At 36.8% G+C, this 121,896-nt stretch overlaps 2 protein-coding genes across 2 annotated transcripts; one reads left to right on the plus strand and one right to left on the minus strand.

The window, feature by feature from the left end:
* Positions 1 to 17,268: 17,268 nt before the first annotated feature.
* Positions 17,269 to 121,600, plus strand: STT3B (STT3 oligosaccharyltransferase complex catalytic subunit B). Its single transcript, XM_036868511.1, has 16 exons — positions 17,269 to 18,000; positions 72,809 to 72,917; positions 76,559 to 76,846; positions 90,123 to 90,188; positions 91,819 to 91,918; positions 101,926 to 102,024; positions 103,155 to 103,301; positions 104,561 to 104,609; positions 105,999 to 106,153; positions 108,564 to 108,775; positions 109,995 to 110,182; positions 110,914 to 111,085; positions 111,970 to 112,143; positions 114,557 to 114,670; positions 116,709 to 116,921; positions 119,947 to 121,600. Exons 1-16 carry the CDS (start codon positions 17,690 to 17,692, stop codon positions 120,025 to 120,027), a joined length of 2,478 nt encoding a protein of 825 aa, XP_036724406.1. The 5' UTR covers positions 17,269 to 17,689; the 3' UTR covers positions 120,028 to 121,600.
* On the minus strand, positions 66,340 to 66,654 carry LOC118903418 (non-histone chromosomal protein HMG-14-like). Its single transcript, XM_036868512.1, has one exon. It carries the CDS (start codon positions 66,652 to 66,654, stop codon positions 66,349 to 66,351), a length of 306 nt encoding a protein of 101 aa, XP_036724407.1. The 3' UTR covers positions 66,340 to 66,348.
* Positions 121,601 to 121,896: the final 296 nt, after the last annotated feature.

Consider the following 121,896-nt stretch of genomic DNA (forward strand, 5'->3'; position numbering starts at 1 on the left):
AAGATTTATTGAGCGCTCACAATATTAAGTACTGTCCTCATGCTTTACTTCAACGAACTCATTTAATCTTGACAACCCTCTTATGTAGATCCTATTATTAATATCATTATTATTCTCTTTAACAGATGGACAAAACTGATACACAGAGAGGTTGAGTAATTCACTAGAGGGCACACAGCACGTAAAAACAGCCAGGATACAAACACAGGAAGTCTGGTTCCAAGTCCTGACAAGCGAGGTCTGCACTACAACTTGGATATGACAGCACTTCAGTCCCATCCGATTCCTGCATTCTCACTTGGGTCAAAAGCAATACTTCAGAATTCCATGGATATGCTCAGATTATCCTACATCAAGGACAGCATTCCTGGCCGTACCACATGCCCCAAGTATGAAGTGCTGAACTGGTCACCATTTCACCAAACACACACTCGCACTGTGTCTGGAACACAATTGCTGACCGTCAGTGTCTTGATGACGTTCTTCTACCAATCCTTCACCTTTAGCTTCACAGCTTAGCTTGGCTGCTGCCTTTGCACTCAGGTCTTTTTTTTCTAGCTGCATCCTTGCTGGGCTTCTTCCCTTTCCTTGACTTTTCCCTCCCTTGCCAATTTCTCCTGAGGGCACTTCCTTAGTAAATCACACACAAGCCCATCTCAGGGACTTCTTCCTGGGAAACGATCTAAAACGGATGTATGAAGATTTTATGAGAAGCAGAAAGATGTTCAAGAGATTGGTTCAAGATGGCAGAGTAGAAGGATGTGGCCTCACTCCCTCTTGCAAGAGCATCAGAATCAAAACTAACTGCTGAACAATCTTCGACAGGAAAACACTGGAACTCACCAAAAAAGATACCCCACATCCAAAGACAAAGGAGAAGCCACAATGAGACAGTACAAGGGGCGCAATCACAATAAAATCAAATCCCATAACTGCTGGGTGGGTGACTCACAAACTGGAGAACACTTATACCATGGAAGTCCACCCACTGGAGTGAAGGTTATGAGCCCCACCTCAGGCTTCCCAACCAGGGGTCCAGCAACGAGAGGGGGAATTCCTAGAATATCAGACCTTGAGGGCTAGTGGGATTTGATTGCAGGACTTCGACAGGACTGGGGGAAAGAGAGACTCCACTCTTGGAGGGCACACACAAAGTAGTGTGCACATCGGGACCCAGGGGAAGGAGCAGTGACCCCATAGGAGACTGAACCAGACCTACCTGCTAGTGTTGGAGGGTCTCCTGCAGAGACAGGGGCTGGCTGTGTCTCACGGTGAGGACAAGGACACAGGCAGCAGAAATTCTGGGAAGTACTCCTTGGTGTGAGCCCTCCCAGAGTCTGCCATTAGCCCCACCAAAGAGTCCGGGTAGGCTCCAGTGTTGGGTTGCCTCAGGCCAAACAACCAACAGGGAGGGAACCCAGCCCCACCCATCAGCAGACAAGTGGATTAAAGTTTTACTGAGCTCTGCCCACCAGAGCAACAGCCAGCTCTACCCACCACCAGTCCCTCCCATCAAGCCTCTTAGATAGCCTCATCCACCAGAGGGCAGACAGCAGAAGCAAGAAGAACTACAATCCTGCAGCCTGTGGAACAAAAACCACATTCACAGAAAGATAGACAACATGAAAAGGCAGAGGGCTATGTACCAGATGAAGGAACAAGATAAAACCCCATAAAAACAACTAAATGAAGTGGAGATAGGCAACCTTCCAGAAAAAGAATTCAGAATAATGATAGTGAAGATGATCCAGGACCTCGGAAAAAGAATGGAGGCAAAGATCGAGAAGATGCAAGAAATGTTTAACAAAGACCTAGAAGAATTAAAGAACAAACAAACAGAGATGAACAATACAATAACTGAAAGGAAAAATACACTAGAAGGAATCAATAGCAGAATAACTGAGGCAGAAGAACGGAGAAGTGACCTGGAAGACAGAATGGTGGAATTCACTGCTGCGGAACACACTAAAGAAAAAAGAATGAAAAGAAATGAAGACAGCCTAAGAGATCTCTGAGACAACATTAAACGTAACAACATTCACATTATAGGGGTCCCAGAAGGAGAAGAGAGAGAGAAAGGAGCCGAGAAAATATTTGAAGAGATTATAGTTGAAAACTTCCCTAACATGGGAAAGGAAATAGCCACCCAAGTCCAGGAAGTGCAGCGAGTCCCATACAGGATAAACCCAAGGAGAAACACGCCAAGACACATAGTAAGCAAATTGGCAAAAATTAAAGACAAAGAAAAATTATTGAAAGCAGCAAGGGAAAAATGACAAATAACATACAAGGGAACTCCCATAAGGTTAACAGCTGATTTCTCAGCAGAAACTCTACAAGCCAGAAGGGAGTACCACAATATATTTAAAGTGATGAAAGGGAAGAACCTACAACCAAGATTACTCTACCCGGCAAGGATATCATTCAGATTCGATGGAGAAATCAAAAGCTTTACAGACTAGCAAAAGCTAAGGAATTCAGAACCACAAAACAAGCTTTACAACAAATGCTACAGGAACTTCTCTAAGTGGGAAACACAAGAGAAGCAAAGGGCCTATGAAAACAAACCCAAAACAAATTTTAAAATGGTAATAGGAACATACATATCGATAATTACCTTAAACGTGAATGGACTAAATGCTCCAACCAAAAGACACAGGCTCGCTGAATGGATACAAAAACAAGACCCATATATATTCTGTCTACAAGAGACCCACTTCAGACCTAGGGACACATACAGACTGAAAGTGAGGGGATGGAAAAAGATATTCCATGCAAATGGAAATCAAAAGAAAGCTGGAGTAACAATACTCATATCAGATAAAATAGACTTTAAAATAAAGAATGTTACAAGAGACAAGGAAGGACACTACATAATGATCAAGGGGTCAATCCAAGAAGAGGATATAACAATTATAAATATATATGCTCCCAATATAGGAGCACCTCAATACATAAGGCAAATGCTAACAGCTATAAAAGAGGAAATCGACAGCAGCACAATAGTAGTGGGGGACTTCAACACCTCACACCAATGGACAGATCATCCAAACAGAAAATCACTAAGGAAGGAAAGACGAACTTTAAATGACACAACAGACCAGATAGATTGACATTCATAGGACAGTCCATCCAAAAACAGCAGATTACACTTTCTTCTCAAGTGCACATGGAACATTCTCCAGGATAGATCACATCTTGGGTCACAAATCAAGCCTCAGTAAATTTAAGAAAATTGAAATCATATCAAGCATCTTTTCTGACCACAACGCTATGAGATTAGAAATCAATTACACGGAGAAAAACGGAAAAAACACAAACACATGGAGGCTAAACAATACATTACTAAATAACCAAGAGATCACTGAAGAAATCAAAGAGGAAATCAGAAAGCACCTAGAGACAAATGACAATCAAAACACGATGATCCAACACCTATGGGATGCAGCAAAAGCAGTTCTAAGAGGGAAGTTTATAGCAATACAAGCCTACCTCAAGAAAAAAGAAAAATCTCAAATAAACAATCTAACCTTACACCTAAAGGAACTAGAGAAAGAAGAACAAACAAAACCCAAAGTTAGTAGCATGAAAGAAATCATAAAGATCAGAGCAGAAATAAATGAAATAGAAACAAAGAAAACAATAGCAAAGATCAATAAAACTAAAAGCTGGTTGGTTGTTTGAGAAGATACACAAAATTGATAAACCCTTAGCCAGACTCATCAAGAAAAACAGGGAGAGGACTCAAATCAATAAAATTAGAAATGAAAAAGGAGAAGTTACAACAGACACCACAGAAATACAAAACATCCTAAGAGACTACTACAAGCAACTCTATGCCAATAAAATGGACAACCTGGAAGAAATGGACAAATTCTTAGATATACACAACCTTCTGAGACTGAACCAGGAAGAAATAGAAAATATCAACAGACCAATCACAAGTAATGAAATTGAAACTGTGATTAAAAATCTTCCAACAAACAAAAGTCCAGGACCAGATGGCTTCACAGGTCTAGTCTATCAAACATTTAGAGAAGAGCTAACACCTATCCTTCTCAAACTCTTCCAAAAAATTGCAGAGGAAGGAACACTCCCAAACTCATTCTATGAGGCCACCATCACCCTGATACCAAAACCAGACAAAGATAGTACAAAAAAAGAAAATTACAGACCAATATCACTGATGAACATAGATGCAAAAATCCTCAACAAAATACTAGCAAACAGAATCCAACAACACATTAAAAGGATCATACACCATGATCAATTGGGATTTATCCCAGGGATGCAAGGATTCTTCAATATACGCAAATCAATGTGATACACCATATTAACAACTTGAAGAAGAAAAACCATATGATCATCTCAATAGATGCAGAAAAAGCTTTTGACAAAATTCAACACCCATTTATGATCAAAACTTTCCAGAAAGTGGGCATAGAGGGAACCTACCTCAACATAATAAAGGCCATATGCGACAAATCCACAGCAAACATCATTCTCAATGGTGAAAAACTGAAAGCATTTCCTCTAAGATCAGGAACAAGACAAGGATGTCCACTCTCACCACTATTATTCAACATAGTTTTGGAAGTCCTAGCCATGGCAATCAGAGAAGAAAAAGAAATAAAAGGAATACAAATTGGAAAAGAAGAAGTAAAACTGTCACTGTTTGCAGATGACATGATACTATACATTAGAGAATCCTAAAGATGCCACCAGAAAACTACTAGAGCTAATCGATGAATTTGGTAAAGTTGCAGGATACAAAATTAATGCACAGAACTCTCTTGCATTTCTATACACTAATGATGAAAAATCTGAAAGGGAAATTAAGGAAACACTCCCATTTACCATTGCAACAAAAAGAATAAAATACCTAGGAATAAACCTACCTAGGGAGACAAAAGACCTGTATGCAGAAAACTATAAGACACTGATGAAAGAAATTAAAGATGATACCAACAGATGGAGAGATATACCATGTTCTTGGATTGGAAGAATCAATATTGTGAAAATGGCTATACCACCCAAAGCAATCTACAGATTCAATGCAATCACTATCAAATTACCAATGGCATTTTTTACAGAACTAGAACAAAAAATCTTAAAATTTGTATGGAGACACAAAAGACCCCGAATAGCCAAAGCAGTCTTGAGGGAAAGAAATGGAGCTGGAGGAATCAGACTCCCTGACTTCAGACTATACTACAAAGCTACAGTAATCAAGACAATATGGTACTGGCACAAAAACAGAAATATAGATCAATGGAACAGGATAGAAAGCCCAGAGATAAACCCACACACCTATGGTCAACTAGTCTATGACAAAGGAGGCAAGGATATACAATGGAGAAAAGACAGTCTCTTCAATAAGTGGTGCTGGGAAAACTGGACAGCTACATGTAAAAGAATGAAATTAGAACACTCCCTAACACCATACACAAAAATAAACTCAAAATGGATTCGAGACCTGAATGTAAGACCGGACACTATAAAACTCTTAGAGGAAAACATAGGAAGAACACTGTTTGACATAAATCACAGCAAGATCTTTTTTGATCCACTGCCTAGAGTAATGGAAATAAAAACAAAAATAAACCAATGGGACCTAATGAAACTTAAAAGCTTTTGCAAAGCAAAGGAAACTACAAACAAGACAAAAAGACCACCCTCAGAATGGGAGAAAATATTCGCAAACGAATCAACAGACAAAGTATTTATCTCCAAAATATATAAACAGCTCATGCAGCTCAATATTAAAAAAACAAACAAACCAATCCAAAAATGGGCAGAAGACCTAAATAGACATTTCTCCAAAGAAGACATACAGATGGCCAAGAAGCACATGAAAATCTGCTCAACATCACTAATTACTAGAGAAATGCAAATCAAAAGTTCAATGAGGTATCACCTCACACCAGTTAGAATGGGCATCATCAGAAAAGAACAAATGCTGGAGAGGGTGTGGAGAAAAGGGAACCCTCTTGCACTGTTGGTGGGAATGTACATTGATACAGCCACTATGGAGAATAGTATGGAGGTTCCTTAAAAAACTAAAAATAGAACTACCATATGACCCAGCAATCTCACTACTGGACATATACCCAGAGAAAACCATAATTCAAAAAGACACATGCACCCCAATGTTCATTGCAGCACTATTTACAACAGCCAGGTCATGGAAGCAACCTAAATGCCCATTGACAGACGAATGGATAAAGAAGATGTGGTACATATATTCAGTGGAATATTACTCAGCCATACAAAGGAAGGAAATTGGGTCATTTGTAGAGACGTGGATCAATCTAGAGACTGTCATACAGAGTGAAGTAAGTCAGAAAGAGAAAAACAAATATCATATGTTAACACATATATGTGGAACCTAGAAAAATGGTACAGATGAACCAGTTTGCAGGGCAGAAATTGAGACACAGATGTAGAGAACAAACACATGGACACCAAGGGGGGAAAGCGGCGGGGGTGGTGGTGGTGGTGCTGTGACAAATTGGGAGATTGGGATTGACATCTATACACTAATATTTATAAAATGGGTAACTTATAAGAACCTGCTGTATAAAAGAATAAATAAAATAAAATTCAAAAATAAAAAAGGAAAGATGTTCAAGAGAGGGCAGTAAGCCCCAGAGCAATAGGAGCCATAAGGAAGCATGAGTAAGTGTCTTTGAGAACAAGAATAGTGAGTGTGTTAGAGGGTAAAGACAGGAAAGGCAGTCACAATGGGAACCAAGACAGAACAGTGGCGTCAGCATATGGACATGGTGCAAGGAAGATGACAGGTCATACGAGTGGCCTAGCAGAGTTTTGTTGAGACACTAGAATTGCTGTGCATCCCAAAATAACTTATTGTTTTCTCTGCAGTCTGGCTGTGCATCTGCAGAGAGGTCTTCCTGTCTCTCTTTTACTCCTCTGTGCATCCTTTCAATAAATTCCATTACCCAGAACCCAAATACATCTCTGTTCTTTGAAAACTTGAAAGAGCCTAAGAAACCCACGTTATCAGAAATGAAATGAACATCCCAATCGTAAATGCATTTATAATGATTTAGATGTTCAGAATATTTTTACAATTAATATATCCCTTCAGCTCCTTTTAATTTTGTTTTTATTATACAAATTATAATGTAGTTTTCAATTTTATAACTTCCAGCTAATGTGCCTTCCATTTCATTATGTCACTAATTTAATAACCAACAAAATCTCTAATTCCTTGGTAAATGAGTTTGTTTTGTGTAGTTATTAAGTGGAAGACATTTCTTCAGCATAATATTTATTGTACCTAATTTTAAAATTAAATGTTTGAGATATGAACAATGTACAATAAAAAGAAGTGGGGAGATTAAAAAAAATGAATACATAAACTCTGAAGCTCAATATACATTAAATTCTCTGGTTAAGCAAGAAAAAGTCCTTATGTCAATTTTTCCTGTTTTCCAGACACCTCTAGGGTGAAATAACAGCATCTTCCTCCTGTTCCGTACAGGTTGCAATTTGTCCTGAGGATGAACGGGAAGAGGGGGAACCAATGAGAGACTAGCTCTAGGTGTTGGGACAGGCACAGGTCACTCTATTTTCCCATCAGGAAGAAGAATTAACCACAGGCTCAGCCTGCGCGCGGAACCAGAATAGGGCCTGAAGCAATCCTGCGCTTTTATAAGTTTCTTTGAACTTCACTCTGACTTACTTTATATAAGAATATAATACATTGTCTTACAAATATAAGGCAGTTATTGATTCTGTGATTATTTTACAATATGTAAAAAACAAAAAAAACTCCCCAGTGTATAAGGATTGGTGATGACACTGCATCAGATCACTGTGATTGTACCTGAAATACATTAAAAGAAAATATTTTTTACTAAAGTAAACTATTTACTCATCTGCTCCTATAAGACTCTCAGGAAGAGGTGGACAGTTCAGCTAAATATCAGGAAGGCACAAAACTTCCTGACATTAAAACAAAATGAAACAACCTTCTTTCTTTCAGGGGAGGCATTTGCAAACAGTTACTTGTTCTTTAGAAAAATTCTATCTGAATTTCTTAATGCACCATAAAAAATCCCGTCATTACCTCAGAGGTACTTTCATGAAGTACATGATGTAGAATAGATATTCCAGAGGATATGCTAAATTGAACAGTAGAAGAGTTTGGGGGGGGGTGTGGTTTAGGAACAGATTTGCATGAATTCACTCTAGATGGCCTCGTTTTCTGAGCAACCAGCAAATAAAATTATACATGTTAACGGTTTCCATAATATTGGAGCTACTACCCCAATAAGTATGCTTAAAGATATACAATCAGTGATGGCAATTCTGCCTCATTGAGGATGTGAAAAGATTGCCTTAAATATAAAATCAAGTACCCTCAGCCTTACTCATAAGGGAAATGCAAATTAAAACTATGAGTTTGCATCTCACTTGTTGGCAAAAAGCCAACCGTTTCTTAACGTACATTGTTGGTGAGCCCTGTGAAATGGGTCTCTCACACACTGTGGTAAGGCAATAGATAAAAGCCCATATAAGGACAATTTATCTATTGAAATTACAAATATACTCATGCCAAATTTCACGTATGGTAATTTCTCCAACCCATACACTTCCACTTGGGAAAAATTGCTTCCTTATAAGTCTATTCATTGTATCTTTGTTTGTAGTAGCACAAGATTGGAAACAGCTCAAACACCCACCAATGGGTTATTGATTAAATTAGTATGATACATCCATCCTATGGAATATCAGGCAGCCATAAAAAGGAATTAAAATTTTCTCTATGAGCTGATGTGGAAAGATCTTGAAGATAAATATTTAGAAAAAATAAGACAGAGAGAAGTGTGTAGAGCATGTAAAAAGAATGGAAAAATAAGAAAACATGTTCATATGTGCTTGCCTTTTCATAACGAATTTTGAAAGGATACAAAAGGAAATAATAAAAATGATTACCTATAGGGAGAAAAGGGAAGGAATTTGGCTTCAGGACAAAGGGAGGGAGGCAGAGTCTTCACATAACTGTATTACCTCTGTAAAGCATTCAGTAATAGTAGTAGTAGTAATAATAATAATAATAAATCAAGCTCTCCAATTTGCATCATTTCAGTGATAAGGAATACTCTAGTTCAGGAGTTGGCAAACTACAACCTGCAGACCAAATCTGACCTGACACCTGTTTTGATAAATCAAGTTTTATTGGAACACAGCCACCTCATTGGTTTATATCAGTGAGTGTTTCTCATCCTCTTAGCCAAGGCATTTGGTCAGGAATTGACACTTGATCCAAGTCAGGCCAATCAGACCCACTGAAACCCAATTTCAGGATTTTTGTTTGAGCTATCAGCACAGCCAGACATGCCTGAAGAAGTGACACTGGAGCCCTGGGGCAATAGAAACTCAATGTGATCACAGGGGTCGGGGGTGGGGGGGTAGTGTGTTCTTGCCAATGACCTAAGAGAAGGTAAGTTAAGGTAATTTCTGGGAAATTTTTGTTTTCCTTAAAAAAGGGAGACATACGTGATTGACACTTCCTGTTCCCCTGACATTCTGCCTCAAATGCTGATGTAATGTCTGGAGCTTCAGCAGCTATCTTAAGATAGTGAGACAGCAGTCAAGAGAATGAAAACCAACCCTGCAGGGCTGTGGTGAGTTAAAGATGCTGATGCTCTAGTTATTGACAGGTGCCTGTGGGCAGCTTCAGTGACCTGCCTAAGGTCACTTGCCTTACTGGCAACCCTGCCTAAGGTCACTTGACTTACTGGCAAGACCTGACCCAGAATGCAACTCTCAGCTGCCCGTCCAGGGCTCTTCCATATGAAAGGTGCTTGCAGTTCTAGAGCTGAGGTTGAAGTGTCAACTTTAATCTCATGCAGTGTTTTCCAAACTATGTCTGAGGACTGGATGTTTCATAGCCTGTTAAAAGGTGTTATGAGGAAACAGGTCAAATAGGCTTGGGCAGTGCGGAGGTAAAATTGAGTTACTGCAGAACTTTCCAGAGCATTGAGTATGGCAAAGTTTATCATAAATTTCCAAGGGGGAAATAAAGCATGTTGGGTTTTTTGACCGGGAAAACTTTTTTTTTCTCCCAAAGTATCTTATGGGATGAGTGTGCCTTAGAATATTCTTTGGGTGATTAAGTGGTGACAGTACGGTTGTTTCTTTTCATCTTTGCAGGTTATTTAGGTACATTCTTAGGAAAATTATGCAAAAGATTGCTGATAACCTTATCATTCCCCTGTATTAGTTATCCATAGCTGTGTAACAAATTACACAAGGCTTAAAATAATAAACATGTATTTTCTCACAGTTCCTGTGGGCCAGGAATCTGGGTGCAGCTTAGCTGAGTCTTCTGGCTCAGGGTGTCTCATTAGGCTGCAGTCAAGGTGTCATCTGGGGGTGCAGTCATCTCAAGGCTGGGCTGTGGAAGTATCTGCTGCTAAGCAAACTCTTGTGGCTGTTCGCAGCCTCAGGTACTTGCAGGCTGCTGGCCAGAGACAATAGTTCCATGCTACGTGGGGCCCCTTTAGGAGACTACTCACAGTACTATTGTTTGCTTTCCTGAGAGGGGAAAGAAGGAGGAGAAAAGGGGAGGGGGGAGAGGGGAAGGAAGGGGGGCAGGATGAGGAGAGGGGAGGAGGAGGGCGAGGAGAAGAAGAGACTAGTTTTTAATAACCTAATTTCAGAAGCAACAGCCCATCGCTTTTGCTATATTCTGTTGCTTAGAAGTAAGTCACTCCATCCAGCCCACACCCGATGGAGGAGATCCACAGGGTGTGAACACCAGCAATCAAGGATCACTAGAAGCTGCCTACCACACCTGCCCTCTGAGGTTTTCTTGCCACCTTAGCTTCCCACTAGTTTATCTAGCAGATATTTCAGTGAAACAGCATTCCTAGGTGGTGGTTGATTTGAGGCAGGTACTTCCTAGTTTAAAGAAACAGAGAAGTGTTGAGATGGGCTCAGGTCATGGGGGATTATTTTAAGGAGGTCCACAGAGGTAAGTCTCACAGCCCATCTGTCATTGTTCTAGATATAGAAGTAGTCCCAGTAATAGTGTCAAAAACCAACATGGATTGCGTGCTTCCTTTGTGCCTAAGTGTTGGTCCAAGTTCTCCTGGATTGTTTCCTTTATTCCTCATTAGGACCCTAAAAGGAAGGTGCAGTCCTTATCCATGCTTTAGAGATGAGGAGACCAAGGCACAGAAGGGTGAAGAAACTTGCCATAGGCCACGTGACTCAGAAGTCGAGCCGGGATTTGATCTTTGGCAGGATGTCTCCAGAGCTTGTGCTCTAAACCACCACGTAACACTGCTTCTAGGCAGCCCAGCTAGGAGCTCACAACCTCATCGCTTTTCTCCCACATTTCTCCCTCTGCTTCTCTCTCCCCTCTGGGGCTGCGGGTCACCAGACAGGTACTCCGACTGATGCTTATCAGAAGGGGATGATGTAAGAGTGAAATCCCTCAGTCACCAAATATTTATAGTTGCCAATTAAATGCCAGGCTCTGGCCACCCCCTCCTGTGGTGTGTTTAGTACAAGAATGTGTGTCATGCTGTTTTGGTTCCTCTAGGAAGGATGAAAACTCCTTTAAGACCTGTGCCACTCCCGAGACACGGAATCATCACTTAGGTCTTTCTTGACCACAGTGGAAATGCCAGGCACTGAGGATCAGTCATTTTGTCTTTTCTTGACCTGACTTGATCCTCTGTGTGCTTTCTAAGCCAGACTTCTAAAAAGGGTGGTTTACACTCCCTGTCACTGCATCCTTTGCTTCCGATCCCCCCTCACCCGCTGCCATCTGGTTTCTGCTCCTTACTGCTTCCCTACACTGGCCTTGCGAAAGGAACTGGCCAATTCCTGGTTGCCAAACACGGCACACTTTCCAGCAGTGTCACACTGCACTTCTCTCCACTCTGTGCCACTGCTAGCCTCGTTTCTTTCCCCTTTCTCCACTTAGCTGCTGGAACATCACCCTCTCTGCTGGTTCTTCCATCTCTTTGGCTCCTGTCTTGCCTCCCTTATAGGCTCATTTTCGATCTTCTTAATCTGGGAGTTCCTTAGGGTTCTGTCTTCAACCCTTCTATCATTTTCTCTAAATTAAGTTCCACCAAAATTTCATCCATGGCCAAGAAGTCCTCAACCTTTATCCCCAGAAAAACGTTTCCCTCTTAAGCATCAGATCTCTTTATCTATGTGCCTCTATGTTAGACACCTCCTCTTGCATATCCTAAAGAGACTTAAAGCATGACATGTCCAAAGCTGATCTGATCATCTTCCCTCCGAACCTGTGCCTTGTCCTGTGCTCCCCATTTCTGTGACACCAGCTCCCACCCCAGACTCATCTAACTCTGACTTCCACCATCAATTTTTGGATTCTGCTCCCTTGATACCTCTCCAATCTAGCACTTCCTCTCTGGACCCCACCCTTCTACTCTCACCCTTTCCAGTATACTCTTCATGCTGCTGTCAAACATTTTTTTCCATTAACCAAGTCTGATGGTTTTATTGTTGTTCTAAATGCTTCAGTGACTCCCAGCTGCTTAAAGGTTAATATCTCAACTCCTTAACCAGGCAGACAAATCCTTGATAATGTGGTTCTTATCTCCCTTTCAGCCTCATCTTCCAATGCACCTTCATTAATACTGCATTTCGAGTATGACTTCCAAGGACTTCCTTGTTTCTGCTTGGAATCCCCGCATCCCTCTGCCTGGTGAATTTCTGCTTTGCTCCTGATATTTCACCACTCCACTCATCACACTGTACCACTTACGTTTGACTGTCTAACCCCTCAGAGATTTGAACTCAGTGAGGGCATTATAAGCACCTAGCAGGATCAAGAAGTTAAGTGCAGAGAGGCAAAACAGTACACCCAATCTTCATGCACAAACTGGAAACCATTTTTTCTATGTTGGTGAGCTGGAAACTGAGAATGAACCGTGTTGCAATTTATGCCTATGGGTTCCTTAATAGTTCTTCAGTAATGCATTCCTCTCGGAAATCTCAGATATTGGCCCTCATAGACTGATGAGATCTCTCACTGGTCCCCTCTCCAATGTGCTTCCCACATTGCACACCAGTAATCTTTTCAAACTGCACAATGATCATCTCTCACGCCATATCACACACACCACATCCTGCTTAAAGCCCTTCATGGTTCCCTATTACTCTGCAGTTACAACAAAACAAAATCACCTCTTAACATGATCCACACTATCTGGCCATTTCTTCAACTCCTATCCCACATTGTTCCACTATCTGTGTTGCAGCCATACTGGCCCTTTTCTGGGTTCCTTGTACTTGCCTCCCCAGCCCCACGGCAGGGCCTTTGCATGTGCTTCTCTGTCTGGATAATTCTTTCCATTCTTCTTCCCTTGGTCCATTCATTCTCACCCCCAGTCCTCACCCCTAGTGCTGCTTCCTAAGGGTAATGTTCTCATCTTCTGAAGATCAAATCCCCTGTGTATCTCCCTTCCATTGTATTTGCCACATTCCATTTTTGGTACTTAGTAACGTGATGGTTCAATGTCCACCTCCCTAGGGCTGGAACCACATCCCTCATGTTCCCTCCTGCATCCCATGATCCACATAGAGCCTGGCATAAAGGAGGAGCTCAATGAATACTTAAATGAATCCGCAAGTGAGTGAGTGAGTGAAGATCAAGAATAACAGGATTTATGTCATGGTGTGTTCTGCTTATGTTTTCCTCTAAGAGTTTAATAGTGTCTGGCCTTACATTTAGGTCTTTAATCCATTTTGAGTTTATTTTTGTGTATGGTGTTAGGGAGTGTTCTAATTTCATTCTTTTACATGTAGCTGTCCAGTTTTCCTAGCACCACTTATTGAAGAGGCTGTCTTTTCTTCACTGTATATTCTTGCCTCCTTTATCAAAGATAAGGTGACCATATGTGCATCACAGCAAGATCCTTTTTGACCCACCTTCTAGAGAAATGGAAATAAAAACAAAAATAAACAAATGGGACCTAATGAAACTTAAAAGCTTTTGCACAGCAACGGAAACCATAAACAAGACAAAAAGACAACGCTCAGAATAGGAGAAAATATTTGCAAATGAAGCAACTGACAAAGGATTAATCTCCAAAATTTACAAGCAGCTCATGCAGCTCAGTATCAAAAATACAAACAACCCAATCCAAAAATGGGCAGAAGACCTAAATAGACATTTCTCCAAAGAAGATATACAGATTGCCAACAAACACGTGAAAGAATGCTCAACATCATTAATCATTAGAGAAATGCAAATCAAAACTACAATGAGGTATCACCTCACACCGGTCAGAATGGCCAGCATCAAAAAATCTACAAACAATAAATGCTGGAGAGCGTGTGGAGAAAAGGGAACCCTCTTGCACTGTTGGTGGGAATGTAAATTGATACAGCCACTATGGAAAACAGTATGGAGGTTCCTTAAAAAACTAAAAATAGAACTACCATATGACCCAGCAATCCCACTACTGGGCATATACCCTGAGGAAACCATAATTTAAAAAGAGTCATGTACCACAATGTTCATTGCAGCTCTATTTACAATAGCCAGGACATGGAAGCAACCTAAGTGTCCATCAACAGATGAATGGATAAAGAAGATGTGGCACATATATACAATGGAATATTACTCATTCATAAAAAGAAACGAAATTGAGTTATGTGTAGTGAGGTGGATGGACTTAAGGGTCTGTCATACAGAGTGAAGTAAGTCAGAAAAAGAAAAACAAATACCATATGCTAACACATATATATGGAATCTAAAGAAAAAAATGGTTCTGAAGAACCTAGGGGCAGGACAGGAATAAAGACGCAGACGTAGAGAATGGACTTGAGGACGCAAGGAGTGGGAAGGGTAAGCTGGGAAGAAGTGAGAGAGTGGCATGGACATATATACACTACCAAATGTAAAATAGGAGCTAGTGGGAAGCAGCCGCATAGCACAAGGAGATCAGCTCCGTGCTTTGTGACCACCTAGAGGGGTGGGATAGGGAGGGTGGGAGGGAGGGAGACGCAAGAGGGAAGAGATATGGGGATATATGTATATGTATAACTGATTCACTTTGTTATAAAGCAGAAACTAACACACCATTGTAAAGCAATTATACTCCAATAAAGATGTTAAATGGGAAAAAAAAAAAAAGAATAACAGGAGTTTTCCCTGCTGCTTTTACCCTCATGACTACTCTGGATTTGCATATGTACCTTAACAAATTTTCAAAATATTTCCAGATAAGCGATCTAATTTGATATTAACAATTGACTCGAAGAGTAGAAAGGGTAACCCATGCAGGTGACTTGTCCAATGTTACATGGCTAGTAAGCAAAAAAGTGGGACCAGAACCAAGCTTTGTCACTTTTCAGACCAGGGCTCTGGCCATTAAACAACCAAAAAGGAAGCAAAAGAAGATAACATACAACTTAATAGGCAGCATCTACACAAAAGACAATAAAATTGAGATATCCAAATAAAAACACAAAATAAGATTTATTTTAGGCTGATAGAACTTTGGTTCATGGAACACGGGCACAAGTTCTCTAAATGCTGGCATTTTAGCCTAGAAGGTTTGGGCTCTGACATAGAGCAAGTCACCTAGAATTCTGGTACAACAGGACTCAGTTAATATTCTATCATAATTCTCATTAAAATTTAGATGTTCAATAAATGTCGGCTATTAAATCATTAGTGGGAAAGTCTATTTCTGGAAACCTTTTCATCCTTTCCTTAATGAGACTATTTATTTATTTAATTTTGTAAGTAAATGAGAGAAAAGTTAATCACTTAGCAGGTTGAGTACATAGCTGGGTCCAGTTGTTTCAAAGAGCAGCCGCTAACCAAGGCTACTTATTCATTTAGCTAACATTTTGAAAAGACCTACTATTTAAACACAACTTCTAAATGTGTTTACATTTTCTGTACTAAGTTTTTTAATGACTTAATAATTGAGTGCCTTTATAATATTACGTGAATACACGCTTTTAAGTTCAGATGTTATTTACCTAATAAAATGGACAATTTTACGTAAATGTTAATTTACATGAAAAGTTAATCAAGTATTTACGGAGTGTTGATCATACTGAAAGCTCCGTGCCTTTCCTGGGGCTTATATCAGAGCACGTCTAGTCTCCATATATTATATATATATATATATATATATATATATATATATATAGAAATTTTTATTGAAATAAAGTTGATTACTCCACTCATATTTAAACTCATTTTGCTTTGAGTTTAGTCTACCGGGTAGCACTTTCTTTTGGGGGGCAGGGGCGTGGGTAAAGGGGGAGAAAGGTGTAAAAATACAAACTAGACGTGCAAATATTCGTGTACAGGGATCTGCAGTTCGCTATCACCTAATGAAGAGAGGATTGGGTAACAGCTTAAAGTCCACAGAAAGTTTCACCCGTCTGATGGAATGTATGCAACTGTTAACAATTTCCTACATTTGCCCACATTTCCAGTGAACAAACGTCATCTTTGCAATCAGGAAAATACAAGAAGTGAAAAAAGCCGGAGAAAGTCGCACTTCCCTTGTCCCACGGGGTCGTTCCCGAGCTAGAGGCTCCTTTGCCGGCTCCGATGAGTTCCCAGCGCCGGCAAACGTGCCCTCGCCCGGGACCTCGGAGGCAGGCCGCCAGGCGCAGCTCGCTGGGCTGGTCGTGGGGCGGCCGCGGGCTGGTGATTCGCTGCGCCAGAAGCGGGGAGCCCCAGGCGGCAGATCCCTACGCGCCAGACCCACTCGCGGGGCACTAGGACTGCGCGCCTGCGCGCCCGGTCACGTGACGGGCGCTCCGCGCAAAGCGGGTTAAAAGTCACGACCGCGGAGCGCCCGCGAGCGCCAGGCCAGTCGGCGCGGCGCTCCCTGCGTCCCCTAAACTGGTTCTAAAGGAGGCCGCCCGTCTGTCCTCTACCACCTCCCGCCCCCTTGGCCCGGCTCAGCTCCAAGCAACGCGCGGAGCCGCCTAGCGCCCCTCCTGGCCGCCAGTACAGGCGCGCGAAACTGCGTCTTTCAACTGACAATGAAGCCGTAACCCCGCAGCCAGGCCGCTCCGAGCGAACGGGCGCGAGGCCGGGAGGGGGAGGGGAGAACGGTTGGGCCAAGCCCCGCCCCAGCTCGCGCCCCCATTGGCCGGCACCGCGGTTCTGGGCCCGCCCCCTAACGGACCTGTCGCATTGTGACAGGCGTAGGGGCCAGTTCCTGTTGGGTCGGGGGCGGAGTCAGAGGTAGCCTGAGCTCCGCCCGGACTTCGGGGGACTCCTCCTCCTGCTCCTCACGGCGGGGTGGGCGGCGTTGTGGGGGGAATGTCATTGCTGCTCCGAGCCGTGGTGCCGCCTCCGTCTGCTCCTGCTCTTTCTCTGGCGCCCTCGTCCCGTCGGCTTTCGCCGCTGCCGCAACTGCACTGGGAAGACGGATGGCTAGAGGGGCGCAGGGGCCATCCGAGTTGAGAGAGCGGCGGTCGCGGCCGCTGCTGAGGCGGAGACTCCCCGCCGCCGCCTCCACCCCCTGTCCCCCGGCCTCGCGGCGCTAAGGGCGGGCGCGCGCGGCTCTCTTCCCTCCTCCTCCTCTTTCTTCCTCCTCCTCCTCCTCCTCCTGCGGGTCCCCGCCCAGCACCCCTCGGACCAGGCGGCGGCGGCGGCGGAGCGGAGCGAGACCCGCCGCCGGGGCACAACATGGCGGAGCCCTCGGCCCCGGAGAGCAAGCACAAGTCGTCCCTCAACTCATCCCCGTGGAGCGGCCTCATGGCCCTGGGGAACAGCCGGCACGGCCACCATGGGCCCGGGGCCCAGTGCGCGCACAAGGCGGCGGGCGGCGCGGCGCCGAAGCCGGCCCCCGCGGGGCTGTCCGGGGGGCTGTCGCAGCCGGCCGGCTGGCAGTCGCTGCTCTCCTTCACCATCCTCTTCCTGGCCTGGCTCGCCGGCTTCAGCTCGCGCCTCTTCGCCGTCATCCGCTTCGAAAGCATCATCCACGAGTTCGACCCGTGGTAAGTGCCCGCCGCCCCTCCCCCGCCGCGGGCCCGGGACCGGCGCCTCCCTCCCCCCAACCCCCCCCCCCCCCCCCCCCACCCCCCGCGCTCTGCCCGGACCCGCCACTGGTCCCGAGCTCGGGCGCGCCCCCGCCTGCAAGCGAAGTTTCCCCTGCGCCGCTCGAGGCGGGGCGTCGGGGCCCGAGCGGGACCTTGACCCGGGTCGGGCGAGTCTGCAGACTCCCAGGAGGGCGAACGCTTCTCTTCGCAGCCGCCTCGGCCCGCGGAGCCCGACCCGCCGCGCCGGGCGGCGGACTACCCGCCTCCCCGCCCGCGGCTCTCGCCTGCTCTCAGCTTCTCGCGCGCGTTTTCGGCTGGTTGGGATGGGCTCGCCCAGGGGGTGCCCTGTTGCAGTTGGAGGTGAGTCCAGATGTGCAGGAGCCTCGTCGGCGCAGCCTCGCAGTTGCACGCTTTTACCGTGTCTCTCTTGGCTCTCAGACGGGAAGGGAAAAAGCGAGGGAGTGAGGTGCTGGAGGAAAGGAAATAAGATCCCTAAAAGTGATCGGAAAGCTAGGGACGCTTACTTAACGTTAGATATTTTCAAGAGTGGCTTTTTTTCAAGCCTTTAAGTGCACTCTGCACCTCACCGGTCCACAATTATCTTGGGCTACTTTTTAGAGCAGGCTCATTACTCTGTGAGCCAAACTGTCACCCTCAGTATGTTATGCACAGTATCCGAAAGCGTTGCATTAGTTCCTTTATTGGTCTCTGCAGGAAGGTTTGTGGATTAGAGAACAAACAGTTCCATAGTGATGGGGAGCCCTAGATTGTAATACTGAAGTTTCACATGGTATCAGGGACTGACCTGAATGTTTTAGGAAATTACCGCATAAAGAGCACTAGCTAATTTAGCTAACTTAATTTACTGGTCTGTGAATTATTTAGATAGGAAGAGTGCTTTAATTTTTTTTTTCCAACTTGACCAACCTGGGTTAAGTTTTCTTTGTTTTTTGTTTTAGCCCTAGTCTATGCCTTTTAAACTGACTTAATTCATCTTCTTGACCCATCACCCTTGAGTTCATCTTACTTCCTTATAATTAGGCCCAACTAACCTTGAGGGTATTTGTCATTGGAAGTACAGAGAGAGAATCTTCTTGAGAGTTACTAAATATATGGATAACAAATATTTGGGGGAGTGAGTTACCCATATATTAAAATACCAATTGAAGTTCTGTTACAGATAGAAAAATTGGTAGTGCATCATCTGTTGAACACCAGAGGGGTCCACTTCTGGAGAATCCAATTTAGGTAGACAGTTAACAGCTGTGACATGCTGCCATTGCAACGTTTCCATTCCATTTTAGAGGTTTGATTTTTTTTAAAAAAACAACTTCTGTGTTACTTGGAATCACAGAAGAAAATAAATTACTGTGATGCTTATGAACTAGACAGAGTTTTCTTAGTCTTAGCTTTGAAACACATAAGCAAATTAGATAAAAATGAAATTGAAACCAGAAAATGAAAACTGCTAATGTTTTGCTGAACGTGTAAAAAGAGAAAGTTGTGTTTTTTCACTTTACAAGAGCAGAAGTGCATGGTTGACCAAACATTACGGGTAACAAAAATTGTGAATAATATTTCTGGAGAGTATCATTTTTATAAACAGAAGGCTGCATAATGTTTAGTACTAACATTGAGGCTTAAATTAAGGATTGCAGAAAAATTCACAACTGAATGATGAGATGATGGATATTTTTCCTAATTTTGAAGGAAGATTAGAAATCTGCATCGAGTGAGCCAAAGAGTTTCTACTAAAATGAGTATTATAATCATGAGAAGTCTTATCGGGTTGCTTCACAGATAAGTTTTTTTTTTTTCAATATGGCAAAAAATTAAAAGTTGATTTCTTCTCTAGTTTCAAGAATATGCTTGGAGAGCATAACCCTTTTTTACTCACACAAAAATTTGTTTGTGTCTTTCTGTGTATAAAACACATTTCAGAAACATCCTTTAGTAGAACGAATAACATTCTACAATTCGAATTTTAATTCATATACTCTAATCTAAAGGTATATAAACCTCTTCGGTCTTAAAGACCTATTAATGTAGGTTTTCAGCTTACTGGTAGTTTTAATATATACGTTTTATTATATTCCTGGTTAAGCGTTTATGTTCATAATGTTAGGTAATTCTGACTAGTAGTAAATAGCCTTTTATAATAAAGGAATTGTCCCTATCCTTTATTGTGAATGGAGATTTGCCAGTATAAATCTAATGTCTTAAGTATAATTCAGGTGACTTAATGAGAGAATTTTCAGTCAAAAAAAGAAAATCCCTTGTTTGCTCACTTATGTTTTTCTTTTCATGTCGTTCAAAGATCTCAGTTAGGCATCTTATTTTTATAATCCATTCCTGTTGAAAAATTTGGATTTTAAAGTGGTTTTCCTTCAAAGCTACTAATAGTACCAGCACTTTGATTCTACAAACATTCTAGTGTTATACTATCTTGGGAGTCTCTCGGATTACTGTTTTAACATGTAGTAGTAACATGAACCTTTAATAATGTTTAAATGTTCCTCTCAGGTTGTGTATCCACAAACCAATTTATTCTGGCCTTTCCTGATCCCTTTTTCTCATGTCTCTGTACTGGCTTCAATTCTGAAATCTTTTTAGTGAAAAGTTTACTTTCTCTGTTTGATTGTGAGTTATTTCTGTAAATTTTAACATTAGTACTTAAATTGCCTAAGACTCTAGTTAGCTGCCAAAGGTGACTCATTGTCACAAAGTTATACTTGTTTTTTAAGTTTGTCATTCAAGTTATTTTATAAATCTTACCAGTTGTTACAAGGTTTGGTGTGTGATGTTCAATAGTATTTATTGAATTTTAAAATACACTGCACTTTTTTAGAACTTGGCCGCATTTTTGGTAATGATCTCTTCACCACTTCACTTTAGCAATTTCCTCCCTTATCAGTTGACTTGATCAGACATGAGGACACAGTTTGAGAATTTGTTGTCTGTACTTGGCAAACATTTGGTTGACCAACTAGTTTAACAGCACCTAATTTTATCTTCTTTTTATCTGGAGCAGAATGTAGTTTCTACTTATTTTTGTTGTAACTATTAATACTTTCATATTAACCAGGTGCTTTTCCCATAACCATTATCTTGTTAAATTGTGGTAGCTTTTCCCACAGAGACAATGGAAAAGCTCCCTATAAAAGAGTTGCATTTTTCCCTGCCTGTACAGGTTGTAGGGGGTTCTCCTTGGACCCCTAGAAGAAGAATTCTCTGAGCCTTGAGTTTTGGCTGCAGTTAGCTGTAAAAGGGCAGCAGATGCCTTTTCGCAGGGCAGAAAGCTGCAATTTAGAGTTGAAACTTGGGATGCAATTTTTCATAGAAACTATGGTATAAATAGGTTAATTAGTACAAACATGTTTTCAAAGGAGTGATAAACCTTTGGAACATAAGCTGTTTGTAAGTTGGGGGTATTTCCTGTACTTTGAGGTCTCCATGTTTTTCTTCACTTTGCAGATGACAAAAAGAGGCTATTGACCTCAGTTCTGAAGAAGACAAAATGGGTAATAAAACAAATTTTAGATCAGAAACATCCCTCAATCGTAAAAAGGCACTTTATGGAATCATTAGCAACAGCAGTCCAAATGCACTTCAGAACAGGTACAGTAAGTCCCTACATACGAACCTTCAAGTTGGGAACTTTCAAAGATGGGAACGTGCCCCTGTATGCCAGCTGTTGTACTGTACTACTGTACTTTTAAAGGAACTGTACTGTAAGATTAAAAATGTTTTCTATATTTTTTGTGTTTGTTTTTTATGTATTATTTGTGTGAAAAGTATTATAAACCTATTACAGTACAGTACTATGTAGCTGATTGTGTTAGCTGGGTACCTAGGCTAACTTTGTTGGACTCAGGAACAAATGTGACTTACGTGCTCTTGGAATGGAACTTGTTCATTTGTATGTAGGGGACTTACTGTATACTGTCACTGATTTCATTGTAATTTAAAACTTTTCTAGCCTTGAGCTCTTGAGATCATTCTGCGTTATACGAACACTCAGGGAGGAGGTGCAAGGAGTGCCTTGAGCTGCTGGGTTGGATGATGGGATTGGACCTGCTCCCATTGGGTGAGTGTGGTGGCTCCTATAGGTAGTAATCCTGGGTTTCCTGAGGCATGTCCTGGGGGAGTTAGGCTCTGTCAGCAACCACTTTGGAACTTTTTCTTTCTTTAGAGTATTCATACATTGAGGGCTAACTTGAATAATACTGCACACCACATACTGCCATGAGTAGTTTGCATAAAGACAACGTTGGTTGTAGAAACTTAGAATAAGGAATTGCATTATATGCTCTGACCCAGTTATTATGAATATGAGGAAACTTACTAGTCTGTCTATGGTCTATCTCTGATTTTTATGCTCTCAGTAAGTTTTGGGTGCTTTGGGGTATGAGAGAAAATGTTAAAAGTTCTCTTCATCGTGATATCTTATTAATCAGTGCATATGTGCTCTCAGAAATAATGGAAAGATTAATATTCTCCAGTGACTGAATCATATTTTTTTTCCTCAATTTGTTTACTTTGCAAACTTAGTGCTATTAGAGAAAATATTGCAGTTAACTTGAATTATAAAGCACCCTACAATTCAATAGACCTGTATAATGCTAATTGTTATGAAAATTTTCAAGCATACAGAAAAGTTGAAAGATTTTTACAGTGAACACTCATACTGAACATGTGGATTCTACAGTTAGTATTTACTTTATTTGCTTTATCATATCTTTTTATCTGTCCATTACTGTTTTTAAATCTTACTTGTAGGATACCGATAGTGTACTGTTCACTGTAATGTAAAGAATGTCATCTTTGTTCCTGAACTCCATGATAAAGAGGAGCTCTTATTTCCGGGTAGCATTTATTTTCTATAATACTTGAATATAATGAGTATAAATACTGTTTATATATCGTCTTTGATTGGAGTGCAGGTTAGAACCAGATTCAATCATCCTAGGTTTTGGTTAGTAACTTACCTAACCTATATCATAAGTCATTGCATTAGCCCATGTCCGTTAAATGACTTTGTTGAATCTGGTGTCTCAGGAGAAGCTCTGAAGTTGTTAGAAAGATATTGATGTTGATTTTATTAGATTTAGTTTATGTGGAACTCCTAAACTCTTTTGAATTATTAGAAGCCTTTTATTGGTCAGCCTGTTGCTTACTGTGATGAGTCTTATGCTCTTTCTTTGCCATGTTTTATCCACGTGGAATGCTTAATGGAGTTTTATGTATGATTGCAGAAGTGGCCTCTGTCAGTCCCTACAATAAATAGGAAGACAGGAAAACATTTTCAAATAATGTAGGACCCACAACTATACTATATGGGCAAATTAATACTATTGAAAGGGAAAAAATCTAAGTGGTTAACCTGCTACTGCAGCTTCACCCCTTTATTTGCTTTACCTTTTTCTGGTGGACATTTTTTGTTTTTAAACCTCTTACTCTTTTCTGAGAAGGTTTCTGTGTCCTTACTTTACCTTTTTCTTACATGAATAATTTCCAAGGATTTAGAAATTGATAGAAAGTGGCAATACCATAAGATTTAAAAAAAAAAAAGTTTGTTAGGTCAGGGTTGGAAGAAATAGGAGCAACTGCTTGAGGCTCTCATATTTTAGTATTGATAAATGTAGGTTAACTGGCATTTGTAGACATTCCAGGAAACCTAACTACTATTTGGAGCTTTATTTCTTTGGAAAAGTGCTTTCGTAGTTTTTAATGAAAGACATTTAAACATATTTTCGAGTATAACCTGTATGTAAGTTGGTGTCTTTATGTTGGAGAAGTTTGTACTATTTTTAGGAAAACAAGTTTCTAGAAAATTGTGGCTGGTACACTAAGTTGACCATATCATCTGTGACTTTTTTTCTTTCTTTGGAACTTAGTATTGCAAGGTAACTTTAACATATGTTCTAAATAGTGGTAGATACTTAGTTTTTACCTTGTCTTATAACTTGATTTTAGATCCTAGAATTGAAGAGATCAGGTAACATCTTTTATTTCTGTAGATAAAAAATATTTAAATTCAGTATTCCTTTCAAGGATTGAATAATACAGGTCCACCTGTTCTCCAAAATCTGTGTCTCCACCTGTTCTACAAAATCTTGTCCTTTTTATTGCATTCTCTGCCTCCAAGGCAGGCTTAAATGAACGTGTCTTCCATTTAATTTAATGTTTTTTAATCAGCAGCCCTGATTTAAGTCTTAACACATTGACCTATCAGAATGCCCGGGGCACAGTCCCTGCTCTAGCTAACCACACTCATTAGTTGGATGATGGCTAATTACTTTGTTTGTTTTGATGTAGGGAAGAGAGAAGAGTTGATGGTGGCTTAAAGTTGTTATACCTGAATGACTAGGGAATTTTCAGAGAGGGGCTTTTAAGGGAATAGCTGAATGAGAGGGAAAGATGATTGAATCCAACTGAATGTTGTTTTCATTTACATTCGTCGGTAAAAAGTTCAGAATAATGAGGTTGGAAATATTAAGCCATTTGAGTTAAGAGAATTATGGGGTGGAAGTTAAACTTTTGGAGTAGACTCAGAATTCTATAGTCTAAAGTACTTTTAGAGTATATGTTGGTTGGATTGGCTTGTTTTCTGGGTGAAGAAGCTGACTGCCAGAGTGGTGAAGTACTTTTTCTAAGGTGGTACAGTTGTGGCTTGGCTAGATTCTTTTCTATTTTCTTTGCACCTGTGTTTGCATTAGAGGAAGTTTTTGAGAAGTTGTTTGAAAATCGTTACTTCAGAAGATGAGGGGAAGTTAGTGTCTACCATTCACTTTATTTATTTTTTTAGAGATAACTTTTTTAAAAAGTACTTATTTATTTATTTGGCTGCATCAGGTCTTAGGTCATCAAATCTGTGGCATGTTGGATCTTTGGTTGTGGCATGCAAACTCTTAGTTGTGGCATGTGGGATCTAGTTTCCTGACCAGGGATCGAACCCGGGCACCCTACCTTGGGAGCAAGGAGTCTTAGCCACTGGACCACCAGGGAAGTCCCTACCATTCACTTTAAATTGACAGTGTGGGAGATGTTGGCAATTCAAGTTTAGTCATGGAAACAGCTTTTGTGTGAAGTGTGACTTCTTTAGAACTAGTGATTTTAAAAACTGCATCAGTTATCTGTAATTTCCATGAGTTAATAGTTTCCGTAGTTTAACTTTTCAAACTTTTATTTTTTGACTTTTTTCCTTCATTCTTAATTTTTTCTTCATTCTTATCCCAAGGGAAATATTAATGCATAAAAACATAAAGAAATTTTGTTTCTCTTAGTAAAGTATTAGCGATTTGCTGATGACCAAGTTGGTAATGTTTCTTTTGGGGCTTCCTTTTAATTTCTTTTTCATGCCTTGAAGGTTTATTAGCTATTCTCAGGTAAAGATTTTTCTTCATACTATGGGTGTTCTTTTTTTTAATGTTATCTAGCAAACTCTCCAACCTGCAAATGACTTCAAGTGAATTTGGTTTTTAAACTTAAATTATTGGACTCCTCTCTCTTTCTATAGATGGATAGATAATATTACAGCACATACTGTTTTCTATACTATTTTAAAAATTAAAATATAGTAATTCATAATTAATTTCTAAAGTGCCGATATATGTGCAGCTTAAATTATTGTTTGTTGCTGGCCAGATGAGTGGAGTTGGTGAAAAGAATCATGCCTGGAAACTCACTTGTGACCATAATGCTTTTTTTTTTTTTAATTGAGGTAGAGTCGACATATAACATTAGTTTCAGATATACAACATAATGACTTAATGTTTGTATACATTTTGAAATGATCACCAGGGTAAGTCTAGTTAACATCTATCACCTTAACATAGTTACCCCCTATTTATTTTTCTTGTGATGAGAACTTTTTAGATCTACTGTCTTAGCAGTTCATGCTTATTCTTATAACACCAGTAACTCCTGTAAAGAAAAATACACCCTATTTAAGAAGTTTTTATTGTTAAACTAAATTATTATATGATCTTACTTGTATAATCCACAGGAAAAATAATGGAGTACAGAGTTATTGGAAGGTAGCACTCTTGTCGTTTTTGAGTTATTCTTTGAAAATGTCTTAAATATTTACATAAACGGGGAAAGAAATGTATTCTACAGAGGCTTTTTATTATCAGTGAGAAGATGTTCAGTTTCAGCCTTTAAAAAATTTTTTCACTTATGGTGAAATATAAAACATTCTGAAAAGTATTTAAACCTAATATACAGTGTAATGACTAATTATAAAATAAACACCCATGTGACCATCACTCACATCATCAAGAAAATTGCCACGACCTCAGAATTCTTGGTGTGTACTTTCTCAATCCATCCCCTTCCACGCCACACACTTTACAATAATTACATTCTTGCTTTTTCCCCTAGGTGGTATAATTCTGAGTGCATTCCTAAATAATATAATTTAGTTTTGCCTATTTAAAAACTTTAGAAAAATGCACTTGTGGCTTTTGTGTCTTGCTTTTTTTGCTCATCATTGTTTTTAAGATTCATCTTCACTGATCAAAGAGTTGTTGAGTGTATGTGGATAATAAGGTTTAGCAATAATTTGATTAACCAGGCTTCTCACCCACCAAGGAGGTTGCCTGCTCTTTTGCAGCAGGAAGGAAGTATCTGTTAGAAAGAGAAGGCATCCTTCTCTTCACTTGAGATAAAAAGATTGTCTCATGGTTGAACACTGAGCTCTAGTCAACCTGGTCTCTAGATAACCTTGACAAGTGTTTTAAAGGTACTAACTGACCAGAGAGATGTAATCTTTCAACAGACACTGAGACTGCAAAGAAGAGGGTTGGGGATGGGGGGGGGGAGGAGACATCACTTTCAAGAGCCAAATGATAATCAAATAATCATAAATGCAAAATTACTGGATTTTAAACTGTAGCTTTTACCAACTATTGTTCGTTTTAAAGAATGTGTATTAAAATTTATGTAAGGAAAAGAGTTGCTGTAGTTAGTTCTTGAAAGAAAGAAGGAAAGAGAGTGTTGAAAGGGGATCTGAACTACAGGAATTTAGGAAAACCCTAAGACTGGACTGTTTAATGTATTGGTATTTTTGTAGAGGACTGTTGACCCTGGGTTGTGTGTGATTTTGTTTGTGTTGATATCATGGGCTCTTGAATAGCTTTCTTTTCTCTGAATGTTGTTTTTCCTGTTGCTTTCTTCCAATCTTCCTTGGCCACCACTTCTGTTCTTTTCCCATATTGTTAGCGACCTGGGTTCTTCAATCAGTATAAATTGATACGAGGCGTCTTTAATCAGTAGATACGGATACAAGACCAGACGAGGAATTCAGGCAAGACTTTATTGGGACTTGTGCTGCAGCAGGAGGGAGCAAAAATAAGTAACGGGATCCCTTGCTTGCTCCCTCAGCGGGGGTGAGCTGGTCCCTTAGGGGTGATGGTAGGGGCGATTGGTGGGTCGGGCCAGAGGGGTGGCTTAGGGGGTCTTCCTACCCCCTTGGTGATGCTGTGTGCAGGGATCATTCTCAGTACCTGCTTTTGGTGCTGGCACCTCAGAAATGGCAGTTGGGTTTTGGCTGTTTTGTATCATGTTGTTCATAATTTGCCCCAGCTGAGCATGCACACGGTTATTTTTAGTCCCTTACAGTTTCTTTGTATTCTTTTGCTCCGGGAGATGTTTGTCCAGGTGCAAGCACTGCAGTAAAGGGTCCCAGGTCCCAGCCCATCTCAATATCTTTATCTCTATTGATTTAGTAGTTGTCTTAGGCTTCAGGAAGAATGGGAGAGGTATGATAGTAGTAGAATCCTTTCAGAAACTGTCTTGAGGGGATAAAAAGTTGTATTCAGAGAATGGTAAAAGGTCATTGATCTTTAGGTAGGAACTTAGAATCTATTAGGATATGAGAATTTGTCATTATATATTAGCAAGTGATTTAAAGATACTATTGGAAACGTGATTCCAGCTTATGAGCTTTTAATTAGAAAGCAGTTCTTAAGTGAAATAAACATGAATGCTTCTAATGCATTTCTATCTGTTGGTCAGAATGATTTTGATCAAATTCAGTGGTATTTTTCTGCTGTGCATTAGTATGGAACCCATGCTACTTGAATGGATAACAGTTGATTTCGTTTGTGAACAAATAAAAGACTGTATGGTTAATTCATTATTAGTTGAAGAAGAATTTAAATCTAGGACTGTCTTTCTTCAAACTTCCAATGTAGTCAATCAATATTTCTAAAGAATTCAAACTTAAAATTTAAATCAAGTATCATAAGGAAGATATACTTATTACCCTTTCTCCCCCAAATCCCATGTAATACATGCCAGAGAGAAACTTTGAATTAGGCTCTGTTTGGATAATGGTCCAACTTAATGATTTAAGCTATTTTAACACCTCTAGTATTCCTCTTGTGTGACTTCTTCAGGGAAGTAGGGATATTTTTCTGAAATGTATTAACTATTAGGAAACATGCCCAGCATACTTCTTTCAGAAATAACAATCCAGTATAGCTTATCTGCTTTACGTGAGGTATAGGTACAAGTTTTATTAATCCCAGTATAAAATAGACTTACTTCAGTTAAATTTTATGACTGTTCATTTAACTAAATAGGCCAGAGCCATTTTGAAGAAGATTTTAACACGTGTAATGTAAAAATACTCAAGGAGACGAAGTTATTATTCATTCTTTGCCTAAATTGGTGAGATACTGTTGTGGTGATATGGTGCTCATTTCCCCCTCTAATGAATAATAATAACAGCAATTTATTGTTACTATTACTATAGAAAGACAAACGGAAGATCCTTAAGAAAATTTTCTTCCCAGAATATCTACATTATATTGGGAACTTAGTGAGTGTTCAATTTATATACATGGATCCTTTATCCTTAATGATAACCACGTTTTATGTTTTGGTGATGATAGTAATAGTACAGGAAGTGCTTATTGTGTAATACCTTGATAAACCTTGGACTTGACTGTGCTGTTGGGAAAATCATGTGTAGTTGGGATGTTGTGATTTATAATAGGAGGTACATATTTGGTCTAAATCCCCTTGGAGTTTCCTAAATGTTGAGAGCTTTAAAGGTGTCTTTTGTTATGTTAATGAGTGACTTTTGGAAAGTCCCTGGGTCACCTAAGGATCGGAGATGGTTGCCAGTGGAGCCAACCCTGGTTATTGGAGGGTTGGAGCTTTCAGTCCCACCCCCTGACTTCTGGGAGGGGAGAGGAGCTGGAGGTGATTTAATCACTGGAATCGCCAGTGGCTAATAATTTAATCAATCATGACTATGTAATGGAGTCTCCATAAAAACCAAAAGGATCAGAGTTTGGAGAGCTTCTAGGTTGGTGAACATGTGGAGATTGAGAGAAAGAGTGGTGGGTTCGGAGAGGACATGGAAGCTCCGCACCCCTTCCCACATACCATCTCTTCCATCTGGCTGTTCCTGAGTTCTACCCTTTTATAATAAACCGGTGATCTACTTAACGAAATATTTCTTTGAATTTTGTGAGCTAGTATATTAGTATATTAATCCAACCCAAGGGATTCTTGGACCTCCCATCTGTAGCCAGTTGGTTAGAAGCACAGGTGACAACCTGGACTTGTGATTGGCATCTGAAGTTGATGGGGTGCACAGTCTTGCAGGACTGAGCCCTTAACCTGTGGGATCTGATGCTCTCTCCAGGTAGATAGTGTCAGTTGAATTGTAGAACACGCAGATGGTGTCAGAGAATTGCTTGGTGGTGTTGAAAAACACCACCCACCCCCAGCCCCTACACACACACTGGAATTGCTATGGTGAACCTCTTAGAGTGAACATCAAAATTTTGCTCTCAATAAAAGTGTCATTTTAATCTTAAGAAGAAAAGAGTTGAAGAAAGGAGGTGATAATGCTTATAGAAGTAGTTTATGTGAGCATCAGTGATTGCCATCAGCAATTGAGAGATGGCTAGTTGGATAGATGGATACCTTAGGAAGAACTTTAAGGGAGGGAGATTTTAGTTACAGAAGTATTTCTTCCAAATACAAACAACTCTTGAGTAAAAGTTCTGTCTCAAGTTTCAACTCACTAGTTAAGGAACATTGAATAAGAAAAGACAGACAAGTTAATATCCAATAACCATATGAATGATAAAAGTTCCAGTGTTGTTAACTTTTGAGATGATAAATGAAAAAAGATATCAGCAACAGAAGTAAAATTCACAAGCTGGCATTTTGTTTGAACATGAGAAATAATATCTTAATGTGGAAGAATAGAAATGATCATTGTATACACAGGCACTAGTTAGAATATACTAAATCATACAAATGATGAGTTTGGGTGGGATTAGATTAATGATCCATTTAGTTTCTTGGCTCTTAACTTTATGATAATGGGTAATTTATATGGAAATGAAGCAACATTTTAGGAAGCCATCCCAGCTCTGATCTCATTTAAACTTTACCATAAGAGGTTGAAGGATACTAAATAAAACTACTCACTAGGGATGAAGTAAGTTGCTTGTCTCCATTAAAGTGTCTGCAGTGGAAATAGTTTTGTCTATGTCTAGTCATTGGGAGGATCATTGAATATTGTAGATCTTAAGAGTTAAATAAACCAAGATATATATTTATCTTCTTTTACTATGGATTGAGCTCTAACAAAATGACTAATCAGCTCTTTAATTATAGTATTATTCCATGTAATAATAGCAGCATTCCTGTGAGTCCTAAACCTGATGTGCTGTAATGATCTCACAAGATGTTTTTGCTTAAAAATGTTTTTTTTTTAGCCTTCATCCATCAGTGTGCCTTTAAAAAAATCTGTCATAGTGAGTAGGGTTTGTTGAATAAATTGACAATTAAAATATTGAATATGTTAAATTTAAAAATTTAATGAACTTGCTTCATGGAAATTTAATCTCAATCCTAATATTTTTATTCTAGTTAGCTAAAGAAGACTTTTGTTTTAATATGCTAAGCAGCTTTCTGACATTAGAAAGAACAGGATAATGAAACAATGTGCAGCAGATGAACTGTAATCTTAAAACTGTGTAAAGGGACTTCCCTGGTGGCGCAGTGGTTAAGAATCTGCCTGCCAATGCAGGGGACGCGGGTTCGATCCCTGGTCCGGGAAGATCCCACATGCTGTGGAGCAACTAAGCCCATGTGCCACAACTACTGAGCCTGCACTCTGGAGCTCGCAAGCCACAACTACTGAGCCCACGTGCCACAACTAGTGAAGCCCACGTGCCTAGAGGCCATGCTCCGCAACAAGAGAAGCCACTGCAATGAGAAGCCCATACACCACAACGAAGAGCAGCCCCCACTCACAGCAACTAGAGAAAGCCCATGCGCAGCAACAAAGACCCAACGCAGCCAAAAATAAATAAATAAATAAATTTATTAATAAAAAAAGAAAACTGTGTAAAGTCCAGTCATTTGTTCAAAGTAGAAAAATGAACTTGAGATGCAACTAAAATCTTTTTAAATATAAGGATATTTTTTGAAGGTTGTTAAAAATGAGTCACTTCATTAGTGACTAACCTATCTTCCTGGTTTTCCTCTTCGCACTAGGAAACAATCATCCTGAGTTCTATTTAACATTTCCTTTGGAGAAAAAAAAAAAACAGTTCATGTGTGTATTTCTAGACAGTATATTGCTAAGTTTTGCTTTGTTTGGAGCTTTAAAAAATAGTATCCTACATATAAGCTTCTCTGACTTGCATTTATACATTTTCTAGTTGATTAACATTTGGGTTTCCTGTTTTTTGCTTTTATGAATAAATAATGCTACTGTGAACATTAAAAACTATATATTCTGATGCATATGTATACATGTTTGCTAGGGTATATACCTGGGAATTTTGTCATAGTATGTTTCAGTTGTTTATAAAAATATAAAACACCACCCAAAACTTAGTGACAAAACAGCATTTCATTATTTTGCAATCTGTATGTTGAGTGGGAGGTTCTTCTGCTTCAGCTTTGGTGCTGGGATGATTATAGTCATCGGAGGCTCAACAGGCTGCAGTCAGCCGGGGCTAGAATGGCTGGGCTGTGGACGGCTGAGAGTCATTTGGAGTCTTGATTGGGAGGTCAGCTGGGTTTTTTCTTTTTTGACTCCTTCACGGGGGGCTGCTAGGACTGCCTCACAGCGTGGTGGCTGGGTGCTAAGAAAGAGTGGCCTGAGAGAGGAAGTTGCCAGGCCAATCTCTGAGTCAAGGGAGAAGATGCCAGTATATACCAGTAGGGACAATTGTTTCAGACCATCTTAGGAGACTGGCTACCACAGTGTATTTATCATTTTTATCTCCTCTTCTGTAAAATACCTGTTATGTCTTTGGTCAGTTTTTTTACTGGGTTGTTTTGTATTTTGGTGTGTGAGGGAGAGGTGATACTAAGTCTAGGTTAAAGTTGTTGCAAATCTTACTGCATTTTGTGGCTTATTGGTCCTTAAGCAGTCCTGTGAGATAGATATTTTATTACCCCCATTTTACAGATGAGAAGAGTCAGTACTGCTTAGTATGTTAAGAAAGTAGGCCTTGAAGTCAGCCAGCCTCGGGATATTTTTGGTATAAAGAATAGCATATGCAAACATGTACAATTATGAAATGGCATGATGAAATGGCATCAATCTGCTTGTTACACCCCCCCCCCCCCAAAAAAAAAGATTGACGCTTGGAAAAATTTACAAGTTTTTAAAATTCATTTATGGTCAATTATAATGTTTTAGATAAAGTTTGGCTTTTGTTAGGAAACAGGCCTGGTGATGCCAGAGTGACGGAGCTGGAACCAGTACATTCAGGTCCAAGTTCTCTAGTCTTGCTGCCTTCCCCAGTCCTCACTTTTCTTCCTCTAAATTATTCAGTTGGATCATTCATTCACGATCTGCCAGTACATTTCAAACACTTGTGTTGATAGCCAAACTAGTTCTGCACTTAGTCTCTCACTTTGAGGGTTTGCTGGAGTTCTCAGAACACAGCGGAAAGGAATTGGCTGATATTGGAGATTTCCTTGACTAACCCTACTTACAAAGTTTATCATGAAAATTAAGATTCATAAACGTTGTGGTCAGAATGTTTAATAAGAATTCTAATAAAGCTAGAGATTCACAACTAATATTCAAATATTTGCCATATGTACTTTAAAAAGAACACTGTAGGCATGCATCAAGCGCAGCTGAGTTGCTTTAAAACTGAAAATGCCACAGAGCAATTCTGAATTCTACAATGTAAGACTGAATAAAATGAGGCAGCTTTCTCTCATGCCAGAGCAAATGCACAGTATACAGAAATAAACTTGTAGACACTTCTTCCCAACCCTCAAATTTAGGAAAATTGTTATTTGTACAAGTATAGTTTCTGATCATTACAGTTCTATATGTTGAAGACAGACACCTCAGTACAGCTCTCAAGTGTAAAAACAATGCTTCAGGCAGCATGACTTATTTTCATGTCACTTCAGGTTTCTTGGGTCCAAGATTCAAAGGCGGAGATGAAAGTGATGATAGTAGTTGTACTTAACTGGAGGGATTTTTGACATATAGTGGAATTCAGAGCATCTTTGGACTTTGAGGCAGAAATGTTTTTTTCCACCAGTGATACCAGCCATCACAGGACTGAGCCTCTCATTCATTTTTATTTTTCCCAGCCCCATATTCTTCCAATTCCAGTGTCCTGCATGAGAATTAGTTACCCTTCCTCAAGAAGTAAACTGACGTATAACATTTGCTGTAATGTTCCCATGATAAAGTATAGGTGTCACGTAATTTGGCAAAAAGTGTAAAGCTAGATTCCACCAGGTTGAGTATAGTACAACACCATTTGTAGAAAAGAGGGAAAAAATTAAGTTCATTTAAAATTCAATAAATGCATTTGTAATTCTCAGAATAAACACATTTTAAAAATAAAAGTATACCAAAAACATTCTATTCTCTGAGGAGTTCAATACATGTTATTAGTTTATAGAAATTAATAAAATTACCTTTGATATGTGAAGGATACTAAAACTTTCTTATAGTTCACTATTTCCTAGCACCTCTTCCTCAAGCCTGAAATGTGGGTCAAAAGGGAGGAGAAAATTGAATCACTCTCCTTTTATTCTTTCATAACTGCTTGAGTATGTTTGCTGACACTTTGTTTGAAAATGGGGTGACTAAAACTAGGTAAACTGGATCACTTTTCCCCCCCTCTGGAATGTAGAATGAACTTCATACCTAGAAGAGAACATAGAAATTATTTGTTAGAGTGCTTACCCAAAGTGTATTCTGCAGAACACATATCCCAGGAATTGTAGTTCAAAACTAAATAACCTATGATAATTTAAATTTGGAAAAAACTGAATACCCCATCCACTTATTTACAATACACATTAGCATGTTAAAAGCTGAGAAGTTCTTGAACACAATATTGATTTTATTTAATATAGTGTTTACATGTTTAATTTAGGAATCACTGTAGCTTTTTTTTTTTTAATTAGTGTTGAGTGCATTGCAGTTTGGGAAAGACTGATCTAGTTGCTTTATTTGATAGATGAGGAACCTGAGGCCTAATGATGCTAAGTGACTTTCTCAACGTCACAGAGCTACAACTAGGACTGACAGGCTTGCAGGTTTGAAAGAATTACTGCATTGTGAACATCGAGTATATCCACATTATAATGGGAGCGTATATATTTTTTCATAAGTAAACAAGTATCTGCTCATTTATACCATCACCCCGATTTGTCTTGGTGACTAAGTTGAGTATTTTGACACCCAGCTCTTCAGTACTTGGAAATTTGTCAGATTTTAACATTGCAGTATGGCTTATGAATATGCCTTCCCTTAGGTCTTAAAAATTAAGATCTCCGGAGAAGGCCTGTATACATTGCTTATTTTGAGTGGCCGTTTTATTTTAGTTTATCTCTTGGTGTTGCTTTCCCCCTGAATGTTTGCTTAGCTTTTGAATTTATTAGTTGACCAAAACCACTTTGGTTCTTTAATCACAGTAAATTATGGGTCATGGGATATTATTACTATAGATAGTGCTTGTTAGTTGGAAATCTTATTTCTGTAGCATATGAATATGTGTCTTGACTTAAATATATGTATTATAATACATATTTATAAATCAAATGCTTAGCTGGAAATCTTATTTATATAGTATATTACATAATAATTATATAATGGCAATGTTAGATAGTATCTAATAACAATAAATAAATGTAAATCAACATGTTTATATATATAACATTTGTTGGAGATCTTGTTGCAATTATATATGAATGTGTGCCTGACTAAAATGTGTATTACACATACACGTATGTGTGTGTGTGTGTGTGTGCACGTGCGCTTTATAGGGAGAAAGAATACACGAAGGCGTGTGCATCTGCCTCTCTTGTGTAGGTTTTTTAGATTTCAGTCTGTATTGTATTTAACTGAGCAAAAAATATCATTGGATAATTTTAATTTATCAAATACACTCTTTTATATGTGACCCTAGAAATTTTTGTTTAGATTTTTTAAATGGCATTAAGATACTTACTTTGATATAATTTTTTGGTGCCAGCTTCTCATCATTGTTTCCTTTTTTTCAGTTTATTAAGTGTCCTTTATAAAGCACAACATACTCCTTTTTCAAATGGATACTTAAGAAAACTGATAGCTGTCATTGCCAGTTAAGGCAGAAGTTGAGAGAGAACTAAAATATGGATATGTGTTTGAAAGTAGTTTGCTCTGTGTGTTCTTGTGAGATCTGATATCTTTTTGATTTGTAATGCATTTCACCGTAAGTGGGATGGTACAGAGAAGTTCTGCAGGACATTTCCAGCTTTTGAACAACCCTTGTTTTTTTTCCATGTGTTGCTCAGGAGTAGAGAAGCAGGTAGTTTGTCTGTCTGATACATACAGCATGCTCTCTGCTTATGGAAGACCTCGAGTCAAAATGACCCACCCATCAGCTGTAAGAGCCAGGGAGGTTAGTGAGAGTTGTCTTACGACCCAGTAGCAACTGCTTTTACATAAATGAGTCATGATTTGATGGTGTGGTAGTGGTCAGTCTGCATTTGTGGGTCTTTTCAAACTTCAGAATTGACCTAGTAATAATAAAATAGTAAAAAATGACTTCTTTATTCTGTATCATTAGTAATCCTTTGAAATTTTATTGTTGTTGCTTAAATATTGATATGAATCTCTATAATCGTATTAGGCTTGAATATATCCTCACATATGAGTTTCCATAGTTTGTTATAAAATTGGCTGTGTTTAATATGATTATATAAACAGTGTTTATATGTATCACATGGTAGGATTGGATTTAGAGTGTTCATTTTAATAATTTAATAAATTCGGGTTTTTTCCTCTCATGTACTTATTTATTAGCATGTCATTGTGGCATGCTTTTGTTTTTGATCCTGCCACTAGATGGCAGGAATAATAAAAGGTAGATTGAAATGCCAGCTTGAGCTGCTGCTTTGTACTTTTCCCTTGCCTTGGTTGTTTTCTATTCCCTTTAGTGTGAATTTTGGGTATGTCTCCTAACTAGTGGGATTTATGTAGATCTGGTACCTTGTGTAGCCTGAAAGTTCTTAGACAAGTTAAAGGAAAAGAGAAGGAACAGAAAACCTTTAATCCTGGATGTAATCATTGGTGTTCTAACACTTTGGTTTTCACTTTTATTATCTCTGTGAAATTCTGTTCCTTTCCTTTATTTCTCGATTCTCTTACGCTTACATTTGGCATCCATAATTGATCATTTCTGTTGGTGGCACTGGTTGCCTTCTCATTTACGAGGTGAATACGTGTTAACCCAGCCAATTTTGTAAAATCTTATGCTACACTTTGCAAAAAAAACTCTTAGAATTATAATTGACTGTGAATCTTTTCACAGAATGAATTATATTTGAAAGAGCTTATCTATTGATAGTCTTTGAAGAATAGAGTGGTGGACAGAGTCTAGGGTGGTTGGGATGTAGCTTCCATGATTATGTTAACGTTATATAAGATTTTTATCTTACTACTGGACTCACACCAGAGACTCTCCTTGTTGGCATTATGAAGTACTAAGCAGCCATGTTGGAGAAGTCCATGTGGCAAGGAACTGCAGGCAGACCCTTATGAGGCTCCAAAGAACTGCCAGCAAGAAACCAGGGTCCTCAAGGAAATGAATTCTGCCAGCAATCTAAGTGAGCTTGGAAGTGAATTCTTTCCCTAATTGAGTCCAAATGAGAGTCCAACCCTCGTAACCCCTTGATTGCAGCCTTGTGAGACACTAAGCAGGGGATCCAGTTAAGCTGTGCCTGGACTCTTGACCCCTGAAACCATGAGATAATGATATATGTTGTTTTAAGCCATCGAGTTTGTTGTAATTTGTTACACAGCCATAGAAAACGAATACAAATACCCTTAATAAAAATCTTTCCCATCTCTGAATGTTACCTATTTGCCAGGTGCTGTGGATACAATGGTGTGAACCCAGATAGACATGATTCTAGTCTAGTGGGGGAGACAGATTTGAAACAGTTAAGAATGACAAATGCTGTGAAGGTGCATACCACAAGAGCATCTAATAGACTTAATGAAACACCAAGTATCTCTTTAGGTCTTACTCAACTTTTTAAAATATTCTTCCTAGCTTGCTTTTCTCTCTCTCCTTTTAGTATATTCTTGCCATCACAAAACTTGATCTAGCTTTATTTTCTATTAGCATTATGAAAACTATGTTATAGCCTTATTAATTATTGCCTCAAATGGCAACAACCCATATGTTCTTCAATAGGAGAATGAGTTGTAGTATTCATAAAATGGAATACCACTCAGCAAGAAAAAAGGAACAAACTGCTGCTACAAGAATAAATATAAGAAACATTATGTTGAGTGGAAGAAGCCAGACACCTATAGAAAATAAAATATCCATTTATATGAAATCTGAGAACAAGCAAAATTAATCTGTGATGAAAGAACTCAGAAAGTGGGAGGGGGAAATGACTTTAAAGGTGCTGTGGGAACTTTCTGCAGTGATGGTTTTGGGTGATAGTTATGGTTGATGAGATTATAAAATTGTCAGAACTCATTGAATCAAACATAACATCAGTGTATTTTAATGCATTAAATTATACTTCAGATTTTAAAAATGAAAAAAATGTCAGATGTCCTTTAGTATCCTATGTGTTCTTTTCTCTGATTGTATTTGCTTGTTGACTATCCCTCCTGTAAGATTGTCAAAGATTGTCAGCTTCCTGAGGTCAGGGACCAAGTTTGCCTCTGGTTCTTAGTTAGAATTGTGTGCTTGTATGCATAATGCCCAGGCTTACTGGCTCTGAGTGAAAAGTTATTTGTGAACTATAGTTTATTCATAAGTTGGTATCCACGTTTCATGGTTGCATTTTTCAAGAAAAATATTTGTATTATTTCAGAATCTTGTAATCAGTGTTTTTCTTTATGTAGCTTCTAGTTTTTTCTTTTCTAGGATGCACAAAAGACATCTGTTTTAAGTGTTGGTGGAGTAATCTCGCTCCAACTATATCTTTGCCAACCACAGTTTGAGATAGCACAGTGCTTTATTTATATACCGAAATTTAAAAATCAGATCTTTTTTGTAAATGTGAAGTTTATTATATTCCTCTTAAACAAATGAAAACTAAATATTTATTCTTTTTTCTCCTCTTTTTGCCACCTCTCTTTAATTTTTTGAGATGAAGCAAAGAATGGAGACACTATTTTTTTTACTGTTTTGATACAAAAAGCCCTTAAGCACCACAGTAATTTGAAAAAGAACCAGGTGGTTACATAGCACTTTGCCTAACTGGTGCTATCCCTTGTAGTCATGGTGTTATTTTTTTCCCCGATGAAAATAACAGTAAATTTTAAACGATTTAATGGCTGAGTCAGAAACTTGAAAAATAAGTGTACTCTCGATTTCCCAAAACTGGTAGATCACAGGTGTAGTTTTTCTGAACTCTTGAAGAAGATAACTCAGAGTAGGTTTTTCAGTGCTGGAAAGAAATGCCTTTCTATTGTGACTTATATGTTGGGGGTCTTCTAAAAATAAATTCAAAATTCTGCAGAATTTTTATGCACATTCTTCTGGTGAGAGAATCCATATTTTCATCAGATTCTCAGAGGCTGTCATCCAGAATGATTAAAAACCCCGCCTTTCCCTCCTTTTTTTATGAGGTTATTTTTCATTGCCAGCTGATGGTTTTGCCAACTTTTCAGAAACATAACCAGCTCTAAGTTGGCAAGAAATTACTCTGTATTGAGTGTTCACCTGTACTGAACACTGTGAAAATGTAATATTTTATATGTCTGGTGGTTCCCTTCATTTCTTCATTGTTTTTACTGTTTTTCTTACCTTTTTGGTTGCACAACTAAATCATAATTACTGGGTTCTACAGACTGTCCTCTTTGCTTCTGCATTCTAAACCATCCCAGATATAGGTGTAAGAATGATGAAAAAGAAATACTTCCATTAGTAAACCTGATTTTTCTCTGGTCAGAAATGCTTGTTCTCAATTATAACACCATTTTTTTGCAGGAAAATATATACTTCTTGGCAAGATGTTCAGGAATGTCAAAATCTAAATCTGTGGCTACATGCATATTCTGTCACTTGTTAATTTATTGTCCTGACTCTCCTGTTTCTAATCTTGTTACTCTTATCCTTGAGGTAGTACCTAGCTATAATAACCTATAAAAAGATAAAATAGCATGATTCTTGCAAAAAATTAATTAGGATAAGCTTCATGTTTTAAGAAAATTCATGTTAGAGTTACTGCATTTTGATATCTGTATTCTATTTTAGTTCAAAAACATTGTCATATTGATATACGTTCGATCAAAATTTAATTTGATTGAGGAAATGACATTTTTTATCCTTTCTGTTGAGAGTTATGTTACTCGTGCCTCTCCTATTTGGCTTTTTTTTTAGGATGTTTTATTTATTTTTTAACATCTTTATTGGAGTATAATTGCTTTACAATGGTGTGTTAGTTTCTGCTTTATAACAAAGTGAATCAGTTATACATATACATATGTTCCCGTATCTCTTCCCTCTTGTGTCTACCTCCCTCCCACCCTCCCTATCCCACCCCTCTAAGTGGTCACAAAGCACAGAGCTGATCTCCCTGTGCTATGCAGCTGCTTCCCACTAGCTATCTATTTTACATTTGGTAGTGTATATATGTCTATGCCACTCTCTCACCCTGTCACATCTTACCCCTCCCCCTCCCCATATCCTCAAGTCCATTCTCTAGTAGGTCTGTGTCTTTATTCCCGTCTTGCCACTAGGTTCTTCATGACCTTTATTTTCCCTTAGATTCCATATATATGTGTTAGCATACGGTATTTGTTTTTCTCTTTCTGACTTACTTCACCCTGTATGACAGACTCTAGGTCTATCCTATTTGGCTTTGACTGATGGGAAATGAAGTCAGATTTGAAGTTGAACTTGTAGGCCCTTATGACTTACATTTTGGTATGTTTTTACCTAGTCTTGAATTTTTTAATCTATATTTCTCTTGTCTTTTATCTTTCTATGTTACTTTTATTTTATTATGTATTTTTTTTTTGATGAAAGTTCATAATAATGCAGTTGACAAGAAAATTAGTTATTTCTGAGATATACATTTTAAAGTAATAACTAGGATTATTACTTATAACATTATACCAGAACATATAAGATTTTTAGAAATTTCATGTAATGTCTGAAACATTTATATTAACATATTTCCATACATATTTCCATACAAATACAAATATAAGATTTTTAGAAATTTCATGTAATGTCTGAAACATTTATATTAACATATTTCCATACAAATAACCCAATGAAAGTTTGGTATTAGTTGTTTTGTTTGTTTTTTTATACTGCAGGTTCTTATTAGGCATCAATTTTATACACATCAGTGTATACATGTCAATCCCAATCGCCCAATTCAGCACACCACCATCCCCACCTCACCGCAGTTTTCCCCCCTTGGTGTCCGTATGTCCATTCTCTACATCTGTGTCTCAACTTCTGCCCTGCAAACTGGCTCATCTGTACCATTTTTCTAGGTTCCACATACATGCATTAATATATGATATTTGTTTTTCTCTTTCTGACTTACTTCACTCTGTATGACAGTCTCTAGATCCATCCACGTCTCAACAAATGACTCAATTTCGTTCCTTTTTATGGCTGAGTAATATTCCATTGTATATATGTACCACAACTTCTTTATCCATTCGTCTGTTGATGGGCATTTAGGTTGCTTCCATGACCTGGCTATTGTAAATAGTGCTGCAGTGAACATTCGGGTGCATGTGTCTTTTTGAATTACGGTTTTCTCTGGGTATATGCCCAGTAGTGGGATTGCTGGGTCATATGGTAATTCTATTTTTAGTTTTTTAAGGAACCTCCATATTGTTCTCCATAGTGGCTGTATCAATTTACATTCCCACCAACAGTGCAAGAGGGTTCCCTTTTCTCCACACCCTCTCCAGCATTTGTTGTTTGTAGATTTTCTGATGATGCCCATTCTAACAGGAGTGAGGTGATACCTCATTGTAGTTTTGATTTGCATTTCTCTAATAATTAGTGATGTTGAGCATGTTTTCATGTGCTTCGTGGCCGTCTGTATGTCTTCTTTGGAGAAATGTCTATTTAGGTCTTCTGCCCATTTTTGGATTGGGGTGTTTGTTTCTTTGATATTGAGCTGAATGAGCTGTTTATATATTTTGGAGATTAATCCTTTGTCCGTTGATTCATTTGCAAATATTTTCTCCCATTCTGAGGGTTGTCTTTTCGTCTTGTTTATGGTTTCCTTTGCTTTGCAAAACCTTTGAAGTTTCATTAGGTCCCACTTGTTTATTTTTGTTTTTATTTCCATTACTCTAGGAGGTGGATCCAAAAAGATCTTGCTGTGATTTATGTCAAAGAGTGTTCTTCCTATGTTTTCCTCTAAGAGTTTTATAGTGTCCAGTCTTATATTTAGGTCTCTAATCCATTTTGAGTTTATTTTTGTGTATGGTGTTAGGGAGTATTCTAATTTCATTCTTTTACATGTAGCTGTCCAGTTTTCCCAGCACCACTTATTGAAGAGACTGTCTTTTCTCCATTGTATATCTTTGCCTCCTTTGTCATAGATTAGTTGACCATAGGTGCGTGGGTTAATCTCTGGGCTTTCTATCTTGTTCCATTGATCTATGTTTCTGTTTTTGTGCCAGTACCATATTGTCTTGATTACTGTAGCTTTGTATTATAGTCTGAAGTCAGGGAGTCTGATTCCTCCAGCTCCATTTTTTTGTCTCAAGACTGCTTTGGCTATTCGGGGTCTTTTGTGTCTCCATACAAATTTTAAGATGATTTGTTCTAGCTCCGTAAAAAATGCCATTGGTAATTTGATAGGGATTGCATTGAATCTGTAGATTGCTTTGGGTAGTATACTCATTTTCACAATGTTGATTCTTCCAATCCAAGAACATGGTATATCTCTCCATCTGTTGGTATCATCTTTAATTTCTTTCATCAGTGTCTTATAGTTTTCTGCATACAGGTCTTTTGTCTCCCTAGGTAGGTTTATTCCTAGGTATTTTATTCTTTTTGTTGCAATGGTAAATGGGAGTGTTTCCATAATTTCTCTTTCAGATTTTTCATCATTAGTGTATAGGAATGCAAGAGATTTCTGTGCATTAATTTTGTATCCTGCAACTTTACCATATTCATTAATTAGCTCTAGCAGTTTTCTGGTGGCAGTTTTAGGATTCTCTATGTATAGTATCATGTCATCCGCAAACAGTGACAGTTTTACTTCCTCTTTTCCAATTTGTATTCCTTTTATTTCTTTTTCTTCTCTGATTGCCGTGGCTAGGACTTCCAGAACTATGTTGAATAATAGTGGTGAGAGTGGACATCCTTGTCTCGTTCCTGATCTTAGAGGAAATGCTTTCAGTTTTTCACCATTGAGAATGATGTTTGCTGTGGGTTTGTCATATATGGCCTTTATTATGTTGAGGTAGGTTCCCTCTATGCCCACTTTCTGGAGAGTTTTTATCAGAAATGGGTGTTGAATTTTGTCAAAAGCTTTTTCTGCATCTATTGAGATGATCATATGGTTTTTATTCTTCAATTTGTTAATATGGTGTATCACATTGATTGATTTGCGTATATTGAAGAATCCTTGCATCCCTGGGATAAATCCCACTTGATCGTGGTGTATGATCCTTTTAATGTGTTGTTGGATTCTGTTTGCTAGTATTTTGTTGAGGATTTTTGCATCTATATTCATCAGTGATATTGGTCTGTAATTTTCTTTTTTTGTAGTGTCTTTGTCTGGTTTTGGTATCAGGGTGATGGTGGCCTCATAGAATGAGTTTGGGAGTGTTCCTTCCTCTGCAATTTTTTGGAAGAGTTTGAGAAGGATGGGTGTTAGCTCTTCTCTAAATGTTTGATAGAATTCACCTGTGAAGCCATCTGGTTCTGGACTTTTGTTTGTTGGAAGATTTTTAATCACAGTTTCAATTTCATTACTTGTGATTGGTCTGTTCATATTTTCTGTTTCTTCCTGATTCAGTCTTGGAAGGTTATACCTTTCTAAGAATTTGTCCATTTCTTCCAGGTTGTCCATTTTATTGGCATAAAGTTGCTTGTAGTAGTCTCTTAGGATGTTTTGTATTTCTGCGGTGTCTGTTGTAACTTCTCCTTTTTCATTTCTGATTTTGTTGATTTGAGTCCTCTCCCTCTTTTTCTTGATGAGTCTGGCTAATGGCTTATCAATTTTGTTTATCTTCTGAAAGAACCAACTTTTAGTTTTATTGATCTTTGCTATTGTTTTCTTTGTTTCTATTTCATTTATTTCTGCTCTGATCTTTATGATTTCTTTCCTTCTGCTAACTGGGTTTTGTTTGTTCTTCTTTCTCTAGTTTCTTTAGGTGTAAGGTTAGATTGTTTACTTGAGATTTTTCTTGTTTCTTTAGGTAGGCTTGTATAGCTATAAACTTCCCTCTTAGAACCGCTTTTGCTGCATCCCATAGGTTTTGGGTCGTCGTGTTTTCATTGTCATTTGTCTCTAGGTATTTTTTGATTTCCTCTTTGATTTCTTCAGTGATCTCTTGGTTATTTAGTAACGTATTGTTTAGCCTCCATGTGTTTGTCTTTTTTACGTTTTTTTCCCTGTAATTCATTTCTAATCTCATAGCGTTGTGGTCAGAAAAGATGCTTGGTATGATTTCAATTTCCTTAAATTTACTGAGGCTTGATTTGTGACCCAAGATGTGATCTATCCTGGAGAATGTTCCGTGCGCACTTGAGAAGAACGTGTAATCTGCTGTTTTTGGATGGAATGTCCTATATATATCAATTAAATCTATCTGGTCTATTGTGTCTTTTAAAGCTTCTGTTTCCTTATTTATTTTCATTTTGGATGATCTGTCCATTGGTGTAAGTGAGGTGTTAAAGTCCCCCACTATTATTGTGTTACTGTCGATTTCCTCTTTTATAGCTGTTAGCAGTTGCCTTATGTATTGAGGTGCTCCTATGTTGGGTGCATATATATTTATAATTGTTATATCTTCTTCTTGGATTGATCCCTGGATCATTATGTAGTGTCCTTCCTTGTCTCTTGTAACATTCTTTATTTTAAAGTCTATTTTATCTGATATGAGTATAGCTACTCCAGCTTTCTTTTGATTTCCATTTGCATGGAATATCTTTTTCCATCCCCTCACTTTCAGTCTGTATGTGTCCCTAGGTCTAAAGTGGGTCTCTTGTAGACAGCATATATATGGGTCTTGTTTTTGTATCCGTTCAGCCAGTCTATGTCTTTTGGTTGGGGCATTTAATCCATTCACGTTTAAGGTAATTATCGATATGTATGTTCCTATGACCATTTTCTTAATTGTTTTGGGTTTGTTTTTGTAGGTCCTTTTCTTCTCTTGTGTTTCCCACTTAGAGAAGTTCCTTTAGCATTTGTTGTAGAGCTGGTTTGGTGGTGCTGAAATCTCTTAGCTTTTGCTTGTCTGTAAAGCTTTTGATTTCTCCATCAAATCTGAATGAGATCCTTGCCGGGTAGAGTAATCTTGGTTGTAGGTTCTTCCCTTTCATCACTTTAAGTATATCATGCCACTCCCTTCTGGCTTGCAGAGTTTCTGCTGAGAAATCAGCTGTTAACCTTATGGGAGTTCCCTTGTAAGTTATTTGTCGTTTTTCCCTTGCTGCTTTCAATAATTTTTCTTTGTCTTTAATTTTTGCCACTTTGATTACTATGTGTCTCGGCGTGTTTCTCCTTGGGTTTATTCTGTATGGGACTCTCTGCGCTTCCTGGACTTGGGTGGCTATTTCCTTTCCCATGTTAGGGAAGTTTCCGACTATAATCTCTTCAAATATTTTCTCTGGTCCTTTCTCTCTCTCTTCTCCTTCTGGGACCCCTATAATGCGAATGTTGTTGCGTTTAATGTTGTCCCAGAGGTCTCTTAGGCTGTCTTCATTTCTTTTCATTCTTTTTTCTTTAGTCTGTTCCGCAGCAGTGAATTCCACCATTCTGTCTTCCAGGTCACTTATCCGTTCTTCTGCCTCAGTTATTCTGCTATTGATTCCTTCTAGTGTAGTTTTCATTTCAGTTATTGTATTGTTCATCTCTGTTTGTTTGTTCTTTAATTCTTCTAGGTCTTTGTTAATCATTTCTTGTATCTTCTCAATCTTTGCCTCCATTCTTATTCCAAGGTCCTGGATCATCTTCACTATCATTATTCTGAATTCTTTTTCTGGAAGGTTGCCTATCTCCACTTCATTTAGTTGTTTTTCTGGGGTTTTTTCTTGTTCCTTCATCTGGTACATAGCCCTCTGCCTTTTCATCTTCTCTATCTTTCTGTAACTGTGGTTTTTGGTCCACAGGCTGCAGGATTGTAGTTTTTCTTGCTTCTGTTGTCTGCCCTCTGGTGGTTGAGGCTATATAAGAGGCTTGATGGGAGGCTCTGGTGGTGGGTAGAGCTGACTGTTCTTATTATGTATTTTTGTGGAACAAAATGGTGATAAGTTAAGGCGTCTTACAGATCTTAGAACTTGGAAAAGCATTGATTCCCCCCCCCCATAGGCTTTGATTGCATATCTGAATTATAGTAGAGCAAATGCTTTTAGTACTAAATGGTACCTTCGATGTTCAAATTACCTAACAAATATTTACTGTGTGATAACTATTGAATATGTGCCAGGCACTGTACCAAGTGTTTGGAATATATACGGGGTCTCTGTTGTAATGGAGCTTATTTTCTGACAAGCAAAATGTAAACAAATAAAAAGAAAAAATAAAGTAACATGCTAGCTAGTGTCCGGGATGTGGCTGTGGGCCTATCACTTTAGAGAGGGAAGTGAATGAGGCCCTTTTGAGGTGATATTTGAGCTAAGACCAGGATGACAAGGAGTTAGCTAGCCCTGTGAAGATCTGAATTAAGACCATCTCTCCAAGCAAGAACAAGTTTGGCATGCTGAAGGAAAATAAGGCCCCTGTGGCCAGGATATAATGAGAAAGGATATAATGTAAATAGGGATAGGATAGGGCCAGGTCAAGTATGGAGATTGATAATTGTGGGAGTTAAACCCTTATTCAGATGAATTTAAAAAATAAGTGGAGCAGAAGTTAATTTGGCTGTAGCAGACGTTTTTCATTTCTGTATATAATACTGAATGGTTTTGTGGGTGATACAAAGGATGGATGAAAGACTTTAGAGGCCAGAACATGAAGAGGGACCGAAATAGCATTGACTATGGAGTGTTCACACAATGAAAGTTTGATTAAACCAGTTACACTATTTTTATTTCCTTCTACCTGAATGGTATATTTCTATAGAAAGAATAGTTTACCTTGGAGTGGGAGTTAAAACATTTTACACAACTCATAACTTCACACTAGCATTAAATCACCTTACCCAGGGGACATTCGTGGGAAAATGTTTTAAAATTGGATCATATATAAAATGTTCAGAGGTGCTTTAACATTTATTGAACTTACTATATGCTGGGTGCTTGGTGGTAGGGGTAGGAAGATCTGTTCATTCATCTTTGCCTAGAGACCAAATTGTGTGACGCCTGGCTTTGCTATTCATTAGTTGAGTGACTTTCAGCAAAGTTAACCTCTTTGCAGTTGATTTCTCGTCTATAAATTGGGGATGACGATAGTACCTGTCTCAATAAGTTACCACAAAGATTAAATGAACTAATACAAATAAAAGTACTTAGAACAGTATATAATTCATAATAAGCACTTATTAAATGTTCACTGTTAATTTTGTTACTGTTCACTTACGATGGAGCCTAATAGGTAAATTTATGCTATTTAGTATGTTGGTTGGAGAGAGGTAAAATGCAAAGTGCAATATCCAGTAGAGGCATAACGGAGGGAGTGCCAGCCCTTAGCTGAAAAGGATAGTTAAGATTTAGGAGGAAGTGTCTTTTGAGTTAGGTCCTGAAGGGTAAGTGTGGGAGGATATGGAAGAGGATTTGCTCTTCAGGAAACAAGAACAGCTTGTGCAAAGGTATAGAAGTATGAAAAAGCATGAATAGTATATATTTAAGGAAAAAAAGTTTGGAATATATGAGGTGAAAAAGAAGTAGGGAGGAGACATTTCAGGGTGGGGATAGGGAAGGGAGTCTCAAAAACATCAGGACTTTGTCCTATAGATTTTGGGAAACAGTGAAGGATTAGTATGGTTAATAGTTCATTTAAGAGAGAATTGTGTGGAGGATGGATTGGGAGGTGGTAAGAAGTCAGTAAAGAGACAAGTGAAATAGTCTAGATAGAATATGAAAAGGACTTCTTATTGGGAAATTTTAGGAGCTGGGTTTAGGGAGTGAGTAGTCTAAGATGATTCTCTGTGATAATGGTAAAATTTTTAAGATAGCGAGCAACTTTACAAGTGGAGAGCAGAGTAAAAAATAAGTTCAGTTTTAGGTATGTTGAGTATGATGTGCCCATGAAGACATCTCAGCAGCTATTCTGGTGGGCTGTTCAACATGAGGATTTAGAATTTAGGAAAAGGAATTGTGTACTTAGGAATAATCCATGGTAGTCAAAGTTCAGGGAATGGACGAGGGAAAGAGGAGAGGTAGCAATGAAAAGAGTCTGGCATCAGTCAGGCTCTTGACATCAATCTTTGGAGCATAGTGACCAAGAAAATCAAATGTATATGTTACACAAAAAATTTTTTTCATCTAAAGGACTTAGGGAAATGGGCACTTGGAAGAGAATCAGTTGTCAGGTTCTTAGCTACTTTATGTGCTTTTTCTTAAAACTGAGGTCCAGGCATCATACTGATTCTCTTTCCCCATCTCTAATTGCACAGTCATGCATCTCCCATTTTACAAAAGGAAAGCATACCACTCACCTGTCCCTATATGTTGCCCTGAGGTATAAAAATCTCTAGGTTTCCAAATGAAGGCACAGCACAGTTCACAATGTTCGTGTGGAGATACCGTCCTTTCTCTCAAAGAGAGCAAATCAGGTATCTGTCATGGAGGTGTCGCAGAGGAAACTCCGTGATTCTTTCTGAGAATTTGAGTTTTCAGGAATTTATTTGTTGGATCATAATCTAAACAGATTGAATGTAGCAAATTTATCTTGAAAGAACTAATACATATCCTGAGATATTTGTGAGGGTAAGTCTAAAAATTTTTATTAACACTATCCTACTAATTCTAAAGCATGAAATAGAGCAGAAAAGTCAGTATAAATGAGAAGGGAAAAAAAATGGACAGAGGTTAGTTTCAGGGACAGAAATTACAGTATAAACCTTGAGATGCTTGCCTTTGGTGAGGGGTGTCTCATTTGGAATTTTGGTGTACAGATGGTCTCCCTTAGGACAGATCAAGCTTCATAGCTTAGCATAGATTTTCTTACTCTAATAAAGCTGATGATAGTTAAACAGGGTTCTTTAGGAAGCAATGTAGAACTCTGAAGTTAGAAAAATAGATCTTTTCCATAAAGCCAATATCTTTTTTAGAAGACAGTGCTTTTCTTATGTTTTCATATTGCAGTTTTTACTACTATATTTGAGGAAACAGGAAAAGTCTTTTTCTCTTATAGAAGACCTAGACTAATGCAAGAGAGAAAAGAGACTAATTGAAGTAGTTAAGTATTAGAAGTATGTAATGGAGAAGGTGAGCGTCCCTTGTTTCATTTAGGGTAGAGACTCTACTTTTCGGTAGTGTAATATATTACTTGAATAATCTAAGAGTGAAAGTCAAAAGGAGCTAAAATTACCCACCCCTACACATTTTGGACATTTTTTCCTCAGGAAGAGAGGGAGAATGACTTCTTAAGACAGATTAAATAAGTCTCATAGACTTCATTTCTGAAATGGTTATATGAATAATTTTCTCACTTGTCAGTAACCAGACTATTTAAAGATTTAAGGAAAAAATGGGATAAAGAGTAAATTGTGATTTTTAAATTCATTAAAGGAAGAGAAACAACTATATTTGAAAGTCCTGTGGAATTAGAAAATACTTCATAACAGGAGAAAGAGGAAGATATTCAAAATAAATTGTTACACTTTAAGTGTCATAAGTAATTTGTTCAAATCAAAATACTGATAGATGATTGTGGTGATAATACTGAAAGTTGTATACATCTCTTGAAAGATGCTGCAATAATGGACAATAGATGCAACCTATTAACAAGTCTGTATTGCATTCTTTTCATGAGAACTGAGACTTTGTTTTCTATCAGATATATTTTTGATCCATGTATAACAGGTATATTATAAAAGTGAACTGGCCTTTTAAGATCAAATAGAAATTCCTAGTTCCCTCTTTATACTTTGTAAACAGAGTTTTAAAAGCATGAAGGAAAATTTCTGCGTGAGAAAAGCTTTTTTCCCATCCTTTCTCCTTTCTGAGACATTGAATATGCAAATGATAACAGACATCAATGTCATGTTATCATGAGACATTCTCCCAAAATAGTTCTTTAACATTTATGTGGCAAGCTTGTCTATGATGGGAAGACTGGTTTGGGTAAAGCAAACCTGTACTGGGTAGAAGTGGAAGGAGGGATTTCAAGTCTTTTTTGAAAAGGAAGTTTACCCAGGTTTACACATACGTTTATAAGATGAGAAATAAACTTTGAGGGAGTAAAGATTAGAAATTTTAGCTTACTGGTAAGGGTGGTTATCTGGAGCTTGACAGTGGTGGTTGAATTGGTTAATATATTAAATATGAGAAAGGTGCCAAGAAGGGGAGAAATATGAGGCAGAGATGGGGACCACTTGCTTTGTATCTCCTTTGTGAGAGTAATAGTTAATAGTTGTTGGAGGATTTGGTAAAAAAGCATTTTATAGGTTTTGTGTGAAGCTTGAAGGTAGTAGTGATGGTTGTTATTTTTGGTCATGCAGTACTTAATGAAGTTTTCTGGCTATGATTCTTTTTTTCTTTGCCTAGCCTTTTTGGTTTTGCTTTTTTTTCTTCTTTTTTTGTTAAAAATTGCTCATTGTTTAAAAAATCAAAGAATGAGGCATAATCTATTAACCGCTTGTTATATATTCTGCTAGGATTTCTTCAAAGGATACACAGTTTTTGAAATTTATGTAAGCGTACATGCACACATAACCTTTAAGGTTTTTGGCATAAGTACGATCATACTATACAGACTAATGAATTTTGCTTCATCTACAAAATAGCATGACATATATGGTAGCTGATAGTGCTATTCACCAGTATCTGGTTTCCCTCTTTTCTCAGCGCATGGGTGGGGCCACGTGACTAGTACTAGCCAATGAATCAAGAGTGTAAATGATGTGTATTTCTTTCCACCTGAAAATTCGTTGTGCTTAAACCTCCAAAATTCTCTTTGGCAGAATGATTGCAACATTCAAGGTAGTGACTATTCAGGCTATGGTTGTTTAAAAGGTAATATCTGTACCACAGAGTTGAAATCTGAAATGATATAGTCAGAAGTATATTGGACTTCTCTGTCCTTTTGTTTCCAAAGTAACTTAAGAAAGCAAAAGCTTCAAGGTTCAAAGTTGCATCTTAAAACATCTTAAGAGAACTATGCTAATGGTTTTGCTTATATAATTTTAAACATATGCCAGTGTTTTTTAAACACTTGTTTTAGCTCTTGAACCCTTTCTTCAAATGAGAGTTTACACAAGAGCCTAATATACAGATAAGTGTGGATTAAATGGGATGGTACCCTCTTCCCTTCAAAAGTATATATTCTACTCGCTTCAAAATGTATACCCCACTCCTGTCAGAAAGGTAGTATGAGAGGAGTTCTTTGGAATCTGAGGTACAGGGAATGATTTAAGATCCACTTTTAAGGTTCACAGTGCCCGGAAGGTGATGCAAATTATTACTGGCATTTATTACTCTCTTGCTGTTTGGAATCATCTTGTGATCATGCTCAAGAATGTGGGCACTGGAGTCAGAGCTGCTTGGTTCAAATCCCATCTTGGCTACTTAATGGCTGTATGACTTTGGATAAGTATTTAACATCTCTGTGCTTTAGTCTGATAGATTGGGCATAGTATCCTACCTCAGAGGTTTCTTTTTTTGTGATGATTAAATAACAACTATTCTTATCACAGTACCTGACAACTGTTAACAATTTTTTTAAAGAATAATTATACTTATGGGCTTCCCTGGTGGCGCAGTGGTTAAGAATCCGCCTGCCATTGCAGGGCACACGGGTTCGAGCCCTGGTCCGGGAAGATCCCATATGCTGCGGAGCAGCTAAGCCCGTGTGCCACAACAACTGAAGCCCAGGCTCCTAGAGCCCGTGCTCCACAACAAGAGAAGCCACTGCAATGAGAAGCCCGTGCACCACAACGAAGGGTAGCCCCTGCTCACTGCAACTAGAGAAAGCCCGCGTGCAGCAACGAAGACCCAACGCAGCTGAAAAGAAATAAATAAATTTTTTTAAGAAAGAATAATTGCATTTAAATAAATAGTGCTAAAAATGCATCTCTTTACTACTCCCCCTGTTGGACCCCTTTCTCTCCTTAAACACACTAACCTCTCCTATCTCAAGGTCTTTGCACTGCTAGTTTCTTTACCTAGGGACAGCTCTCCCCACCTCTTGGAATGGTTGGCTGCTCCCATCCTTAAGGTCTCACAAATGTTAGAAGACTTCATTTATACCTTGCTTAAAGCCATCTTTACCCCTTCCTCCCCTTCTTCCTATTTCACTCTTTTACCGCATCCCTTTAGTGTCTTCCAAAGCTGTTGCTTCAACCTATAGTTATCTGGTTTGTGTTTATTGTACTTAAGCTCCAGGAGAGAGTGACTTTGCCTGTCTTTTTCACTGCTCTCTTTCTAGTGCTGAATGGAAACCTGGGACACATTAGTTGCTTAGAATTTTTTTTTTTAAATGGTAAATGATTATTACCTTTTAAAAATGAAAACCATACTAATGTTCAATGTAGAATAGCTATCCTTAGAGGCACATATTATAATGTCTTGACAGACAAGAATTTTGGGGAGGCTTTGAAAGACGTGCTGTCAAATTGACATAGGTTCTCTATTCATAGGAGACAACTATGAGCCCTCACATATCCTTATTTTTGAATGAAACTTCAGTTAACCTGGTATTTCACCACAAAGCAAATTAAAATAGTGGGATGATTCAAGACTTTGACCTTAAGGGGAATGTTGAGATGTGGTAGTACTTGATACAGAGCTCTACTTCCTCTCTCCCCTTTTGCCCTATCTCTTTCCTCTCCTTCCCTTCTTTGCTACTTATATTTGCTGTTCTTTATCACCATCATGGAGCAAAGCTGCTTGCCTTTCCTTTGTTTGTTTCCTCCATTGTTTCTGATTTATTCTTCTGCTTTATAGATTTTATTTGCGAAGGCTAAGCTAAACTAGACTTGTGTTGTCTTATGGAAATTAGATTTGTGCACTGAACATTTGTGGGGTGTGGGACATGTTTGTCTACCATCCCCTCTGTGTTTATCTTGCTCTTTCATTGCCAAAAGCAGTCTTTTTCTATTGTTTCCTAATTTGAATCTATTTCTGTAAAACCTGGTTTCTAAATTTCTGAGGTTTCTACTGTGTTCATCTAAAAGTGTGTTAATCTTGAATCTGTATAAGAATTTAATATAAAAGTGAAAAGAGTAGGGATTATTACAGCAAGCACTTATTTTGAGACAGTCATTTTGATGCCAGTCTTACAAAAAAGCAATGACATAGGCCCTGGAAAATGTCAATTAGCAAACTTTAGTTAAAGGTTTAATTATATTTATATGCATTTGGTAGATAGTTTTAGAGAAGTAATGGTTTAGGGAAAAGGAGGACAGAACTGGCCCTTGGGAGACTTGCTTGTGTTTTACTTTTAGCACTGCCTTAGCCCATTTCTTTAGGCTGGAACTTTCTCTATCTTTACTTCTTAGCTATAAATTGAGACCTTTATTTCTCAGCTTTTCTAGCTCATATTCTACACGTACCATATATTCTGTTACAAAAGCTAGTCACAGGGGTCTTAGATGACTTCAGGTTGGTCATAGCTTTAAGGCTAAGAATATACTATTCTACTTATTCTTAGACATCTTCCAATTAATATTTTTTCTGATACAGTGCCATATTTTTGTAGAGAACTGGAAATGTTAATTAAACATACAAAACCCTTTCCCACCTCAAAAGTTTCCTCTTGAAGATAGAAAAGCCTTTCGTTAACTTTAGAGCTGAGGTATAAAATTTTTTTAACCTTTAAGGGTATATATTGTGGTATTTTGCTTCAGTACATAATCGTGAGATTTCGTTATTGTTTTTGAGTGTACATTAAGTGTTTCAGTATAACATAAGGTGAAATAACAAACCTAAATCGAAATGTATGAAGTGGTCAGGTCTCCAACAAGGTAAGTAGAAGGAAAACTCAGAGGCAGCACTTTCCCTCCTTGTTCAGAAGGGCAGGCCTGGTTTACAAATGGGTTGGTACTGAGTGTTTGTTTTCCTAAGGAAACAGTATCGTATATGTTGAATAAGCCGTAAAGTTCTATTTAAGCTGTAATGTTCTGAATTCAAGTATTGTGCTAATCTCTACTAGAACCCAAGAGGTATAACCATTTTTCCATAAATGGGCTTCCATAATTTAATCTCATCTTGCTACTTTAAGAGGTTGTTTCAAGCACATAGACTTTTCTTAGCTTTTGAAGGGTTTCTTGGGATGAAGAAGAATTAATACTACGGAATTTATAAGGATTAAAAACAAACAAGTGTGTGGCTTTCAGAAGCAAGCGTTTTACTCCTATCTTGTCACTTTTCATTTGTCTCTTATAGATATCTGGAAAGGCCATTATAAAATGGCGGTGTCTTTGAATAGCCAAAGGACACGGAGGTCTTAGGAATATACATTGCAGAAGAAAACTAAAGTTATATATCTTAGCTTCTTTGTAAAGGTGGGTCTCTAAGACCTCTTTTAATTTGTAATATGGCTGTTTATCAGATTTAAAACTCACATTTTCCTGTGATCCCCAGTTTCTCCTTACATCTTGAAGCAGTTTGCTTGTTACTGGAAAGCAGTAAAATTATTTATATGCCCCTTTTAGAATGAAAAAGTTCATGTGAGAATTATTTTGTCTGCTTAATAAGTCATTCTTACACACACTATTGGAATTTCAGGTTGGCTCTAGAAATTGGGTTGAGAGAATTTGGGGGAAGGCGTTCATTTATTTTTTAAAAAACTTTTATGAAAAACAAATAAACCAAAAGTAGAGAAGACCACAATGAACCACATGTATCTACTATACAGAGTATTCAATAATTAGCACCTTTTTTTCACACTTGTTTCAAAACAAATCATTTTATTGAATTTAAAATACCAAACGTTGTTCTGACAATATTAATAAAAGTATATGTAAAATCTGGTAGTTTTCTCAGACTGAGTTAGATATTATTTTACCACTTCTGTTTCTCTTTTATTTCAGTTTTATTTTGATGTCTCCTAACCTTTAATACATCATTTCTCAGTCAATTCACCTAGTTTTACTTGAGGAAAACTGTAAATTGTATGTATGAGTGTGTGTGTATGTGTGAAATTTTCCATAATAAAGTTTACATATAATTGACTTGAAACAAATAGACTGCCAGATATTTCTTCAGCAAAAATGGGTTTATTTGGGATCAGCAGAGAATTGCAATTCAGGATCTGCAACCACAGCAGGCCATGTGCAAGTCCCAGCATGCCATTTTATAGAGAGGAAAAGGAAGTTGGAGGGGCTAAACAGAGTCTATGGCTTTTCATTGGCTGCTGAGTCCTTGCCAGGGAAGAAGAGGAACCTTTCTTCCTTCTGTTGGGCTCTGCCGTCCTTGCAGGGCATGAGAGCTCCCCTTTCTGGTCTCCCAACTCTATTTAATTGAAGTTTATTAATTTTTAACAATATGTATTACACATATATATAATTATGTAGATTATCTATCTATGTATATGTAAGTATTATAATTGCATATATAGATATGTGTGCATGTATATGTAAGCTCTATATACACACACATACACACGTGCAGTATCGTGGAAAATTTCTAACATAAGCAAAAGTAGAGTTAATACTGTAATGAACCTCCGAATGTGTATACATCACCCAGCTTCAACAGTTTTCAATTTATGGTCCATCTTGTTTCATCTATAACATCCTCCCCAGCTATTTAAATTTTTTAAATATGTAAATTGGACATGCTAAAATTGAAGACAGCTTTTGTGCACACAATTGCTTGCATTTAATGAAGAAGGAAATAGAAGCCAAAATTTAAGTCAGTGTTACTACTCATTACTAGTATGCCAGAAAGAATTAATTGACCCTCATAAGTGAAGTGCCAGGAACTATATGATACCTTCAAGGATACAAAAGTCACTAAGAAAAAAATATTCCACTGTCAGGTAAATTAGAATAGAGGTTCCAACGTGATGTTTTCAAAGCACAAATTCAAGTGGACTGGGGAGGGGAGGATGGAGTATTAGAGAAGGCTTCAAGAATGAATTTCAGGTTTGAGGGGATCTCAGGAAGAAAGGAGAATAAAATGCACGGCTGTGGTGGGTTTCTATGTAGATGGAACAAAGAGCTAAGAAAGACCATGCTAAAATTGCTCAATAAGAAGGTGAAACAAAAGATTAATAGATAACAATTCTTTTTTTGGTTATTTACTGTAATGGAAAAGAGTAATTGTATGATTAATCTAAATGCCTTTTATATTTGTTTTGGATTGGTTTTTGTTTTGTTTTTTTTTCCCCCTGGTTATTAATTTCCCCCCCTGCCCCGGGTTCTTTTGTTTTTTTCAATTGAGAAATGATTACCATATACCAATGTATTAATTTTAGGTGTAAAACATAATGATTTCATATATGTATATATTGTGAAATGATTACCACAATAAGTTTAATTAATTAACATTCATTACTGCACCTTTTTTTTTCCCTTGTGATGAGAACTTTTAAGGTTTAAACAACTTTCAAATATACAATACGGTATCGTTAACTGTAGTCACCATGTTGTATATTGCATCCCTACGACTTATTTATCTTATAACTGGAAGTTTGAACCCTTTGACCACCTTCACCCATTTCCCCCACCCCTGCAATCCCACCTCTGACAACCAGCAGTCTGTTCTCTATATCCGAGTTGTTTAGGTTTTTTGGTTTGTTTTGGTTTTGGGGGGTTTTTTTAGACTCCACGTAAATGAGATTGTCTAGTATTTGTCTTTCTCTCTGACTTATTTCGCTTAGCATAATGCCCTTAAGGTCCATACTTGTTACAAATGGCAGAATTCCTTCTTTTTTATGGCTGAATAATATTCCTGAGAGAGAGGGGGGGGGAGAGAGAGAGAGTGTGTGTGTGTGTGTGTGTGTGTGTGTACACCCCACATTTTCTTTTATCTATTCATTTGTCAATGGACACTTAGTTTGTTTCCATGTCTTGGCTATGCTGCAACAAACATGGAAGTACAGATACCTATTCAGGATAGTGATTTGGATTAATGCCTTTGGATTAATGCCTGGAAGTAAAATTGCTGGGTCATATGGTTGTACTATTTTTAATTTTTTTGAGGAACCTCCATGTTGTTTTCCATAGTGGCTGCATAAATTTACATTCCCACGAACAGTGTGCAAGGGTTCCCTTTTTTCTACATCCTTGCCAATACTTGCCTTTTTGGTAATAGCCTTTCTGACAGGTGTGAGATGATAACCTCTTTGCATTTCCTTGGTGATTAGGATGTTGAGCACCTTTTCATGTACCTGTTGGTATTTGGTTTTCTTTGGGAAAATGTCTGAATCAGTTTGGATTGGGTGTTTAATACTTCAACTGAGGTTTTCTGGGAATTCACGTAAAAGTAAATAACCAGACTATACTTATAGTATACTTGTAGTAACAAATGAATCTGCAACACAGTGTTACAAATTTAGATTTGGGTGCTTCTAGTGTAATTTATATATGTGTGTTTATATACACACAATGAGATATACAAGCATTACTAAAATTTTCTATTAGGCTCTAAACAAACTTCTGCATCATTTAATTGAATAATATCTTTAACAGCAAGGAAAACTTTTAAAAAAATGATTACTGTTTGACGGTTACTTCTGAGTCAAATATTTTACAATTTTGTGAACCAAAACAAAATACCAAAATAAATTTAGATGATGTTTAGAATCTTTGCAACTATGAAATATAACCTCGAGTTTAAGATTCTGTGTTTACTGAAAGAACCTAATTGTTCTTACTGATTGATTTATTAATAAATGTTATAAATTTGGGCTTAAATTTCTATTTTAAAAAATATTTTTATTTTTGCTTTGTTTTTTTATGAAGATTTTATTTGAATAAAGGTTCCAAGCCTTTAAAGTTTGAAATGCAGTAGCTTATTCCATTTTGGAATTTCATATTATATATCTTAATTAAGTATTTCAGTTAAATGTCTTTACTTTGAATGAAGTTAATATTTATCTGTATTTTCTGTATAATTGAAAAGATTGGCAATTATAAGGGATAGGTAATGGGATAGAATGATGTGGGAACAAAACATTACCTCTGATAACAGGGCTTTAAAAACTTGGAAGTTTGTCAAGTAGTCTTTGAGACATCTCTCTCATTTTAACATAGTCACAGGAATGTTTATTGATTTTCAAATTTAAAGTCTGAAGGAATCTAGTGGTAAATTATTAGAATTAATAAGCATTTGCAAGGTTTCTGGTTATAAAATCAATGTAAAAATATCAAGAGATACCTGTCAAAGATTGCCAACAAACACAGGAAAGCATGCTCAACATCACTAATCATTAGAGAAATGCAAATCAAAACTATAATGAGGCATCACCTCACACCAGTCAGAATGGCCAGCATCAAAAAATTTACAAACAATAAATGCTGGAAAGGGTGTGGGGAAAAGGGAACTCTCCTGCACTGTTGGTGGGAATGTAAATTGATACAGCCACTATGGAGAACAGTATGGAGGTTCCTTAAAAAACTAAAAATAGAACTACCATATGACCCAGCAATCCCACTACTGGGCATATACCCTGAGAAAACCATAATTCAAAAAGAGTCATGTACCACAATGTTCATTGCAGCACTATTTACAATATCCAGGACATGGAAGCAACCTAAGTGTCCATCGACGGATGAATGGATGAAGAAGATGTGGCACATATATACAATGGAATATTACTCAGCCATAAAAAGAAATGAAATTGAGTTATTTGTAGTGAGGTGGATGGACCTAGAGTCTGTCATACAGAGTGAAGTAAGTCAGAAAGAGAAAAACATACAATATGCTAACACATATATATGGAATCTAAAGAAAAAAATGGTTCTGAAGAACCTAGGGGCAGGACAGGAATAAAGACACAGACGTAGAGAATGGACTTGAGGACGCGAGGAGTGGCAAGGGTAAGCTGGGACGAAGTGAGAGAGTGGCATGGACATATATACACTACCAAATGTAAAATAGATAGCTAGTGGGAAGCAGCCGCATAGCACAGGGAGATCAGCTCTGTGCTTTGTGACCACCTAGAGGGGTGCGATAGGGAGGGTGGGAGGGAGACGCAAGAGGGAGGGGATATGGGGATATATGTATACATATAGCTGATTCACTTTGTTATACAGCAGAAACTAGCACAACATTGTAAAGCAGTTATACTCCAATAAAGATGTTAAAAAAGAGATACCTGTCAATATGTCAAACAGGATTTTTAAAAAATGAATGAAAATACTATTAAAAATAAGAATAAATCTAAGCAAAGATGTGTCAGATCTCTAAGGTTGAAATTATTCATTTTCTGACGAGACATTAAAGAAGACCTATAAGAAGGAGATAAATTCTATTTATGGATTAGATGAGTCAGTATTGTGAAGATACTAATTCTCCCCGAATCAACATGTGGAGTTAATGGACTTTTAGTCAAAACCCCACATGGATTTTTTGGTGGAATTGACAGCTTATTTTAAAATTCATGTGGAGATGCAAAAGGACAAAATACAAGGCACAGATTTAGAATGTTCTGCCAGATGTCAAGATTTTATTTAAAGCTCTAGTTATAAAGTTTGCATATTATTGGTGCAAGGATAGACATAAAGACCACTTGAGCAGAATAGAGTCCAGAAACAGATGTGCCCATTAATGAACTCTTAGTGTATGATAGAGGTAGAACTGTACAGCAATGGAGAAAAGATAATTTTTCAGTAAATGATGTGGGAACAATTATTTATACAGGGGAAATAAAAATATATAAATATTTCTCACCCTATAAAATAATTGATTCCAGGTATATTAAATACCTAAATAAGTAAGTTTAAACTAAATTATCATGAAAAAGAAAATATCTTTATGACCTTGGGACAGTAAAAGACTTTTTTAACCAGAAAAAAAGCACTAACTCACAGCAAAAAAAAATTGATAAATTAGGTTTTATGTCAAGAATTTCTATTCTTTAAAAAATACCATCATGAGTGAAGAGGAGCTATGAATGAGAACAGTTTACAACTCACATAACCGACAAAAGAACAATATGAAGAACTTAGTCAAATTAACTAGAAAAAATGTGCAGAGTACTTCAATACATACTTCAGAGGAAATTTAATGACCATTAAATACATGAAAAGTGTTAACCTCACAAGGCATCATAGAAATGCAAATTACCATTGTTGGCAAAAATTGATAATCCTAAATGTTGGTAATGTTACTAAGCAACAAGCACTCTTGGGTAGGGTGTCCACCTTTTATTTATCTCTATAGTTAGTTCATTTAGCTATCAGACAGGGCTGATTAGTTTAGTGGTAGTGGTGTGTTGTATGGGGGGAGAATAGGGGGGAGGTACTGTGTTACGGGCCTAAGAAGAAAATAGTGACTATTACTACCTTCAAAGTGCTCAGTGAAATAAGAGTGTGCTGCCCTTTACTAAAGTCCTGTTATTTCACTTCCAGGCGATGAGAAGGGAAACCCATAAGGGCATTCAGTAAACTATTCACAGTGCTGGGTTGGAAACTGGGCCAGAAAATAGGATAGAAAAATGAACGGCAAATCAGACAGGAAGAAGTTAACTGAAAATCAAAGAAAATGGGTTTGTAAGAGTGAGTTGGGACTTCCCTGGCAGTCCAGTGGTTAAGACTCCGTGCTTCCAGTGCAGGGGGGCACGGCTTCGATCCCTGGTCGGGGAACTCAGATCCCACAAGCTGCATGGCGCGGCCAAAAAAAAAAAAAAAAAAAAGAGTTAAGGGAGTTGTGGGAGCCTTGCATACCAGAATTGACTTGATTCTGGGGATAAAATAGGACTAAACACATTCTACATCCATTTATGTTTAGTTTTTAGATACTTTGACTAGGTTTTCAGTAGAATCTTAATGAGCTTGCTTGTTTGTTTTAACACTTTAATTTTGCCTTCAGGCTTAGATCTCAGGAAGTATAGTTAAATTGGTTTTAGTCTTTAACTTTGGGGATACCATTTAAAATTGACGTTAGGTAGCTATCTGGGACGCTATCTAGAGTGTATTTCATCTCCATTTAAAAACATATTTATGAAATCAGTTATTCATTCAACAAATATTTGAGGGCTGCTATGTACCAGGTGCTATGCGAGGTGTTGGAGACATGTGGTTTCCTTGTGGGAGTATTTATCTAGTGTAGTAAATATTAATCAAGTAAACTAATGTGAAATTGCACCTGTGGCAAGTGCTAGAAGAAAAAAGTACATTGAACCTTTTCTGTTAACAGCATCCCTTAGAAATGTGCTGAAGTTTGAAGAATTAGTTATTTAGGCTAAGAGGGGAGATAGCAGTGATCCAGGGGGGAAGGAACTGGCAGTCTGAAGTTCCTGAGGTCGGAGGGGATAAGGTGAGTCTGGAGGACTGAAGGATGGGTATATGGAAAGTAGGGAGATAGTAAGGTGTGAGATGAGGCTAGAGTTATGTAAGAGCTAGAGTGTGTGTGGCTTTGATTATGTTAAGTGAAGTTTCCTTCCTTTTAATTTTAAGAGATGAAGCCCTTGAATAGTTCAGCAGAGGATTGCAATATGATCACATTTGCATTTTGAAAAGATGTTCTTTGTTGAGAAACAGTATACAGATTGGAGAATTAGGACATGGGCAAAACGGATGTAGGGGGATGAGTTGGGGGCTACTGCAGTAGTCTAGTTAAAAAATGATAGCTTGGATTACAGTGCTTAGTATCAGAGTAGGAAAGAGTGGACAAATTTCAAGGATATTTAAGTAGTAAAATAACCTGGTTATGATTTGTGTATAGGATGTGAGAGGGAAGGAGCTCTCCAGGATGACACCTAGATTTTTGGCTTTTTCAATTAGGTGGTAATTAGATAGAAAGTACTAAAAGCAGACACAGTGTATGTATTTGTTTTGGGGGTGGATAAGTGGTGTCCAATCATGAGTTAGTTGGATATTGAGTTTGAGATGCCTTTGTGACATTCAAGGGGAAAAAAATGTAGAGAAGGGAGATAACATTGGCAAATTGTGGGAATACTGATAATAATTGAAGACCCAGGTATGACTGACATCTTTTGGGGGAGAGTTACAGTTAATGAGAGGATCTTGGGTAGAGGAGGCTGCCTGTACAGAAAGCAGAGAAGAGGGTTGGAGACGTGGGGTAAAAAAATAGGAGACTATTGTAGTTATAAAAGCCAAGGAAGAGAATGATTGAACAGAGAGGGAGAGGCCAAGAATTATGCAAAATGGAAAGTTAAAAATACCACTCAGAACAATTTTGATTATGAAGTTGGAACCCCATGTTTCTTAGTTTTAAGAACATATTAATCTCTTGGAGTCCATTTTTTTTAAGTGAAAAATTGCGTTTAAAATTTAAAATCCTGATTCTTGTTAAAATACTAGGCCTTTTGTCATTGAACTATTTTCACAGGTTTTGGGGATGTTACTTACTTTTCCTGTTGTGTACTTCCTAATGGTGCTCCTCTACCTCCTATAGTTTGTAACTGTCCTTTATGAGCTCATTTGAGTCTCAAGTTATTTTTGGTTTTTGCTTTTACTGTTAATCCAAGTTTTTGGACCTTGGCTTCAGTGTTAACTTCTTGATTTGGAGATCCCTTGTAAATTTAGACTAACATGCGTGGTACAAAGGTGAAGACTTTACCTTTTTTATGGGAGTCTTTCTTCCCTTGGGAGGAGAAAAATTTAGCCACTTCCATGCTGTTGGATACATCGTTTTTCATCTCTGAAGGGATAGTCTTCCCATGGTCCCACCTTTAAGTACAATAAATACTTTGTTTCTAGCATTTGGAGGTTTCACTTTTAAAATTAGCTCTGGTACTTTCTTTTAGAGGGTGTGTAGCATTTCTAGCACTAGCTTAGATTTCCAGAATTGTTTCTGGAAAACAAATGTTGTTTTAAGTTCTGAGTTTAAAATCCTTTTTCCTTAGTCAGAATTTTGGGTATATTATTCCATTGCCTTTATAGCATTCAGTGATTCCAATTGACTGATATATTCCTTTGGAGAAAATCTGTTTATTTTCTATGAATGATTTTAAGTTGCACTTTATCCTTAGCGTTTTGAAATTTATTGAGAGGTACATGAAGTTTTTTGTGTTTTTTCCTAATCATCTGTGGGGCATAATGATGATTCTTTTAAGATTAAATGTAAAAACTGGATTTACCTTTAGATTTCTTAATTTTTTCATAATACTTTTTTTCAGCTTTATTGAGATATAATTGACAAAGTTGTGTGTATTTAATGTGTACTGCATGGTGATTTGAGATATACATAGACATTGTGAAATCATTACCACAATCATAACACATCCGTCACCTCACATAGTTTCTTTCTTTCTTCCTTCCTTTTTTTTTTTTTTTTTTGGTGAGAGCTCTTAAGATCTCATCTCCTCTTAGCAAATTTCAAGTATACAGTACAGTACGTATTACTAACTACACTCACCTTGTCATGCATTAGATCCTTAGAACTTATTCATGTTATAACTGAAGTTTGTACCCTTTGATCTACCTCTCCCCATTTGTCCCATCCCCCATCCTCTGGCAGTCACCATTCTATTCTCTTTCTGAGTTAAACTTTTTTTTAAAAAAAGAGTTCACATATAAGTGATACCATACAGTATTTTTCTTTCTCTGTCTGGCTTATTTCACTTAGCATAAATGCCTTCCAGGTTCATACATGTTGTCACAAATTGCCAATGGCAAGATTTCCTTCCTTTTTGTGGCTGAATAGTATTCCATTATATAAATGTATAATGACATTTTCTTTATCCATTCATCTATCAACAGACACTTAAGTTGTTTACATATCTTGACTACTATGTATGTATTTATTTTAATTTTTGGCTATGTTGGGTCTTAGTTGTGGCACACGGGATCTTTGTTGCGGTATGCAGGATCTTTCGTTGCACACCCAGGCTCTTTGTTGCAGCACATGGGCTTCTCTAGTTGTGGCACGTGGGCTCTGTAGTTTGTGGCATGCAGGCTCTCTAGTTGAGGCGCATGGGCTCATTAGTTGTGGTGCGCAGGCTTAGTTGCCCTGCAGCATGTGGAATCTTAGTTCCCCGACCAGGGATCCAACCCACGTCCCCTGCATTGGAAGGCGGATTCTTTACCACTGGACTACCAGGGAAGTCCCCGTCTTGGCTATTATGAATAATGCTGCAGTGAACATGGAAGTGCTGATATCTGTTCTATATACTGATTTTGTTTTCTTTGCATACACAGTTGACCCTTGAGCAGTGCAGGTTTGAACTACATGAGTCTACTTATATGTGGATGTTTGTCACTGATAAATACAACCTGCAGTTGGTTGAATCTGCAGATGCAGAGGAACTGCAGATGTGGAGGAACCAAGTATATGGAGAACTCACTATAAGTTATATGCAGATTTTAAGGAATCTCCACACTATTTTCCATAATGGCTGTATGAATTTACATCCCCACCAACAGTATACCAAGGATTCCCTTTTTTCACATCCTTGACAGCATTTGTTACCTCTTTTCTTTTTGATAGTAGCCACGCTAACAGATGTGAGGGTGTTTCTCATTGTGGTTTTCAGTTGCATTTTCTGATATTGAGCACCTTTCATATACCTAATTGGCTATTTGTATATCTCTGGGAAAATGTCTTTTCAGGTTCTTTGACTTCTTTGACCATTTCTTAATCAGAGTTTTTGTGGGTTTTTGTTTTTTGGGGTTTTTTTTTGCTATTGAGAGGTATGAGTTCCTTATGTGTTTTAGATATTAATCCCTCATTAGATATATGGTTTGCAAACATTTTCTCTCATTCCATAGGTTGCCTTTTCATATTGTTTATTCTTTCCCTTGCTATGCACAGCCTTTTAGCTTGATATAGTCCCAGTTGTTCATTTTTGCTTTTGTTGCCTGTGTTTTTGGCATTGTATGCCCAAAAATCATTGCCAAGGCCCATGTCAAAGAGATTTTTTTCTGTTTTCCTCTAGGGGTTTTATGGTTTCAGATCTTACATTGAAGTCAATAATCCATTTCAAGTTGATTTTTGTGTATTGTGTAAGATAAGGGTCCAGTTTCATTCTTTTGCATATATTAATAACATCCAGTTTTCCAATACCATTTATTTGAAGATACTATTCTTTCTTCATTGTTTGTTCTTGGTGCCCTTGTCAAAGATTAGTTGACTGTGAAAGTGTGGGTTTATTTCTGGGCTCTGTGTTCTGTTCCAAAGGTCTGTGTGTCTTTTTTTATGCCAGTACCATACTGTTTTGTTACTATAACTTTGTAACATAGTTTGAAATCAGGGAGTGTGATACTTCCAGTTTTGTTGTTCTTTCTCAAAACTGCTTTGGCTATTCAGTCTCTTTGGGGGTTCCATGCACATTTTGGGTTATTTTTCTATTTCTGTGAAAAATGCTATTAGAATTTTTATAGGTATTGCACTGAATTTGTAGATTGCTTTGGGTTATATGGACATTTTAACAATACTATTGATAATTCTTCCAATCCGTGAGCACATAATATCTTCCCATTTATTTGTGTCTTCTTTCATCAGTGTATTATAGTTTTCAGTGTACAGGTCTTTCACCATCTTGGTTAAATTTATTGTTAAATATTTTATTGATTTTTATACTGTTCTAAGTGGGATTGCTTTTTTTTTTTATGTGCTTCAAGAAAGTCTTTCATAATCGAGATTTTATTGGTTGTTTTGAGGATCAATATATAGACATTTCAATTTGTACACAATTCTCAACATACGTACCAAAAACCTAAAAAATCATGTAGTTGTGATTCTTTTCTGAACAGTTATTCCAGTGACTTTCCAGCTTAAAATTTGGAGGCAAATTTTCCTTCACAGTATATCAAGTACCAATATCTTCAAATATTGATATGCTGTTACATCGTAAGTCCCACTAATTCACAATTTAATATCATATACACTACATACTCAAATTGTCAGTCATTCACAGCACATTAACCGTTACTAGAAGAACTGGACTACCACGACCAAAGATGTTACATAGTGCACAAAATTCTGCCCAGGAGAGCCAAGACCAAGGTAAAGTGGTTTGCTTTAGGAAACAATTATACCAAAAACAACATGGGAAGAGAAGTAATTTAGTGTTTAAGACATTAAATGCACAGCTGACTCCAAACTGCTATTTAGTATGCTTCGTATTATAAGATATAAAAGCTACCCTCCATCTGTGGAATGTTAAGATGACACCCAAGACAATCAAAGCCTCCCATATTTAATATCCCAGTATTTTCTGGTTCTACCAAAAAATAAACAACCAGCAAATGATTTCACCTCTTAAAAAAAAGCATTTACACTTTAAAAATGGCATGAGGTGGGATTCCCTCCTTTTTAAAAATGTTTCTAGAGCTACTAAAAAACTTGCATTTACAAAATAGTTGATAACAATATTCCTCTGGATTGTACAAGAAGGGAGACAGGGACCACTGATAGGACCAGGGGTGTGATATTAATCAGACTTGGCTTCTTTCTCTCCTGCTTCATCAGAAGCGGAGCTCTCCTCATTTTTGGTTTCTCCATTTTCTGCATGTGAGTCTTCTTTAGTCTCTTCGTTAGCCACTTTAGCCTGTTTTGCCTTTGCTCCCCTTTTTCCCTTTTGTTTGCACTTTTTGTCTGAAGATGTATCCTTTCCTGCCGCCTTTTTTGGCTTCATTTCCACTTTTGCAGGAGCCAGTTTAGCTGACAACCTTTCCGATCTCCTCTTGGGCTCCTCCTTCACCGCCCCCTCAGCGGAGCTGACCTTCCTCTTGGGCATCGTGGCGGTGGAGCGGGCATGTGCCAGGTTCCTGCGGGCCGCAGCACCCCGAGAGCCTTTGCAAAGCTGGGCTGCCTGGCCGCTGCCGCTCCTCCCGCCGCCTGAGCTGCTGGGACCCGCAGCGGGGGTGGTGGGAGAACCCGGGATTGCTTTCTTAATTTCTCAATCAGATAATTCATAGTTAGTGTATAGAAATGCAATTGATTTTTTAAATGTTGATCTTGTATCCTTGGTGAAGCCTTCCGAGTTTTCTGTATATAAGATCATGTTATCTGCAAACAGACAAATTTTTCCTTCCCAATTTGGAAGCCTTTTATTTCTTTTTCTTGTCTAATTGCTTAGGCTAGGACTGTGTTGAAAAGAAGAGTGAGAGTGGGCATTCTTGTTTTGTTCCTGATCTTAGGGGAAAAGCTTTCAACTTTTCACCATTGAGTATGATGCTAGCTGTGGGCTTGTCATCTATGGCCTTTATTATTTTGAGGTACATTTCTTCTATACCTAATTTTTAAAGTTTTTGTCATGAAAGGATGTTGAATTTTGTCAGAGGCCCTTTCTGCCTCTGTTGAGATGATCATATGATTTTTATCCTTCATTCTGTTAATTTGGTATCACATTTATTAATTTTCGTATGGTGAACCATCCTTGACTCAGGGATAAGTTCCAGTTAATTATGGTGTATGATCCTTTTAATGTGCTGTTGAATTCAATTTGCTGGTATTTTCTTGAGGATTTTTGCATCTTTGTTCATCAGGGACCCTGGCCTGTCGTTTTCTTGTTGTGTCCTTGTCTGACTTGGGTATCAGGGTAATGCTGGCCTTGTAAAATGATTTTGGAAGGGTTTCTTCTTTAATTTTTTGGAAGAGTTTGAGAAGGATTGGCATTCATTCTTCTTTAAATGTTTGGTAGAATTCACCAGTGAAGCCATCTGGTCCTAGGCTTTTCTTTGAATCAGTGATCAAAACCCCCCAACAATCACCTTACTCATTATTGATCTGTTCAGATTTTAAAATTTCTTCCTGGTTCAGTCTTTGATGTAAGTTGTATGTTTCTAAGACTGTCCATTTCTTCTGGGTTATCCAATTTGTTGGTGTATAATTGTTCATAATAATCTCTTATGATCATTTTTGTGTCTGTGGTATTAGTTGTAACGTTTCCTCTTTCATTTCTGATTTTGTCTTCTTCTTTTTTTTCTTAGTCTAGCTAAAGGTTTGTCAATTTTGCTTATCTTTTTTTAAAAAAAGTTGAACAAAACTTCATTTTTTTTTCTTCTCTTTTTCTAGTCTTTATTTCTGCTCTGAGTTTTGTTACTTCCTTCTTTCTGTTTTTTGGGCATAATTTATTCTTTTTCTAGTTCCTTGAGGTATAAAGTTAGGCTGTTTATTTGAGGTCTGTTTTTTATTAATGCCAGTGTTTATTGCTATAAACTTCTGTCTTAGATTGCTTTTGCAGCATTTTGGTATGTTGTGTTTCCATTTGTGTTTATCTAAAGATACTTTAAAATTTTTCTTTTTATTTCTTTGACCCATTGATTGTTCAGGAGAATACTGTTCAATTTCCACATATTTGTGAATTTTCTAGCTTTGTTACTTATTTCTAATTTTATATCATTATGGTCAGAAAAGATATTTGGTATAATTTTCTGTCTTAAGTTTGTTAAGACTTGTTTTGTGACCTAATATGTGATCTGTCCTGGAGAATATTCTGTATGTACTTAAGAAGAATGTGTGCTCTGCTGTTAGATGGAATGTTCTCTGTTAGATCCATTTGGTTTAAAGCGTAGTTCAAGTCCAATATTTCCTTATTCATACTCTATCTTTCTGATCTATTCACTGAAAGTAGGGTATTAAAGCCCACTACTATTATTGCATTGCTGTCTATTTCAATTGTTATATACTCTTGATCAGTTGATCCATTTATCATTCTATAATGAATGACCTTTTGTCTCTTTTACAATTTTTCATTTAGAGTTTATTTTGTTGGATAAAAGTATAGCCATTCTTGCTCTCTTCTGCTTTGTTTGCATAGAATTTTTTTTCCATCTCTCCACTTTCAGCCTATGTGTATCCTTAAAGCTGAAGTGAGTTTCTGTTAGCATATGTTTGAGTCTTGTGTTTTTAATATATTTACCCACTCTATGTCTTTTGATTGGAGAATTTAATCCATTTACATTCAAAGTGATTACTGATAAGACTTAATGACTGCCATCTTGTTAATTGTTTTCTAGTTCCTTTGTTCCTTTCTCCTTGTGCTGTTTTCCTTTGTGATTTGATAGTTTTCCTTAGCAGTATTCTTTGATTCTTTTCTCTTTATCTTTTTATATCTACTATAGGTTTTTGCTTTGTGGCTACTGTGAGGTTTACATAAAACATTGTATGATTATAACAGTCAACTTTAAGCTAATAATTTGATTCAGTTGCATGCAAAATCTCTATTCTTTTACACACCCCTTCAATTATGTTATAGATGTCATAATCTTTTTATGTTGTGTATTTAACAAATTATTGTAGCTATAGATATTTTTATTTTTGTCTTTTAACCTTTATACTAGTTAAGTGATTTATACACCATTACAATAGTAGAATCTTCTGAATTTGATTACATACTTATCTTACTAGTGAGTTTTATACTATTATATGTTTTTATGTTACGAATTATTGCCCTTTCATGCTAGCTTGAAGAACTCCCTTTAGCATTTCTTATAAGGCAGGTGTGGTAGTGATGAACTCCTTCAGTGTTTTGTTTTTTTTGGTTTTTTGTTTGTTTGGGAACGTCTTTATGAAGGACAGCTTTGCTGAATATTCTTGGTTGGCAGTTTTTTTCTTCAAGCACTTTGACTATATATACGCTATTCTGGTGCAAAGTTTCTGCTGAGAAATCTGCTGATAGCCTTATGTGGGTCCCATGTATAAGTTTTTTACTCTTGCTTTCAAAATTCTCTCTTTGTCTTTGATTTTTGACAGTTTTATTATGTCTCTCAGTGGAGTCCTGTATGGGTTGAATATGTATTGGTACCTATGAACATCACATGCCTGGATGACCGTCAATTTCTCTCCCCAGATTTGCAAAGTTTTTAGCCATTATTTATGTAAATAAGCTTTCTACCCCTTTCTCTCCTTCTGGAACTCTAATAATGCAGCCATCACTACCCTTGATGCATAGTTAATGTAGGCTATTTTTCACTTTTTTTTTTCCCTCTGCCCTGATAATTTCAAGTAACCTCTCTTCTAGTTCTCAGATTCTTTCTTCTGCTTGTTCATGTCTGCTGTTGATATTCTCTGCTGCATTTTTTTTTTCATTTTATTCATTGTATTTATCAGCTCCAGTATTCTCTTTGGTTTTTTTTTTATAATTTCTGTTTCTCTTTTGGACTTCTTATTTTGACCATGTATTGTTTTCCTGATTTGTTGAGTAGTCTTTCTGGGTTCTCTTGTAGCTTACTGAGCTTCCTTAAAACAATTACTTTGAAATCTTTGTCAAGCAATTCAGAGATCTGTTTCTTTGTGGTCAGTTACTAGAAAATAATTGTGTTCCTTTGGTGGTGTCATGTTTCCTTGATTTTTTTCACTTTTGTTGTAGCCTTGCATTTATGCCTGCCCATTTGATGGAGTGGTTTTGGTCAGGAAAGACCTTTACCTGCGGGTAAGTGTGAGGGTGCCAGCTGAATAGGCTGTGGCAGTTCTTACTCTGGGGAAGATCCAGGGGTGTAGTCTTTGTGCAGCTCCAACAGCTGAGGTCAGTGTTAGTGAAGATTGCAGGGGTCCTCAATGGCCAAGGCAGCAAGTGTCCATGGGGCTGTTAAGGGCTATTGGGGACCTTCTGGTCTCTTTTTCTCCCACAGGGAGTTGTTGTGGCCAAGGGGATCTCTCTTGGCACCAGGTCCAACTCACAGGTGTCCTCTTAATCGTGGTAGTACTGATGAGTGCCCATGGAGTAGCCATGGAGCTAGGGTCTGGAGCTCAGGCACACACAAAGCAGCTGCAGAGCTGGAGTCTGAAGTGTAAGCACTTACAGAGCAGCAGTGGTTCTGGAGTCCAGAGCATTTGTGGGAATAGGGGGTTGTGGCAGCCCTGGTCCTGGGGCAGCGCAGCAGTAGCTCTTTCTTGCTGAGGACACAGCAGTGTCTCCCTCTCCAGGGGCCCTGTGGCAGTGATGGCTTTTGGTGAAAGCTGCTGTTGTCCTCTGCAGAGCAGGCCACTGGAGTTTGTCCTGATGAATACTTATGGGGTCCTCCTTTGTGAAAGCTGTCATGGGTGCTGTTGTCCTCAGTTGAAGAGCCTGCCTAGGTCCTCCACAGAGCAGACCACACTGGGCACTGCAGTGGTACTACCACATGGTTGATACTGGTAGCCTCTACCCTTCTTTGTTCCTGGCTGTCTCTAGATGTCTCAGCTAAGCCTGTCTCCCTAGTGATCCTTCTGTGTGGTTGCTCTCCATTTTTTGCTTCATTGTGCTGCTGTAGGATCTCAGTTCTGCATGAGCCTCCTGGGGATATTTTCCTTCACGGATAGCTGTCTATTTCTTATTTTTTGTTGGGGGTATGAAGGCTGGTATCTCCTATCGTGCCATCTTTCTAATGCCACCCCTCAGAATACTTTCTGTCTTGTTACTAATTTGCTTTGCATCTTTGACCTTTTTACTATTTAACCCATCCTTTATTTTGTATATCTTAACAGTCATTTGACATTCAAAAACTTAAATAGTGCTTTTATCATAGATCTTTATTTCACAGTAATAGTAGCAGTAGCCTCTGAGTGCTTTAGAGATATTATATTGTTTACTTATCATAGCCACCTTATTGACATAGGTACTGTTGTTATCCCTTTTTCACAGATGAAGAAACTAGAGCACAGAGAGACCATGAGTTGTTTGCCCAGCCAAGGTCACATAGCAAATAAGTATGGAACTAAGATATTCAAACCCAGGCAGTATGATTCTAACACTCGTAGTCTTAACCTCTCGGATATGCTTCCTTTCAGGCTGCTGTGGCTTGTCTTATTTCTGAAGATATTCCTATTTCTGTTTTCTATGGTATTAGTTCTTCCACTCATTGATTTTGATGCTTAGATTTCATATTGTCTACTTTTCTTAAATGTTTGGTTTTTGGATGTGTGCTTATTTTTGTATTTGATCAGGTCTGTCTACAAATACTACAGTGTTTGTATCTGGTGATTATGGGAGGGAGAGTCATGGCTTGCTATTGGGAAGGATATATCAAGCTGAATTTGGATATGAGGATTTCCTATTCATCTTCTTTCCGTCAAGCACTATTCCACTTTTTGAATCACTTGTCTACATGTATTGCAGATACCTTTGAGGCCCACTTCCTTGCTTGGCAGTGGTAGGGCAAGGGGATCCACCTGCCTGGCTGTTCCTAATGCTCATTACCCTGATGATTGCTGCAGGATTTTCTCTTGCCCCCCTGCCCCATAGCAACTTTATACTAAACATGGAACATCCTGGAAACTCCTCCCATTCCCCCACCTCCCCAACACACACACACATACCATGGTTTGCAGTTTACTTCTGGTTGCAGTTTGGACTGTGGCTTCTTCCATCTCATTTCTTCTCCTTTGGTTTTTTGTCTTTCATTGAGGAAATTTCTCATTCGTTAAGGTCATGTTCTCGTTTTAAAGTGCTGTTATAGTTCATCTCCCATGATTTTAGTGCTATTATAACTTATTCTTTACTTCTGTAACTTTTAGGGTTATAGGATTGGAGGCAATTATGTTGAATGTGCATCCTTCATTTTGATGCTATTTTCTGTCAGTGGTTTTTAATCTTTTGAGAGTCATTGACTTCTTTGACCATTTGGTAAATTGTATGTACCCTCACTTTTTAAAAATTCAAATGCATAGCTGTCTACCATCTGTACCCCAGGCAATGGCCAAATGTTAATTTGAGCATTACTAGTTTGGTAGAGTTGTTTTTTGGGGGGGGGAGGGAGGGACTTTGTTTTTAGTTATATTTAGAGGTATTAGCCTATTTCTTGGAAAATAATGTGTTACTTAGGTTTAAGGAAAATTGTTATAAAAGATGTATTTATGTAGCCATAGAGCTATATATAAAGAGTTAAATATAAAGTATAATATTAGAAAGAGAGCTATTTCTTTCTAGTAAAGTTTTATAACATTTCTTTTTTTCCTGTTTTCTCTAGGTTTAATTATAGATCAACACATCATCTTGCATCTCATGGGTTCTATGAATTTTTAAATTGGTTTGATGAAAGAGCATGGTATCCACTAGGAAGAATAGTCGGTGGTACTGTAAGTATATTTGCAGTTATTTATGTTAATCTTAAAATTTTGCGGTTATTTGAGTAAATATTAATCACTAAGGTGGTGGCAATTCTTTTTTTTTTTTGTATTTTTAAGTATTTTAAGTATTTCTGAGCAATAATAAGGTGCGTTGTATTTTAAAATTCCGCATGTTCATTGCTAACATATAGAAATACAGTTGATTTTTTTAAATTATTTATTTATTTATTTATTTATTTATTTATTTATTTATTTATTTATTTATTTATTTATGGCTGTGTTGGGTCTTCGTTTCTGTACGAGGGCTTTCTCCAGTTGCGGCAAGCGGGGGCCACTCTTCATCGTGGTGCACGGGCCTCTCATTATCACGGCCTCTCTTGTTGCGGAGCACAGGCTCCAGAGGCGCAGGCTCAGCAGTTGTGGCTCACGGGCCTAGTTGCTCCGTGGCATGTGGGGTCTTCCCAGACCAGGGCTCAAACCCGTGTTCCCTGCATTGGCAGGTAGATTCTCAACCACTGCGCCACCAGGGAAGCCCTAAGGTGGTGGCAATTCTTGAAAGCTTTGTATAGTTAACTAACACATTTTTCTGTGGCTGATTAGTATTTAATTTGCTAAATCTCTTTTCTTGACCCTCTTCTTCCCACTCTCACCCCGCAACCTGTTTTTGGGTTACCTCATACTAGCCACTATTTCTGACAAGTGGATCTCTTGTCACACATTTAAGTTCAGGTTATTTGTATGTTTTTGTTTTGTTCTGTAACAACTTTATTGAAAAAAAATTTTGGGAAGGAAATAGAAATGTAGAAGAATCAGATAATTCTAATTTTCCAGGTCCCAATTACTCGAGGTAATTGAGTATTGATCATAGTTCGTGGGGAATTATAATGTCCAGAAGATGATATAAGAGAAAATATTTTTAGAATTTGGGATGTAAGGAGAATGCTGAAGAGAAAATGAAAGACAAGACACCTGTTTGGGCAATATATATGTGTAGTATTTTTTTCTGGATCAGTTTTGTCAGAGGTTTATCAATTTTAGTAGATTTCTTAACCCAAAGAAACTTTGACTTTGTTGATTATTAAATATTTGCCTTCTCTTGTGTTAATTTCCATTTATTTCCTTCCTCCCACTTTCTTGAGTTTGTTTTGATGTTTTTATCTGTCTTCCTGATACAGTTTGATGAGTAATTTTCAACATTTCTTTGTTATTAATGTGTTCATTTTGAAGCTATAAATTTCCCAATAATCACTTTTAACTACATTGCATAAGTTTTGATATGTAGTATTTTCATTATTGTTCAGGTCAAAGTGTATTTTAATTTCCACTATAATTTGCCCTGATTCATGGGTTACTTGTATTTAACTTTTAAACATAATAGAATTTCCTAGTTATCTTTTTTTTGCTTTATACTTCCAATATATTATGGTTAAAGAACAAATCCTGTAATTTTAATCCTTTGAAATTTATTGAGGCATGATTTGTGGCCCAAGATATAGCCAACTTTTATAAATGTTCCCTCTGTATTTGGAAGGAATAGGTTCTCCGTGGTAGTCAGATGTTGTGTTATAATCTGGGGCATCTTCTTATCTTTGATGTAAACAGAGATAAAGATACAGGACAATAGTCATGAATTAGGGTGAATTAGAAAGGTACTGAATGGTGAGAGATGTGGTAGATGGCTGTATCTGTACTTCTTGTGGGATGAATGCTATCATTACTTCATTGTACTAGTCTTTGATTACTATAGTTTGTTTCCTGGTGTGTTTATAAATTTTTATCTTGAATTCACCCTCAATGAAGGCTTGTTTTCTGAGACTCCTGGTGTCTTGGTATTTGGGACCATCCTTATAATAATCTTTCTCACTTGCCTTTGTTGGAGCCCTTAGAGGTCTTACTGCTTTTAGGACAGTTTTTAGAGGTTATTTCTCAGCTTGAGGTTTTTTATACACGATGCTGTTATAAATGTGGAACCCATATTCACCCATGTGATGAATGAGTTTCTTATTTCTTGTTTTGTTTCTATTCAGAGCTTTGGAAGTAAGGCAAGAGTTCCTTACTGTTTCCCTTGATGGATGGGTAGAATTTGTCTAGTCTAGTTTCATAAACGGGCCCTGGTTTTGTGCTGGGAATTAGGCCTTTTCTTTGATCCCTGTGGTGAGTGGTAACTACTCCCCAACCTCGAGTGCCTATATATCAAGCCTGCTTTGTTTTTGTTTTTTCTCTTTTTAGATTCCCACGGCATCAGTACCTACTTTGAATTTCTTCTTTATGTTTGGAACCTGGAGGGTTCCCTTCCTTTTGAGCTTAAATATGCCTTTTTTGTTGTTGGGTGGTTTTATTTGTTTGTTTAGAGTTTTTTGGTCCTTTCATCTAGTACTTCTACCTATTTTGGCTGTATTTCATATGTCAGTTCAGTCTGCCAAATTTAGAGTATTTTCAAATTCATTTCCATTTTCTTTGAATATTGCTAACAATATCATACACTGAGGCCTGGTATCATATATGAAATGGAACAAAATTTTGATTTTTAAGAATGGTGATGATTGCCATACTTTTTCCCCCTTCCATTATCCCATTCTCCTTCTATACACTCTATCGAGCATTCATTTTGTGCCAATCATTGTTCTTTGGATGCTGGGGAAATTTTTCTGGCTATTCTGGAGCTTATATTCTTGTGAGGGTGTTTAGTTAATAGACAATAAATAAGTAAAATAAATAGTATGTGAAATGGTGTTAAGTGCTATGGAGAAAAAAGCAATGGAGTTGGGTTAAAGACCATGGGAGTTTGCAAGTTTAAATAGGATAGCTAGGAAAGGAAATTTATAACATTCTTTGTAGTTTCAGTGATGGAGAAAGAAAAATCTTTTAGGATTTAGATAAGGATGGAAATATAAATATACATTTTAATCACTGAAGAATAGCTCAGAATTAATGTCCTATTTCTTGTTCTTTGAATCCTCTTAATGTTTCATGTTCTCTTTTAGAGGGAGGGTGCAGAATATAACTGTTAACTGGCCTATTCTAGTTTATTATTTCCTTTCTATCCTTAAATATTTTAAGAAGTGTAAAAAGGTCTAATCTTCCAGGAGTCCGAAAATATTATATCTGAATTCACCAACTAACTAGTCCTTCTTTTCCTAGCTAAAATTGTTTACTTTCCAAATCTTGACTTTGAAAGAAGGGAAAAATCATTTATAAATACCACTTAAATAATATTGCACGTAACTTTCTTTCATCTTCCGTCCTTTTCTCAGTCCCTTGAACACAAGTATAGGCAATGTTGGAGCACGTTAAAACTCCAAACTTAAGGATATGTTAGATTAGGACCCTGTTTTATAGTGAAAGGATAGAGTTAGTGGGATCAATAAGAAAGTTACGTAGTTTTTCATTGTTAAACCTCTTCACTTTTAATCATTCATTCAGTATGATCTTTCTTCTTTTGCTTAAGTATGTATCTGAATATCAGATTTTTATTTGTATCTAATCCACAAGAACATTTAATTTTGTAATGTGTGAAGGCAAACTATTGTAAGAGCTTATTCTCAAACTTACTATAAACAATATATAATAATAAAGAAAGAAGCTTACATTAGTGTTTTCAGCTACCTCATTTTATATGTAATTAAATTGTCCTTTTTTTTTCTTCCTAGGTTTACCCAGGGTTGATGATAACAGCTGGCCTTATCCATTGGATTTTAAATACACTGAACATAACAGTTCACATAAGAGATGTATGTGTGTTCCTTGCACCAACTTTTAGCGGCCTTACATCTATATCTACTTTCCTGCTTACCAGAGAACTTTGGAACCAAGGAGCAGGACTTTTAGCTGCTTGTTTTATTGCTATTGTACCAGGTTACATTTCTCGGTCAGTAGCTGGATCCTTTGATAATGAAGGCATTGCTATTTTTGCACTTCAGTTCACATATTACTTGTGGGTAAGTAACACTTAATGTTTTGTTGTCGTTAATACCCATGAACTTTCTGCTGAAATGCTGTTGTGCAGCATTTGTCTTTTATCAATTATAGTTGTATACAGAGAACTCTGTTACTGTTTGTAACAAGTAAGTCATAGCTCCAATAAAGAGGCTATCAAAAAATTAAGCTCTTGATTTTGTTTCTTTTGTAGGGGAGAGAGGAGTCAGATACTTAGGAAAATGAAATGTGGTTCAGTGGCTTAGGATGTTGAATTCTGTTTGTGAAACTTGTATTATTTTACTGTTGCCAAGTTATTTCTTCCTTGCCAATCTGTATACCTTCTATTTCCTTTTCTTGTGTTACTGTATTAGCTACTAATTCCAGTATGATGTTGAAAAGGAGTAGTGAGAGGAGACATCCTTGTCTTGTAGGTAGTATTTATCAAGTTGAAGAAGTTCCACTCTATTTGTGTCAATAGTTTGCTGAGAGATTTTATCATGAATGGATGTTGGATTTTGTGAAATGCTTTTTCTCTATCTTTTGATACACAGTTAACCCTTGAACAACACGGGTTTGAACTCTGCCGGTCCACTTATACACAGGTTTGTTTTTCAGTAAATACATACCTACAGTACTACATGATCCAAGGTTGGTTGAATCCATAGATATGGAACCACAGATTATGTAGGGCCTACTGTCAAGTTACATGTGTATTTTTGATACCAAGGGGGGTGAGGGGGTCACTACCCCAACCCCTGCCTTGTTCAAGGGTCAACTGTAGTTACATGATCTTTTTCTTTTGACTTTTTGATGTCATGAATTACATTAATTGATTTTCAAATGTTGAGTCGCTATGTCATACCTGGAATAAATCTCACTTGGTCATGATATTGATATATAATTCTTATAATACGTTGTTAGACTTGATTTCTTAATGTCTTGTTGAGGATTTTTGCATCCACGTTAATGAGAGAGATCGTGGTCTATAGTTTTCTTTTCTTGTAATGTCTTTGATTTTGGCGTTAGGACAATGCTGGCCTTGTAGAATGAGCTAGGAAGTGTTCCCTCTACTTCTGTTTGCTGAAAGAGGTTGTAGAGTATTGCTGTCTTTTTTTTTTTTAATGTTTGGTAGAATTCACGAGTGAACCCACCTTGGCCTGGTGCTTTCTGTTTTGGAAGGTTATTAATTATTGATTGATTCCATTTCTTTAATAGACAGAGCCCTATTCAGATTGTCTATTTCTTCTTGTTTGAGTTTTGGGAGATTTCTTTCACAGAATTGGTCCATTTCATTTAGGTTATCAAGTTTGTGCACATAGAGTTGTTCATTGTATTCCTTTATTATCCTTTTAATACATGTCCATGGGATCTGTAGTGATGGTCCTTCTTTTATTTCCAATATTAGTATTTGTGTCTTCCTTTTTTCTTAGCCTGGCTTAGAGGCGTATTGATTTTTGTTCATCTTTCAAAGAACCAGTTTGTGATTTCATTGATTTTTCTCTATAAATTTCCTGTTTTCAGCTTCATTGATTTCTGCCCTGATTCTTATTTCTTTTCTTCTGCTTCCTTTGGATTTAAATTGCCCTTCTTTTTCTAGTTTCCTAAGGTGGAAACTTAGATAATTGTCTTAGATCTATCTTTTCTGTTATATACATTCAATGCTGTAAATTTCCCTATGAGCACTGCTTTCTCTACATCCCACAGATTTTGGTAAGTTGTTTTCATTTTTATTTAGTTAACAATATTTTAAAATTTTTCTCGAGATTTTTTTATTTGACCCATATATTTGTTTAAAGGTATGTTGTTTAATCCCCATTTATTTTGAGATTTTCCAGTTAATTTTCTGTTACTGATCTTTAGTTTAATTCCATTGTGGGCTGAGAGCAACACCTTACATGATTTTTATTCTTTCAGATTTGTTAAGATGTGTTTCATGGTCCAGATGTGGTTTACCTTGGTGAATGTTCCATGTAGGCTTGAGAAGAATATGTATTCTGCTGTCCTTGGATGAAATCAAGTTTAGATGTCCATTACATCCAATATCCAGTTGATTGGTGGTGGTGTTGAGTTTCATGATTTTCTTAAATCATGAAAATCTTACTGATTTTCTACCTGCTGGATTCATCCATCTGAGGGCGGGTTTTAAGTCTCCGTTTATGGTAGTGGATTCATCCATTTACCCTCGTGGCTCTGTTAGTTTTTCCTCATGTAGTTTGACACTTTGTTGTTAGGCACATGCACTTTAAGGATTATGTAGTCTTTGAGAATTAATCCTTTTGTCATTGTGTAATGCCCTTGTTTATCTCTGATCACTTCTTTGCTTTGAGGTTGGCTCTGTCTGAGATTAAATTGCTACTCTTGCATTCTTTTGATTAGTGTTAGCATGGTATATTTTTTACCATCTATTTATTTTAGAACTATATATATCTTTATATTTAAAGTGGGTTTCTTGTAGACAACATATAGTTGGGTCTTGGATTTTGATCCACCCTGACAATTTGTTCTTTTAATTTGTGCATTTAGACCATTGGCATTCAAATGATTATTATTAGTTGGATTAATATTTACCATGTATGTTACTGTCTTCTAGTTGGAACTCTTTAGTTCTTTGTTTTATTTTTGTTCTCTACTCTTTTTCTACCTTTTGTCGTTTTAACTGAGCATTTTATATGTTCAATTTTCTCTCTTTTTCTGGCATATTAGTTATGCTTTGTTTTAAAACTGTTTTTAGCAGTTGCCATAGAGTTTGCAACATACATTTACAGCTAATCCAAGTTCACTTTCAAAGAATACTATACAGGCATATCTCATTTTATTGCACTTCACAGATACTGCATTTTTAGAAATTGAAGGTTTGTGGCAACCCTGCATCAAACAAGTCTGTCAGTGCCATTTATCCAACAGTATTTTCTCACTTTGTGTCTCTGTCACATTTTGGTATTTCTCACAATATTTCAAACTTTTTCATTATTATATTTGTTATGGTGATCTGTGATCAGAGATCTTTGATGTTACTATTGCAAAAAGATTACAACTCACTAAAGGCCCAGATGATGGCTAGCATTTTTTAGCAATGAAGTACTCTTTAATTAAAGTATATGTGTTGGTTTTTTAAAGCATAATGTACTCTTTTTTTACATTTATTTTATTTATTTATTTATTTTTGACTGCGTTGGGTCTTTGTTGCTGCGTGCGGGCTTCCTCTAGTTGCAGCGTGTGGGGGCTACCCTTTGTTGTGGTGCGCGGGCTTATTGCGGTGGCTTCTCTCGTTGCGGAGCATGGGCTCTAGGCACGTGGGCTCCAGTAGTTGTGGCACATGGGCTTAGTTGCTCTGCAGCATGTGGGATCTTCCTGGACCAGGGCTCGAACCCGTGTCCCCTGCATTGGCAGGTGGATTCTTAACCACTGCGCCACCAGGGAAGCCCCGTAATGTACTCTTACAGACTACAATTTAGTGTAAACATAGCTTTTATATGCCCTGGGAAACAAATTCGTGTGACTTGCTTTACTGCAATATTCGCTTTATTGTAGTGGTCTGGAACCAAACCCACAATATCTCTGAGGTCTGCCTGTATCACTTTATAGGCAGTGAGTACCTTATAATAACAAAATATTCCTAATTCCTCCCTCTTTTCCCTTGTATCATAACTGTCACTCATTTCACTTTTATATGAGCATACATAATAGAATATATTGTTGGTATTATTATTTTCAACAGACTTACCTGTTAGATCAATTAAGAATAAGAAAAATAAAAGTTTTTAATTTACCTTTACTTCATCTTTGATGCTCTTCCTTTCTTCATGTAGATCTAAGATCCTGATCTATGTTATTTTCCTTCTTGTTAAAGAACTTTTAGCATTTATTGTAAGGCAAATCTGTCAACAAATTCCCTCAATTTTTGTTTGTCTGAGAAAGTCTTTATTTCTCCTTTAACTTTGAAGGATAATTTCACAGGGCACAAAATTCTAGATTGGTGGTTTTTTTCTCTCAGTACTTTAAATATTTCACTCTGTTCTTGTCTTGCTTGTATGATTTCTGAGTAGAAGTCATGTAATCCTTATCCTTGTCCTTCTATAGGCAAGGTGTCTTTTGCTCTGGCTTCTTTCAGGATTTTTTTCTTTATCTTTGGTTTTCTGTAGTTTGAAAAAGGTATGCCTGGTTGTGGTTGGTTATTTTGGCATTTGTTGCTTAGTGTTTGAGCTTTCTGGATCTGTAGTTCAATGGCTGACTTTACTGGGAGAAATTATCAATCATTCTCATTTCAAATATTCTGTTCCTTTTTCTCCTCTCCTTCTGGTATTTCTATTACATGTATATTACACCTTTTGTTGTTGTTCCACAGTCCTCGGATATTCTGGGGTTTTTTTTTCTGGTCTTTGTTCTTTTCAGTCTTGGAGGTTTCTATTGATGTAGCCTCTAATTCAGAGATGCTTTCCTCAGCCATGGCCAGTCTATTCATAAACTCAGCATAGGCATCCTTCATTTCATCTGTAGCCTCTTTTTTTGTTTTGTTTTTTGTTTTGTTTTGTTTTGTTTTGTTTTTGGTTCTTAGGATTTCCAGCTCTCTGCTTACATAGCCCATTTATTCTTGCATGCTATCTCCTTTATCCATTGGAACTCCTAGCATATTAATCATAGTTTTAAATTCCTGGTCTGATACTTTCAGAATCCTTGCCATATCTGGTTCTGATGCTTCCTCTGTCTCTTTAAATTGTGTTTTTTGGCCTTTTGGTATGCCTTGCAATATTTTCTTCATAGCCAGACATGATACACTTGGTAAAAGGAATTGCTGTGAATAAGCCTTTAGTAATCAGGAGGTAAGGTATAGTCCTATGATTAGGTCTAAGTCTTTTAGTAAGTTGGACTGTGAACTTTACAAATGTTTTTTTTTTTTTCTCTCCCCACTTAGGTGGGAAAGGATGGCTAGAGCTGACTGGAGTTATGTATTTCCCTTCCCCAGGTCAGTTAGGCTCTGATAACACCCCAGCAGGTCAGGCTCTGGTTAATAGTTTCTTCTGAGGACAGGCCTTGTTAAGAACAGAATGCCTTTGCATTTTTCAGAACGTTTCCTGTTCCCCTCCCTGTGCCAGAAGCAACAAGGGGGTTTTGTTTTTCAATATATTTATTGTGAGAACCTGGTTAAGATCCTCAAGGCAAATCCAGCATAATTGTGGGGACCACCATATGACTGAGTCCACCCTGGAGTTTTTAAGTCTCCACACTGAGACTTATGTTTCCCTACCCACCTCCCTGCCCCCAATTATTTGCAGTATTGATTCCTGCATGTGTGTCTCTCCATTGTTGAGAGCAGCAGTTTGTCCTGTGTCTTTCCCTCACTCACAGATCCAGGAAGAGTTGTTGATATTTCAGTCTGTTCAGCTTTTTACTTGTTAGGACTGAGTGGTGACGTCCAATTCCTTACGTGTAGAACCAGAAACCAGAAGTCTATTTATTGCTAAGCTATCTAAACTTAATGTTTTTCCTGCAAGGAAAAGGGTGCTCCTTAGTACTAGCTTCAAGTTAAACCTTGCATATATTTAATTGTTTTCTTCTTTATTATTTTAGCCTATGTTCATACTTTTTCAATGTTGGAAATTGCTCCAAATTTTTACATATGAATACTCTTACATATTTTTAGGTAGCTAGGTGAATGGTAGCATTATTTTTCTCTTTTATATTTTACATCTTTTAAAGCTCCTTAGCTTGTGGATATTTTTGCTTTGGCAAGGAATTTCAGAGGAGAATTGTTGCAGTCAATCAACATAGACAGTTGCTTGATCTTGAGTTTAAGAGAGAAGAAAGAAAAGCACCCATGGTGATGAAGAAGATGACAAGCAGCAAGGTGCTGCTGATGCTGCTGTATTCACCAAAAAATGTTTAAAAACAACTGAGAAAAAACCTTAAAATTTGGAACATCCTTTTGAGGTCTTTTAACTAATAGAATTTAAATTACATATTAAGTATATATCTTGACAATACATATGAATGGATGGAGCTTGACAGTATAATGCCAAATGGAAAAATAAGTTGAGGTAGAATACATACAGTAATTTTAAATAGTACAAACCATATTGTGTACTGTTTGTTTATACCTATTTATTATGAAAGTATAAAAATATGGCATTTATCCACATATATACCAACTTTATGATAGTGGTTACTCCTGAGTATGGGTGGGTGATATTGAGGAAGAAAGTATGAAGGGAGGTTCAACTCTTGTCAGTAAAAAAAAAAAAAAAATTTTTTAAATAAAATCATCCAAAGCAAATATATGATGTATTTGCATTTGGAAGTCTGGATGGCTGTTATTCTCTACTCTTCCATATGTTTGAAACATTTTGTAATAAATTTTTAAAATAATATATTCTGTATGTTGGAAATTTAGAAACAGAAAACTAATGTAAAGAAGCCATCACCCAGGTGTTACTACATTTGCATTTTGTCGTATTTTTTAAATTTTGTATGCTTTTATGAAATGCAAAAGTGGTATTGTTTATATAGTTTTTTTATTCTTTATATTCTTTTAACATAGCATGAGTCTGAATCATTGCAGGAGTGCCTTAACTGGCATGTTAATTACTTTTCAACATATTTTAAAATTTCACTTTAAGAAATTGAGCCAAATTCATATAACATAAATTCACTGTTTCAACCATTTTAAAATGTACAGTTCAGTGGTTTTTAGTATCCTCTGTGTACCTACAGAACATTTTATCACCCCCTAAAGAAACCTTGTACCTCCCAATTCTGCCTTTCCTCCATTAATTTAATTTCTGTTTGAAGACTTACCTATTCTGGACATTTCATGTAAATAAAACCCACATTAAAAAATGTGACCTTTTATGTATGGCTTCATTCCCTGAGCATAATCATTCATATTTTTGACATGTATCAGCACTTCCTTTTTATGGCTGAATAATCCATTGAATGGATAATACCACATTTTTTAAATCCACCATTAGTTGATGACATTGACTATTATTAATAATGCTGCTAATGACATTTGTGTACAAGTTTTTATGTGGACATGTATTTTCATTTCTCTTCCATATATACCTAAGAGTGGAATTATTGGTTGGCATGATAACTTTGTGATTAAGTTTTTGGGGAACTGCCAGACTGTTTCCCACAGTGGTTTCCCCATTTTACATTTCCACTGGCAGTGTATGAGGGTTTTAATTTCTCCTAATCCTCGCCAATACTTGTTTTTTTTCTTGTTTTTTTTGTTTTACTTGCCTGTTGGTATGAAGTGGTATCTCATGGTTGTTGCTTTTGGTTTTTTTTGTGTTTTTTTAATTGTGATAAAATACATGTAACATAAAATTTACCATCTTAACTATTTGTTAAGTGTAGAGTCCAGTGGGGTTAAATAGATCATAATGTTGTGCAATCACCACCACCATCCATTGCCACAGTTTTTCATCTTGTAAAACTTAAAACTATATCCATTAAACAATAACCCCCCATTTTAACTTTCCCCAGCCCCTGACAGCCACCATTCTACTTTCTGTCTCTGTGATTTTGACAGCTCTCCTAAGTATTTCATGTAAGTGGAATCATACAGTTTTTGTCTTTTTGTGACTGGCTTATTTCACTTAGAGTAATGTCCTCAAGGTTCCTCAGGGTTCATCCATGCTGTGGCATATGTCAGAATTTCCTTCCTTTTTTAAGGCTGAAATAATGTTCCATTGTATTTATATACCACCTTTTGTTTACCCATTCATTTGTTGATGGACACTTTGGTTGCTTCCATGCTTTAGCTATTATGAGTATGTTGCTATGAACATAGGTATACAGATATCTCTTAAAGACCTTGCTTTCAATTCTTTGGGGTATATACCCAGAAGTGAAATTGCCAGATCATGTGGTAATTCTATTTTCAATTTTTTGAGGAACCACCATATTGTTTTCTGTAGCAGCTGTAATATTTTACATTCCTATTAGCAGTACACAAGGGTTCTAATTTCTTCACATCCACATCAACACTTGTTTGTTTGTTTGTTTGTTTTGGATAGTAAGCCGTCTTAACAGGTTTGAGGTGATAGTTCATTGTAGTTTTGATTTGCATTTCTCTAGTGATCAGTGAGGTTGAGCATCTTTTCATGTGGTTAATGGCCATTTGTATATCTTTGAAGAAATGTTTACTCAAGTCCCTTGCCCAGTTTTGAATTGGATTTTTTGGTTTTTGGTTGATGAGTTTTAGGAGTTCTCAATATATTCTCAATAGTAATCCTTTGTAAGATACATGAATTGCAAATGTTTTCTCTCATTCTATGGATTGCCTTTTTCACTCTGTTAATATTGTCTTTGAGTCACAAAATTTTTAATTTTTCATGAAGTCCAATTTGTCTATTTTTTCTTTTATTGCTGTGCCTTTGGTGTCATATCCAAGAGATCATTGCCAAATCTAATGGCATGAAGCTTTTGCCCTGTGTTTTCTTCTAAGAGTTTTATAGTTTTAGGTCTAACATTTAGGTGTATTTGAGTTAGTTTTTGTATATGCTGTTAGGTAAGGGTCCAACTTCATTATTTTGCACATTGATATCTAGTTTCCCCAGCACTGTTTGCTGAAGGGACTGTCCTTTCCCCATTGAGAGGACTTGGCACCCTTATTGAAAATCATTTGACCATATATGCAAAGGTTTATTTCTGGGTTCTTTATTTTGTTCCATTGGTCTGTATGTATTATATGTATGTCTTTATGCCACCACCACACTGTTTGATTACTTTAGCTTTGTAGTAAGTTTTAAAATCAAGAAATGTTTGTCCTCTGTCTTCATTGTTCTTTTCGGGATTCTTTTGGCTATTAGGGGTCCCTTGAGATTCCATATGAATTTTAGGGTGGGTTTTTTACTTCTGCAAAGAAAAAAAAATCATTGGATTTTGATATGGATTGCATTGACTCTGTAGATCACTTTGGGTAGTATTGTCATCCTCCAGTCTATGAATGACCATGGGATGTTTCCATTTATTTATGTTTTCTTTAAACAGTGTTTTATAGTTTTCATCATACAAGTCTTTTACTTCATTAGTTAACTTGTATTTTATTCTTTTTGATGCTATTGGAAATTTTTTTGTAATTTCCTTTTTGCATTGTTCATTGTTAGAGTATAGAAATGCAACTGATTTTTGTGTGTTGACTTTCTATCTTGCTATTTTGCTGAGTTCATTTATTAGCTCTAACAGTTTTTTGTGTATGTGGAATCTAGAGCTTTCTCCCTATGAGATCATATCTGTGAACAGGGGTGATGTTATGTCTTCCTTTCCAATTTGGATACCTTTTATTTGTTTTTCTTGCCTAATTGCTCTGGCTAGAGCTTCAAGTACTATGTTGAATAGAGGTGGTGAAAGTAGGCATCCTTGTCTTGTTCCTGATCATAGAGGAAAAACTTCAGTCTTTCACCATTTAATATGTTTGCTGTGGGTTTTTCATATATGGCTTTTGTTACATATTAACATGTAATACATGTTATTAAGTATGTAATATATTTTATGCTATATACTAGTACATAGTATTTTGTATATTAATGTTATTTGTACATTTTTTATACATGATATCTCTCAGTTGGATGAAGGTATTCCTCTAATTGGACTCCTCAGGGAAGGCCCATGAGTATCATATTCCTCAAGTCCTCACATGTTTAAATCTGTTTTTTTATTGTGTCATATATGAGAGTTTGGCTAGATGGAAAGGTCTAGGTCATTTGTTCTTTACTTGAATTTCTTGGAATTGTTGTACTATGATCATTTTGCTTTGTTATTGTCAAGAACCTAATTTTATGTGTTTCATAACAAACATGATCTTTTTTTCCTGAAGTAATAATTAGTTTTTTCTCTATAGCATTGAAGTCTAATAAATTTCCTAGGATATGTCCCAAAGTTGACACTTCTGGTAATGGTGACCCCTTTCAACATGTATATTGATAATTTTTATTTCTGGAAAGTTGTCTTTGATTATAGTTTCAAATATTAGTTTGTTTCACTGTTTTGTTTTTCTTGGATCTTCTTCCTGTTTGTTTGAATTCCAGTTCTATCACTTGGGGTTGTTTAAACCTCCCGAATATCTATTTCATCAACTATAAAATGGAAGTAATAATAGTACCTACCTCATATGGTTTAAATAAGTTAATGCATGTAAAGGTATAGAACATTGTAGGAACACAGAAAGTGATGAGTACATGTTTGTTATTACTTCTGTTGTTACTGTCACCAAAAACAGAGCTAGTGCAGATAGAATAGTACTTAGAATAATACTTATTACCATATTGCCTCCTATAGTTGTGGGGTTTTGGTTTTTTTTTTTAAGTTTCCTCCTGTGCCTTTGTAATCAATCCTCTCCTTAACCCGTATTACTTGCAACCACAGATCTGATTTCTGTCTGTATGTCTCTGGGAGTTTCTTTTCCAGAATGCCATGTTATAGAAGCAGATAGTATGGGGTGGTCCTTTGTGTCTGACTTACTTCATGTAGCATAATACTTCTGAGAGTCATCTATGTTGTTGCATGTTTTAGTAGTTTGTTACATTTTATTGCTGAGTAGTATTCTGTTGTATGGATGTGCTATAATTTATTTTGTTTTCCAGCTTGTGATAATTATGAATAAAGAGGCTATAAATATTTGCATACAGTTCTTCATATGGAATAAATTAGTATTTCTCTTGAATAAATGCCTAGGTGTGGGATTGCTGGTTTGTAAAATAACTACATGTTTAATTTGATAAAAAGCTGCCAAGTGGTTTTTGCAAGTGACTATCATTTTGCATTCCCTTCATCAGAGTATGAAGAGTTGCATTTATTTTGTTTGCATCACCAGTACATAGTTTGTACAGATGTAACAGTTTTGTAGTGGTATCCTGTGGTTTTAACTTGCTTTTCCCCAATGACTAATATTATCTTTTCATGTACTTATTTTCCATTCCTTTTCTTCTTTGGTGAAATGTCTGTTCATATCTTTTGCCTATGTTTTGGTTGGGCTGTTCGGCTTTTCATTACTGAGTTGTAAGAGTTCTTTATATATTCTGGAAATAAGTCCTTTATCAGATAGATGTGTGTTTTGCAAACATTTTCTCCCAGTATGTGGCTTGTCTTTATTTTTTTAACATATCTTTCTAAGTAGAAATTTTTAATTTTGATCAAGTCCACTTTATCATTTTCTCTTTTATGGATCTTGCTTTTGGTGTGTCATCTAAGAAATCTTAGCCTACCCCAAAGTTACAAACATTTTCTCATGTTTTTACTTCTAGAAACATAATAGTTTTAGGTTTTACATTAAGATCTGTTATCTGTTTCAAGTTGATTATGGTCTGTGGTGCAAGAAAAGGGCTGAGGTTCTCTTTGGGGAGGATATTGATATCCCATCATTCAAACATCATTGTTGAAAAGACTCTCCTTTCTCCACTGAATTACTCACTTTGATAGCCGTGTCAGAATAGGTTGATTGTATACACGTCAGTCTATTTTGGGATTCTTCTGTTTTATTGAGATCTCTATATATCTATCCTACACCGTGTTGTATTGAAATCAGGTAGCGTGAGTGATTTAACTTTGTTCCTCTTTTTCATAATTATTTTGGCTGTTCCTAGTCCTTTGCTTCATATAAATTTTAAATTGGCTTATCAACATCTACCCAGATGAGTTGAGATTTCTACTTTTATTGGGAGTACATTAAATCTATAGATAGTTTGGGGAGAATTGTTATCTTAATATGAAGTCTTCTGATACATGTACATGGTTATCTCTTTTCATTATTTTATTTCTCAGTTTTGGCTTTAATTTTTCTAGAGTATAAATTAGTCATTTGAGATCATCTCTTCCAATATAAACACTTAAAGGTATGTTTCCCTCTAAGTGCTGTTTTCGCTGCACTGCACAGACTTTTTTTGAGAAATAGTATTTGCATACCATAAAATTTACCCTTTTAAAGTATACAATTCAGTGGCTTTTAGTTTATGAATAAAGTTATAACACAAATTCCAGGGTTGTAATTTTCTCACTTTTAAATTTTTCAATATTTTAATATACTCCCTCCCCATTCACGTTTTAGAATAGGACCCACCTTATTATTTGACCCTGTCCAAAGGTAAACCTTGTCGAAGTTGGCATGGTTTGGGGGAGGAGATTGGAGTGTATTTTGTCACACATGTGCACTGTAACATTGAATTCAAAGCAGTGTTTCATAGTCTGTTAGAAGTCTCATACAGCTCTAAGTGCTGTAAAACTAAGAGTTTTCTCTTTTCTTCCTCTCTCCCTCCCTTCCTTTTTTTTTGTTTTGTTTTTGTTTGTTTTACAATTTCCCCGAAGATTGGACGTCACTTGTAGTTTGTTTTAATGTACTAACAGAAATAGAAGCCCATTTTGAAAGTGAAGAATTCCTTGAAATAAGCTCTATAGAAAGCATACTGTTAAATTTGAACATGGAGATAACTCTTTTAATACAGAATTACCTATCATGTTTAATACAGAATTACCTATAATGGGACTTACATCTATCATTTCTTACTCAATTCATCTTAAAGATGACCCTTTGCTCTTGGCATAAGTATTTAGAGCTTATGTTTCTAAAATTTTAAATTCTGTTTTCTGAAGGTGCTAATAATACATTTTGATTTTTCAAATGAGCACGTAAACTCTTTGATTAGTTTTTTTAAGACAATAGAGATATGTCAACTTTTTGAACCTTCATTTATTGCATGTTGTCTTTCCAGTTCAGAATAATTGAGAATTTTACTGACATATCATTAGGCCTTCTAGAAATTTTAAGAATATAAATTTATTGAAGATATGATTGTGGTATCTGAAAATTTCTAGATAATGATAGGTTTTCAAAAATGGATGCTCATAATTATATGTGAGATATAGATGATCACATTCAGATGAAGAAAAACTACAGATTAAGGTGTTATGTCTAAGCAGACCTACCATATAAAAATGTAGACTTACTGAACAAATTTATTCTTTAGTTAAAAAATCTTAATTTGTTGATATTAATCATTTTAAGATAGAAAATATAACAAATGGAAAAATAGAAGTTCCTTTTAAGATGATTCTTTTTACTAATAACTATATAACTAAAAAAAAAAAAAAATCAAAGCTATTCCTAAAATGTATGACTACTGTCCAGTGTTATAAATGTGATATATATTAAGTGGATCCAAGTATCTGTATAACCTCATTACTCTTTTTAAAAAATAATCTTTGCTTTTTGTAATACAGGTTTACTAAACATTTAACCTTTTTTCATTCAGCAGGAACATTTATAAACTTTATTATATCAGTTGCTTGTTTGTTTTTTAGGTAAAATCTGTAAAAACTGGGTCAGTTTTTTGGACGATGTGCTGCTGCTTGTCATATTTCTATATGGTAAGATTTCATGTTACAAACTACATGAGGGCAAACAAGTCTTTGGCAGCTGGATCAGTGCCTCCTCTTCATCATTCCCTTCTCAGCCAGGGCTACTTCCCCACTTCGTTTCTCCTGCGGTCTTTAACATCTTTTGTTTAATGTATTCTCTTTCCTTACTACCACTCTCTTTCCTACTCCCACCTTCAGGGCCTGGTATGGACTTTTACTTTAGTGGGGAGGGCTAGTACTCAACCCCTCAAACGTAATACTTGCAGCAAGTGAAACAAAAACTTTTCTTTCAAATGTACAACTTTTCCTGAATAATGGTCACATTCTCTAGGTTAGCCTGTAAACTACTTAACATAATTTTTTTCAACAGATTACTTAAGATTGGGGTTCAGTATTACCTCTTTAATCTCCTGCCGTTCTTTTCCACACCACAGCCTATATAGTAGTCTTATGCTGAAAATTAATGATAATCTTAAGTAACTTTTTTTTGTTTCTTAAACAAATGTCATGGAATTTGTGCTTCCATATTATCCATGCCCGTTTTAAAGTGGTTAAAGATTAGGACACATTCTGTGCAGTTGTACTCAATAATAGCAAACCCATTCTCTTTCAAGTTTAGACTGAAATTTTGGAAATAACCAGAAGTCCTTCAGTTAGAACTGGAACTCAACCAGAGTAATGTTGTCTTTGGTGAAAAATAGCGTATGACTGTAGCAGTAAACTGGTGTTCTTATGTGAATTGTAAACTGAAGGCCATTTCTTTTAAATTGTTTTTATATATTTTAGACAAGGACAGCATTGTTAGAACATGTATGTTAACATATAGTCTCCTAAGGTGACTGTTGGTACAAATGGTTCTTTTACGCTTTTAGTTATTAGAGAACATGCAAGAACTTTGATCTTGACAGACCTTATTGCCTATTACTGAATGTACTTAATAAATTCTATTGGTTTGAAATAAACATAATCTTTAGAATCTTTATTGATTTAGACCAGAACATAACATACTCAATTGTCTGGTAAATAGAATTATTCTAATTTTGTGCTACAGGCTAAACATTAAACTGGGATCTTGATTTGTATCCATTGGTAGGAAGAAATTTATACCCAAGGTATAGCACCTTTTGTCTTGAGGATCACAAAGCACATCCAGATCATCTGAGTATTCCTTTTAGTTGTTGACTAATGCTAACATCCATTGTTCTTATTCTTAGTGAAGTTTCTTGCAACGTATTTATCATCAAAAATGGAGGGAGTAAAAGGGTTTTTTTTCTTTTAAAAATTTATGATCTATATTCTAAAAGTCTATCTCCATGACAGTCTTTTTATTGCCAATTCACAAATTATATTTTTCTCAGTGTTCTTATAAGTTTAATTTAATTTGACCATTTCTCCAGTGAATATATAAAAGTGTATTGGATTTATGGTATTGTGTTGTTACTTATCAATAAAAATAAAGAAAAATAGGTTATTTGTAGGTTACAAATCCATTTTTAAGCATCTCAAAATTGCTAAAAATCCTAGTGTGTTTATATTTGCTTATTATATGTTTAGATTGTCATGACATGTCATCACAAAACTTATCTATTTTTAAAAGCAAGTATATAAATTATTTAACTTAGCATTTCTTTACTCATAGGTCTCTGCTTGGGGTGGTTATGTGTTTATTATCAACCTTATTCCACTGCATGTATTTGTGTTGTTACTAATGCAGAGATACAGCAAAAGAGTCTACATAGGTAAGTGATTTGACTTCTGATAGCTGTCTACTTCTAAGAGGTGTTTCATATACGTTCTTTTCATTGAACAGACATTTCTGTTAGGTTAGTATTATTCATGAGGAGGTAAAAATAATTTTAGATTTATTTTGCTTTTTGTATTAATAAGGAGGGTCAGGCATTTTTACTAAGTGTGTTGTTATCAACTTTCCCTTAATGAGTTTTTGTCGAAATCAGTCTAGATCTAATATTTGTCAACCTTTTATTTTAATTCAGGGGAATGGGCATTTCTATCATTCACATATACACATTGTTCAAATTCAGCTTACTCACTGTAAGAGGTTAAGGATCCTTAACAGTTTAATAAACTTTTGAAAGCTCTTTCTGTATAATATACAACGGACTGTCTTAGTCCATTCTAGCTGCTATAACAAAATACCAGAGACTGAGTAGTTTATAAACAATAGAAATTTATTTCTCAGTTTTGGAGGCCAGAAAATCCAAAATCAAGGCACCAGAATGCTCACATTCTTGTGAGGGCTGTTTTCCTGTTCCACAGCTGGTACCTTCTTTGTCCCCATCTGATAGAAGGAATGAGCAAGCTCTCTGGGGCCTCTTTTAAAAGGGTACTGCTTCCTTGGAGCCCTCATTACCTAATCACCTCCCAAAGGCTACCTCCTAATACCATTTCCGTGGGCATTAGGTTTTCAGCATTGAATTCTGGGGAGAAACAAACATTCGGACCCTAATAGAGACTGAGTATTTTCTCTACACAATTTTAATTTGCTCTACAGGTTTTAAAACATATCTTTTGAATAAGATGCTTAGTAATAGATGATGTCTCAAATCTTAGAGCGCATTTTCTATGAGAGAGACAACTTCTTTGGGTTGAATTAATCACAGAGAAGTTATGATCTGAAACCAGTGTCTTAGTAAAATAATATAATTCCATTATAATAATGTTGGAAAACAGTAACAAAAAGATATAAATCTTATTTACTTGATTAAAAAACAGTAGTTTGGCAGTTTCTCAAAAATTTAATCATAGAGTTACCGTGTGACCCACAATTCTACTCCTAGGTATATACCTAAGAGAATTGAAAATATATATTTACTTTGTAACTGCTTAGGATGTATCTCTATGAACTGTGTACTATATGCTTCTGTATAGTCCTTACAATATTTTATTGTCTTATTTTCTGTAACAATTTTCCGTGGATTCTTTGGGCTTAAGGTATATTAAAAGGGAGACTGCGATTCTGGGACTTCCCTGGTGACGCAGTGGTTAAGAATTCGCCTGCCAATGCAGGGGACATGGGTTCGATTCCTGGTCCGGGAAGATCCTATGTGCCATGGAGCAACTAAGCCAGTGGGCCACAACTAAAAAAGAAAATATATATTTACACGAAAACTTGTACTGTAACATTCATAGCAGCATTTATTATTCGTGATAGCCAAAAAGTGAAGACAAACCAATGTCCATCAACTGATGAATGGATAAAGTGTGGTACATCCATGCAATGGTATATTATTTGGCAATGAAAAGGAATAAAGTACTGATAACATGCTACATCATGAGCCTTGAAAACATTGTGCTAAGTAAAATAAGCCAGGCACAAAAGGCCATATACTGTAGGATTCTTTTTGTATGAAGTGTCCAGTGCAGGCAAATCCATAAAGACAGCAAGCAGATTAGAGACAGGAAGTTGATTTAGTGGTTGCCAGGGGTCTGGGGAGTAGAGGAGTGACTGCTAATGGGTAGGGGGTTTCTTTTGGGGGTGAGCAAATGTTCTGGAATTAGATAGTGGTGATAGTTACACAGCTTTATGAATATAATAAAAACCACTCAATGGTACATTTTAAAAGGATAGGTTTTTTTTTTTTTTAGTACAAATTATATCAATTTTTAAAAGTTAGAGTATATTAATTACATTTACCATTTCAGCATACTTTATAACAATCACCACTGAAATAGTACATCTGTATGTATCAAGTTCTTCTTATATAGCACAAACTGTCCTAATTTCTTCACATGTATTTAACTCATTTAGTCTTCATAACCACACTGTGAGGATAGTTACTATTACTATCCTCATTTTACAGATGAGGAAACAAGAGAAGACATAATTTGCTCAAAATCATGTAGCTAGTAATGGAGCTGAAGCCTGAACTTAGATATTTTGGCTCCATAGCCCGTAATGCAAAAAAAATCACTGTAACTGTGTGCCTGCCATATAAATAAATATCTTACTGGGGAAATATATCAACCTATGATAAATCTCTTTACCCTGAAAACACTGTAAACAATCATTGGAATCCAGAAAAGAAGATGACAGATTAAACAATAACTCTCGGCTTTTTGTTTTGGAACTATACAAGGAAAAACATTTTAAGTTAAATGGTTATGGGGAGGAACTAAGAATTTCTTTGTTTAATTTAAAAAATTGGGGTCCTGAAAATGTAACGGTCAGGAGAACAGAGTTAGGGGGAAGATTGAAGGATAGACTTTTGCGAAATGCCCCTGAATCAGGAAGAGGAAGAACTAAAGGAAGAGTTAGAAGTAGCCAGATAAATACATTGTTAAGGAGGTCAAATGGGAGTATTTTCTACATACAAGTTTAAAGCATGAACAGTGACCAAGTCCTCTTTTATTTATTTATTTATGGCTGTGTTGGGTCTTCGTTTCTGTGTGAGGGCTTTCTCTAGTTGCGGCAAGCGGGGGCCACTCTTCATCGCGGTGCGCAGGCCTCTCACTATCGTGGCCTCTCCGGTTGCGGAGCACAGGCTCCAGACGCGCAGGCTCAGCAACTGTGGCTCACGGGCTTAGTCGCTCCGCGGCATGTGGGATCTTCCCATACCAGGGCTCGAACCCGTGTCCCCTGCATTGGCAGGCAGATTCTCAACCACTGCACACCACCAGGGAAGCCCTGACCAAGTCCTCTTAAGTGTTAGCACTAAGATCAGGTAGGATGAGAGTTGAGAAAAGACCTTGTATTTGATGGATAGGATTTCTCTGGTCACTTTAGAAAAGCATACAGTTAACACTGCTTTGGTTGGCTCTTGAGAATATAAGAATATTAGAAGAGCTTTTCAGAGGGAAGAAAAAATAAAATGGGTTAGGGATGTTATGGATGTGTATGAAGTTAGATTAGCAAAGTCTTAGATAATTGCATGGTGTTCAAATTCTCCACCCCACCCTCCGTGTTTATATTTAGCTCTAGAAGTTACCAAGGAACATCATCTTATACTTTCAAATTATATTTCTTTGTTTTTTTTCTGCTGTACTATCCGTGATTTCATTTTAGGTATCAGTACGAAGTATATTTGCTATTTTTAAAAGTTGTGATTGTCTCTCCACTCAGGTGTTTTGAACAAGTCGCTTCTTGCTGCTTTTACAAATAGAGCTTATAAAATAATAGTTTACAAGACTCATTCTCTACATAGTTTGCAATGAACAGCATCCTGGAAAAAGAAAAATTATTTTTCTCATTATGTATATCTGTTAAGTTAGTCATTGTATTTCTCTCTGCTGGTCGAGAAGAATCGTGGAGGGTTTTTTTTATTTTTAGTTTTTGGGGGGCGGGGGGGGCAATCTTGTGAGCTTTAATTGCATATAAGTTTCTTACCATTTTTCACCCTGCTTATTTACCAGCATTCACAGTAGTCAAGTAATCAAGCAGTAATAAAGTATCTTTATTAGTCAAAAGCTTCAACAGTCTTACAAGCCTTTAATCATATTTGTTAATAATAAAGCAAAATTGGTTGAATTTTAAAGTATTTCCTCACTATGTTTCTTTTGGTTAGTACTATTTTGGTTGAGAGAGACAGGGGATGGCAAAGGAATATTTTGCTAGACCTTTCCATCATCACCCAGGAGATAAAACAACTCAGAAATGGTAAGGTGATTTAATGGTGGATCAAAGTTAACAGGAATATAATATTCACAAAACCTTTTCTAACTTTATTTAAGTAAAAGGAAGTATAGCAGTACTTTAAAAGCGTGAAGGGTACTGTCAACATAAGTTGTTTAAGCAGGTACTTGAAGGTTAGTTTGGGGAACAGCAGGAGCTTCTTGAAAACTTGACATTCTTTTGGAACTCGAATCAGGCCTTTCAGTGCCTTTTATTTTATAGAACAATTCATTTGTACACCTTAAGTCAAGGACAGTGGTTTGTTTCTTCTCTGTATCAATCTGGTCCCACCCCATACCCTTGGATTAAAAAAAAATAAAGTACTTAAAAATTTTTATTTATTTATTTATTTTTTTATGTTTGGTTGCGTTGGGTCTTCGTTGCTGTGCACAGGCTTTCTGTAGTTGCGTCGAGCGGGGGCTACTTTTCATTGTGGTGTGTGGGCTTCTCATTACAGTGGCTTCTCTTGTGGAGCACGGGCTCTAGGTGTGCTGTCTTCAGTAGTTGTGGTGTGCGGGCTCAGTAGTTGTGGCTGGCAGGCTCTAGAGCACAGGCTCAGTAGTTGTGGCACACAGGCTTAGTTGCTCCGCAGCATGTGGGATCTTTCCAGACCAGGGTTCAAACCCATGCCCTCTGCATTGGCAGGCGGATTATTAACCTCTGCGCCACCAGGGAAGTCCCAAAACAAATAAAGTACTTTAAGAGTGAAAAGATGTTTAGGTTCTGTTTCAGAAGATTACTATTTGTCCCAAACCAAAGAGATTTTCTTTGGTTAAAAATAACCAAACAGAATAACAGACTTTGTATGTATCTTCCTAATGGTAATTTGGGGGGAATTCTGACACACTGTAAGTATGGTCTGCAGTAGTGAAGGCCAGTAACTGTACTTCCACAGGATGGCAGTGTGATGAACATTGTCGTGATGTAATAAATGATTTACTACATTATTGGTCTTGTGCGTTTTCTTAGAGCTTACTACTTTGATGGAAAGCTTTATTTGTCTGGTTTAAAGGGTAAGAAAAGTAGGTTAAGATGGATGGATAGAAGGTTGTGATAGATGTAGATAGTAGTTTGGTCAAATTTCATAAAGAGTCTGGAGGAAGAATTGGTGAAGAATGATTGCCATGTGTTTGTGTTGTTGAGGTCTTTTGAGAACATTAGAGAATGGTACAGGTGTTGTCAACTGCCTCTTCAATGCCCATGTCAAGAAGAGGAGCTCTCTCCCTCTAAGTTTTTATAGAGCCAGGGTTTTTTCCACTAATGTCACATGTACTTGCTTCATTGTATTGTGGTTATTTGTGTACATCTCTGATTTCCCCAATTAGATATCTAACTCTTAGAGGATAGGATTGATCTTAATAAGATTTTGTATTTTTAGAAAGTCTTGACCATGATAGACATAAACTTAATATTTGAATGAATTAATTAAAGAGATAATTTTTAAACACACTGTTTGATGCTCTGGTATAAAGAATGGAGAAAAACTTGTTTTCATTTTGCAGTGGAGATTGTGTTTATTTTTAAGAATTGAAAGTTACTTCACTATTTCTTAATACTCAAGTATATCTAATTCTTATTTTCATTGTTTTAAAACATGGGTTTGTAAATGGGATTTAAAGTGAGGTATGGAGATGTATATCTAATTTTACAGGTTCAAGAAGAAGGGCAGTATTAAAAGCAAGATGAGCTTGTGACATTTTATATTACTTGGCAGGCAATCCTGAATTTAATAGTGTTAAAAAAACAAAATTCAACTGAGTAAATTTTAAGTATTTAATTGGCTTTATGAATGATTCATAAGTTGAGCGGCATCACATCTAGCCAAGTAGAAAGGAGCTCCAAAGAGCCTCAGAAAGGGAAAGATTTTCATAGGCAAGACAAGGAAATTCACAAACAGAAATGCCTTTCAGGCTTAGGTAACCTACCTATTGGGGAGGGAAGGGTCTGTGTGTCAGATTACCTCATCTTTCTTTGGTGAGGGGGGTTTAGAAAGAATTACCTCATTGGTGCTGACCAAAAAATTCCACACTGACCAGTTAGGATTGCATTCCTGGGGAAGGTTGTGACTGCAATTAAGGTTATGAATTAAGTTTTGATTTTAGCCCAGGTGACTCCATTTGGGGCCTGTCATTTCTTTAACAATGGAAATATTGGTGTGTTAAAGAGTGCTGTGAAGTAGAACATATATCCCCCTATGTAAACATCTCAGTATCAGTGATCCAAAAAAGATAAAAATAGGAAAGACATGAATCCAGTTCTCTGAAAAGGAAATGGTTATCTTTGGATTATTGCATATAGCACATTTATCAGCTTTGTATCATTGGTTCATGTAAGTAGGTATAAATAAGGTTAATTTGGATAGAGGAATATTTATAGGAAAAATATTGTTTAGATAGAACTTGTCTGTTTCTGTTAGTTCAGATTTATTTGACATTAATATATATTTATAAAGTAATGTTTACAAATTTAAGTCCCACCTGGCCTTTTTTACGTTTGCCGAGATTGAATTTCTTTTTCTTGAACTCATCTCCATCTTTTTATTAACTTGAACTCTAGTGCACCTACTTCTTTTTTTTTTTTTAATTTATTTTATTTATTTCTTTTTGGCTGCGTTGGGTCTTTGTTGCTGTGCGCGGGCTTTCTTTAGTTGCGGCGAGCGGGGGCTACTCTTTGTTGCAGTGTGCGGGCTTCTCATTGCGATGGCTTCTCTTGTTGCGGAGCATGGGCTCTAGGCGTGTGGGCTTCAGTAGTTGTGGCTCACGGACTCTATAGAGTACAGGCTCAGTAGTTGCGGCGCACGGGCTTAGTTGCTCCGCGGCATGTGGGATCTTCCTGGACCAGGGCTCGAACCCGTATCTCCTGCACTGGCAGGTGGATTCTTAACCACTGTGCCACCAGGGAAGCCCTAGTGCACCTACTTTTTTATAAAATGTTTTCTTCTTCACTAATGACATTAAATACCTCTGTGAAGTTGCATAAAACTGCTGAAATGAGAATATTACCAGGTTTAGTCTTCTCTTTTTGGATATGCCTGGAAATGAACTTGAGCAAATCCCTGAGAGGAAACTTCATTGATAGTTTCCAGGCAAGTGATCGCTGAAATTTTTATATTACCAAGCACAGTATAGTCCCATTTGAAGAGACAGTATGATGTGTGTACGCATCATGTATATGTGTGCCGACCATGCCTTCTAGTGATTATTTCTGGAAAATGTGACTTAAAGGGAAGTAAATGGGCTAGAGACTTTCACTTTTTACTGTGTTTTTTTTTTCTAAACAATACATTACCTTTACAATTAAGAACAAACCAAACAAACAAAAAAGAACAAACCAGTAATCCATGGAAACAGATGCAGATTTGTGTTTGCCTTGCCCTGGGATAGAGGGGATGAGGTGAGCATGAGGTTTTCTTTTGGGATGATGAAAATGTTTTGAGACTAGAGAGGTTTGGTGGTTGTACAACATTGAGAATATACTAAATGCCCCTGAATTGTTCACTTCAAAATGATTATATGTGAATTTGACCTCAGTTTTTTTTTTAAAGACTTTACTTTTTTGTTCAGTGTGTGCCATTTGTCATATCTAATCCAAATTCTGTGGCAGTGTTATATAATATTCAGTGTTCATTTGTGTTTATAAAAAAGAGAAATCCAGCCTCAGAGGATGTAAGTAGACTTAACTATAATTAATACACATCAATGACATAAGGTTTTCTCAGGCTTGGCCTTTCTAATTGTGCCTTTTTTTTTTTTTTTTAATTTTTGGCTGCGTTGGGTCTTCATTGCTGCGCACGAGCTTTCTCTAGTTGCGGTGAGCGGGGGCTACTCTTTGTTGTGGTGCGCAGGCTTGTGATTGTGGTGGCTTCTCTTGTCGTGGAGCACGGGCTCTAGGCGCGCAGGCTTCAGTAGTTGTGGCACACGGGCTCAGTAGTTGTGGCTCGCGGGCTCTAGAGCACAGGTTCAGTAGTTGTAGCTCACGGCCTTAGTTGATCCATGGCATGTGGGATCTTCCCAGACCAGGGCTTGAACCCGTATCCCCTGCATTGGCAGGCAGATTCTTAACCACTGTGCCACCAGGGAAGTCCCTCTAATTGTGCTTTGTGTGCTCAATATTTCTCCAGGGTTTAATTTCTCAGCTCTAGGTGTCTAAAAGGCCTGTTGATCATAGAATCTTAGCTTATTATTATTGGGGCGGAGGAGGGGAGGGATCTACAAGTCTTGTCCAAACTCCTCATTCTGTTGCGAGGAAACAAACTTTTGTTTTTAAGTAGTTGTTCAAGGTCACACAATGACCTTGTTCCCATTTTTTTTTCTAATTCTGCCTCTGTGACTCTTTGTCTGGATGTCTACACAGACTGATTTGTTAAAGAAACATACTGTTATTAGATAACCCATCAACCAAATTGGTTGACAGTTCAAATATATGTGACATAGAAATTCTTATTTATATTTACGTAACTCTTATTGCATTTGTGTTCAACTATCTTATTGAGGGTAATTGTATTCCAACACTAATATGTCTGGAAAGTACATTGTTGGATGGGTTACTTCTGCAGCGTCCTCTAGACAACTGGTTCTCTATTAGCTTGAGGTCATCAGAAACTTTATACATTGGTCCTTCCTATTACATTTACTTAAGCTTCTTATCCTTTTTCTAACACTGTAGTCATCTCTCATCAGACAGCTTGGAAGACAACATTTGAACCGTTAACGCATAATTTACCTTCTATAAATGGGTTTCTTTTAAAAGCAAATAAGCATTCTTTTTTTTTTTTAATAGTTCTTTAAGTTAGTTGTAGGGTATTTTTATTTATTTATTTTATTTATTTTTTGTCAGTGTTGCGTCTTCGTTTCTGTGCGAGGGCTTTCTCTAGTTGTGGCAAGCGGGTGCCACTCTTCATCGTGGTGCGCGGGCCTCTCACTGTCGCGGCCTCTCTTGTTGCGGAGCACAGGCTCCAGACGCGTAGGCTCAGTAGTTATGGCTCACGGGCCCAGTTGCTCCACGGCATGTGGGATCTTCCCAGACCAGGGCTCGAACCCGTGTCCCCTGCATTGGCAGGCAGACTCTCAACTACTGCGCCACCAGGGAAGCCCCAAATAAGCATTCTTTCTCAGCTGAGTTGAGTGAAGGGAAGCATATGCTGTGCTGTACAATGTGTAGCATACAGATATGCCTGCTGTAACAGTTCTCTTGCAGTCTTTTTTTTCTAATAGAGTACTTTATTTGCCAACAACTAAATATTGACTATACTTCATAAAGTATGTGAATAAGCTTTATAAATGGAATAATCTTCACATTAACTTATTTTACATGAGTTTTAACTTCATTTCTAAATAATTTTTAATTGCAGTGATTCCAAATACTTTCGCTGTAATCAGCTTGTCTGGTAGTGATCTGTGAACACCTAAATGCAAAAATAAGTCTGTTATACAAATTGTAGCCCCTCCCCAATTTACCTATACACTTAGGTTGATATAAGCCAAGAATACTATATAGTATATTCAGTGCCAAGAGCAAATAAGTTTCCTTTATTAGATCCTAATAAATTCAGTAACTAGTCTGTTTTATGGCTTGACTTCTGTGTTCTTTTGTTCTTTAATCACAGAAAACTTAGCGGATGGACGTAAGATTTTTTTTTTAACTGGTTAAGTACTGTACAAAAGTGTTAGGAGACTATAAATAGAGTGTGAATACTTAAAAGCTTTTGAGACAATAGCAGCTATTCATATATGATGATGATAAGTATTCATTTGGTCATGCATACTTTGGGTTAATGCCAATAGGAATGGTGTTTACTTATATATTACATAGCTTCTTGGGTTATGTCATTGATTATTAATGATAGATTGAAAAAAAACTTGATTCCATTTTCAGGAGAGTAAAACAGCACCAGTCTCCTTAAAATAATATTTTTTAAAATGGCAGAAAGAATTTCACGATTTATAATGTATGATTAACCATCAAATATGTATCAAATAGAATAGTCACTTCAGTATTCTATTCTTAAAATAAGTTCAGTTAAAACTTTGCTAAAAATATATGAGTTGTGTATATATTTATGTTTGAAGTACTATTGGTAGTAGTAAATTATCCTTGTTTCCTATTTTGTCTTTATAGCATATAGCACTTTCTATATCGTGGGCTTAATATTATCCATGCAGATACCCTTTGTGGGATTCCAGCCAATCAGAACAAGTGAACACATGGCAGCTGCAGGTATGAAAAATATTTATTTTCTTTCTTCTAAAGAATCTGTGAAGGTATGACTGGCCAGTCTTCAGTGGAATGAAGGGTTCTTTTGGGGTTTTGTAGTTGTTTTTAATTTTGATCGTATTGGTTCTAAAACATCACCACTATAAAATATGAATATCATAGAGTTTATGGAGACTTTCTGATATTGTGTGCCTAAAAGTGCCTATCTTGCCAGCTGTGACTGTTCTGAAAAAGCAAAACATCCTTTTTTGCAAACACTAAATAACATTTGCTTTGTATAAATTAAATAGTGTATCTGTACACTGAGTTACTGTATCACTGAGTTTTCATTTTACCAAATTTAGATGGAACATTTCATTTTTATGTTCCATACATCTCACTAAAATATTTTATCCGTATCTACTAACTGGAATTAATGGCTTTCCTATTGATTATAAGGTAATATAATTCCTCTTCCTAAAGCAGAGAATTTTGCCACCATTAATCTCGGTCACAAATAACAAGATACAATGGGAGATCTGTGAATAAAACTTTATCAGAGATTCTTCACACAAGGTGCATGATCCATAGGAAGTCTGTGGGTAGTTTTTTTGTTTGTAGCATTTTATAAATATCAGTATATTTAACTTTCTGAGACGATGTTCCATAGCTTTTATCATCAGATTCTCAGTAAGAATCTTGAACCATCTCTAACCCCCACCCAACTATAAACAGTAGCCATATATCAGGATTCTCCTGATCCAGGTCATTTGTATCCTTCAGTAAATCTGAGAATTATTTTTTTAATGACGTTTCTTTATTTTTTTTCTTTTTTTCCTAGAAAACATGTTGCTAAAATATGGGACAAAGGGTGGAATTTAATGTGCTGGATAGGCTTCAGTTATTGAAATGAGATTTTTCTTGCCTGGTCCGTGTATGGGGAGTCTGATCATTTTGAAAAAAATATGTAACAGAATTTTTTGGATGTATTAATTGGTTAACTGTCATTTGACAAAGGTAATGTCAGATCAAATGACTAGTCTTTGATATGAATGGTACAAGGTATTCTAAGAAGGTCTTCCAAATTAACGTTTGTAAATGTCCTTGGTAAAAATGCTTTGTTGATTACTTATATGAACCTTTTCTTTAATTAGGTGTCTTTGCATTGCTGCAAGCTTATGCTTTCTTGCAGTATCTGAGAGACCGATTAACAAAACAAGAGTTCCAGACCCTGTTCTTTTTGGGTGTATCACTAGCTGCAGGTGCTGTGTTCCTTAGTGTCATCTATTTGACTTATACAGGTAGGTGTCATCCCCTGTAGGATATGAATCTTGTCTCTAGGTTATTGCAAAAGGTAATTCTTTTTCAAATTTTGTACATGTTCCATTTATCCTAGTAGGTTAAATATTGTGGTTTCTTTACAAACTGTATGAAAATAATAGTCAGAGGTTCTATAAAATATGAATAGCACTACAAATTTTGATTTTTTTTTTTTTAACAGTATCTTAATTTTGCTGCTTCAGGTTCTGATAAATCCACTTTCAAGCATCCTTCTCTTGATGGATGAATAGGCCCAAAATGTATAAAATTCAAAGCTTCCAGTGTTAACAGTGCAGGTTTACCCTCCCTTGTGTACGTATACTCTATCTCCTGCTTTTAAACAGTCAACCAAATCAGTTTCAGTCTGCTTCTGGATTCCGAGTTACTTTCTAATCCTGACTTTACTAGTACCTAGAAACAGGTCAAATTCTTTCTGAAGGTATGCCAAATTAATGTACCAGCCTACATCATAAAATCATGAAGAATTAATTGACAGGAATAAAAGGCACGAATGTTTAAAATCATCTTTGTGGACTTCCCTGGTGGCACAGTGGTTGGGAGTACACCTGCCAATGCAGGGGACACGAGTACAAGCCCTGGTCTGGGAAGATCCCACATGCCGTGGAGCAACTAAGCCTGTGTGCCACAACTACTGAGCCTGCACTCCGGAGCCTGTGAGCCACAACTACTGAAGCCCTTGCGCCTAGAGCCCGTGCTCCGCAACAAGAGAAGCTGCCGCAATGAGAAGCCTGTGTACCGCAATGAGGAGTAGCCCCCGCTCGATGCAACTAGAGAAAGCCCACGCGCGGCAATGAAGATCCAACGCAGCCAAAAATAAATTAAAAATAAATAAATTTTTTTAAAAATTAAAATCATCTTTGTAATTTATCTAAATTTGGCATACTGGACACCTCTCACTTTTTAAAATTATCCAATGCTATCTTAATATCTTAGCTTTATTTTACTAGTCAACTAGAGGTTTAAGAGAGAATTGGAAAACATTCTGCAATTTTATCTATCAACTTGTTGTATTTCTCTGGAAATGTAATGTCCGTGGATTTTTTTTTATTTGATCCCTAACCTTATTTTATCTGACTGCCAGCTGTGTGAAATAACGTTGTCACGTATTTTTTTAAAAACAAGAATTCTTTTAATATTAGCTTAAATTAATCCATAATAATCAATAAACATAAAAACAGTGAAAAGGCAGATTAATTTCCTCTACATTTTTCCTTCCAAGGTTACATTGCACCATGGAGTGGCAGGTTTTACTCATTGTGGGATACTGGGTAAGTGCATATCAGTTATTTGCCCTCATGTTATTTCCCTTTTGTCATCTGTTCTTTATTGTTAGTATCTCTGTCAATACCTGGGCAACATTTCTAAAGTATCTAGCATGTACTAGTTTAGTAAATGTTGTATTTTGTCTGTTATAATACCTGTTTGGAATTCACCTTTAGTGTGATATGTAAGTCACATTTCTGTTCATGGGCAACTCCTTATTTTAGTTTTATTTGTTAATACATTTCAGGTAACGTGTGCCATTTTAGTAATTGATTTTTGTTTTTACCAATGTATTCAAAGTTTCCATCTGTTAGTAATATTTAATTTTTAATCATTAAGGATAGATGCTATGTTATAGCATCTATATGCCGTAGATATGAAGAAAAATTTAACTTTCTTTTTAATACCACATTATCTAAGTTTCTTGATATTTTTTAACCTATCAAATATACTAGAGAATATTTGTTGTGCTTTTTAAGAGTGCTATTATAAAAAGAGTTAGTAAAAAAGTTTTAGTTTTAAATTAGCTGAATAATTTTTTATCTCTAGAAATGTTTTCCTAAGGATAAGAAAATACCTCTTGGTGATAATTTACTTCTCTCCCTTGATTCTGCTATTCCATCTTTTTTGTTACTCCCCATGTGGGCCCAATAAAAAACCTACCACAATTTATTGAACAGGCCTGCCCTTTGGTGTGATACCAAAAGGGCTCCTGCCCATGACTAATTAAAGGGCATAAGCAAATTATGTATGAATGGCTGAAGCTAACAGACACAAACTTCCAGAGATCAGCCTTTGCATCACCAGAGTTTGAGGGAAAACCCCAGTTGTAGAAGTTAGTTATTCTGATTAGGTTAAAATCCTAGGTTAAATTTTTGTTAGTCATACTTATTCTTGCTTTCAGACTTTAACTGACCACTTTGGAATTACAGGGAAAATTTGTCCTGTCTTTTCCATTTCCCTCACCAGCCTCTGTGCCATCTCCTTGTTAAGAAAGGTATTGTGGCAATATGATATCTTATTGGATAAGGTATTTCTGCTAGTTAATAAGTCCAGAAGATAGTGAAACTCGTTGATGCAAACTTAGAAAAGTACTAAGTTAAAACTGCAAAACAGATTCCTATTTGAGCAAAGATTTTTGTGTTAGAAGTCAGAGCCAACACTTTTATAACTGGCCTTAGATAATTCTGATTTTAGGAGGGGCATATTGGTTTTGGTTTTACCAGTGTGTATCAGATTTATTTCCACTCTAGCTGGTTCCATTGGAATATAGTTTTAAGCAAGAAGAGGTAGGGATAGGAACCATATCTACAATCAGAGAAAGTTTATTCATCTAAAAGGAACTCCTGTTTTATCATTTACTTTTAAATAATGTTAACTTTTTTTAATACCAGGTATGCAAAAATACACATTCCAATTATTGCATCAGTGTCTGAGCATCAACCTACAACTTGGGTATCTTTCTTCTTTGATCTACATATTCTTGTGTGTACCTTCCCAGCAGGCCTATGGTTCTGCATTAAAAATATCAACGATGAAAGAGTATTTGGTAAGAGATTTTTAATAAATACTTTGATTTATTTATTTTTGTTGAGATTATCACTGCACTTTAAAGTTTTGTTTTTCTTTGCTTGACTCTATGCATATTTAAGATAAACTTTCCTCTCTTACTTTGCTTAACCAAGAAAAATTCAGTGAATTTGCATTATATATACTCTTAATTATTAACTTTTCATTTTGGACTAATATATAAATTTTTCATTCAATTTATTGTTTTCTGAGAGGTTAATGCAATTATAGTCTGTGGCTGAGAATTGGAAATTATAACTGTTGACAGAATAGACTTGACTTTATTTTCTCAGTTAAATCCAATTAAGTAGAAGGAAGTTTGCAGGGGCATCCATGATCCAAATTTCAGTGCACAAGTACATTTTGTAATGGAATAAGAATCACCTTTAAGTAAACACCCTCTTGACTGATAGATTTGTGTAATTTCCAACTTATAAGACTTAGAGATACAAACGATTTTAAAGCCAGTGTTTAGGATCTGACATTCAAAATATAAATGGACAAAATAAACAGATACCAAACACTTTTATGTAATTCAGTCATCACAAGAAGTATGCCGTGGCTGTTTTGCATTTGATAAAACCTGAAACTGAAAAAGCTTTATAATATGCACAGGGTCACACAAGCAAATAGTTTGTGCAAGCATGGGTCCTGGACCATGAGAGACACTCAGAAGTTACTGTTCCAGAGTGAAGTCAGGAGAGATAAAATAACATCTGCATAGGTTCTAACCAAAGGATGACACTCCTTCTTTTCTGGTTTCTATAGGTCAGTGGACTCTGGATAAGGCCATGTTAATATTGTATCATTCAAAAAGATTTTAGCTTAGACATATTGCCCACTCATGCCTTAGCAGTCCCAATCCTAGGTATATACCCAAGAGAAGGGAGTGCATGTGTCCCATAAAGGACATGTTTAAGAGTATACATAGCAACTTTATCCATAATAGCCCCGAATTAGAAACATTCCAAAGGTTATCAGCAGTAGGATAAAGAGATTTTTGTGTATTTGTACAGTAGAATACAACACAACAATTAATAAAAGAATAGCATGGGTAATTAAAAGAAACCAGTACAAAAGAGAACATTTTTATATAATTTCATCACTATGAAGTTTAAGAATAAGGAAAACTAAATTATCGCTTTAGAAGTCCAAATAGTGATTACCTTTTTGGGGAGGGGTGGTGAGGGGAGCAGTTATTGACTGGGAAGAGGCATGAGGGATTCTCCTGAGGAGGTATACAAATGTTCTGCATTTCGATATGGGTGCTAATTACATAGGTGTGTACATATATAAAAATCCATTGAGATAAACAATATGGTATAATAAATGTATTTTCTAGTAAAGAAAAAAAATGTGAATTAGCTTCAAATGAGATAGGCACTCAAATGACTCAATAACTTTGTAAAGTCATATAGCCTCTAGACAGAAATGATAGAGCCTTTCCTTGTGGGGAGCACATTACCTGGAAAGCTTTGACTACTGGAAATTGCTTCCAATTTTTTTTTTTTTTTTAAGTTTCTTGGCAATAACTTTATAAGTTCCTCCTTTGGTAATAAATTATATTCTTCTCATCCCATTCTTACTTTAAAGCAGGCTTTATGCCAGATACTGGCACAGACTTTTCATAGACTTTGATTCTATAAACTTACTGTGCCTAATAATACAATTCACCAAACATGTTTTCATCTGTCAGTTACATATTTTTCTAATATGTGATGCTGCTGACAAATAATGAATTGTCTCATTCCCCATAGTAGCTATAATTAAACTTGAATCATGATATGCTTCTCTAAACTGTTGATATGCAGTGTTCATTTGGTCAACACTAGTTATAATTTCTAAATATGACTTCTAAATTGGTTAGCATTATCAATTTAAAAACAATTAGGGCTTCCCTGATGGCGCAGTGGTTAAGAATCCGCCTGCCAATGCAGGGGACATGGATTTGAGCCATGGTCCAGGAAGATCCCACATGCCGCGGAGCAACTAAGCCCATGCTCCACAACTACTGAGCCTGCGCTCTAGAGCCCGTGAGCCACAACTACTGAAGCCCACGCACCTAGAGCCTGTGCTCCGCAGCAAGAGAAGCCACCACAATGAGAAGCCCGTGCACTGCAACAAAGAGTAGCCCCAGCTTGCCGCAACTAGAGAAAGCCTGCGTGCAACAACAAAGACCCAACACAGCCAAAAACAAAATAAATAAATTTATTTTTTTTAAAAAGTTCCTCTTTTAAATAAATAAATACATACATACATACATACAGTTAGCCCTTTTATGAGATGTTTGTCTGTTTTTAGATTTTGTTTTAAATAGTTTTAAATAGTCAGTGGAGTTTCCTGGAACCCTTTTCTCTTCTGAAGTGTTACGAGAGAACTTGTCTTTGCAGTTGCTCTGTATGCCATCAGTGCTGTCTACTTTGCTGGCGTGATGGTGCGGCTGATGTTGACCTTGACTCCAGTCGTCTGTATGCTGTCTGCAATTGCATTCTCAAATGTTTTTGAGCATTATTTGGGGGATGACATGAAAAGGGAAAACCCACCTGTGGAGGACAGCAGTGATGAGGATGACAAGAGAAACCCAGGAAATTTGTATGATAAGGTGGGAAATCTAAAGTAAGGCCTTTAAAATTTTTACGTGTTTTATTTTTCCACCACAGTAAGAACTTATATATATATTATGAAGTGTGATTAAATAAGAATTTAGGCAAACTATGACATTTCTAGTTGGTCTTTACTGCTTGCCTCAAATTTTGAATCCTGGTTGGTCTTTTCACTCAGAAAGCTGGCGCTCTACTAAATTACATAAAATTTAGCGCTATAAATCCTTCTGAAACCATGTGCAAAGTGCTTATCCTTGAGGTCCATATTCACTGTAAACTTTTAAAATATTTGGTTGACTGAATAGTGATTCACGAGGGGAATAAGTGCCTTAAAAAAAAAAGTCTCCAGTTCGTTAGCACTAGGTGGCTGGCCCATATAATACTGTAATTCACTTTTAACTTCTCAGCTAACAGAGCAGGATTATATTTGGTGCAAGTGTGGAAAAGACTTAGAATCAGAGCACTTGTCTTGGATGACATAGTAAACTTTATTAACTAGATTTTTAAGTAGCAATAAGCAACGAAGCTTCGCAGTATACGTATTAATTTTGAAATTTTCTTTCTTTACTATGATAGGTCCAATATTATTCATACAGATTAGTACTAATAAGGCACATACCTGCTTTTGTGTTTGTGTTTGTTATGTTTTGTTTTGTGGTTTCTTAATAACTAGCCTTGCAATTTAGAACCTCTGACTCTGTTCTGTTCTCTGTTCGGTGAGGTTTTTGTTTTGTTTTCAAAAATGTAATCTTGATTTTAACAAGTCTGTTGGTTTGGGGTTTGGAAATTAGAAAACTGATTCTGATAATTCTGGATTATAGCTGGACATTGCTGTTTTCATGGTGAGGAATTCAGATTTTTTATAAGAAAAGGTGGCCAGCATGAGACCATTTGGTTATCCCCTTTGTATTTACATAAAATATAAGGACAGTTGAGTTTGAAAGCAGCTTCTTACTGGAGGTTTTTTTGCTCTGCAACCTGCTCCTGGATTGGGTTTAGTTCCAGGAAGCCTTCTTATTCACATTTGACTTTAGAATCCACCTTGATAACTTTTAGAAAATGTTGTATGACCCACACAAGAATTCCTGATGGTTATACATTTTCCTTCTGAAAGAATTAAAATGATAGATAACATTCTCCCAACTTCTCCCTTTTGAGTGTCTTAATGAAAGCAAGTCAAATGATGAATTTGTCTCATCAGTTATTTTGCATTTTCAGGCAGGTAAAGTGAGGAAGCATGTAACTGAACAGGAAAAAACTGAAGAGGGATTAGGTCCTAATATAAAAAGCATTGTTACCATGTTGATGCTGATGCTGTTGATGATGTTTGCAGTCCACTGTACCTGGGTCACAAGCAACGCGTACTCCAGCCCAAGTGTGGTCCTGGCCTCTTACAATCATGATGGGTAAGAAGACAGCTTGACTGCAAAATGATTTGATGCCTACCCTTTTTTCCTGCCTCAAAAGAGAGAATTCAGAGATGTTTGTGAGGCTCTGCATTTGAATCTTCTGTGCTTTTCTTGTGACCTTTCCCCTGCCCGTCCTCTTTGGTAGAAGTAGGTAATAATCATTGTATTTCCTGCTCTTTTCCAAAATATCTTTGCATATATAACATACACATTAGTCTTTCTCAAAGTGTCGTGCTTGGACACAGAGCATCATCATTACCAGGAAATCCTTTAGAAATCTGAATTCTTGACCCCACCTCAGTGTGTAGAATGAGAAACCTGGGGGTGAGACTCAGCGATCGTGGTTTAATAAGCCCCCCTGGTGATTCTGATGCAGCTACAGTTTAAGAACAGCTGGTTCTTAAACTGTGCAACCCCACATTCCCACCCCAGATTCTGCTTCACTTGGGTGCTCATTAGACTTGCCCAGTATCAGGCTCCACCCCAGAACTACTAAACCAGAATTTGCTTTTTTACAAGATGGCCTGGTGGTTTGTATGCATATTAAAGTCTAAGAAGCACTAGTCTAGCTCCTCATTGATTTTTTTTTTTTTTCTCCCTACCATGGAGGCTTTTAACTACCATCCTTAAAATGTGAAATTACTTAGTGGCCTGGCACCTCAAGGTTTTAAGTTACCATCTTCACACTTCTAAGATATCATTTAAAAGAATATTGTGATTGTTTTCAGCACCAGGAATATCTTAGATGATTTTAGAGAAGCTTACTTTTGGCTGAGGCAAAATACAGATGAACATGCCCGAGTGATGTCTTGGTGGGATTATGGCTATCAAATAGCTGGGATGGCTAATAGAACTACTTTGGTGGATAATAACACCTGGAATAACAGCCACATAGCACTGGTAAGAATTTGATCAACAAAAGATCAAAAGTTACAAACCTTTATTCACTACTTAGCAATCAGACTTCACTTGTGATTAAGTAGGAAAAATGTGGGTGAAAGTACTCTTTGCTTGCTGAATTTTGAACATACTTCTCTACAAATTTATTCAATAAAGTGAGTTCAAGGTATGCTTACTTATTTTTGTTTTTAAGAATAGAATTTATTTAAGTATCATTCAGAATTCTAGGCTGTTTGCTGGAGAATTAGGCAAAATCTGAAACTTAAAATATTATATTTGTCTTGTATTTTCCATTTCATAAGTTAAGAAAAGTATTTGCAAATATGTAAAACAAATACACTGTGTTTTATGGGCATGCAAATTATGTTTGCTCTAGCTATTAAATAACTAATTTACGTTAATTAAAGTTATCACCTCTCTGTTCTTTAAAGATTTTAAATAGATAACTGGGCGTTAGCCAAATGAGTTCTCTTTGTATTAGTGTTGTAGCTAATCATTAGATGTTTAGTAAACTGAAGAAAAGGATATATTTGTGCTAGCTAGATGGATGGTCATCCTTGGCCTGAGGTTATGAGAAGTTCTACTTCTTTTAAGCTTGCCTGCTTTCATATTAAAATGTTAATTTCATGAGACCTAATTATTAGCAGAATATTAGAGCATGTATTTCTGATTTTGACATTTCTGCTATAATTGGTTGTAGTAAGTGAGGTGCTTATAAATCTCAGTAAATCTGTTGAATTCATAGCAAATCATTTCTATAAAAAGAATTCCATGTAAATCAAACTCTTGAGATGCATTCCATTTTAAAGTAAAAATGTGCGTTCATTTTTATTTTTAGTGTATTTTGGGACTAAGTACACACATTCTCCTTTTTTATTCTGTAGGTGGGAAAAGCCATGTCTTCAAATGAAACAGCAGCCTATAAAATCATGAGGAGTCTGGATGTAGATTATGTTTTGGTTATTTTTGGAGGGGTTATTGGCTATTCTGGTGATGATATCAACAAATTTCTCTGGATGGTTAGGATAGCTGAAGGGGAACATCCAAAAGACATTCGGGTAAGAAACTAGGTCGTTCTCGGTGTGTGAAAGACAGCTCCCAGTAGCCCTCTTACCTCGCTAATTGCATCGTGTTTGTTTTCATTATCCTATCCCCCAAATTAGTTCTTCAGTCTGACTTTACTGTTTATTAAAGATACCATAAGCATTTTCCCAGGTTTAAAACTTTGGAAACTCATACCTGGTACTTCCATTCTCCCCTACAAAGCAATCACATGTCAAAATTCTTGCTTTTACTCCTTACAGCCTGTCACTTCTGCCCTTTCCTTCCATTTTCATTGCTTCCACTCTGGCATTGACCCCTATGCTCATAAACCTGAAATAGGACAGTAGCCTTGAAATTGCTATCTTTGCCTTATTCTTGTTCCCTCTCCCAGTCTAACATGACATTGATCATGTAACTTTCCAGCTTTTTTTTTTTTTTTTTTAAAGCCTTCATTAGTTTAAGGAAAGGGGACTTGAAACCAGACAGACATGAGTTGGAACTAAACCCTGCCACTGTCAGCTTGGTGCTATGGGCAAGTTGTTTTTCAGCCAGTCAGCATTATATTCTTCGAGCACTAGGTCTTGTTCTAGGTTCTAGTGTTATAATGGTGATTACGGCTGTTTCAGTTGATCACTAACAGATGCCAGGAATAATTCATTTGTAGTGCTGTTATGAGAATTTATAGTAACATAGATGAAGCCTCAGCCTAGAGGCTGGTTTGAAATAATCATAATGATGATTGAAATAAGGAAGCAGTGGTATGAAGTCCAAACGCTTTAGCTCAGAGTGCAACCCCTTAATACTTCACTTTCCTTTGCTGGCCTCTTGTCCTTCTGTCACCTTTTTCCACTCTGTCGATCTACTCTAGCCCATGAAACTTGCCTCGTGGTTTCTTTCCTTGGCTCATCTGACACACGTGTTTATACTCTTTTCTTCTTGGAGTACCTTCCCTACCACAGATTTGTCCCCTCTCCAAAAGCCCTTCTCTGGTGCATCATCAGATCACATCCAGCCTGGTTTGTAGGTAGATTCTGTTGTATCTCTCCCACTCAGCTGTGAGCGCAGAGAGGTTGGGCACCCAGTGTTGTGGTTTACGTGGTGAAGGCACAAAAGATGAGAGTAAGATTCACTGCTGATCCAGAATAAAAGAACCTTTTGGGAAAATGTATGAATGTGTTTTATGTGACAGGGATGAAGTCGAGTAAAGCCCCAGATTCCCTGTTTAAATGTAAATGCTGTGACATTTCCCCTTAACTACAATTAATAAACAGTATTACCTTGTGTTAAATTGGTCTTAATTTTAATCCTCCTAGTATGTAATTTTCATTTGTGCATTTGCTTTAGCAGTGTTAAAACTGTGACGTGGTAGATCCAGATATATGCTTTGAACCATTTATATAGAGAAAAATCCTAAATTCCTATGCTTTGTGAATAGGTAATTTACACATTCACATGGTTCAAAAAATAAAATATAAAGGGATATACAGTAAAAGTTTACACCCCCACCCCAAGAAAAGGAAAAGAAAAAAGTCCATGGTAGTCTCTTACTATTTTCTTATGATTCTTATTGAAGCAGATAACTAGTAGCAAAATATACACCTTGTTCTTGCTTTTTTTACTTCACAATATATTGTGGAGATCTTATGGGGATCCTTCGTTCCTTTTTTTTTTATATCTGCATAGTGTCTTCCATTGTGTGTGTGCACCATGATTTATTTAACCTGTCCCTGTTAATGGACATTTAGGTTGATTCCAGTTTTTTAATCTCATAAACAGTGGTGCGATAAATAACTTTCTGCACTCATCATTTTGCCCACATATAAGTATCTCTGTAGGATAAATTCCTAGATGAGGAATTTCTATCGATAGTGTCAGATTAGCCCCCTTAGAGGTTAATTCATAAATTTGATGAGCTCCCAATAAAAATTCCTACAGAAGTTTTCTAAACATTCCCCTCTCAACTAAAGAACTGATTTTAAAAGTTCATATGGAAAAATAAAGAACAAATTTAGTCGGCCTACCTGATACTAAATCATGGTATTGGTACCTTTTTTTTTTCTTAAATTATTGAGGTTTTATTATAACATGGTTTAAAATCTGGTAGAATTAATTAATAATTGCCCTCCCTCACTCTAACAGACTATTGTTCTTTTTCTCTATGTTTTCTTGGATGCTCTTGTTTATTTTCTATAAATGATTTCTATACTGAGCTTTAAAAAACACCCATGATAGTTTTGTGGGTTTTTTAAGAGATGACATTAAATTTATAAATTCATCTTCTGATACTATGTTTTTTTGAGATGTAACTAAATATGGCTTTATGAAGATACCTCAAAAGTTAGTTCTTATGGGGAAATGAAAAGGGGAACCTGTAGCTTTGAATTGGTTATATTAAACTGACACAAACTTCTGGATTCTTTCCTGTAGGAAAGTGACTATTTCACCCCACAAGGAGAATTCCGTGTAGACAAAGCAGGATCCCCTACTTTGTTGAATTGCCTTATGTATAAAATGTCATACTACAGATTTGGAGAAATGCAGGTTAGTTACATCAATTTTTCTATAATCTTTATTCAAAGGAATATTAAGTAGCCTTGTTTGACTCTAAAAAACAGGATAATGATGTTTTGGTTGTGCTGTAAAGAAAAATGTGCTCATCTAAAGATTCTTTTCTCTGTTAAATTTAATTTCTGAAACTTGTATGTAAAAAATGAGGAAATATTTTTTAGATCGAAGATTTCTTTCCAAAATTGTTAATTAACATAGGCTCAGATCCATTCTTTGCTTGCCATCTCACTTTTTGACTTCATGCTTTTGGAAGACCGGGGAGAGGTCTTCCAGCTGGGAAACAGTGTGATCTTAAGTAGTTTAACTTCACTGCCTGGTGGGGGAAAGCCTGAAATTAAAGAGATGAATTGTTTAGTCACTTCACATATTCACTGTTTCCCTGTTCTCCATTACCACAGAGAGCTAGGACTCTCTGGGTCAGAGTTTTCCCAGAAAATTGGAATGATATGGTACAAAAGATTAAGAGTCAACAAAAATGAGTGAATGGGCAAAGAGGCATCATGGCAAAAAGAACAGATAACAGACTGTCACAACACCTGGGTTCCAGGTCTGGCTCTGTCAGGTCACGTAACCCTTGGACAAGTCACATTCTCTCTGGACTTGTTTTTTTCCTTGTCTGTATATAATGGAGTTGGACTGATGGCTTCTGTGGTTCTTCATAGCTCTCAGATTGCATGACTGTCACACCAAGTTACATCCTTCATACTAAGGTTACATCAGTGGCAGAGGAAAAATTGCTTGTTTAATTTTATACAAATACCAGGGGTCAAGATCATGTTTCAGCATTATTCACTTGGAATTACTCTACAGGTGGCTCTGAAAAAACAGACAAAAATTTTACTACCAGATTTAGGTTTTTGTTTGTGTTTTCTTTGAAGGCCACTGCCTGGTCTCTAAACTCATGCTAAGAAAGAAGCAACTTAAGCCATAATAATTAGCTACCTCAGAAAATGGGTGAAAGATTAGTTTCTCTGTTCACTAATGAGAGCATTGAAGGACTTTTTTTTTCTGTCACGTTTATCAAGAGCTCTAAGCTGTGCGTCTAGCATGCATTCATTTTGATGCCTTTCCCTACTCAAGAATAATATGTTTAAGACATGAAGTATATAACTTTGCTCTTGTATAGATGTGCAATAACAAGTTATTCTCGCACTGGAGGAGATTTGGTTTTTGGTTTTATTTTTAAGTTGAATTCATTTAAGTTCTGTGGCCACATAAACTTAGTCTGAGAATTTCTTAAAATCTTCTTGCGTCCCCCCATTTTCTCCTCCTTTCATTCTTGGTTAATCTTCCCACGGTTTGGCTTGTCTGACTTCCTTTGTGGCTCCCAATTTCAGGATTGTTAGCGTCACTGCTTTACTTGTGCACTGACTTAACAAGTAGTACTGGTGAGATAGAGCCACACTGAATAAGGTAAAGTCATCATGCAGCTTACATCCTGTTGGCGGATATAAGTAATTTTTAAAATAAATAAAACCTTTAGCAACAAACACTATAGAGTAAAAGAATAAGGAATCAATGGAGGAGACTTCTCAACCATCAATCTCAAGAAAATATTTTCCTGAAGGGATGGTATTTGGGCTGAGACCAAAGGATAGAAAGGGACCTGCCATGCAAAATCACTGAATGAAGAACTTTGAGGTTGAAAGAGTAGATGGTATAGTGCAAGGCCCTGGGGCAGAAAAGCAGGCCCGTCTGTGTGTTTTCTCTGAATACCTATAAGAAGGGCTTTAATGGATTTCATTTTGCTATTTTGGTTTTTTTATGCCTGCGGGCTGTTCATCCACTTTAAGGGTTCAGTGAAACTCTAATTCTGATGTATTTAGTTTCTCTCTTGCAGATTTCTTCCTATCTGGTTAGCAACATACAAGAACTGTTACAATATATTGCTCTGATTGTGTTTTCCTAGTTTAAAAGGAGAAAGTTTTACTCTGCTGCTAACATTTACTACCTTCTAATATTGCAAGCTTTCCAATATGGTTAACATCCAATACTAATGTCACTTTTGCAGCTGGATTTCCGTACACCCCCAGGTTTTGATCGAACACGTAATGCTGAGATTGGAAACAAGGACATTAAATTCAAGCATTTGGAGGAGGCCTTTACATCAGAGCACTGGCTTGTAAGGATATATAAAGTGAAAGCACCCGATAACAGGGTGACACTAGACCACAAACCTCGAGTAACCAACATTTTCCCAAAACAGAAGTATTTGTCAAAGAAGGTGGGTGCCAAATGAAGTCATGTTTATGAAAGGGTAACTCCATATATACACTAGTATGTATAAAAGGGATAACTAATAAGAACCTGCTGTATAAAAAATAAATAAAATTTAAAAAGAAGAGAAAAAGGTAACTCAAAGATTGGTTGGTTTGACTGATAAATAATTACTGAAAATTGCGAATAAATTTTCATTTGCCAGATGAATAAAGACCAAGGCTTATATACAAAGGAGATATAAAACCAGCCTGCTGAGGGCAATCCTTGCAAACTGAGCACTTCAGGTACCCCAAGCAGCAACTGTTCTGGATAGTTCTCGATAGGGAAGAGTGGTTATCAGTGAACCAAGCTGAGATTTTCCAGAGGCGTTCTGGCTTTAGCTTGTGCCACTCCCATTATTAAGACTTGTTTGTAAAGTGAGATGTGTCTGTGGCTTCTGAACCTTTGTGAAAGTAAAAATGCCAAACAAGTAGTAACAGTTGTGATTTGTTCATCTTTTGGTCAAAGCAAATTTATGTAGCATTTTCATGTTCCGTTCTCAGTACGATATTACTGTATTATTCATTGAATAAAAAGTAAACTTGAGTTGGTTTGAGTCTTGAATTTAAAAAAATCATTTATCTTAAGATAATTATTTTTAAATGTAATTGTCATGACAAAGCTTGTAGGTAGAATTATGATGATGAGACTATTGCAGTCCTTTTGTAATAAATATTTAATAAGATATGAAGTCTTCTATTAGAGGTCATTATGGCTCACTTAAGCCAAATAGATCTAATCTTTGCTATAAAAGCTACTGACAAATGAGTATTTATATGGTTTGCCCTCTGGGGGAGATGGAAAATAATGAGCAGTCAGAAAAAATATTAAGATTGTATTTTAAGGTACTACCCTTATAATACTAATTGTTATTAGACTGATCTCAGTCTTAAGTCTTGAAAGATACTTAGGTTTACATTGCTCAGATCAGTTATTTTAAATCATTGAAGGAATTGTCTTATCCCTTTGTATTACTTAAAATATACTTCAAATATATTCAGGATACAGATTATTTCAATTTGTACTATAAAGTGCTGAATATTAACTGTATGGTATGTAAATAGAAACTTTAACTGAATACTTTCTGTGCCAGGAATAGGTTACCATATCTAGACTAACGTATTTAAATAAGTCACAGAGAGCTGGCACTCACTGTGTCAGTCATATCAAGTGATCTGGTGTCTCATAGGCACGTGGTAGAAGAAACTGGTGAGTCACATCAGTGCAGAAGTCAGAACAAATGCTGCCAGTCTGAAGGCAGTCACTCCTAAGACATCTCAGCCCAGTTTTGAAAAACAAGGCATTGAACTTGCTGTATAACTGTTGATAGTGAAGTCTCTTAATCTGACCTCTTTGTCTTCTCATCATTTCCCCCAAATAAGTGAATGGATAAATAAAAATCCATCTGTCTTGTATACCAAAAACATATTCTATTAGCCAACAACATGGATCTAGTATTTCTGGTTTCCATGGCTTTATACTCAGTTTTGTACTAGCAGGAATGCTCTTTATTTGTTTTGCTTTCCTCTCTCCAACCCGGTTTTTATTTCGGGTGTTGAAGGGGGTGTGAGTGAGTACAGCAGCCACTTCCTGCCACTGCCAAGCTGACATGGCTGAGGCACTGGGAGTGTAGTCCGGGGCTGCATGGCTCACCTGCTCCTAGAGAGAAACACCCTGAGGACCTAGATACATACGTGTAGAGACCTGGGGCATTTTACAGGATCTCATAGAAAAGGTTTCAAGTTAGAAATAATGTAGGTGATGATAAAGAAACCAACTCCTTGGCCTGGTTTGAATTTTTACAAATTGTGCCCTCTTAAATTCTTTACTTTTTGCCCTAATAAAATAAGTTAATAATAAGGTAATAACATATATTGTGGGCAAGTTAGCAGTAGCTAATTTTTGTGACCTTAAGAAGGATTGCATTCTGCCTTGTATTTTTGTCGCTGTTAGAAAAAAATTATAAATTGTTTTAAACTGAACATCATAATATATATGTACACGACATAGCATTTGCCAGAGTTTCTGAAACCTCCTCCAAAAGTTGTATTTAAATGTGAGAATTGAATTGAGGGGTCAGTCTCTTGAGTCTTCACCTGCTTCTAACCCAGTGCTTTGACTGATGCCTTAAAGAACTAATTTCCAAGAAATTTGCTTTTTTCAGTATCTATGAATATGTCAGATTGTCAGACCCATGTCCTATATTGATTTATCTTTGTGAGACTCTAAAATAGCAAACATTTTTGCAGTAATTTCTACCACCACATTTGTAGTAATTTATTTCTTATACCACAGACATCAGTTGACAGTATTTTAAGTGGAATCCTGAAGTGTTAAGAAAAATGAAAAATGTCTTAGTTTTTTAAAGATCTGTGATGCTCAAGAAATGGTACGGGTTTTTTTCTTGGTGTTTGGGTTTTGTTTTAATATTTAAGTGCTTATTTTCCTACCTAAATTGGAGAACGTGCCAAGTAACTTTATTTCTCTTTATTTTTGTAAATAGGTATAATCATCCTCATTTTTTACAGATAAGAAAATTGGGGCTCCAAAAGTTACTAAGTTAATTTGTATTTCTGACACAGCTAATTCTTGGAAACTAAACTAGGAGCACCATTAACATTTTCTGAATCCTTAGTCTAGTTATATATGCTATCATGCCTGGAAATGTGAGTAATTATTACACCTAAGCGTTCAGTGGTTGAGAGGGGAGGTGGGGATCCATTCACTTGATGGTGAGGAATGTATGACAGGCGTTTGAGGACTGCTCTGGTTGTCCTTCATCTTAAAGGTGAGGACCTAGTCCAGTTCATCTTGGATCTCGGCGTCCTTGGCATAGAGCAGTTCGTGGTGCTGTTTCAGAGTCCAGCCCTAGGAAGATCTGAGGGATTATTAAGACAGTCTTCATCACTCTGCAGTAAACCATGTGTGTATCTGTAGTTTTAATCCGTAGGAAACCTGCACTAACACCATGTGTTCTGTTTTCTTTTTAGACTGCGAAAAGGAAGCGTGGCTACATTAAAAATAAGCTAGTTTTTAAGAAAGGCAAGAAAATATCTAAGAAGACTGTTTAAATATGCTGTTCTGGTTCCTAACTTGAAGCAGATGTCCTTGTGAGAACCGGTCTTTGCCTTTAGCTCATGTCATGTTTCACAGCGACGGAGGGTACAGAACCATCACTGGAACCATCACTGGTCCAGGTTAATGTACAAAACTTTCTGGCAATGCCTGATTTAAAAAATAAAATTGGCTTACTGAGAACAGCTGTTTTTGATTTGTAATGTGAAGCAAGACAGAGCACTGCTGTAAATGTCTAACAGCAGACTTTTTTTTTTTACTGGTACATGTTATCCTTCAAATCTGAGAATTTGGACAAATCGCACCAAAGAACCCTCTAATTTGGTCCCTGGCACATGCATACTTGTCAATGTTTTTATTCTTTTACAAGACCTGCATTTTATTTGAATTACCCAGATAGCAATATGTAAAATATGAATGACAAAATGTGATGCAAGCTTCTTGAACCAGTAAACTAGTACGGTCTGAGAAAGAGGTATTAGAAAAATAATGATACTTCCTTGAACTATATTTATTTTCATGTTTCTCCAGTGCAAAGAATGTTTCATCAAATGTACGTTTTCTATTGCTTACTGTTTGCTCTGAGAAGAAGCTGCTGTTTCAAAGATGGACCTCTAACTAATCGATTCAAATAGTTTTTTTTATGTTGAAACATTATTGCTGCTGTTAGCAGTTGTTTTCACCAGGTACTTACAGAGCAGATCTCATACATTGTTCATTCAAGGGCTAAATTTATATCCTTTGGAAATCATGGCAACTGCACCGAACATTGCTTATTACCAGGATGGGGTTTGGTATCTTAGTCCTGAGGTTAGCACTTTGTTTACATGCAGAAGATTAAGGAAGAAACCCTTAAAGTGGACAGGCAGCCAGAGTTCATTTTGTGTGATTCTTCAAGATGACAAAGGATTTTTAAAGTTTGCCTGGATTTCTCTCATTTTTATAACAGTTTCATCCATCACAGTGATTTTGTCCTCTGCTCCATATTTTGTTAATCCCTTAAGCATTTGATGAAACACTCTTTAATGCTATATGCATTTTCTTACTTTTATTAAAAATGTGACAGTTGTCCAAAAAAATGCACTAAAATATAAATGGAGATTGAACATGTTCACTTTCCGTCTCATAGGCAACTTTATATAGACTTGAAAATTTTCTCCTGTTTAGTAAAAGTGAAAGAGAAAGGGTTTTTCCTGCCACAGGATATCTTTTTTTTATATAAACAAGCATAATTTACACCACTGCTTTTGGTGGAAAAGTGCAGAATAGTATGTAACTTTTATGAAGAAAAGTGTAATTTACAATATTCATTGAGAATGTTACTGCTGATTTTCTTTTCCGAAGTGTAGAATATTTTCTTTGATTTATAGAATCCATTTTTGACCCAGATGATGGTTCTTTTACATACCAATAAAATGGTTGAACCTTTACACAAATAAAGTGTAACTAAATCTGGATTTCTGATACCTTGTCATTTGGAGGATTTTATTTTACTTTGTTGCTTTAAAATTCAATGCAGAGAAGTTGTTGACTGTAGGGAAAATAAAGTTAATTCAGATTTTGTGTTAAGTGTTGTCTTTTATACATCTTTTATTTTTGAAAGGACTAACAGTATTGAACACATACTTCCTTCTTGTTCACTTTTACAAAGGTTTTAGAGAACACGTGTAGGAAAAAAAGTGCTAGGTTAGTTCAACTTAGGTCTAAGGTCTAAGTTGAACTAATCTATTATTTATTTTGCCTTCCTTTCCACCCCAGAGTGAAAATTTCATTTTGACTTTTTATGTGTGAGTGAGGGGAAGACACCTAGCCAAATAAGAATTTAATCTCCATGTAAATGAGGCTAGGACTCTAACAAAAGCCCT

Source organism: Balaenoptera musculus, chromosome 11, assembly GCF_009873245.2.
Source record: "Balaenoptera musculus isolate JJ_BM4_2016_0621 chromosome 11, mBalMus1.pri.v3, whole genome shotgun sequence".
Classification (NCBI taxonomy): Eukaryota; Metazoa; Chordata; class Mammalia; order Artiodactyla; family Balaenopteridae; genus Balaenoptera; species Balaenoptera musculus.

Coding starts and splice junctions, on each gene's coding strand:
- STT3B (XM_036868511.1), top strand. CDS start 17,690: ATGGCGGAGCCCTCGGCCCCGGAGAGCAAGCACAAGTCGTCCCTCAAC. Junction 18,001..72,808: donor ATCCACGAGTTCGACCCGTG/GTAAGTGCCCGC, acceptor TGTTTTCTCTAG/GTTTAATTATAGATCAACAC. Junction 116,922..119,946: donor AGAAGTATTTGTCAAAGAAG/GTGGGTGCCAAA, acceptor TTTTCTTTTTAG/ACTGCGAAAAGGAAGCGTGG.
- LOC118903418 (XM_036868512.1), bottom strand. CDS start 66,654: ATGCCCAAGAGGAAGGTCAGCTCCGCTGAGGGGGCGGTGAAGGAGGAG.